General features: G+C 37.3%; 1 protein-coding gene and 1 long non-coding RNA gene across 5 annotated transcripts; one reads left to right on the top strand and one right to left on the bottom strand.

Moving 5' to 3' along the window:
- Positions 1 to 24388: 24388 nt before the first annotated feature.
- On the top strand, positions 24389 to 27079 carry LOC121316628. The gene is made up of 3 exons (XR_005950430.1): positions 24389 to 24507; positions 26312 to 26455; positions 26841 to 27079. It is a non-coding gene; the product is annotated as an uncharacterized LOC121316628 (long non-coding RNA).
- Positions 27080 to 45725: 18646 nt separating this feature from the next.
- Positions 45726 to 128468, bottom strand: usp34 (ubiquitin specific peptidase 34). 4 transcript variants are annotated; one of them, XM_041253012.1, is made up of 80 exons: positions 127934 to 128468; positions 118637 to 118724; positions 117293 to 117716; positions 112631 to 112681; positions 112185 to 112334; positions 111985 to 112052; positions 111516 to 111708; positions 110366 to 110427; positions 110041 to 110122; positions 109762 to 109854; positions 109367 to 109492; positions 108857 to 108986; positions 108312 to 108442; positions 105131 to 105774; positions 101936 to 102150; positions 99118 to 99233; positions 90564 to 90691; positions 90115 to 90204; positions 88658 to 88753; positions 86167 to 86249; positions 84914 to 85068; positions 84687 to 84800; positions 84340 to 84439; positions 83979 to 84008; positions 83615 to 83774; positions 82635 to 82761; positions 82076 to 82223; positions 81874 to 81974; positions 81566 to 81775; positions 78971 to 79093; positions 75250 to 75372; positions 74955 to 75038; positions 74599 to 74685; positions 74161 to 74361; positions 73992 to 74074; positions 73336 to 73376; positions 72681 to 72805; positions 72164 to 72316; positions 71873 to 71977; positions 71727 to 71782; positions 71502 to 71622; positions 71189 to 71372; positions 70826 to 70989; positions 68486 to 68551; positions 68247 to 68393; positions 67239 to 67295; positions 67056 to 67133; positions 66697 to 66791; positions 66189 to 66361; positions 65815 to 65965; positions 65506 to 65584; positions 65019 to 65072; positions 64836 to 64931; positions 64572 to 64636; positions 61680 to 61755; positions 61433 to 61480; positions 59491 to 59556; positions 59151 to 59231; positions 58773 to 58858; positions 58072 to 58252; positions 57887 to 57961; positions 57509 to 57660; positions 57235 to 57283; positions 57039 to 57143; positions 56890 to 56934; positions 55688 to 55792; positions 55426 to 55573; positions 53413 to 54047; positions 52879 to 53036; positions 52201 to 52279; positions 51711 to 51837; positions 51272 to 51379; positions 50914 to 51018; positions 50317 to 50441; positions 50044 to 50167; positions 49509 to 49588; positions 47909 to 48049; positions 47669 to 47815; positions 47165 to 47321; positions 45726 to 46859 (listed from the first exon to the last, which is right to left on the bottom strand). In XM_041253012.1, the coding sequence occupies exons 1-80, from the start codon at positions 127974 to 127976 to the stop codon at positions 46249 to 46251; spliced, it is 10683 nt and encodes a 3560-aa protein (XP_041108946.1). In that variant the 5' UTR covers positions 127977 to 128468; the 3' UTR covers positions 45726 to 46248. The 4 variants fall into 4 exon arrangements, with proteins under 4 accessions (XP_041108946.1, XP_041108948.1, XP_041108947.1 ...); XM_041253014.1 differs by having other exon boundaries at positions 58084 to 58252; XM_041253013.1 differs by having other exon boundaries at positions 71502 to 71619.
- Between the last annotated feature and the right edge of the window lie 15711 nt (positions 128469 to 144179).

The raw sequence follows: 144179 nt of genomic DNA, 5'->3' as shown, positions 1-144179 counted from the left end.
ACCAAACGAGCAAGATGGGCCGAATGGCCTCCTCTCGTTTGTAAACTTTCTTATGTTCTTATGTTCTTAGTTTTGTGTTCACGAGCTATGCTTGTGTTCTAGGTGTCTGCCATAGACATCCTTCAGTTGAGACATAAAACCAAGGCCCTATTGTAAGTGACTCTGCAGCAGCAGTTGCTGATGCACTGTTCAACCTCTAGCCTCTGTAATTCGCTTAGGATAAAAGCTCCTGCTTAGCAACTAATATAATTAGGGCTAGGTCAGCAATGTAGCGTCAGCACCATCTAATGTACAACAGTGTAATGCTAGCAAAACAAAGAAAATCTGGCAAGTTGCTCGCCACTAGATGGTGCTGGCTCTCACGTCTATAAAAACATTCTATATAACTTTGCTATAAATATCTGTCAGGCAGCTGGAACTGAAGAGGACCTCTGGAACTTAGGTTACTAAAGTAATTGCATTAAGAACCAGAGAGAATGAGTTCAAACAAAATAAATAGCTAAGAAGTCAGTAAAACAAAAAAAAAAAAAAAAAAAAAGGAAAAGGAAATTAGAAGCTACTTACTCTTCAGTACAATATCAGGAACAGTTGTTTAATTATGATAAAGTCTTCAAACAATCTAAAAGTGTCCAAGAATGTGCTTTAATTAGTGAGATCTGAATCATTTCTCACACAAGTAACATGTTTGTTGATCTGTTGTCATCTTAAAGGATCCCGTTCCAGTCGATTTTGAAATAAGAGTGGGTGATGGAACCATTAGTTTAAAACGTCCCCTCAACTACAACCGAGTCTCAGAGTACAAACTAACAGTAAAGGCCCAGGTAGGTTACTGGTAGAGGGCACTTTTAATGCAATGCATTAAATATTTCATTTCTTTTAGGGTTAATTTTTGCTGTCTGTAAAATTGTTAAAATGGTTTATTCGGGCTTTATTCTTGCACACAAAGAACACGAGATAATGAGGTTTTATTGTCTTAGGTCATTACTTACCACATTTTTCATTTTCAATTACAAGCACTGCTTTTGGAAAGACTACCACACATTCCATTTTACAAATGACCACTAGGGGTGTACAACTGTTGTGTTGCTATTCTCTAACCACTGTCAATTAGAGAATGGAAAATGTCAATTACAGAAATTACAACTAGTGATCCCACCATCAAAACCACCAAAATTCAGCATGCAGGCCTCATTTTAGAAGATAGTGGTTGAAAAGGGGACTTCTGGAATACTGTAGTATGTACACATTGTAAATAATTATTTGAGTAGAACCAGCAATAGCTAATGATAGAGAATACACATAACCATGTGTTTAACAGGTAAAAAGTAAACATCATAAAAATCACTTTAATGTGCATTAACATGTGCACTATTTGTAATACAGACAGCAACATCTCTGGTTATATTACAGACCAAACTTGTACTTTTTGTAAATTTGAGGAGATCAGCCAACCAGACACTTTTGTCCATAGGACTAAAAACAACTTTACTGTGACTAATGAAAAAAATAACTCTTTAATTTGTTTTATAGGATTTCGGAAACAAATCTGATGAAGCAGAAGTGACAATTCGCATCATAGATTTCGACACAATGAACCCTTATTTTATTCACTCCTTTTATGACGCAACTATTTCAGAAAATAAGGTAAGCTCTGAATCTGATTTTTAGCAAACCTTTTGTCACTATATTTCTATAATACGTCCTGTAGTAATATTAATGGAAAACCCGCCACCGAGTAATTTACTCAAACAGACTTCCTCTGGCGAAAGTCCTTTTTAGCTCAGTGATTGACTCTGTCACTTGCCTTTTTAAAGATATGGTATTACAATTTTTTTTTTCTTAACACATTCAGCAAACTATTTCTGTAACTTTGAAAATCTTTAAATAGGAAAAGAACAGGACAGTACATGTTTAAATTAAAAATACTGGAAAGTGACTCTCACTACGGGTTCACTAACAGACCTGTTCACTTTCTTTCAGATTGGTACACTCACTATCTCTCCTGAACCAATTCAAGCAAAAGATGGGGACATTGGAATAGATGAGAAAATAAAATACAACATCACAACAGGTTGTCCCTAATTTGTTAATAGTTTAAACTTCGAAGATGTTTTGATCATCTTTAACCTGTAATGTTCTTCTTAAAATGAAACATGTTTATAAGAAAGAAAAGAAAGTAGCTTCCCCTAGTAATGCACTTGCAGATCTCTTGCTCACCCTTCTATGCACTGGACTTGCCTGATCTAAGCACCATGCTACTGGATACTTAGCTGATACACTATTCTTGCAATTTTGCACTACTATTAGTGATATTTTATAAGGTGGTCTTAATCCTAAATGGTTACGTCTTATCTCATATTGTATTCTAATAGTATTTGCCCTTATTCTAAACTACACTGTATTTAAATATTGTTTTTTTCACTGTAAGTTGCTTTGGATAAAGGTGTCTGCCAAATAAACTACTATGACTAATAATAATAATAATAATAATAATAATAATAATAATAATAATAATAATAATAATAATAATTTATTTGACACCAAAAAGAACAATATGTGTATTAAAGTAATTGTAGCAAACAACAAAACAATCCATACATTTTCCACTTCCATTAGCTACTTACAGTAGGTCTCAAATGTGCAGTTTTGAAAGAAACACACATTTTAGTAAACCTGATATCTGTTACTACTTAAGTTTTAAAGGAAGTTTTTACATTTTATCAGTCGTTTCGCAGGAAATATGTTAGACTTGCACTTGTGGCTCATTTCACATCAACAGTGTCTTCTAGGTCATAGAATGTAACTGTCTGAAAGCATGTCAGTCAATAGAGGAAGCAGCTGACTGGTTATCGATTACCCTTCAGGTGAAATGACCAAACAATTGCAACACTATGCTAGAGCAAAGAGGTTTCTTTAACCAAGCATAGTACCAGACATGATGTTTTAAATTAAAATACACGTTTACAAGAATAATGTGTTAGTTTCAAAACTGTAAATTTGAGAAATAAAGAAGTGCACAGATGTAAGTTTTATAGAATCCTTTAATTAGCTACAATCACTTTAACATGATTTGTAGTTAGTCCAAGCCTTGTGTTTATTATATTCTACCCTGGTCTGTATAAAGTTAGTGCTGTGAGTTAGTTTGGTGCTGTGAGTATTTAGTAGCTGCTGTACATATGCTTAAATAGCAGAGTAATGACACTGTTACCCACCTGCGACACACCTTATACCTCATTTACAGTAGAACAGACAGCAAGTCTTATTTCACAATTTGCTTGTCACAAAGTTTTCTTGTCATCACTGCCTGTCTAACCAGCAAGCTATTTGTATCACAGTGACACCCTCCATGTATACAAGCTATTTCAGCATTGATGAAAACAGTGGAATATTAAGCCTGAATACAGAACTGGACAGAGAAATAATTGAAACTATAACTATAAAAATTAAGGTAGGATTGACATTTACTTTTTAAGAAGAGAGAGAGAGAGAGAGAGAGAGAGAGAGAGAGACATGTTTTATAAAAAAGGAAAACACCTTTTTTTAATAATGAATGAAAAACTTCTAAACATTAGAAAAAAATATAACTACAAAATTAAAATATATTATTATTGTTTTTGTAAATCAGAAAAATGTGTATAATGTCTAGACTTGTATTGAAATGATCCCTTTCTGTAATTAAACTGCCTGCTGTTTTAATGCGGAGTTCCATTTACCATGGAAAGTGTAAATGACACAGGCTTTTGAATCTCATTCTATTTCTTGAAAAGCTAAGTGTTTTGCCTGATGTGCATTATGTGAATTTATCTCTTTTTTTTTTTTCATTTTAAGGCCGCACAGCAGAATGACATGCTGAAGTGTGTAGAAGCCTTAGTGCTGGTTAACATACTGGATGTCAATGACAACCCCCCCGAGTTTGATAAAAATGGTTACGAGGTCTTCATTTCAGAAAACTCTCCCAATGAAACAACCGTTCTTAAAATCACAGTAACTGACAAGGACAAGGTATTCTTTAAATGTGTAGAATTACATTACAGTGTATTATATTATAAATTATTTGATAATATCTGTTCTCTTAAACAAATATTAAACTGCCTGCGCTTATATTAGTTTCCCCATAGTAAAAGCATAGTGAAAGCAATATAAAGACCAGATATGTATGGTAAAGCATATTAAAAACCATGAAAACCCAGTATGACAAATGCTAGTATAACCATGGGAAAAGCATGGGAAACTGCAAAATTACCTTGCAAATTTACTGTGGTTAATTTTTTATAATGGTGATATTTAAACTACATAAATAATATAATTTAAAAAAGAATGATAATGCTAACATTTTTTATTGAAACTCATGTATGAAGTTTTGAGAATTATGTACTGAGTAGCCCTCAACACAATGCTTTAGAAGACCGCTGATGTTAAAATGCATTGATATTCAAGAAACTTTTCTAAACTGCTGTTTGTTTCATTAACAATAGCCTAGAAAAGTGTAACTGATTTTAAACTTTTTATATTTTATTTTTAATCAAAACACACTTAAAAGTGTATTAAAAGACTGAATCCGGTCGAGTATTTACTAGAAAGTAGCTTTAAAATTCATTCTTGTAGTTTTTGTTTTAATGCACTTCTTATTGAAAGTGCTAAAATAAAACTCGGAATGACTGCAAACATAAATGGGTAAGTAGTAAAAACTTCTTGCTTATTTCTTCATTTCTACCATCCTGAGCTACACAATGCATTGCTCACCACTGCAGTTACTGTACTGTATTTCTCAGTATTGAATCATTACCCCGATTCTTTAGGGTGGCTTCAACGGTACACTGGCTATCACTCCAGAGGACAATCCTTTCCAAATAAGTGCTGATGGAACCATTACTGTGAGGAATTCAGAGGTTTTAGACAGAGAGCAAAGGGAGAGTTTTACTCTTGAGGTAAGCAAACATCAGTGATGTAAAATTACCCAATATTAACATAAAAAAATATTGCACAAAACTCTTGTGATCAAAAAGAAATAAGAGGAACTAACACACTTAGAATAAATGTCATATTTTATTCCTAACAGTTATCCTACAGTGTTTTTCTATTTTAGAAAGCCCAATTATCCCCCCCCCCCCCCCCCCCCCCAGTTTTCTCCCCAGTTTAAAATGTCCAGTCATGTAACTTCACTGCAGCAATTCTCCACACAGGAGAACTAAAGGTTTAGTGGGTGTCCTCCGGTCCCAGCACCAAGCCAATTTCCTTGTCTGCACCCATGAATTTGAGAGTGGATGTCAGTGACCCCCCCTGGCCACCTGGCCAGTGGGGTCCACTGTAGTGCGAGAAGGAAAAATAATCCTTGCCGGTTTTAGGTCCCTAATCCATATGAGCACCAATGCCAATGCTATGCTCCATCTGGAATCCCCAGCGAAGACCTGCAACTTCGCACATGAAGGACGCAAATCTGCACTCCGCTAACAATGTGACTCACCCTGCACACCACGCGGCAGTTTTATTTATTAATTTATTTATTTATTTATTTAAAACCTTTTTTTGTTGCCAAGCGAAATAGAAACTACTTCATATCCTGCTCTTCCATTGGTAAAAATGGAAATATTTAACTATTAAATTCGTTGTAAACCACAGGTAAGTGACCAGACCTCTTGTCAGTTGCACTGAAAAGTACATAATGGTATTGAGAGAAAACTGTTCATTTTTACTTCAGAAAGCTGCAGTTGTTCAGAATGAAGTCAAGAAGACAAAATGTTACTGTTAAATCTGTGAATGGTCCACTCAACAGAAGAAGAAATAAAACAATATACACAACTTCCCACACAGTTTTCTTTTTGAAGATTAACACTTATTTAGCATTAGTCCAAATGCTTGTCTGCATTTTATTCTTGAAATGACTCATGACTTCAAGCTTTGCAAAAAGGTCTGAAAGAGCTGCGCTTTCAACAACCATTGCTGAAGGTTACCTTTTTTGTTTACCTTGTTATTGTTTTTTCCCTTAAGATCATAGCAAGAGAGGTGGCTCCACCTCATCAAGAACGTCAAGCTGTATTGCTGATAGAACTCCTAGATGAAAATGATAACAGTCCAACTTTTAACAACCTGCCATATGAGGGAAAAATTTTCAAAAACCAAACCATTGGAATGGAAGTGGTGAAGGTAAATGTAGTCTTCAAGAGCACTTTTATTAAACACACACACACACACACACACACACGCTGCCACACACCTACGCAAATGGACACATATTGGTCAGGTATTCTTGTTATTTATCAGCAGAACAACACAACCTGTTTTATTCTGGATACCAGTACAAATGATGGTATTCTGTACTAAACACATCAAATATTTGAATGTCAGACTGCAATTGTCATACATTACTGAACTTGTAGTTGAAGTTCAACTTTGTTTTGTTTTGCGCTGCAAACTGTAGAGTCTTTTTGTATTGAAAAAAAAAAAGAAAAAAACTGAAGTGGCTGCATAGTGGGCTGCTGTTACTTATGGAAGTATAGGTTAAGATTAGTTCTTAATTTATATTAAGATTATATATTAGATAATAAAATATTAAATAATGTGGTTGACGCAATTTAATTTTTAGGTTGACGCTTCAGATCTTGACAAAGATGCCAACGGACTTATAAACTACAAAATAGCTGGTGGGAATTCAGTCGATTTCTTTGAAATCGATGAACAATCAGGCCAGATCAGTTTACTCAAAGAAATTCCCTTGGCTGAAAACACTGTACCCACGATTATTCTGTATGTGACTGCAACTGATGGTAAGTTTTATTTTATATTCAGCAATGAAAACACCCATTTTGAAAACCCTGATGCTATCCTTATTAAGAAGGATTAAGAAGCATGGTTATACAATTCAATTTATTTGAATTTTATTTGAACAAAGTTGGTAATACTTGCATGAATGTGACATGTTAGAGGTTAATTATTAAGGAGCTGCAGTGTACTAAGGGTTCCGTTTGTAAATCAACCCTCATATTAGAAGCGATTTAAATATAGTGAGCTTCATGAGAGAATTAAGAAAGCCAAAAAGAGAGCGCAGTGGCTCAATCTAACTCTTAATATTAAGATAGCACATTACTGTAATGCAATACACATCACTAGGTTTTGTTTTATACTGGCATTATAGTATGGCTTTCGCCCTATTCACACTACCTAAATAAAGCCTGATCAACACGTTAATACCACAAGATTGCCATTAACTTCACATTCACTTTTTCAACACAAGATGAACATGCATTATTTAGTTATAGGTATATGAATATATATTTCAAGTGGTTGGCAGAAGCTGTAACTGGTTCATTTCTGTCAGTAAATGATCTCCTGTCAGCCACACAGAGGCAACATTTTGTTCCATAAGGGTTCTAATATGATATGATTTTGTGATAACTTTATTACTTTCCAATGTGCAGTTCATTGAGCTGACTAGTTAAGCTATGTGGTTGTAACCACTTGAGCTATACTTACTTGGTGACAGCAATTACAAAACTGAAAAAGCAACAACCAATAAGCACTTCTATATATGTTCCATGTAGATATAAGCGTCAGTACTTAGTAAATTATAATTGTAATCAGCAGGTCATATTTGGTCAGTACAAAGTGCAAAGTCTGCTTTGATTGATCAAACATAAATGTATATTCATAGAACTCTTCTATTGCCAAAAAACATTATTTGGTGAATAGGACCTACTGTAATGTGCTTTAAATTTTGTAATATACACTCTAATTTTACAGGGGGGAATGTTCCTAGGGCTGCATCTGTTTCTGTGAACATTCTGGCACCTGGAGACTCCAGGCCACTGTTTTTGCAGGATACGTATGAGGTGACCATAATGGAGGAAGGAGATTTTCCAGAAGTAGTAGTAATGGTAATACAATTTAAATATTCACTGTTCCATATGCTCTGGCCCAATCCAGCTTTCTGTGATTTTCAGTGGGAGCCCGTGGTATTCCTGTGTCTAAGCTGTAAACCTATTGACCAGACACCCATTTTAACTTGGTCGGAAACAGTATTCCTCCACCTCACTGTATATGTTCACTGGACGAATCTGTCCTGTGAATGTCTCAAACGCAATCTGTATCTCACCATTTCATTTCTTATGGCATGTTGGTGCTCTCCTTATAACAGCTAGGAAAAAAGTACCAAATAGCAAAACCAACGATATCTGTGAGTAATTACCGTATGCAATGCTAACACTGTATATAATGCCACGGTGGTGGCGCCAAATTAAAAAAGGATATCTAGGCACAGATAGAAGACATTAACTTAACATATCCCAGAAAAAACTACAGCCAAAATTGTTTATTGTCAGTGCCGTAATTTTGCATTTGGAAACCAGCATTGTTTAGTACAAACTAACAGTCGTTTTTATTCTTGCTTTGTTTTTGTCCCAGGTAAAGTTTCGTTCTTTGAGCCCCATTGTTCCTGTCACTGTTAGTGTTTTGACCGAACAGGACATGTTTCAAATTGACAATAGTGGCATAATAAAAACCAAAGCCAAACTGGATCGTGAGACAAAACCGAACTACAAGATAAACATTTCTGTTTCAGATGGTAACTTATCTGACTATGCTACTGTGATAGTAAACGTCACCGACATCAATGACAACACTCCACAATTCACTGGGAGCTACCCTGATGTCCATCTGTCAGAAAATAGCAAAAGCGGCACCTCAGTAAAACAGATGTTAGCTAGTGATTTAGATGAGGGCTTCAATTCAGAAATTTCTTTCTCTTTAGAAGGTGGCGATGGAAAAATTCACATTGACTCGAAGACGGGACTGATAACTTTGGTAAAAGAACTTGACAGGGAAACACAGGCCAGTTATAACCTGACGGTCATTGTCAGCGACCATGGCCAGCCGTCAAGATATGACAAAGTTAACTTTACACTAATTGTGGACGATATCAATGACAATCCTCCAGTTTTCACAAATTCCAAATATGAAGTGAAAGTGAGAGAAGACAGAAGCATTGGGGATGTGCTGTTGAACGTCACAGCCACAGACCTAGATGAGGGAGAGAACTCTCGCTTGGAATACGAGATTGTTGACAACCCAGGATTCTTCCAAGTGAACCTGGCCACTGGAGAGATAATCCTGATTCAGTCTCTCGACTTTGAGACAGCAAGGGAATTCACTCTCGATATCAAAGCTAAGGATGGAGGAAGTCCTAGTCTTGTTGGCAAATGCACTGTGCATGTCCAAGTTCAGGATGTCAATGACAACGCCCCGGAGTTCAGTCAGAAGATATACAGTATCTTGGTACTGGAGAATTTACAAAGCGGGACAGAGCTTTATACCCTGAATGTTACTGACAAGGATGAGGTAAGCATATTAAAATGGTTGGGTACTTGTGGTGTGTGCCCTATCACAAAGCCTTTTAAGAAAATGTTTTAGAAAGTCTTTTCTATGGATTAAATTGTTTTATAGTCATTAAAGGTTAAGCTTTTTTGTTCATCATTACAGCTACAAGAATGTACTCCTTCATTATAAGGCCATCTGTGTGAGTTTCAGCAAGCAACCCACCTATGCACTATACTTTTGAGATAAGCCATAAGTTGTGTCTAGGAAATTCTGTGAGTCCAATTAAAAAAAAAAAAAAAAAAAACTATTCAGATTTCCTTTTATATTACTTAGAAATTCAAATCTGGAGTGCTGAGACAGTTGAAACTTAATCTAGGCGTGTTAAGGATATCAAAATCCAGAATGATATATTCTTAGTACACCAAGGTGTTACCACTAGCCCGTCTCCTTGCATCATTCTGGATTGATACTACTTTTGTTCTCTGTTGTATTTCTTACTGATGTATGTCTTACATTTACTCGTGGCAGTGTGTTGAAGGGGGGTAGGTTATGGTTCAGGGTTATCAGCTAGAGAATGAATTTGTAATACACCCTGTAATGCTGATTCACGATTGACACATTGTAGTTATATGATTACTGTTAAAGGCTGTCGTTATATTATTTTACTAGCTTCCCTGCTTGCAAAGCTCAAAGGCAGTAAAATGTAGGTTATAGCTAGTTCACAGATCATTTTATGTTGAAATTGCAGATAAGATAATCAACTCATGTACTGTACACAAAAAAAAAAATCAATTTAACCTGTTAAGCAACTACAAACTGTAGTTGTTGTTGGTATCCAGGTATAAAATAAAACAAATGTTAGAGTTCAGCCAGCCAATAAGCAAGAATGGGCATGTAACAACACCTGACAAGAGGTTCACCAAGACTTCACTTCAATGACCCCTGGTAGTGTAATGTTTTGAAAATAACCTAGTAAGAGGGAGTTTTTATGCTGCATACAGAAAGCAGTTTAATAATTTACTTATTACTTCAATCAAGGCATCGTTTGGCATTCCAAAACATTCAAAATGACAAACAAGGATGTTTGTCATTTTTGTCACAATTTTATAGTTTGCTGTGTTGACAGAGCATGTCCTTTTGCTATATTTTAGTATGTAAGGTTCTATTTCTAATTCACAATATTTCAATTAAAAATGAATGGTAGCAAAAATAGTACTATAATAATAAAAGATGCTATGTTATTAGTTTTTACATATTTACAAAAGTAATTTAAAGCGTTCATCTCTAAACAGTGCCATCAAATTAGATTTTTGGCAGTTTAGCACAGGTTTACCACTGGCCTTGTTCAATAACATTAAATTGCAAGTTGTTAACTCTAAGAAATGTCTTTGTTATAAACATTTTGTTTCCGTTTTTTCCACAGAATGGATTTTCAGATGGCTATTTTATTCTCAACAGCGCAATATTTAGTATTAATAAGCTTGGGGTTATTTCATTGAAAAGTGACGCGCATCTCGATAGAGAAGAAGAGTCTAAATATGATTTGACAGTAAGTCGGTATTGCTATTGATGTAACATTTAAGAACATGTTTAATATCCTTTATAGATTGAAATATTGATTTTAAAATCTTTGGGTTATGAATTAAGTCCATCGATACCCCATATTTAGGTTTGTAATTATTAAATAATTATTAAGAACCAATTACATTAAAAAAATTAAAAAAAAGTTCTGTATTGATTTCTACAGGTTTGGGCTGTCGATGCACCAAATAATGGCTTGAATGCAAGCGCTTCATTGAACATCACAATCCTGGACGTCAACGACAATAACCCTCAGTTTGAGGAACTGCCCCAAAACATCTCTGTCCCAGAGTTAAACTACCAGCCAAATTCTCCTGGAAAAATATGTGAGATTGTTGCAACAGACAAGGACATTGGTGAAAATGGACATGTCACTTTATCTGTATTATCTACAGAGATGAACCACTTATTTACATTTCAGCAGGTAAATAAATACATGAAAAATAATAGCAATCTGATTTGTCAGTGCATTGTTTGAATATTTTTTTAAAATATGTGTTTAAAACATGTTAATTGAGAGGTAATTTTATCACCGAAAATGTGTCGTCGATGAAAAAAAAATATATATATTGGGATCTAAACAGTATCAGATCTAAATACCGCAATCAATTTGAAATCATTAAAATAATAGGTCTTTAACACTGTGTGTAAGTTTGTGTGTAAGCAACTGTGACCCCACAGAAATATGAAGTACTAAATTAGTAAATTTTGCCTAATAAATACTGTATAAAACATTCATAGTATTTATAAAAAGTATATATAAATTACATTTTGTTAGGATATGAATGGCAAGGCTGTTTAGTATTTGATACAAAAGTAAAACACAACTATTCTCTGCAATAGAAATTTAAACAATGATATTTCCAGGTTACCAAAAAGACTGTATAAGGGACAAGTTCTCCAGAAAGAATATACTGCAGTAAAGTTTTTCTTCCCCAACAGTTTTGTGTAACTTCCCTTTATTGGATTTTTATAAAAGATAACTGTGTCATTGATTTTAAAGGATGGAAGTTTAGTTGCTATTGGGCCTTTGGATCGAGAGTCTAAGGACCTGTATGAATTTCCGATTATGGCATCAGACAGTGGAACACCTCAACGACAGGTAATGGCTTTTTTTTTTCATAACATTTTTATCTCAGTGTACGTCAATACATTACCCATTAGCAGCAAGAATCTTCTATATGCCAAGCTAGAGGGCCTATCAAACTTCTTTTCTACCTTGGACTCTGTAAAACAGATTTACAATACCCATAGTGATTACAAACCTTCAGTTAAAACTGAGGTGTTTACCACTAGATAAGGATTAACTTAGAACTTCTACCAATGTTGCAGCTATTCTGGGTTTGGTCTTGAGTAGAGCAAGGTAGCAGTAACCTAAAAGTAGAGCCCAATGAGGGTAATTCTAGCCCAGCTATTTGATCCAACCATAATTAAACCTGTACTGTACCTGGATTATATTACATATATAACCGAAACGTGCTGTGGAAAGGCCTTTGATGACCAGAGGTTTGCAACCATGCAGCAAACGACAAATATGGGGGATACATTGATGTTTTTCACTTATAGGTTACCAATATATTTTTCCCCCCTCAGAACATCTCCTACATCAAAATCAGAATCACTGACATTAATGATAATGCTCCAGAGTTTTCCCAATCATCATACGTCGAAAATGTACTTGTGGCTTTCGCAAAAAAAGGAGATGTTGTCCTAACTGTGTCAGCAAGTGATAAAGACTTAGGCAACAACTCTCAAATTTCTTATAGGTAGGTGCCTAGCATCATCATTAACGATGTAGTGCTTGACCATGTTTCATGTGCTGTCGAGCTATATTACTTACCTGTTTTATATCTTTATGTTCCAGTTTCTCTCAGAGTTCTCCTTACCTTAGCCTGGACAGTGACACCGGGATTATCACCCTAGCCACAGATTTGTCAGATGTCACCAAAGACACTCTTCTTAATCACACTGTTATTGCAAGGGACCTTGGTCTGATTCCACTTGATTCAAAAGGTATTTTACAACATTCTTTGAAAAAAAAAAAAATAAATAATCTAGCACGTATTTATGAAGCTAGTTTCCATTGCTATTTAATAGTGTTTGCAAATCATTCTGAGTGGTTCTGGGTTTTGGTGCTCCAATACTGATTTATCATCACTGTTCTCTAAATCTGCCTTTACCTGGCTTTGAGTTGCTCAGAGCTTGTCTAGAGAATCCTCAGTACTAGGGTTGAACAGCTTTCCCATTCTATTCAAATCACCATTACTGTACCCTTCAACTCTGCCAGCCCCACCTAACCCTACTCTTGAAGATAAATAGAATGCTTACTGGGATATAGATTTGGTTGGAATCATGTATTAGGGTTTTTGATTTCTAAGCCTTTTCAACAGCAGCTTTTGAATTACAGCAGTTTCATGTAAAATTATTAGGAAGTTTAATCCTATAAAAATTTGACAAAAATCCTATCAACACCAGCAGTGGTTTTCAACCTTGGTCCTCAAGTACATCCAACAGAAAACCCTTTTTTTCAGATTGTTGTCTGGTGATAAACGAGACTCACTGTATCTACAAATGCACTGAAAAACAAAGCATATTTAAAACAAATATGTATTTGTATATATGAACCAGCAGGGGTACTTCACCTAACCTAACCTCCACCTGCCCTCATCCCTTTTTTTGTTGCCTTATACAGCGACGGTTGTGATCCATTTGATGGTTAACCCAGATTTTGGCCTGAAATTTGAAAATTCTACCTACATCTTCAGTGTTGCAGAGAACATGCCGAAAACTACTACTGTGGGGTCTGTCAAGGCTCTAACAGGAAGCCTTCTTGTCCACACAACTTATACAGTCAAATCCTACATGGATAGGTTCTCCATCAACAAGCAAGGTGAAATTGCAACCCTGCTTGAGCTTGACAGAGAAAAACAAGACCAGTACACCCTGGTCATAGAGGCAGTTGATTCCAGGACTCCACCCAACACAGCAGTCACAATGGTATGGAAAAGGTCATTCAGTTCCACTTTTGCTTAGTGTTGTGTTGACATGGCTGACAACTATTGTAGTTAAATGTGCATGAAATATGACGCAATTGATGTCCCCCATTCTGTTCTGGGGAACTGGCCATTGTTCTCTCTGTTGGGAATGTTAGTTCCCTTCCTGATGTTTTGGGTTCAGAAAGCTGATTGTGTGGCCTGTCGTTAATATATGTTCTAGTCTGAGAAGTGTAGTGAAGTTGTACTACTCTGGGCTCTGACATCTTTTCAAAACACAGTGTATGACACAGATTAGTGACCGAGATTGACCATGTAAAGTAAATACTGTATACAGAAATTATAGATGCATTTTAAAATGAGAAATACAGTGTCCCTTACCTGCAGTTCTATTGTTTTTATTGAGATGATGCTATAACCAGTAGGTCTCTATTCGAATGATATTATCTTAAAGCATGTAAGTGAGTTCCCCCTTTTTAGTTGGAAGTGTAGTGGCTTCCTACCAAAAAGCATGGAACCTTTTTCAGGATATCATCTTTTGCATATGACCTACTATAACCATGTAGAAGGTATAATTCAGCTAATTATTAGTTCAATTAAGGGCTTAGTTAAGTAATTGAGAGCTCAGTTCGGAATGAAAACCAGAAAACACAGGGGTCCCTGGGGGCCAGGGTTGAAAACCACTGATGTAGGATCTACATATCTCTGGACTTTCGTATAATACAGACTGTATTAATTCTGACTCTCAAAACATTTTAGGCAATTTTAAATATCAGTTAGGTCTGGGGTTCACTGAGAAAACTGTTTTGTCTTTTCTTGTTACTAGGTTACAATCCACATTCTAGATGTGAATGACAATGCTCCTGAGTTTTCCCCGTTCATTGTGACCTGGCTGTCTGTGCTGGAGGGCCTGGAGGGCTTAGACCTTGGCCTGTTTTCTGCAACTGACCACGATGCTGGAGATAATGCAAAAATCACGTACTCTTTGAAGGATGATTTTAGTGGAGTCTTCAGAGTTAACAGCTCCACAGGTCAACTGCTATCAACACAAGCTTTGGACCGTGAAACAGTAGACAGCTACCTACTGAATGTCATTGTGAGTAACCCAGTAAAGTTCAAGTATGGTGAATTGCATGCATGCATCCATGTACGCAGGTATGCAGTTATATATTATAGTTTTGCATCTTTATACAGTAAAATGTAGATGTGTATTCTTATAATAATATAGATGCCCTGATCAGCTCAATGACAATGATGTCAATGGCAAAACCAGCTTTAAAATTAATATATACAAGGTCTTTCAGAATGTGAACATTATGATGCATCAAAAATGATCTTATTTGATATATCTCAGTGCATACAGTAAAAGTATCAATGGGTAAGAATATTTTTGGCCTGGTACATTTGTCAGGTATTGTGGTATTACTTATGTTTAGCTAATATCAATTATCCTAAGCCTTGTATTATTAATTAATAGTGAATAGCAGAGACAAATGACAACAGTAGTTTAATAATAGAATCACATGGTGTATTAAATAATAAACATCCATTAGTTTTTCATATCACAGAAACAAAACAGTTGTTGCAACATATTTCTCTAGACACAATATATGTAGTCAAACTAGCTTTTCTGTTAACAACAGTTGAGTGGAAATTGTAGTTCACAGTATAAAGATACTCTCCTACACAGTCCAGTTGGTGTACATAGTCACATCAATGCTTTACTATATTTCTCCCTTTCAATCTTTTACACAGAACCAACTTTAATGTTACATTGTGTGGAGCTGTATTTATACACATAAGACTATCGTGTCATTATTCCTAGAGAATACATTGACATTGGCAATTATAGATGATATTTACATCTAGTTTTCTTTTAAAATGGCAAAAATCCTCCATACCTTGATGTGAAATATAAAGGTCTCTAGTCTAGTAAAATCTGTTATACTGTATGGTGTTTTATAGTTTTATGTTGGTACTGTATTATTTTATTGCTTGAAATTTACAAATCAGAAATCCTAGCAACACCAATGTGACAAGACACACTGTAATAAATTATAGAATTCAGGTTTGTGGTGATGTGATTCAAGCTAAAGACTTTGTCAGCACAGGCATTTTACTAATTATACTGAAAGAGCTGGTCCTGTTTGTTGTACTGACAGCCACTCAACATACCCATTCACCAATAGCAAATGTTCTTCATAATGCAACATATAAATATCAATTGAAGGGTTATTTTGATTAAGGTTTTTTTTTATTTATTTTTTTATTTATTTTTTTTATATCTGACAGGCAACAGATAGTGGAAGACCTGCTCTGTTTTCCACTGTGACTCTCAATATTACAGTGGAGGATATAAATGACAATAAGCCAGTCTTTAACCAGAGTTTGTATAATGTAACCGTCAAAGAGAATGAACCGACAGGCGTGGTATGTATTACATAATGTTTTTAGAGCAACCTAATGTAGACACTATATAAAAATGTAGAGTGGGATTTTCTGTCTGTTGGATAAAACGGTCATAGGTTTCAGACCTGTTCACCTACTTGTGCCCCCAGTAAAAGTGTTTTAATCAAGGCTTGTATTTTATACTTGGAATATGCAGATAATAAATGTAAAGTAAATGTTGCTGCTGCTTCCTGGTACCCTATTACTTCCTGAGCTGTACTATAGTTCAGCTACACTCCAATGCTGCAACCAAGCCATGTGACCTGCCAAACAGGAAGTGAGCAGATACCAGGAAGAAACCACATTAATATATATATATATATATATATATATATATATATATATATATATATATATATATATATAATTTTTTTTTAAATGTGGTTTCTTCCTGGTATCTGCTCACTTCCTGTTTGGCAGGTCACATGGCTTCTGTGTGTGTGTGTTACTATAAGTATAAAAACTGTCAACTATCATCATTGAATGTTTTAGTGATAAACAAACATACAGATGTCAATGCTGCTAATGCTGTAAGAAAAAGGATTTTACAACTTTGGTTTTCATTCCCAAGTATATGAGAATTTTATAGTTGTACCTTAAAGGTTGTGACTCAAGGTTTAAAGTTCTGGGTTACAAATTTTGACTTGAATTCTGTTTTTGTATTTCAAGATTTTGACTGTGTTTGCCACTGATGAAGATTTAGGATACAATGCCATCATCCACTACCTGATTCTTAAAAATACAGATTCCCCATTCTACATTGGGGAACTTTCTGGGAGAATTGGAACCCTGTATCCCTTAGACTATGAAACAAAAACCAGCCACACCTTCAGAGTGAAAGCTTTCAATCCTGGCACTGACTATGAAAGCACGGTAGACATTATAGGTAATTAGAAAAGTTAGACCTTGAATCCACCAATCAGGATGCTCCATTCTAGGGCACTGGTGGATCAACGTATTTCACCTCCACGCCTTCCACCTATTCTGAACAATTGGTTAAAATACACATAGATTTGGATCTAGATTTTTTCCAATACATAAGACAATATTGTACAAAACATTTAATTTCATTAATATATAAATTTAATTCTGTATATATATATGATATATTATATATTATTTATTTAGATATTGTTGTGGTTTTGACCCACAATTGTACCATAATTTATTTAGTATATATAAAATTTAAAATTTAAAGGTTATGTATATATATATATATATATATATATATATATATATATATATATAGTATATATATGTATATATGTGTGTGTGTGTGTGTGTGTGTTTGAAGTTGTTTAACTCCACTACATATACATTTAGTTTCCAGTAGTTGTTCTGCATATTTTAGAATAATGACCTGTGCTTTCCTTGCAGTAAACGTGGAGGATGTCAATGAAGAAGGACCCATATTTGTTAATCCTCCTTACTATGTGTTTGTGCTTGACAACTCCACTGCTGGCCATTTGGTTTTGGACATCAATGCAACAGATGAGAATAATAGCAATGATGTGGGCATTCACTACAACATAACAGGTAACCAGGCAGTGTGTAAATTATACAGGGGGAGCAATACCTATCCACAAAATATACATTCTATTTGTTTGTCCTTTGCATTGAGCAAATCAGTGACTACATCAGGCTATTTATAAAGGATATTGTTTGTTGGAGCTGGCCCATAAGTGAGTAATGTGTTTTTTGAATTACTGCATACAAGGCATATGTTATTACAGAGCAGGATAAAGCATAATAAATGCACATAAGCATTGGTGACTTATCACAGAAAGTTTTTATATGGTACAAAGTGTTTTCATGATAGAAAAGATTATTATTATTAATTAATCATTTGGCAGACGCTTTTATCCAGAGCAACTTACAGAGACTGGGAAGGCGAACTATGGAACTGCTGCAAAGTCACTTACAATAAGACCTCGGTTTTACGTCTTGTCCGAAAGACGGAGCACAAGGAGGTTAAGTGACTTGCTCAGGGTCACACACAGTGAGTCAGTGGTTGAGTGGGGATCAGAGTCAGGGACATTCTGGTATAAAGCCTTTTTCTTTAACCATGTGACCACCAACATGCAGTGGGGTATATTTTCAAAACATTTACTTTAGCCTTTGAACTCCTGATTGTACAAAACTAGAACCCAAACAACTAGGTAAGAAATCTCAAGTCGTTTGTGCCTTCAGTTTTTCTATATTAATGTGAAATGCTCAAAGACAGGATGTCCCTTGAGTGAACTGGAGTTATCTTATAGAACAACTGTTAATTGTTCTAGCATTGAAAGATTGTATCCAATGGTACAGAGTATATCATTTTAACAGATCTCAATCTTGCATTAATTCAAATCCAAAAAAAAGAATGACGGGGGGGAAAAAAATAAGTAATTATCTGAATTTAGCTGTTTTAATTTGGATTTAAACATACTTTATTTTCCATACTTTGCACGTACTATAAGAAGAGAATACTCTATGACTGTTTTTCTAGTTTTGTGAAATTACAAAGTGTTTTTTTTTTTTCCTTTTAAAAAAAAATAAAACAACCCACACATGCTTCTGTTATGGATATCTCTATTGCTTTTTTTTCCCCTCTTTGCTTCTCCAGAAGGAAATAAAGACGGTCTTTTTGACATTTCCAACACAAGCGGAAAAATCACTCTTTCAAAAGACTTGACAAAACTTACCAGTGGTACTGTAGAACATTCACTTAAAATTATGGCTACAGACAATGGATCACCCAAACTATCTAACACTGAAAGGGTAAGTCTTTTTATGTATGTTTTCATTTACATTGGTTCAAGAAGCCTTCCTTTGTTTCACCATTGAATGTTTTAGTGATAAACGGACATACAATGTCTGTTTCAAGCATTTGCATATAACATATAATTTTAAAAAATATACGCACTTTCAACTGCTTCTAAATTGAATAGACTCGGTCCACCGTTGGCTTACAAACTGATGATAACCTGCTTGAAATGGGTCTGTACCGTTCCTCCTTTTTTCATTGTCTATTTGAAAGAAGTAGCAAATGATTGATGCAGTGGAGCAACCAACTAGGAAATGTTCTCGCAACTAACCAATCTTTTTTTTTTTAATATCAAGACTCTCCTGTATGGATCCTAATGAAAACAAACTAGTCAGGTCTGAAGTGCAGGAATGTTGAAGCAATGCAGATAGTTAAGTGTAAAACTGAACGTGATTGTGGCACACAGCAGCTTGAACGTATCATACCTCCCCTTATTTCCCCACAAGGTGACTGTAACTGTCGTGCCAAACAACACAACGTTCCCAGTTTTCTTGGCAGTTGACTATCAGCCAAAGCCGCTAAGTGAGAAAGCAGCTCCCGGAACTGTTGTTATACAAACCATAGCACTCTATGCTTCACGGGTGATATACAGTATTGAGACTGGCAATGATAAAGGTAAAGTATATGAGGACTGCATTCAAATACTTTGTGGAGTAATTTACATGTTGTTTGTTTGTTTTGTTTTTTTTCACTTATATCAATGACTACTAGGTCCAGAAATTTCATTTTTGGGCAAAACTAAGAAGGATACAAAAACAAAAATGTGGGATTTTAGCATTAATGGGCAAAATTGTTGCCCTGTCTGCACCAATGCAAGGTTTGCCTCAATTTCTATGACAAAGTTATATAAATGTAAAACTCTAAACCAAGAACAAAAATAAAATATGCATGAAATGACCAAATTGATTGGTGGCTATGACAAGGAAAGGGGCTTTCACACAAAATAGTTGTCATTTAAGCATGTATGTAAATGCCTGTGGCAGGATGGCTTGCGGGTGACGTCAGACCAGGGAGAAGACAGACGCAGTACTTGAGTATCAATAATAATAAAAAAAAACTAAAAAATGTTTGAACAAAACAAAACAGCGTAGTGGCCAAAACAGACAGACAGACAGACAGACAGACATGGAACAAAACAAGTATCGTGCTAGTCCAGAAAACAGACATGAAACAATCAAGTATCAACTGTTACCAAAACGGTTTCTTTTGCTTTACGTCTCTTCTCTCGTTCCGCCTCTGAACACACTAACCATGTACAGCCAACGCTGCTTGCTTTTATATTGTGACCAAGGGATTAACTGGCTATCAGCTACCTAGTTTATAGACCATTTCCCTTGACCACATTCGGCACGGGTTTTCTCAAATGCATGGTTAACAGTCAGTTTGTCAAGCTGTTGACGACACATTCTCACGATTTTATCTGGATGGGGCATTTCAACCCCATCCAGGCTGTAAAACAATAATACCGCAGGTGCTGTGTGTACTCCATCACAATATATATATATATATATATATATATATATATATGTGTGTGTGTGTGTGTGTGTGTGTGTGTGTGTGTGTGTGTGTGTGTATTTTTGACCATATCAAAAGCTAAATGGTTTCCTATTGTATTTTTGACAGGATACTTTTCTATTGATGGATTCAGCGGAGTGATTAAAACAGAAAAGCAACTGGTGGAAGTGAAAGACTTCCCTGTGATGATACATGTTAGAGCTACGGACTCTGCTCAAGCTAGTGTGTTCAGTGAGGCATCTGTGAACATCACTGTTATTGATGAGAACGATTTCCCTCCTGTTTTTTCCAACTCCTCCATAAAACAATCCCTAAAAGAAGTAAGGGGGTTAAATAGCATACTCTGAATTTGGGGTACCCCAGCAGAAGGGTCATTCCATCACCCAACAGGTTACACCCTACCATTTCCGATTTACAGAGAACTTAGTCGCACGGCAAATCCAGAAAAGGTATACAGATTAATTAGAAAGAAAACAAAAGGAAGCTACACCTTAACAAAGTTTTTGACCTTTGATCTTGGGGTGAAACCCCCAAAATAAAAATCAAGGCCTCGGCTTCGTGCAAAATTTCAGGAAGGTATTGGTTTTTGTTTGGATGACATGAGTAAATGAATAACACATCATCATTGGGGGAAAAAAGTCAGCACCTTCTGTTCCAGGAGAATTACAACAACAAAGTCACATCAGTCAATGACCCCTTTTCTCTCTCCACAGTCTCTCATTTTTGAGGTCTTGATTCTGAAACTTGTAGCCTCTTGAGGAAGACAAAGTAAGAACAGGGCATATAACCCTGCAAAGAAAGCTGCCATGGGGTACACAGCATTTGTCATCCTTCTCTGGACAGCGTTATTGCCTTAATTTCCCACCAGGGTGTATGAATTGGACATACGTCCCCAAAATCTATCAAAGGCAGTCTTGCAGAATAAATACATCTTCAGGGGTTGCAATCTGGCCACAAGTTGGATGCTGCAGTCTTTCGCTTGACTGTTCCCCTAGTGCATCAAAAGGGCCTTTGCCATGTGAAGTTGCAAAAAAAATCCTACTGTATCCAAGCTGAAGTCCAGTTTATGGTGGCAGAGATTTATGAAATTGAACCGTTTTTTGTATTGGGCAGCACAACCATCACTGAAGTAATGCATTTTCCTCAGGTGGGGAAGTTTTTCCTTCACTTGGGAGAGGAGTTTGGATTGAATGAATTCCTAGAACCTATTATACTCACATCGATGGGACGTTCTCAAATTCTGAATTGAGTGCAAAGCCTTGATTGACGTCTTCCATCCTTTACTTCATTACTGTGATAGCAGTGCTAGTAACATCGACGTCACATAAAAGTAACTGTTCTCCTGGAATAGAAAGTTCTGACTTTTTTTCCCCACTGATGATGTGCTATTCATTTACTCAAGTCATCTCATTCAAATGAAATGTTTGTTACCTGAAGATTATTCAGGTTTCTTAGAAATGGGGAGGGGGGGCAGGTTATGTTTTAGATTTTTTATAAAGCAAACCAAAAATATTACCTTCCTGAAATTTTGCACAGACGAAGCTGAGACCTTGACCTTTTTTTGGTAATTTTTGGAGGTTTGTATTTTTAGGGTTTCACCTCAAGGTCAAAGGTTAAAAATGTTGTTAAGGTGTGTTTCTTTCAAATTTACCTTTTTTGAATTTGCCATGCACTTTCCAATAACATGACACCTCCCACAAGTCTGTAGCACAAACCTTTTTTGAGTAAAAGATTGGTTAACATTAAAGGGGGGTACCCATCAACCACATTTTGACCTCTCAATAACTTTTGAACCCTTGAACCGATCAGTCTAAAAATGTAAATTTGAGCTAGTTTGCCTGAAACAACCCTAAGAACCCAGAAGTAGCTAGTGGTATAGCTGGCACACAGCTCCTTTCATATAACATTTCTTAAGTTGTGAATTATGTTATTGTTTAGGAAGTTCCACTACATAAAAAAATTAGGTGAGATTTACTATATGAATGGTCATGTCCTGTCTATAGCACCAGCTTTGACTGCAGGAATTATTGTGATCCAATTTAATTGGAAACTGGGGTCCCATCCATTGGATATGTAAAAATATTATATCAGTTATACTACATTGCAGTTGCTTTATTAATGTCTGGGCATTGTAAATGAACACTATCAGGTCTATGAGTGTCTCTTGCACATATAGGCCTACTATACAAAGAAATTATTATTAAATTATTTTAAAACAAAGCACTGTAATACAGTTTGGTATAAAAAACATTCCAAAAACCGTTTGTGTTTGCTCTGCCTGTTCTGTACAGGAGGAGAGTGTGCCCACAGAGGTAATACAGCTCTTTGCTACTGATAAAGACAGCGGTCGAAATGGAGAGCTCACATACTCTATCCTCAGTGGTGGAGACGGCAAATTCTGGATCAGTCCGGTTAATGGAACTCTATACGCAGATGTGTCTTTTGATTTTGAGGTTGGACCTGTAGAATACCAGGTTTGTGTCATCATTAATAATCATTTGTGTGGGATTGTTACTGTGTAGGATTAAACCCCTTTTAACAGATGTGTTAATATGGTGTATTATATGGCAGTTTTGCTGAAAAGAATTAAAAATGTTGGTGGTATAAAACGAACCAGAAAAAACTTAGTTGGAGTTTGGAGCAAGCACATTATTACTAGTCCTATAGCTGTGCAACTGTTTTATTTCTTTCGGAAAATGTGCCTTTGCCCTGTCAGGTAGCATAGGTTATTCTCTTACCAAAGCTTAAATCCTTTTTCTTCATGACTTCTTTAGATTGTTGTGTATGCTGAAGACAATGGCGTACCAGAAAAGAAGCGGGATTACTGCACTGTGGTAGTCAGTATAGTTGATATCAACGACTGTCCACCACAATTTGAACCAGTGCAGCCTATGACTGTTAAGGAAAATTCACCTGAAGGAACAGAGATTGGAAAGGTGACTGCCGTTGATCAGGACACGGGTGACAATGCCTTCATTGTGTATGATATCACAGGTAATGAAACTTCCACTGGAGATCATGCAGGAGGGAGAGGGTTCGGGGGAATGGTTTTATGAACAGAGGCTTTACCGCCTTTTTTGGTTTATTTTATGCTGTCCTCAGCGAAGCAACATTTACATTTAGATTTAAGAAAAATGTATATCCTTGTCATAATTTCAGTATATATTTATTTATTGTTCAGGCATACGCAATAAAAGTGAACAAATAATTTAAAAGGTGGTTATACTCTTTGTTGTTTTCTCTGGCGTATCCACAGTTTTGTTGGGTCACAGAATTAGCTAGAAGATTATTAGACATTGTTTAATGAAGATTAAAACACAGGACAGTGCAGAGGGTTTTACTATTGACTAACAATCATGATTAGCACCCTTTGGTCTTTGAGTTTATGACATTGGTGAAACACCCTGATGGTGATGGACTTTAACCTATAAATTGTCCTGTATTTCACATAGCAACAGTTTGTTTACATTGTTTAACTCATGTTTTATCGATCTTTCCTCAGTTTCTGTGAATTAATTTGAAGATATTCTACCTTTTCATGTTTTTAACTTCAAATGAGCATATCTAAATTAATAGTGAAAACCCTGTACCATATTTAAACAGATCTGAAGAAATGTATTAGATTATATCCACTGAGATGCAACAGCTTTATCTTGGCTGCTGTAGATTGAAAAGTCTTACTGTATGTAACATGTTATGTGAAATTAGTTTCAATTACTTTCAGATGGCAGCGACGTTTTTGCGATCAAAGCTGATGGTACTATCACAGTGAAAACCCCTCCAGATTATGAAATCCTCAATGAATTCAGTATTACAGTGACTGCAACAAACAACAAAACCGCTCCTTTCCATCAGGTAAACGTAGATATTTTATCATTACCTTTCAAAACATGAAAACAGAAAATGTCCTCCGAAGCGTGTGCCGTCAGCCGACAGCTTCTTTTACACACTGCAGGCTCACCATGCAGCCACCTCAGAGCTACAACGTCAGAGGGCAACGCAGCTCTGAGCAGCTTACAGGCAAGCCCACAGGGGTCACTGGTGTGCTGTGAGCCGAGGACACCCTGGCCACCCCCTCCCAGGTGGCGCTCAGCTAATTGTGTGTCTCCACCTGGGAGCTCCCGTCCACGGTCGGCAGGGGAATACCCTAGACTTGAACTGGCGACATCCAGCCTATAGGGTGCATCCTGCACTCCTCATGGAGCGCCTTTACCAGACGCGCCACTCGGGAGCATCCGTGCACATTTTAAATAAAGGTAGTGATCGTATAGCGGCTATCCTGCATAGTAATACTTATATCAATAGAATCTAAAGCAATTAAATGGGAATTTGGTGTGTTTAAAGCCATTGTTATTATTACTTACATTTTAGTAAATGTAACAAATGTTACCTTTCCGTCCTATTACCCTAATAAAAGTGACTTTGAGAGCTGATGTTAACTCAGTCACACAAGCCCTACAGAGCAGCACAGTTATAGGTGTATTGTTTAACCACTCTGGGGTAACTCCTAAACAGCAAGATTATTAGCAATGCTCAAACAAAGAAACAAAAAACACTCAGAGGTTAATAACTACATCAACAGTTTATTATGTTATTCTGGATAAATGCACCGCACTGGATTTTACCACAGCGCTCAACAGCTCTGATTACAATGCACATGATTGCAGACACACATTTGGCAATTTAAATCAATGTAAATAAACATTCCAGTTCCAAGTATATACATACATACATACGTAGCACACTGTCAGCAATCTTTGTACAAAACAAGACAACAATTATGATTTTTACACAATTTTAACCCCTTTTTCTACGATTTTAAAACTTGTGTCCCACCATTTCTGGGGAGAGAGAATGCATGCGTCAAATAAGCACTTCCCTAAATAGCAGCCCCCATTTCTCTGTCTACCTAGAATGCACAATTAAATAGTAAAAAAAAAAAAAAAAAAAAAAGTTTTATCTGTGATCAGATCTTTTAGTTGATTAACCAGTGTGGTTAATCTGTTAATTGGAACAGTCCTAATATTAAGGTGGCCATATGGCTCCATGTTCACAGGGACAGTTCAGGCTTTTCAGCTCACACCCCAATGCATTCTGGTAAGCATAGTCCCACTTCTCTTAAAGGAAGAGATAAGTGAATGGTACCTGACAGGTAAAACGTACCAGGTTGCCTTGGTCTGTGAGTTGAAAGAATTGCAGGGTATGGTAAAGCATATAATTAAACATGACAAATCAGGGTAAACTATGTAAATACGTAGTCTAACCACTAGGAAAGCACGGTAAAAATGAAAAAATACCATGGTAAACCTTTTATAAGGACAGTACAAAAAAGTTAATTTATTCGTTTTTATATTGCTTGTTGGTCTATTGTAGTGTTTAGTCTATGTTTCCCTTTAAAAAATAAAAACCAAAACAAAAAACCCTTTTAACTCTAAGAAAAAAATCCCAGTGGATATTGTCATCTTAATTGCAGATCAGCAAATATTATTTTACATTTTACTTTGGGTAGTTCAGATATATTCTGGGCAGGTACTTTACTTCCCCCAAATCTCTAATTGGTTTCCATTGTACCTGTCATATACTTTACCTGTTTAAACTTTAAGGGGCACACAAACAGAGCTGTTCCATGGCTTATTTGAGTCTTTATATTCATTTACAGAATCAAACAACCGTGATTATTTCTGTACTGGATGTGAATGATAACCCTCCAGTGTTTCCTCAAAGTAACTATACAGCCAGTGTGAATCTGACATCCCCACTGGGAACTCAAGTAACTTCAGTTACTGCTACTGATAAAGATCAGGTAAAGTTTCCTTCATGCCTTTCTCAAGTGCTGTATGTAAATAATATAAAATGTATTCTCAGTTGGACTTCTTGGATGAAATACTAAATTAATGACTGTGATCATGTGTTATTGATAATTAATCATTCAGGTCAGTATTTTCAAGAATATAAAGCATGCCATTTAGAAAGTATGGTATTAAAGCTGCAACCAGACCATGTGATTTACAGCAATGAAAAGACCATAGGTGAACCGTTTTGATTTTAAGTTATTTTTTAAAACTCTCCTGAATTTAAAGTTAAGACAGAAAAGAACCAAAATGGCCCTTAGCACAGTGAAAGTGTCTCCAGTAATGGTAATGGTGAAAGGGTTTAGAAGCTAACATGACACTAATTTTTGTCCTTAGGGGAGTAATGGTGTAATAGAGTATCATCTACTGGATGATGAGCCGCACAGCAAATACTTTCTTATTGAGAACCAGCTTAAAGGAAGGATTATAACGATACAGAAACTCCCCAGCTCTGGAGACTACTCCTTCATTGTAGAAGCGCGGGACCGAGGTGAACCCTCACTCAACAGCACAGCCGTTGTTAATGTGCAGGTTGTAGATGACAGGCCTGAAGTGCCTGATTTCAACAAGACTGATATCAGGTGAGCCAATCAAATAACTCTCCCAAGGCTTCATCTCTTGTAAAAGAAGTTCACCCCAAGCATCACATCTTTAAGTATTCTTTTAATAAGGGAAATACATTTGGATGCATTTTTAGACTGTACTGTTTGTTGGAAGCTAAATATTTCCTCACTGGCAATCGCTTTCCTTTTTCACTGATTGGCTAATGCAATAATGCTTTCTTATTAGTTCAGGCTCTTACCTTTGTGACTATAGGATGTTGTTGTTATACAAAATATCACTAACAACAACAGTCTAGACATGTTTCATTAAATGTAAAATCAAACTATCCAGATTAACAAAACATACTTTAAAACAATGGTCTTTAATTAACTCGGAAGGTAAAGCATTATGTTAAAAGCTGCAGTAATTATTGATTGAAACAAATTACAATCGTACATGTAGTAGTAGGGTGTTGATATTTCCATTGTAGGCCTCATTTTGGGGCTTTTGGAAAATCTGTATAATATTTGGTATAGCAACACAAACAAAATATTATTTTTCAAGAACTTTCTAGTGGGAAACTTTTACTGCTTTTGATTTTTGTGGTCAGTTTCATCATTATTATGTTTAAGGATAAGCATAGTTACTGTAAAAAGCAAAGGTCCACACTGACTGGCTTGCAATGTTTTTCTTTTTGCTGCATTTGGTAAATTGCCCTTGGTACCATTTTCCCCTCTACCTAGCCTTTCTTTGCAGACATTAAGACCACATTTAAAGCTCAGTACTGGTCAAAAAGATGTTTATGTTCATTGTCTGTGTTTGTTTGTTTGTTACCACCCAGTGTACATGTCAAAGAAAACACAAGAATGAACCATGTGGTCTATACCTTTGCTGTGCTGGATACTTCAGGAATGCCTGTGACATATACAATTTTAAATGGAAATGAACTTGGTGAGTGGGCAATCAGTTTTTTTGTTATCTAATGATGCCTTAAGCAAACACTTATTCTGTTTCTGTTGTTTGCAGGTCATTTCCTATTGCATTCAAACACTGGTGAACTGATGACCACCATCAATCTGGATTATGAGAAGCTCTCAAAGTACATCATCACTGTAGAGGCAAACGAAGCTGGCTCCAGTTCTAGGAAAGGTAGTTTCTTTCTAACAATTTGAAAGTTCTCAGATGTTTCAACCATCTGTAACAGTGTGCTCCCCTTTAACCTGCAGAAATAACAGGGTTATACTTAGGCTTGCTACTTTTCGATATTACTCAGTAATGCTCACTAAGCGTTGAATTCCCCAAAAAATATGAGATAGACTGAAATAAATTTATATAGGATAAACGTTGGTAAAACCATTTGCTGTTTTTTTTTTTTTTTTTTTTTCTTACCAAAAATAATAATTTAGAAATCCTCTCTAGTTTGTGTAGTTTTTATACTTGCTGTCTGTCCTGTCATTCAAAGCACCTACTTTGAAATTAGTGGGTTAAGGTGTAAGTAAGCTTTAGCTATAGGTATACGGTGACAGTTACTAGATTGATTTGAAAATGGGGCACAATACCTGACCAAGGGCTGAAGTCTCCGCAGCAGGACGAAGCGGGCCCGTCTGCCTTGCCTTCCAAGCTGTGCTGAAGCTGGAGAGGGTCAGTTCTGTTCAAATATCTAATGTGTTGTTCTGTGCATATTATTTTTACTCATAAATGTATGCTATAAAAGTCTGTGTAATACATTTGTATATGCTGTGTTTTCTACAGTTTATTTGAGACCATTTTTAAATGTGTGTAGGATCTTTATCTTTACAAGAAATAGCTTTACTATGACCAAACGTTACTTCAATTAGAATGTTGGTAACCATGGTTTTGTTGCATGTTGAATATGATAAAGGGGTTTCCCTGAATTAGACGTTTTTCAATGGCAAAAAAGTTTAGTTTTTTTTTTTTTTTTTTTTTTTTAAGTATAAAAGTCGATTTCACCCATTCTGTGCTTGAATTGAAAAATATAGATCGGGAAAAAAAAATGTCGATATTAATTGTCAATTTGGCAAAAAAATAAAAATTGAATAGTAGCAAGCCTAGTTATACTCTGTAAACAAATTTCTTAAGCCTTTTGCCAGCGTCTCCTGCTCGATTCTAAAATACCTAACAAATGTTCTTAGTGTTGGAGCATCATGTTGGGTGGAAGTCTTTACACTGCTTACAGAGAGGTTGTGGGTAGACCTTTGGTTGCCTAGATTTAAACATAGAAATACAGTATTAACATAAACTTAAAAAATGTAATGACAACCATTTTTTTTTTTTTTTAATGTCTTCAATTTAAACCGGAAAATGTGAGTAAACAAAACGTGTCTTTTTTGTACCCCTTTTTATGGTGTTCGTTTCCACTGAAGTCACAGCACCTACAAATATTGCAAGACTGACTATTTTGGTTGAAGATGTGAATGAAAAACCAACATTTAGCAAAAAGAGCTATTCTGCAAATGTTTTTAATACAGTCCCTTACAAGTTCCCAGTAATCAGAGTTGAGGTATGTGCTGTTGTTCCTACTGATGGCGAAATTATCTGGGTGTCTAATATTAATTTCCTTTTTTGAACTAATTTATTTCACTCTAAGTTCTAGTTGTATTTTTATTATGTTTTGTTGCATGTTTTTTAAACTTTTGGTTTTGTTAATGTTGTTGTACACATGCTTTAACTTGTTTATTGTGTTGCTTGCCTTCATTGGACACACATTAAAAAGTCACAGACATTATATCATATGCAAGACCACTGAATCTACATCACAGTAAACTTTCCACTAGAAAGACAGATTGGCAGATATTTCTAGATCAAAGCTTTGAATAATATATTATTTTTTTAAATAGAATTTTGATTCACTTTACATTGTTTGCACAGAAGTTGTGGGTAGACAAATTCTCTTAACCGAAGGCAATGCATTGATAAAGAACCGTTGCCATTATAGGCGTTATATAAAAATAAATTGATTGGTTGTGTAATTGTTACATACATTATTGTGATATATAATTTCACTTTATTTATATTTGTGTGGTCTAAACTATTGCAAATGTCTTTATTTTATTGACTCAGGCTTCAGACCCAGACAGTGAGGATAATGGAATGCTGGTTTACAGTCTTGAGGGACCCTCCAGTAGGGAATTTGACGTTGATGAAGTGACAGGACAGATTTTTGCAGTATCCTTGACAGGCAAAGTGGGAAAATTTTCTTTCAAGGTCCAAGTTACAGACCAAGCAGGGAAGGGCCTGTCAGATGTAACTCAAGTTGACGTAAGTACTATAAACTGATGTGAAGTTCTGTATAATACTACAGTAGGGGGTATAAGAACAGCAGAGCACCGCTTCAGCCTAATTTCAAGCCAAATGCATTCCATAAAAGATCATTAACAATTAGTAAGCCTTTATAAAGGTTAATACTGCTTTTATAATGAGCGAGTTGAATAAAGTTCTTCCTACATACTTCACTTCCCTGTTGTTTGATTTATTTATAGGTAACTGTTGATAGCAGCTCTGATAATGACATTGTGGTGATCTCAATAGACCAAAGAGTTAATATTGTGGAAAAGAAGATCACTGAAGTAAAAAGGTATGCGAAACAAAACATAAGAAAACCAATAATAGGAACAACACACAAGAAGGTGTGAGCTGTACCAATACACCAAGAAGTGGGTTGTATCAGTGCAAGCCATGCCTTGAAAGAAGTTGTAGCTAAGAAAAGAATTTCATAAGCCTTACCTGTTTTACACTTCTGTTAAATTGGTCTCAAATGTGCAGTTTCAAAAGGAACACATGTTAAATCAAATATGTATATATCTGGTACTACTATAAAGAAAGTTCTTGGTACTTTGTAAAATGTTTGCTCTTGTATATTACATTCTCTTCTTTTAGTCAATAAAAAATGTTATCAGAAAAAGCAGTATGGTAACAAGGAAGTGTTTTCCTAAAACCTTAAGTTTATGAATAAAAAGTTTTAAAAAATGTAATCATGCTCTTTCTATGGTGCTGTCTATTGCAGGGCTCTTGAAGATTCAATAAAATTGAATGTGAACATTATCAATGTATATGCCAACATTATTGAAAAGATATCCAGATCTGGCGAAGAAGAGACATTCATCTCGTTCATAGCTACTGATACGAACAACCAGATCATTACAAAAGAACAAGTGAAAAGGCAAGTATCGGATCTAGAAAATAACAGTTTTTTAGCTGCTAGATGTACTTTCAAAACAGCATGGGAGGAGGGGGGAGGGAGGGGGCATATTTTAATATTCTGACACCCCCACAAAACTCGCTCCAACACAGAACACAGTTCTGTGTATTATGCGACATTCAAAAATATGCTGCCAGTCCATGAAAAAAGCAGGCATTTGTAATTGGGACTATTTATTAACAATTGTAATGTATTTATTAATAAAACATATAGTGTGGAAGGAGGGGGTGTCAGCATACAGAGTCATAAACGCTGGAAACGTTACCAAGCAGGGAAGGGCCTGTCGGCTTTAAGTGAAGTTGAAGTAAGTAAACTGATGTGATGTGAGTTCTGTGAAGTGCAAAGGGGATGAGAGAAGAGTTTCTTACTGCCTTACTTTGCAGAATTCTAAACCACGAAGATGAGTTGATCAAGACTCAGCTGCACAAGGTGTTTGGTACACAAGTTGAAGTGTCAGTGAAGGAGAACAAGGAGGAGTCAGCCACCTCCCCTGAGCTGACAGGGGTCATTGTTATGAGTGTTCTTCTCGTCCTGGTCATCATTGGGTTTGTTGTGCTTGTGGTGCTAACAATAAGAAGGTAAATTCATTATTTCTCTATTTCTGTTAAAGTACAATTGAGAATTCTAATGGTATTTGCAGGATTTGTTTGTGTTGTTGAAGATACACAAAACAACAATTTTGGAAAAATAAATCTTTGATATTCCTACACACTTAATGCAAATTGCATCCCTGAGATTTTACAGGGACCCGTGTATTCTATAATAATTAAAAGTTGCATGTCCTGGTTGCAACCGGTGGTATAGTATAATGCACTCTGAATTATTTTGTGCCTTTAGGGACAGCCCAGTCTACATTTTATAGTGCTAGGCAAATTTATGGATGTCATGCTGAAAAGGACAGTTAAGTACATTATCATTTCCTGAGGCTACTAGCAAAACTGATGTTGGCTGAGTTTGCAGCCGTCTGCTGTCACACAGAGCATTACAGTTATGTGGTGCCTATTGCTTCCAGTTGTGATTACTCACACATGTTTTTCTCCCTTTTTGTGAACTTGGCAAGTAGAAAAACACAGGGGTCTGAGCCTAATAGCGAAACGCTGAAATTGTAAAAGCTTCTCTTCGAATCCGAATCCGAAAGCGAATGGCGCTTTTTGACAGGGAGGACACTGTTGCTGGTTCAGCTGTGCTGCTGCTGTGGTAAACAGGAAGGCTTGCATGGAGCTGAGCTGATCAGGAGGTCCTGATTGGCTGAGGGCTGTGCCCTGGGAGCCTATGCCTGTTTAAGAACACAGCAGTGCCGTTCGAGGCTGCTGCACCACGACCACAGCTACACAGGCAGGCTCTGAGTGAAAGCTTGCTTTGTTTACACTGAGGAGGAGAGCATCCACTACACAGGATAACGACTATGGAACCCTTCAACTGCCAGTCAGGCTTGTTGCTGTTTGTATAGTGGGGCAATCACATGTTTTGTTGGTGATGTTAACACATGCATCACTATACTGTACTCAAATCTAAGACGCAGGCCATTTTTGAGAAGAAAAATTGGTTTAAAAAGTGTGTCTTAAATTAAAAGGAATATGTTATATAAAAGTATATTCCCTTCCCCAAAATCATTTTGATAATCAGTGCCCCATCATGCCTTCTTTAATAATACAACAACTGAAAAAAGAATTGAGAATGTAAGTTTAATTAGAACATCCGTAGTCAGCAACATATGCACAGGTCAAGTCATGCGTGCCATGTAAGCCGGTGTGGGTACAATTATTCAGTAACAATCGTGGCAGAAGTACACAAGTGGTTGGTGCAGGAATCAGAAGACGAGATTTAAAATGTCAAATATGTGACATTTATTAGAGGCCTCCAGTGGTATAGCAAATCCAAAAGCAAATAAATAAAAATAATTCATAAAAACAAAAAAAATATTTCACAGAATTCAACACCAAATGCGAAGAACTGAAAATACAAAAGAAAACTTTTAAACAACAAAATGCAGGCTGTTTAACTACCATAATAATAATAATAATAATAATAATAATAATAATAATAATAATAATAATAATAATAATAATAATAATAACAAAACAAAGCCTTACATTAGTGTACACCTCCCAAAATAACCTCCCCCTGGTAAGTTTAATATTTATTTGTTTTCAAAACCCTTGCTATTTTTACCCACGCCAATGTTATACAAAACAGTAAATGACAAAACAATCTTTGTACAATTGCCCTTTGGTAAGCAGGTAAGGGAACTGTGTCAGTGATGGAGTGCGTTGCATAGCGGGTTTACACCATTAAAACAGTCCTTTGGGTTTTCCATTCTGGCAATGTTCTGTAATTTTGTTTTAGTCAGTCATTGTGTCTAGCTGTGGCATTCCGTGACAAAATCTACTGGGGTAGCAGCGTCAACACACGCCTTTTCTGTAGTGAACAAAAGACAGTTCCAGCAGTATATATTTTTTTAATTGACAGCTACCTGTAAGCCACAGATACCTTTCATAATTTGAATGTTGGAAGTGGTAAGTATATCCCTTCCCTTCCTGTGTTGGTTCAGGTATTTGTGATGTATGCCTCCCTTTTTAAGTCTCCAGTTTTTCTGAGAAAGTTCTTCTTTAAAAACGTGTAAAAAGCAATTTGAATTATTACTTCCAATTTTTCATTAACGGTCTCTATAATAAGCAATAGCGAGTGAAATTCAGCTCCTCTTACACCACTTACCCTATCATATTTATGTCCCACCTCTGCTCATTAATGATTGGACAATGGCAAAACCAGGGCAGATCTTTGACTTTCCTATTGGTTAAACTCCCTTCAACTGAAACAGAGAATGCCTTCATAACAAGGGGCAGATCTTTGATTGGATAAACTTGCTCAAGACCTTCAGCCGAGGCAGAGAATACCTTCAACTGTTTATGTCCTGCCTCCGCTCACTTATGACTGGACTGCCGCAGAGAAAATGGTGGTCTTCTATTGGTTGATAGCATCGCAGGCCCTTCAGGAAAACATTGGAGTGCCTTTTGCGGCATACATGTGAGCACTGTAACTGCTGTCAACGGTTTAGTTGCTGTTGTCTGGTCAGCAGAAAATACCTTGAAGGCCCTGACAGTACTCCCCTTAGTCATATAAATAAATTGAAAAAGAAAAAGAGATACGGAGAGAAAGGACAGATGAAAAGACATAGCAGTCATATAAAAACAAATGAAGAGTTATAAATATTTAAAATGCACAGCTAACTAACTAATAAAATAACACAACACATAACAACACAGAAACACTAATAAACAAAATAATAAACAACACTCCCTTTGCCACCTGTTACCACAGCCTTACACTGCATCTAATCATTTTCAGAAACAAACACCTAAAAGATGTGGCTGGAGATCATGACACAAACACCCTGAGCATTTCTAATCCTTACCAATCATTTGAGAACCCAAATGCAAAAGAAAGCTGGTAAGTAATCTTAATACGTATGTTATATGAATAGATAATGTACTGCTTCTTCAGGACTTGCATATAATAAATCTAATTCCCTTTGCAGTCAATCAAGTAATATAAGCTTGCTGAGGAAATGGCCTGTACCAATAATTGGATGGGCAGACCTGCAATAGGAACACTTATGAATGATTTTGTCCATCAGTGCAGATAAAAAAAATAAAAATAAAAAAAACATAAGATGTAGCCTGTATTCATGTCATGGATCTAAATAGCTTTCTTTGCTTTTTTTATTATAGCAAACAAGACCAGGAAACAGAACAGGAAAATGAGGTAGGAGTACATCCCTTTCTTTAAAAGGCTGCTGTGTTTTTTCCACAGTAGTATTAAATTATTTGGTTTACTTTGAAGTACATCTGGCCAGAGTTAAATCGGCATATTGTTAAGTGGCTCAGTGGTGTGAGTCTTATTTTGTAGATTAACTATGAATGACTCACTCAATGTAACAATGAATCCCTTTAATACAAATACTTTGAGACTTACAGAACAGCAGACAATACGAAAAAGGCATAATTACCAATTTTGGGGAGAGAAGAATGTAGCAATCTTCTTCCTCTGGTCTACAAGAGGGCTCTAAATATGTCTTTTTTATACCTAGCCTGCGGTTGTGTCATTCTTCAACAATTCATTCATTTTGTAACTGTCTTCAGTACAGCTTAGTATCCTCCCCTAATTTTCTTGGTCCATACTAATAGTTCATGCTTTTGACACACACACACCCTGCTAATAAGATATATTGATCCACAAGATTACAAGACACAGACATTGGTACAGAAGAGTACAAAACTCAGACAGCCTCCATATATCATACCAATATAAGGAATGTGTAGAATGTGTAAAAGCTTGCTTTTACATTGAAGTAAAGGAAATACAAGGCAACGCATAGCAACATCCAAAATAGAAAAACATTACACAAAAAAACAGTATCTTCCAGCAGTATTGTGTGGAAGCTAACATTTTTACCAATGTACTCAAATCAGGACACTGTGCTTAAACACCTACATCTAGCTACCTGTTACATTAAAATAAATCTAAATGCGGCAGGGCATTAATGAAACATCTTTTTCTAGAAGAAAACTATTTAATAAAAAAAAAAAGGTTCTAGAGCTCCAGTAATTTGAATACATACATTCTGACCTGTAAATGCCATCCCATTTAGAGATTGCACATGGTTAGCAGGTGACGTAATTATTTTGAATTCAGTTTTATTAGATAGCAAGGCACTTAAGTGGTAACAAAAGAAAATACAATGTTTGACTGGAGAAACTTGCCTGGTGAGAAATGTGATTCAATGTGTACAGTATAAATGCAATGTAGAGTTCTGCTGTTTGTTTACACAATGTTGTATTAAAATATATGTGTAAAACATCTGCAGGGTGGAAAAGACAAGCATGAAGACAGCCATTCGGGATGGAGAACAGATTCCTATGAACTTCAAGAAACATCTGCGATAGCAGGGCTTGATTCAGAAATGAGCATCTCAATATAAAATAAGTCCCAGTTTTGTTGTTTTGCAATGAAAAATTGTATGTGATCTTACCATTGAAATCCACATCCAATGACTTCCTCTTTTGGTTTTCATAAATGTCAAATTTGCTGTGCGTTTTGATTGATAATGCCAAAGATTGAAGAGTCCTGAATGTGTATTGGTATATTGTGTAGCAGCAGTGGTTTGTATTATTCTAGCTGAAATTATAAAATTGTATTGCTGCTTTGTTCTATGTTATTTAATTTAAAACCTGTCTGTGATTCTAGTACCAGCGTGACAATGTGTAACTCTCACATGCAAATTTAGTTTTTTCAACCCTATTCCATAGTTTTTATACCTGCTGAACTTACTTACATTTTTGCACTTTATCACTCTTGTATCAGTGAGGCTGGTAATACCTGCCAGATCTTGTAGTAGAATATTCTATTTAACGTATCAAAATTGTGCCCTGCCCCCCACTCCAGTAAAGAGACTCCATCCCAATGCTTTCTAAGGATATCTAATTGGCAATCCTAAAGTGGTATTTGGCTGCTATCTGTATTTTATTTGACTTTAGAATGGGCTAAATACTACAGTAATTATTAAATAAAATGTATTTTGTTGCCTTTGCATTTTGGTTGTTAATGTATTCTGTTATGTTTAGGCAGGCAATATATTTTTCAGCAAGCCTGGTTGCCGTAAATATAAATCACTTGGTTCAGACAGATATATTGAAAATGAATGTTTAGCAAAGCTTTGGGTACCGTAGGGTGTACTAAATCAATAACCATTTTATAGTTAACTAGTAATGATGACACTGGTATACCTCAACAAAGCTTCTGTTTTTATTTATTATTCACATCACTTTTATCCTTGCATGGAGGGAGTTTTGAAAACCATTATACCATGGCTGGCACCAATGCCCCGAAAATGAAAGTATTCATGATGTTATGTACAGGAGATCCTCAATTTACAATGCACGGCACTTACGACTCTTTTACATTATTATCCTGCTTCGACTTTACAACATTGGTACGGTATTTACGAAACGGCAAGACCTGAGTCATGCGTCATGTGCGCACGCTCGGTGTCCGAACAGCAGTACTTGCCGTTTTTATGCATGTAACTGTTTTTTGGGGGAGGTGGGGGGGGGGGGGTTCTAGAATTTATTTGCCCTTAACAATGACTGATAAGAGCTCTGAACTCTGTCACATGATGAGGGGCTTAAATTCAGGCGATCGTATTTCCTTCTAGGAGTACAGCATACACGCACTGAATAAACACGTCATTGGGAAGCCCCGAGTCTGTACTTTTAAACAAGCCAGGTAGGTGTCTGAGTAATATATGTGTAACTACCGGGCTGAATGTGTAAAGAGATAAATAAATATTTGCATGAGTACAATATAACCTGTCATTTTTGTAAAACTATATTATCTGGCCGAAGAGTCAGGAATGTAACCTCAATTTATAACATTGTTCCTATGGGGAAAATATGCTTCGACTTACAGGAACCAATTGTGTCTTAAGTGCAGGGACTGCCTGTACTGTTTATAAAAAACACATATATAGTGGAACTCTGTTTATCCGCCTGCTTGGGGTGACATAGGTCCACTGATGTCATTGCGTGCAAATAGAATGCATGAATAAAATACAGAAACTAGTAATGTAAACCAAATTAGTGTTTACTGAAGAGGTATGCAATACAATATATTACAAAGACAGAAGAATGTTTTAAAATTAGTTTACTTTGACAGTGTTACTCCTAGCAAAATCAAAATGTGATTCATCTCCAACCCTGTTTCCCTAGCTTTTTCCGTTACCAAAAAAATGAAAATAATAATAACTAGAACTGCCAGGCAGTTTTACGGCTCCCAAGCCCCAGTATCAGTACCCGTCTCAGGGTGTTTAGTTCTCAATGTGCCAAGTTTAAAATCAGCAACTTCAACAGTTCCACAGAAGAAGATTTTGAAAGTTTTTTTTTTTTTTTCAAAAATGAGTCAGGCAGCCATCTTGTTTAACACAAGTTTCTTAAAAGTCAGTTGTATTGCTACAGTGTCAAGGATGATGCTTGTGAAGTTTCAAGTTAGTCAAGTAAATCGTTTGTCAACTGAGGCAGTTTTAAATTTTGGATGTAAACGTACACCTGGTGGCCATCTTGTTTTATAAAACATAACCATTTTGGTTAAATAGTAGCAGTTTGCTGTTAAGGGCGCATTTTGTTAAAGTTTGTGGCAGCCATTTCAACATTAAAATTTATCGCAGAAACTTCTGTTTCGCAAACTTGATGCAGATTTGGATGCTGATGATATATGCCAAGTGTCAGATCAATCACTTCACCAGTTCTAAAGAAGATGATTTCGAAAGGTTTCTAAAAAATGTGTCAAACGGCCATTTTTGTTTCCAGTTAACACAATATTTTAAAAGTCAGTTGTATTGATACCGTATCAGGGAAGATGCTTGTGAAGTTTGGAGTTAGTCAAGTAAATTGTTTGTCAACTGACGCAGGTTTAAATTTCAAATGTAAACGTATAAGTAGCAGCCATCTTGTTTTATAAAACATCACCATTTTCACATTTATTTGTATCTCGTTGTTACTGGGACAATAACTACCAAGTTTGGAGTTTGTTGGACAAACGGTTTTCAAACTGCTGAAGTTTGTTACTAGAGGCATGTTTCGATAAGATTTGTGGCAGCCATTTTGACATTAAAATTTATCGCAGCAACTTCTGCTTCGTAAACTTGATGCGGATTTGGATGCTGATGATATGTGCCAAGTTTCAGATGAATTGCTTCACCGGTTCCCAAGAAGAAGATTTCAAAAGGTTTTATTGAATAATGCGTCATGACGCCAATTGCAAGGACGCAGCAGCAAAAATTTTTTAGAGCCTTACAGACAATTTATCCAGCTTGTTACCTGCCAAGTCAGAACCTGATCAGTCACACAGCTTCGAAGCAGCAGCAGTTTAATAATAATAAATAAAAATACTACAAAGCTACACGATCATAAGATATTTTATGATGGGGAATAAGCTATTAAACCCATGGGAGCTCACAATTGTCCTAGAAACTAAGTCGTGTGTCTAGCAGCTAGAAATATCACAAGGCATTCGTTCATTTATTCCACATATTAATATTAAATAATGGTAGCTAAGTGTTTCAAGTTTTCTGGGATTTCAAACAAAAAAATACAATTCTATTAATTTGGTTTTTACTTTAAAACTAAATAAACCTGCTCTATAATTTTTAACTTTTCTTACATTTCAACAATATACGTACCAACCAAAGTGTTTTCTTTTTTTTTTTTTTTTTTTTTTTAAACAATTCGCTGCTGCAAGTCGTTCTTTTGAGCCTTGAGAAAGTCCATCATAGTCTTTTGTTTCAGTGAGGCAAAATGTTTGTTGGGATTCACAAAGCAACTGCCTCATGAGAAGTCATTTTACAGAATCAGCATCCTTCTGCTTCTCATACCAGAAATTAATATTCCCACCTGTAGCGCTGCTGTCTTCACGTCGACTGTACGAGTTTTAGACTGATGCATGCGTTGTTATGTGTGTGTGTGTGTGTGTGTGCACAGCAGGAGGTAAGTCTATACTGGCAATGTACTGTATTTCAGAGTTAAAACTTGTCAGAGAGCCGTGGATAATTGAAGTCACGGGTGAATGGGGTGCGGATAAATGAGGTTCTGCTGTATGTATGTATGTATGTATGTATGTATGTATGTAAAATACAGGTCTGGCAATGGAACGTGAAAAAAGCAGTGTGATTGGTAGAGCAAGGTTCCAGCTGTCTATATTAGATGGATATGGACAGTTGGAACCTTGTCACATATTCAAAACACTGCGCTGCCTCACAGAATTTAAAGTACCGGTAGCCATCGTGTTTACAGTTACAGATTTACAGTAAATATAAAACGGTGACCAATTACCAGCAACAAAAATCCCAATAGTAATAGACATGCCATTTTGGATGAAGAAAAACTGCGTGAACTGGAAGATAGCAAAACGGGAAAAAAATATCAAAAAAAAATCTTCAGAAAGTCTTCATAAAATACTAAGAGATTTATATGGAAAAGTAAGAAATTCCCATGGAGAAGAATTTAACATTTTAAGCTACATTTGTCTCCGAGCTGGAATAAACAGCTGTTTAAATGAAAACAAAACTGGGAAATCTGTCAATATACACACTCACCCCCAACTTGAATTCAATGCCACTGTTTGACCTGGATTATATGGATTCTATAAGGCTTTCTAGGTTGGCCATATACGTCCATTATAGACTTCTCGGAGGCACTCAACCGTCTCCTGCTGAACAAGGCATCCGTATACTGGATGTGTACCCATCAGGCCTTACTGGAGATAGACATCTCTTCCAATTAAGAAATCTGCCAATATTTATCAAAATCAGAAAAAAATCAGCTAACATTTTAGCTGGATAGAGCAATTTGGGAAAATATAGACTTGTCAATAAGATGGCGTGTCTATTTACTTGTGATGCGCCCCTATGCAATACATTCAGATTGATCATCAGAATAAATATAGATCCAAATTCGCTGCATTCACGGAGTGAATATACTATATTTTGGCAAAACAATTTTTCACTAGCTAAAATAAAATGGTAGTTGAACTTGGCTTAACAGACAACAGTACCCTAAAGTGCAGAGGGTGTATTGAACTGAAACCAGCAAAATAAAAAGGTCCTCAAAAAGTCAATGCTATGAAGCAAAATTAAGAGATGTCACTTACACTAGAACTAACTGAAGAGTGAGTATGCGTTCATTCAGCGAAGGGTGTGATTCTATTTAAAAAAAAAAACTCGCCCAGCCTGGGTGGGGTGTGTGTGCTTGCGTTCATTGAAATTGAACACAAAAATAACAGCATTTCACATCTTCATGGTAGAGCTACGTAACACAAACAACTTCTTGTGACTTTCCTACTGGCTAAATATTACCTGACGTAGGCCTGTATTCAGAGACATCACTTTTAAAGGCTAGTGGAAAAATGTGCTTAAAATCTCAAAGTTATCATCAAATGCAGTTTAACAGGTACTGGATAACCATTTGACTGGGTTATTAGGTGGCTCCCAATCAGATTGGCTTGAAAAATGTAAGTTCTAATCATAAACCTAGTTCCCTGAAATAGAAATGTAACCATTAGCGAATGAGTATGTACCTCCTAAAAACCTGAATCCTGAATATTTTATACCAAAGCTCCTCTTTGAGCCTGTGACGCAGTCGTGACCTCGTCCCCGAGGGATCAAAAATACTGCAGTCACAGATTGCAGCGTCATTTTTACTTCAAGCCTGTTGCGAATAATGGAACTTGAAGGTTAATGGCTACATTTCTATTTCAGGGGAACAGGGTTATGAGAATAACCTAACATTCCCTTTCAAGTATGAAATGTAACTATTACCTAATGGGATACAATAACCAAGCTGTCACAAGTGAAGGACTTGCAGCACCGGCAGATGTGCTAAAAAGTAAGATAAACTGCCTTTACCATTCTGACTGAGGACCGATAAGGGTCCGTGGCACATAGTCTACAGTGCAGTGAGGGAGAGCCTTCAAACAGTGTATATCCTGCAAGGTTTCATGGGTGTATAGCTAACTACTCCAGGACTTAAAGTGGAAGATAATAAAAATGTATTCAAAAGCAGAATGACTGACTGCTCTTAGCACTCTAGTCCCAAAACCAGGGTTCTGCTGAACTACTACATTCAGTCATCAGAATCTGCTAAAAGTATGAGGCGTGGCAAATGTCTGCTACAGATGCGCCCTGGAATAACACCCAAGAGGTTACAAGGCCTCTTGTGGAGTGACCAATGACCTTTTCTGGTGGGGGCAGGTTGGCTAGATCGTATGCCATCTTGACTACGTCCCCATTTGTAGCCGAACTGGGAGTGGGTAAACACTGCCCTGGCATTCTTAAAGGTGACAATGACCCTGTCAGATCACCTGAGGAGACTCAAATGTCTCCACTCAGGGGCCAGACCCAGAGCTGCAGAACTGTTGGGTCTGTATGCCACAGAGTGCCCCGGCTGACCTTATAAGATCTATGCCAGTACTGAGCATCAGGTCCTCCTGGGCCACTTTGGGGCTACTAAGAGCACCCAAGCCTGGTCTTGCCTGATCTTGTCCAAGCACAGCATAAGCAGTGGCAACAGTGGAAAAGCATAGAGCAGACTCTTCGTCCATTGTGGGCCAGTGAGTCTATGTCGAGAGGGTGACCACTGTCCATTAGGGAATACCAGCGGAGACAAAGGGTGGACTCCTGGGTCGCAAAGAGATGTATCTCCGTGCACCCAAACTTCTCCCAGCTGAGGTTCACAACCTCCGGGTGAAGGGCCATACCGAACTGTGGGGGAGAGAAGGTTCGCCGCCCAGTTCCTCACCCCTGGCAGCTGAACAGCTCTTACTGAAAACAGATGCTTATGAGCTTATAGCAAAGGCTTCTGGTCAATACGATTGAGATCAGGATACCGGAGACCGCAATGGTGCTTGATATATGCCACCACTGTGGTGTCTGCGGATCAACACGCATCTCCTGTGAATCTCCCACGAATATTGCTGCAGGGCCAGATGAAATGCCCGTAGCTCCAAAGCATTTAGTTAAGACCCTCCCATGGGGATTTCTAGACGCCTGTACCGCCTGGCTGTACCAGACAGCACCACAACCTAGGTTGGAAGCATCTGTTGTCACCACCTCTCTCATCGTGACACTTCTCAGAACTGTGCCCAAGCACAGATGAGCTAGTTGTTTCCACCACAAGAGATCTTTCAAACAGTGACATAGGACATTGTGAGTAGGCGATGCCAGTCCAAGAGAGGGACCCTGTGGTTGAACCAGGCTTGGAGAGGGGCATGTGTAGGCGCCCTAAAGGGATAACCAGAAATGCTACCGCCATCACACCCAGAATTTAGTTGTGTCAAAAGGGACTGCTGGTGGTGCATAGCTTCAAAAAGCTTTTCCATTTGCCCCACAATCCGGTCAATATTGCCAGAATGCCAGCTACGGCAGCTTCTGTCCCTATGCCTTGGCGGAGGAGAGGAGGAGCTCTCTCAGCCAGAGGAAGAAGAGGAGGATTTAGAGAAGCACAGGCTCTTAGTTCTGCTCCTAACCCCTAAAGGGTTGCTTCCTAGCTTCCGGTGTGACCAAGTGACTGGTAACGGCTGTGGTACTGACCAGGTCACTGCTACCGGCTCTGGTACCAACCAGGTGTTTAGTATAGGATCGGGTACAGACCAGGCGACTGGTATAGGCTCCGATACAGATTCTGGTACCAACAAGGTCACTGGTACAGACTGGTAGCCATCAGATCACTGGTACAGGTTCTTTGGCTTTGGTACCAACCAGGTCACTGGTACTGGCAAAGCGAGTCACTGGTACAAGCTCTGGAAAAAAACACAGCTAGCGCAGTACACCGCCTGTGTACAGATGGACGTAGTACAAGCAGACAGTTTATGAATGAAAAACAGAAATTAACTTGCAAATTATACATAATATTTTATAATATATATGAAAAGGCTCTAGCAAGAATTGTATCGACTCATGAAGCAATGGAATGAATCCCGGGGAAGAGGCGGGGAGTCGCCAGCTTTGCATAGCATTCAAGGCAGCGGAGGGGACTTAATCAGAACCTAAGGCTAAGAAAGAATGATATGCTTAAATAAGCAAATTATTTCAAAATATAAAAATATAAGGAGAAAAAGTGAATATATGAAAAAACTTAAATCTCTGTAGATATGACAAAGTCAGAGCTCACTCCTTTTCCAGGCAGGCTGAACGAAAAATGGCGCAGAGCCTTATGCGTCAATTGTATTTATCTCCTGGGGGTGGAGACGATGCCTGACGCATACGGGGCTCTTACAGGAGCAGCTTTGATAGAAATGCTCAGGTAATTTGGGCTGTAAGAGATATATTCCATTCAGTAATGGTTACGTCGTACTTTAACCCTTTGCAGTCCCTTTATTCAGCGCTTGTCAGGCACGTCAGGTTCAATTTATTTTCACATGCGCCGTTTAAATTTTTTTACTGAGTAAAACAGGTTTAAAGACACTGAATCACAAAATGACACTCAATACTGTAACGCCAGCCAAGCCCCACCCCGTGTTCACTGTATTTTTCACATACCTGTATGTATACATGATGTGATCCAAGTCATTATTTTATTACTATAATATCTCAAAAAGCTCTGCAAATGTCTGATATTCTTTGAGCGCTGGATGCAGAAGCAGCTATCTCCTTTGTTTATGTCTGCTATCTCTGTGGTGCATGGAGCTATCAGATACACTTTTAAATTTTTTCGGCTTCATTCGGCTCCTATCGGTCTCAATCAGCCATTGAAAGGTTTTCTCAGCTTTTTTTCCGGAGAGACTACAGACCTGCGCTTTATGTCTTTTTGATGTCGGAATGGAAAGGGAAGGGAAAATTGTAATGTCGGACCTGGTCCAACATAGGACCGCAAAGGGTTAAAGTGAAAGCTAATTGAGACAGGATGAAGACGTGTAAAAGGGACACAATTAGGGATGCTAACAGGACTGTTTTTGTAGGAATTAAATAGACTGGTCATTGGTGTTACTAGGGCATCCTCACTTATGTGCTAAATATATGGCTTGGTTCAACATGGGATGGTAAACGACAAATGTTCATTATCTATAGGACTTACAGATGGCTTTTGACTCGGTACAAATGAAAATCCCAACCTGCAAGCAAAACAAGACCCTTCTTAATACTACAGAGATAGAGGGTTAGAAAATATATTTCCACTCCATAGCAAACGGTTTCTGAAGTTATGTATTTCTATTATTTTTTTTTTTTTATTTATCATAACGTATTTTTAATATGCAGCACAAATGTTTTCATTTGTCAGTTGTTTCCCCAAAAGATTTACAATGTAGGTTTGCTGATGTCTTGCAAGTGTTCTACATAGATTTGCTTTATTGACAAGGAAAACGCAATGGGAACTGGACTTAAAAGTGCAATTTAAAACACAAAATATACATATTAGTTCAGTCACTTCAGGGATGTTTGGTCTTTCTTGGGATGATTGTTTTCATACAAGTTTTGGAACAAACCTGAAACAGAACCTACAGTACATTGATTCTGTAAGAAAACATTTATATTAAAAGCTACTCATGTTTCATTACCTTCACTAAGGTGCTTTAAACATTTAATTTTTAGAAGCAGTATGTATTAAATATACAGTTAACCCTTCAAGTAGGAAATGTTTTCCATGTATATCATCTTCATATATTCTCTTAACAGGTCATTTCTACATTAAAATTTAATAACACAAAGGAATGCATTTAAGCAAATAAAATAAAGCTCGGATACTTACATCAAGTGTGCTTTATTTCTTTCACAGGTATCCTGTTAAATAAAGCACATTCTATTATATATAGGACGTATATATATATATATATATATATATATATATATATATATATATATATATATATATATATATATATATATATATATATGTATGTATATGGGGGGGCCACATTTAGAGAGGATTCTTAACAGAATCAAGTTTCTTGTGGTTGTTTAATTTACAAGTAAACTTAGTTTGGATAATAAGAACCACACAAATATGAGGCAATCTGCCCCTTTAGTAAAGTACAAAACTGGCACAGAGGACACCATATTATACACAGTAAAAATGCAATAAATGTAAATGTCATACAGAGAGAGGACTTCTTTAAAATTCTGTAAACCTTCTCCCCTTAAGCAATCTTGAACAAATAATCACTTCAAAAGAACTCTGAATAAAGTAAAAAATGGTCTTGCCCTTTGAGAAAATGTGCTACAGCTGTATCTTTTTTTTTTTTTTCTTTTAAATAGATCTAGGGTCTTGTATTTTCCCCCAGGAATCTTCAAGCATATGAATCTATTGCCATTCAAGCAGAAAAAAGATAACTTGACAAACCAAAGCACGGAGCAACTGTTCAAACAGCCAGAAAAAAGAAAAAGTGTACAAACAGCATTTTAAAAATACTTAAAAAGCAGACATGCTAAAAGTACTGTCAAGATGCAGCTCGGTTTCCTTTCCCAGGTAGTTTTGTGACCACGCTAATTGTAGACTCAATGGTCCTACACAAAGTGTCTAAAATGTCATGCTGCTGCATGAAGTTAAAGAGTCCTCTGGATTGGGCACAACTGTCTGTTAAACTTGTCTCTGGATCCTGCAAAGGCAAAGTTTGATTCTCACAACCTCTCAAGTCCACCATGTCAGACAGACCTGCGAAGACTGATGTGGAGGGAAACTCTGAGTCCTCCTCAGCCACACTGGAAGTCTTTATGCCCTGCATTTCTTCCTTCACATCTTTACATTCCTCTATTTTACTCTCGCCACCCCCCTGCTCCTCAGAGGGCCTGCTACAAAACAGTGCATCTTCCGAAACCGAGGATGTCAAATCCATTCTGTCCACCTTAACTGAAACATTTTCAGGACTGGGGGGGTCTTGCTCAGTCCCTGGGTCTATAACTGAAGAGTCCCTCGTCTCAGTGTCTGAAGTGCTAGCCGGGGTCAGTGCCTCCCTTGGTTCAGATTTTAGATCGCCGGAGCAACTTTCTAAGGGATGATCTTCATCGCTGTTAACTCGTCTTCTTTTAACTGGAGTAGCACCTTCGTCATCTGCAAATCAAAACAACAAAATATATCTATCTCAGCATTTAAATATCACTTGCTGAGTGTTGAATTGGTCTGAACAATATTACTCAAAATAATATTATTAGAACTAGTAAACAAGTGTTTGCTTTTGATAGAAAAAGATTAAGCATAACAACTGTACTGTACTTCATGTTAAAAGTTAATTTTACATGACAATTTGGATTGCCTTTAGGAAAAGAGAATTCAGTAATCAAATGGCCTACAATTGACTAATGCAATTTAACACAAAACTAAGATAAATCATACAATTATAAAAAGTATACTGGCACCTTTTGATGTTCTCTCTTTAGCTTCTAGTTCTTGGGCATTTCTTTGCTGTAGACAAGTTCTACATTTGTTTAATAAATCTTGCAAAGTGGGTATAAGTGCAGGATCAAGCTGTTTTGGGGTATGTACTGAAAGCATCAAGGTGAATGCCCGCAGATCCTGTAAAATAAAAGTGTGTTATTACCAATACCACATATATGTTATAGTTTACTACTTGTGAACTTTTAATTAACTGAATTTTTTAAAAAGATGCAATGCAAAATATTAATAATATATTGAATATCAATACAAAAGTATTGGAATACATTACAGTTGTGCTTAGTTTTATGCAGATATTACACCACAACCCTACCGTATCCCAATACATTTTCAACACAATACTGTTTTTCAAAAGTACAATGCGAGTATGTATTTTAGACAAAACGTAACACAATCTAAATACTTTAAAAAGGGAGAGACTGCACTACAGTGAACAGTTTGCACTATAATGAACATAACAAACTTACCGCGTTTAGAATAATACTTGTTTTGCAGACCTCCACTCTTTGGCTTGTAAGTTCTGGTTCAAGATTATGATATTCACTAATAAGATTTGTAACTAAAATGTTGATCAAATTAGCACAACTGGAACCAGACAACACTTGACTTTGAACCTGAAAAAAGGATATTTTATTAAAAAATAGTTATTACCAAGGTCATCCGAAATGTAATTGTTTTTTAACATCTTCAAAGCTCTATATACCTACCTTGAGAAGGAAAGAGGTCAAGAAGGTGTACACCACATTGCTGTTCAGAAAGGTCCTCTCATCCATTAGGATACACTTAATGTACTCAGCAAAGGCTGGATCCTCACAAAGGAGCTTCACACAGTTCTTTGCCATAGTAGACTGAACAAAGAGAAATGCATATCTGGTTATTTCACAGGAATTTTAATTTAAATTTTTAATTTTACAAACTTATCAAAATTAGGGAGATATGGTCACAGGAGTTAACTAGGGTCATTAAAATTGTTAAATGGTTTATATACAAAAAGCAGGGCTATCAAGTGATTTAAAAATATGTAAATGCAATTAATATTGAGATTTTTTTAAGTCAGTTAATCTTGGTTTTAATTGCACATTTAATTGATACAATTACTGCTTCCATCTCATTAAAGTTTTACCATCACTGTCATCATCATGATCATCAAAAAAACAACCCAGCATAAAAACCCTGTTTTCCTATTTCTGGATTCTGAATCCTGTTTGTCGGTCCCTCTTTATAGTTTTATATTTCATTTATAACCCAGCATTTGTTGTTAAATTGTTTGAACCAACTCCTAAATCACAATGGAGTAAGTTTATTACTCACCTTACTGCATTTAGAATTATCAGTATCCTTTACAGTTTCCTTTACTCATAAACAGATGTTTTTCATTGCTGTTTAAATAACTTTTAATTATCTTTTATTAATAACTTAAAATTGTCTAAATAAAACAAAACATTCACTTAGTAACTGTTATATCCTCCATAACTGTAAATAACATTGTTTAAAATGAATGTGGTTATTGAAATAAAACAATGTTAAATGGGTGTGCAGCCAGTAGCTATCCACTTTGCAACAGCACTGGTTATAGTATCGTACTTGGCTTAATTCATGGGTTTGCAGCAATCCTGAATTTCTAAGAGTACCTCTGTCAAAACTCTGCTGTTGTTGTTGTCTGTAACTGAAGAACTACTAGAAAGTGTATTTTGAGAAGTGAAAGCATGTTTAGCAGCACGCCAGTGGAACAGCAGCCTAGATGCACTTCTGTGATACTGGAACTGATACTGATACAATGAACCATCATAAAGTTTTTAAAAAATATAAACTTACCATTCACTGGAAGTCCTTCAGTTTGAGTGCTTTGCTACATATTGCAGTTCAGTGACAATTTTTATATTCATCAAATGATGACTACACTCACTCAATCCTTGCATGCACTGAAGTGTATTAAAATGGTGCAGCAGGAAATGAATTACGCTGTGCTAAGAGGAATTATTCTCCAAAAAATGTATGTGTTAAATCGCAGAAGTTAACTGTGATTAATTGTCAGCGCAAATAAAAAGGCAACTTGAGCTTCCCAGTATGAGCCAACAACTTAAAAGTATTTTGTCCATCAGAAAAAAAAAAAAAACTTGCTGGCTGAGCACAAGTATGTCGTAGGTCACAAAAAAAAAACAAGTTGAGGTTAAAAACATCTATTTGGTTTCAATCTCACTTTTTTATACACAAGACAGATACATACAATTGTCTACAAATTAGACTCTTATTGTATTATCAAAACAGAATCGCAATATTTCTTGGAGGGGGGTTTGTCTACTGTACCTGTGACTGGCAAAGCTCGGTCCAAAGCTTGGGAAACAATTCCAGGTGCAGAGGTAAACCTTCATATGCAATTAGGACGCCTGCACAAAAAATGTTCGCAATCTTTCAATATTATTATTATTTTTTTTTTTTTAAATAAATACTGTACATTTCTTTATACAAATATAATACGCTCAGCATTCAATAAGGGGTTATAGCTAAAATAACAGTTTCATAATTCTTGCAGAACATGCATGTCATTTGCAATACAAGTCTCATGTGAGCAGTAGCGAAAGAAACATGTTATAGTAAACATCAATCATAAGGTACAAGACAGCACAGCAGATTTATTGCAGTATAGCATCTACTGTGGTACATGCTTGCATCTATCTATCTATCTAGAGAGAGAGAGAAAGAGAGAGAATTGTATTTCTGTGTGGTTCATTTCAGCGCACCAGTATCCTATCCATGTCACAAGGTAGATATAACTGCCGACTTGCTTGCTGTGGCATAAAATGCTGTACTTTTATACTAAACATTAAAACAGATTACTTACTTAGTTTAACTAAGGTTTCAGTAAACTTTTCGCAATTGATAGCTACTCGGCACAACAGATGTATAAACTGATGATAGGATAGGAAGTAATCCAGCAGCATGCGGTCATAAACTTCATCCTTTCCCTAAAGAAAAGAACATGCACATTTGTTAACATCAACGATACAGTGCACCACACTAAACATCATTTCTATACAACAGTCTTTTGAGTCAACACAACAAAAAACGGTAATGTAGCTATTGGTATTCTAAGAAATAAGGTTTCAGAACAAACCTGGCTCGTTTCCACCATGGAAGGCAGGAGACACATATTAAGCTCTGGTCGAGGAGGGCGAATGTTGTTTTTCCCTCCCATCAACTTTATGTTCTCCCGGCAAGGAAAGTATGGACCGAAAGACACTACAGAGCAAAAAGCAATTCAAATTACTATACAGCAGAACCATTTAACTGCATTTCATTTGAGTTACATCTGTTCCGATTAACAGATTAAATCAGACCTATTAATCAACTAAAGATTTGATCACAGATCCTTTTTTTTTTTTTTACCAATTTAAATCATATATTCTGTGTGCTGCTATTTATTGAAGTGCTGATTTGAAGCATGCACTCTGTCTCCCCCCAGAAGTGGTAGGGCACTGTGGTGAGTTTTTTGTTTCTGTGTTTGGGCATTGCTAATAATTTTGCTGTTCAAGGGTTACCCCAGAGTGGTTAAATTAATTACTATGCAGGATAGCTGCTATACGATCGTTACCTTTATTAAAAATGTGCATGGATTAATCTACCGATTAATCAACTAATGCCCATAAATTAACTGATCTAAATTTTTTAATAGAGTGACAGCCCTAATTTAAACATAGATCGTCACACTTACTTGGGATGTTACTGTGATGGTAAGTACAATGGTTATGTTGTAGGAACGGTACCAGAGTGTGCAGAAAATCATGAGGACTCAGGAGAACTAGTTCTTTTAAAACATCTGGAAGAGAAAAAGACATTTCATCACTTAATGCAAAAGATTTCTTGGTTGATCTTTTGAACAAGTTGGTATAACCCAGATAAATCACGGCCGCTAAGTATTTTTAGTTTATAGGAAGTTCACAAAAGCAAATGAAAACTTGGGGCCAGCCAAACAGATTTTCAAAGACACTTTACAGAAAGCATACATATGTAGTATTTTTATGTATGATTAATTATATTCATGTGATAGGCAAGTCAGACATTGACATTACCTATGCAAGCATTTCTGAGCTCTGGAGGGCTGTAGGAATTCAACAAGGTAAGAAGTTTGTGCGCAAATTCAATTCTCTCCTGCCACTGAATCAGAGCTTGTTTCACGTCTATAAAAGAAAAGAAAGCAAATATTGATATAAAATTACTGAGCATAAAAATATATCATTTTCAGTTATCTTCCTCTTGTTCTTATTAGTCTTAACTACAAAATATCAAATAGCAGTTCTTAATATGTTAGATCACATCTTTCATTAACAGGGCCCTGTTAATTTAAGGAACATACAAATGCAATGAAACCACAACTGTCATATTCTTTTTATTGACATTTTGTTATCTTTTACTACCAAGGGTGCTTAGTTTACTTTTTCATCAACCTAAAAGGGCTTGTCAGTACCTAAATAATGTCAGCCAAGAGAGAACAAATTCTACAAACCACACCTTTTCTCTGCAGATAGGGCCGAGTAGCTTTCAGAACAGAGAGGAATATTGACAGAAGTTCTACCAGGTCACCAGTCACATGACATGCAGTTGCCTCATGGTACATCATATGCAACGTGTTAAAAGACTAAACAGGTTGAAAGAAAAAAGTTTAAAGTACATTTATCTTTATCTCAATATCTGTTTTTTTTTTTTTAAATCTCAACACAGACCCTCCTCCACTTGGTAAAGTATGAAACTAGCCAATTAGAAAACTACTCACTGACGCTGGATTAAACATAGAAACATAGAAACATTAAGCTTACTTTTTTGAACACCTGCCTAAGCTATTACTTCTGAAAGAAAGGGTCAGAATTGCCAAGAAAGAAGTTGTAGGCAATTTAGAAACAAACTCTTTTTTGTGCAATATGCATTTTCCTCTATAAAAGCTATGAAAAATTGAACTGAACCCCCCCCCCCCCCCCCCCCCAAGTAAATGAACAGCCGTTACCTCGGTCATCAGGATCAATCCTCTATTAAATACAACAAGCAACCTGTCCTCATCATTTTCTAACAGGATTCGGAAGGCACTGCAGAACAAGAGACATTTTACCTATGTGAGGTAATGATAATGGTGTTTAACAAGACACTTGTTAGTGTCTTGTCAACAGCAGTTCCTAGTAAGCAGTTACATCAGTCAAAATCTACAGGTGATAATTTTCCAAAATTTAACAGCATTGGGGAAAAAAAAATGAAAAGAAAAACAACAACCTCTGTGCAAATATCCAGACGGTGTTTACAGTTTAATGTATAAGTGCCACCATTTTTTCTGGCCCAGACTGTGAACTTTAAAATCATATCCATTTTGCTGTTCAGATTTCATATAACTGTACTCATTTTACCTAAATGTAAATGGGTTATTTTATAAATAGTTGTTGCCCTTTTCAGATATATAACCAACAGTGGTCCATGGAAAAAGTATTTAAAAAACTTCAGATTTTACAGGGTCAGTAGTTTTGTAACACTGATTGGATGATCAATCATTCATAATGAGGGAATAGGAAGTAATGTGGTTTAAAAGTGCAGTGTGAAACAATGCATTAAAATAAGCCTTTTCCTTTTTCAATCATAATTGGATATTGATTATTGGTGGCCCCCTTGTTATGGTGGATCCTCATGAGAACATTACCTGATAAGGGTGGTCCAACAGGAACGCCCATCCAAGCAGCGCAGATAACAACTGATTGTTGTTTTCTTGAACTGCTTTATATCCTCCAACTCCTCCTCTCGCATGTCTGGACGCTGAGCAACAAACAGCTGCATGAGATTGAAAAGTTCTTCCACTGCCTACAAGCAAATAAATAAATAAATAAATAAATAAATAAATAAAAACCCACTCTAATTTTAGAATACACTTTTTGGTTTAAATTTGATGTTACAAACACAACAAAATACAATAAATCATCTAGCCCTAGCAATTACAAAGGCTGGAAATAGCCCAGAACCTCAAAACATGCTTAAGTTTATGATGACATAAAATTGCAAAATAAAGCTGGCAACTTATTACTGCATCGTATACTATTCTATGAACATTCTTTTTATATTAAAATCTGCTTATATAATGATGTATTCAAAAATAATAATAATGCACAGACTACTTTAAGACCCTCTAACTAAAAAGTGACGTGCCAAATTACATTCTTAAATGTCCTTGCTTACGTACCCCTGGATATTGACTTGCGTGGGGGGTAAGATTTTTGAATGCCCACTGGATGTTCTGGTGGGAGGCCAGCTGCCTGGTGAAGGCTGGTGATTGTTCACAGCACATGCGCAAGATGCCATAGTAGGCAGGCAGCATTCCCCGGTTAAACAGTACCACATCCTGGTCATCGTGGTCTGCCAGGATATAATTGAACGCAATGTTCTTGGTAACTACAGGATTCTGCACAATGAGCCGCACATTCTCCGGGCATTCTACGCACACGTTGTACCAGAAGGAGAGCAGAGCCTGCTTGTTATGGTTGGTGGCTATGGCGGGCTCTGAGAGTTTGGGCTGGAAAAGGTTCCACAGATCCATGAAGTAGCTGGAGAACATGAGTTTCTCCGTTTTGGAAATCAAGCAGTACGTCATGAAGCTGAAGTACTGCACAAGTTTGGTGGTGCCGTGCACTACAGCATCGACATACAGCTTAGCTCTTGACAGTAGCCCGAGGAGGACATTATAAACTTGGTGTAGGACCACAGTGGTGTCCGGGCTTAGAGGAAGGTCCCGGGTGGGAATGTGTAAAGAGCGGGTTGACCGGAACATTTGTCGGAAGGAGTTGCTTGGAATCAGAGATACAAGAAGGTAGGCAGCAGCTGTCAAGATAAAAGAAGAAATAAAACAAAATCAGTTCAGATAAGACAGAAATCTTTTTAGGCCTAATTGACTTTTACTGTGGTGTCTCAAAAACTGCCATGAACGACAATGAAAAAAAGATTTGATATTAATGTAAGACACTGTATCATTGCAATGACATTGTTTATTAAGTAAATCTTTTGATAAAGTCTTGTATAAAAGATTAGTTCTCAAACTGAACACAGTAGGGATTCAAGGAAATGCATGGATTAGGGAGTGGTTAACATGTAGAAAACAAAGTATTTGTAAGAGGAGAAACCTCAAAATGGAGTGAGGTAACCAGTGGAGTACCACAGGGATCAGTATTAGGTCCTCTGCTCTTCCTAATCTAGATTAATGACTTAGATTCTGTTATAATAAGCAAACTTGTCAAATTTGCATGACATAAAAATAGGAGGAGTGGCAAATACCGCTGCAGCAGCAAAGGTCATTCAAAATGATCTAGACAGCATTCAGAACTGGGCAAACACATGGCAAATGACATTCAATAGAGAAAAGTGTAAGGTACTGCACGCAGGCAATAAAAATTTCCATTATAAACACCACATGGGAGATACTGAAATTGAAGAAGGAATCTATGAAAAAGATCTAGAGAGTTTATGTTGACTCAGAAATGTCTTCACCTAGACAATGTGGGGAAGCTATGAAAAAAGCCAACAAAATGCTCAGACATATAGTGAAGTGTTGAATTTAAAATCATGGGAAGTAATGTTAAAACTTTACAGTGCATTAGTAAGACCTCATCTAGAATATTGTGTTCAGTTCTGGTCACCTCACTACAAAAAGGATATTGCTGCTGTAGAAAGACTGCAAAGAAGAGCGACCAGAATTATTCCTGGTTTAAAAGGCATGTTCATATGAAGACAGGCTAAAATAATTTAATCTGTTCAGTCCTGAACAGAGAAAACTAAGCGCCGATATGATTCAAGCATTCAAAAGTCTAAAAGGTATTGACAATGTCGACCCAGGGGACTTTTTCGACCTGAAAAAAGAAACCAAGGGTCACAAATGGAGATTAGATAAAGGTGCATTCAGAACAGAAAATACGAGGCACTTTTTTACACAGAGAATTGTGAGGGTCTGGAACCAATCCCCATGTAATGTTGTTGAAGCTGACACCCTGGGATCCTTCAAGAAACTGCTTGATGAGATTCTGGGATCAATAAGCTACTAACAACCAAACGAGCAAGATGGGTCGAATGGCCTCCTCTCGTTTGTAACCTTTCTTATGTTCTTATGTAATGACAAAAAAAAAAACTGCCCTGTTCCATCTAACGCTTTCTGTAGTTTGAAGCCTGACAAGGTCAAAAACTACATCAAGTCGAGATCATTACTTACAAGTTCGGACTCTGGGATAGTTATGTGCAAGCAGAAACCGTTCTACCCAGTTCTCCATGTTTTGCAGCACCCAGCTATGAGCCAGTTTGTTGCGAGGGGTCTGCACTGCCAACCAGTCCAAACATTGAGAAGGATTGTACTCGATGACCTGAAATAAGAAACATAAGGAGTCTTAACCTTCACACCAAAATAACCCTGACGCTAAAATCATGAGAGACAAAAATACAGCCTAGTCTCCAAAAAAAAATAAAATATAGCATACCTCCCAGATCCTCTGCAGAATGCAAGAGGCAAACGAAGGCATTCCAGGAGGGCCCCCTGCAAACTCCATCAGCATTGTCAGCAACTTGAAGAAGGGATTTGCTGCCTAAGATACAATGTTTTTTAGTTTTTAGTCCAAAAGTTGTCAACTTGGGAATTTGCATATTCAAAGGTAATTATACATAACCAGAACATCAATTTATCAGGCACCTCCTAGTTGGCAAACACCAATTATTACCTTTTCCCATTCTAATGCTCTGGGAAAACAGTATGTAACATTTTATGGTGAAGTTACAGTACCACATTACCAGCGCTGATATTCTACACTAGAAATAAAAGTAGAGATGCCAACTCATGAAAGTGGAAAATAGTAGATTAGTGCTAACAAACCTGGACTGAAATATTCAACCTCAAAACTTTATAAAAATAACTATTAAAAAAATGAGAACACCTCTGTTCTCGGCAACTACACCGTGTAACAAATTATTATTATTATTATTTATTTTTTTTGTTCCTGGGTAAGTAAGTGTTATTTCCTAATTGATTATGCCTCAAAAGTATAGAAAATGGCTATTATTCCCCACAAACTTTGCTTTTGTGACCAGGACAGTGATATTTCAAAATATCACTATTTCCAATGGGAAAACGGGCAAATGTGTGTATTTTCGTTCACATAAAGTCAGAAAGAAACAACATATGAATCCAAATTAACATGTTTTTATACTAAAGTAATACAAAAATGACTACAAAAGATTTAGAAGTGAGTAGTTTTTCGATATATACTTTACGATTATACTGTAAATTTAAAACTACTCACTTCTAAATCTTCTGAACCATTAATCTGTTAAAATAAAAATTAAACAGAAAAAGATACATGATATTGAAATAATATTTCATAAATGTTCAGAGAGTATCCATCATTCATTTATTTATTTATTTAATAAAAATCGTAGTATTATACCCCTTTGCCGTAGCATAACTTCCAAAATAGTAGCTGCTACGGCCAAATCGTAGCAGTTGGCATCTCTGTAAAAGCACCCCCTTTGAATGTTACCTACCTACATGCATGCATGTATACAGTTTAACAACACAACTATATATTTATAATGGGTTTAACCTCTTTGCCAACATACACCCTGTAAAACAAATATCATGCCCCTTCCCCCACGATAAATTCATATTCAAAATTAATTTATCACATACCTCAGGAGTCAACTTTGCGATTGATGTAAAAAGCATAGAAACAATCTAAGAAAAAAAGGTAAACGATATGTTAATATTCTGTTGAAGAGTTCAGGTACGTAAAAGAAGTAAAATGAAGAATGTGGGTCTTTAAAAGTAGAAATACACACGTGTTCTGCAAGCCTATTGTTGTACCGACAGAGGCTAAAGATTAGATTGCATGTTTGTCTGATGTTAATTCCATCTCGTATGTGTTGAAACATGAACGGAAAGCCCTACAGGAGAAATAAAATGTATACATATTTTTAAGAAATTAAAAAACTTAAATAAAAATACAAATATTTTCCATCAGCTCATTTTTCCTACCTTTCCTCCAGTCAAAGCAGCCATGTCATTCTGAGATAACGTAAGATGTCTAAAAAATAAAAAACAGTGGTTGATTAGTCCAGCTGTAACATAAGCAATTAAAGTTGCTCTTAAATTATTTTTTTTAATTTACCGCTCAAAACGTCTTTATATTACACAAATCTGGCTCTATTTTAGAACATCAGGAAACAGCAGTATGCTGTCCTCCATATTGAGATTGCATTGTTACTATTTCTATTAAGAGTCAAGCTACTGTACGCAGGCCAAGACTCACCTCTCAGACCGTGACTGCTCAACAAGAAGTGCTATCAAAGCTATCATCTTTTCGAGTGCTGCAGGTCGGTATTTCTCTTCTGCTAAAGACAGAATGTCCTCTTCCTCTTCCTCCTCCTCACCTTCCTCTTCAGACAACACTTCCACTGGAGGCTAAGGACATCAGCACATTAAATCAAACACTGTGCATTAAAAAAAACCATGGGATCAACTATACAAAAAGTGTTCTTTCAAGAATTCTTTCAACCCTGAGGATAGAAATATAAAACTCTTACTGTTAGCATGTCTAGTACCATCACTGACTACCTCTACTATAACACACGATTATGATGGCTAGAAGGTAGTAAATATGCCAAGTTTTCCCCCCTGATGTACTTACATTTTCAGGTCCTTTTGTCCCCATGTAGAAATGCACCATTATTGAAATGGTTTGCAACGACAGAAGAAACTGGCTCTGTTGTGCAGGAGGAAGAGATAAAAGTATCAGCAAATTGCCATCAGATGTAAACATACAAATGTGTTTTTTTTTTTTTTGTTTTTTTTAAACTTAATGAGGGGTCTTACAATTCTACTTACTTCCTCCTCTCCCATCTTGGCAAATTCATACAGGAAGGCAAAGTACTCAGTGAGATGTTTGCTGTGAGGTTTCACTCCATGCTCCATTATGGACAGCAGAGTCTTTACAAAGCGAGTCACACAAGAGCGACTACCAATATCTTCCACCGGGCCATCCATGTCATCAGAACTGTAAACAAAGTGACAGAGATAGATCCTGTTAAATTGGGCCATAATTATATCTAAAAAATCTTAATTGTAAAACCTTGCCACAAAAGAGTGACGAAGAGTAACATTCTCTAGCTGCTACATGTTTTTAATATCCGAGCTTAAATTGTTATTTTATCACTGCATTGAAGCTTATATATTCTAATGTTATGTGATGGTAAAAAAATAAACAAAGATTTTATTGGTTGTAAGGGTTCAATGTTTACAATGGCACAGCAGGAGAGGTAGCATTCTCCATAGAATGGTTAAAAAAAAAAAAAAAAAAAAAATCATGATTTTGATATAGTTCTAGGAAATGAACACTTTTTATTACACTATGTAGGCTGGGGGGAGGGACCCCCAAGTGTCACTGTAAAGGCATTTCTGACAAAAAAGGGAAAGTGGGGAAACTAAAGAAGTGTGCTTTAAATCTCTTTCCATCTCTATATTTTCAAGGGCCTATTAATGTAGGTGTGTATTTTTCTCACAAATCCTGAACATACCCATCTTCCATTCCTGGCTGTAAATAGAGATGTGCATGTACCGGTCTCAATCTCTGAATCACATGAATACAAAGACGCTGGAACATCTGAAATGGGTAACAAAGCTAATTATATAAACATTTAAGTACAGTGAAAACAAAACTGGATACTACATTTTTTTGTGAATAAATACGGAATCCTCCATGTAAATGTCACTTCTCTGTGCACTGGAAAAACTCATTATGGGGGAGGCTTACATATCTGAAATATATTCATATCTGTGGATTCACCAGCAATACCAAAGTAAAAGCAAAAACTGCAGTTCACAGATTCGAGCAATTCATGTTGTTATTATTATTAGTATTTTTTTTTTTTTTTTTTTTTTTTTTTTTTTTTTACCTGCCGTACAATCTGATTTGGGCACTTGATTAATATCTGCATGGGCCACCAGTCATCATCAGCCATTCGGTCCAAAAACCACTGAAAACAAATGAGAATTACAGCATCACACTTTGTACTGTGAATCAATCAAACAGAATGGTTTATGCCACATCAACTTGTTGAGAATTGAAGTACACTGCTCTAATCAACAAAGGTGTATTCAGAGATATGTATATTGAGCACTGAAAACACCACTCTAGACACACCTTTAGGAGAAGAGCATTTGACATTAAGCTTTACTGAAGCTTATGAACCACAAATGAAAACTCTTAAGATCAGACAGGAAGTCGATAGTTACCTCACAAGCTGCTTGGCTGTTGTTAAACTGTTTTGTTAACAGTTCAATCCACTGCAGCATGGTGGGCTACAAAATAATAATTAGAAAATTATGAATCCACTGAAACTTTTGAATCCTAATGAACAGTCTCAATTTATAGCTGCAAAGATAAGAATTATGGGCCAAATATTCAAACGCCTTGCGTGTGTCGCATGGGGAGTTGTAGAGATTTTTTTTTTCCGCAAGTCCTTTTTGCAAAAAAAGTGGCGCTTCTGAGTGAAATTCAAAATAGATGCTACATTGGGAAAAAATTGGTTTGCGAGTTGTTCTCTCGCAAGAGCTTTCCCCTCAAATTTGGGGGAGGTGTAATGAATAATCCTGCAAGTTCACCACCACAAGCTAAATTCAAAAGTTAACTTGTTCAAAAATTACTTTGTTGCATGGAAATCTCTTAAGATTGGTTACACTACTCTTAATTATTTCACACAAAGTATTTCAGGACAATCTCAGTTTCTATAAAGAGTTAGCATGGCTTTCAGACAGCTATATCTGCAAATGCTAGCAGAGCAGTAAAAAAAGAGGAAATATCATGCGGGCAGAATATGAAGACAATGTACAACAATTCCTTGACTTGTCTACTGAAGAAGTCCTAAGTCGATTTATACTTTGATTAAACATAATAACATTTTGGTTTATATCCAACTCAAACATTTAAATTTATTTGTGGTTTATTTTAAACAATACCAATTTACCAGTGCTTAATTTGCAAATAATGACAATAACACCGTTCTTAAGAAGCGCATATTCAAAATCATAACAACTTTATTTGAAAGAGCATTGCACGTAATAGTGTTAGATTTTATAATCAAATATTCTACATCATATATGCAAAGCAGTGGTATGTGCAGAAAAAATAAATTAAAGGCAAATGCAGAAGAAAGAAAGAAATAAATACAACATACATTTCTGATTAGGCTAGATAGTTGTTAACTTGGTTTATTTTTATTCTCTATTAATTAAGTACTAGTCATTGAAAAAAGGAAAGAACCAGACCGTTGTTATTGTTTTTATATATTTTTTGAATATATAATATATATATACAGGCAGGCATGAACTAACCCTAAATAAAATATCGTTCCCGTTATTAAGCAGTAGTATAATCGGAAGCAGTGGTATTTAAAAATAACAGAAGCCAGTTTTCACTTCAGTGAATTAGGCTACAATATTTGTTTTCATTAAAAACGTGTTTATTGAAACTGATGTTCAGCTTTCATATTTAAGCTTGTGGTGTACTACTCATTCCAATCAACCAAGTAGTGTAGGAATTTGCTTGTACTGTTTTTCAAATCAATTAAGCTTTTTTCATTTGTGTATATAACACGACAATAGAGTCGCAGTCCTTCTTTCGCAGCCAGTGACATCTTTATGTCACATAAATGGTAAAGTAATTAAATGACGCTGGGTGTGGACTGTCTCGGTTTAGCGCACGCAAGAACTTGCAGAATGGATACAACTGTGTTGAGAATTGTAATAAAATGCATTTGAGAGCAAAACATTTCAATTATATTTTTAACTTTCATAGCTGAAGAGGTGCTGGGGCTATGCCTCATCAAGCTCAAATAACGTGCCAAGTTGCAATGGTTATATACCTGGAGAGAGAGTTGTGGTTGATTTCCTGTGTTAACTCATGTTAATTTATTAATTTCCACAGCGCTGTGATAATTGCAGTTTCTCCACAACTCTAAGATTTCACTCGCTTGCGATTTTACGCAAAACATTGTGTTGTGCAAGCAGAGTTGCTAGAAAGATGAGAAAATTCGCAAGACCTTTGAATATTTGCCCCTATGTATTTTTCTTATGAAAGTGCACAATGAAAAGCTAACAAAAGACTACAATCTGAAAACACAACATTAAAAAATTGGCCATACTCTTAAATGGAAGGAAAAATGCACTGTAAACTTACCTTTTCTTTTGAATGTATAAATGTCTCCAGGACAAAAGATGTACTTAGCTGCAAGTGAAAACAAACATTTTCTGTAAGATGTTATGCACTAAATAATAGCAATGTATTTTTGTGAGACAGTAACTTACACATGTAATGGAGTTTTTAACATGCTTTCATGTTGTGTTGAAATGTAAGCCCCCTACCCCCAAAATTCTGAGTACATTTAAAACACTACGAAAAGTTATTCTTTTACACAGAATCTCACCTTTGCAGTCATCAGAGAAATTGCTTTTGGATCTGGTAACGTGCTAGGAATGCTGCTACACAATTGCCACATGAACCTGAAATCAGACACAGTGAAATGAAAATGAATGTATTTAAATTGTTACCAAACTTTTACAGCACTCCATTATAGTTGGTAGAAAAGAAAGAAAAAAAGGTCTGTCTGGGGCACCTGGTAGGGAATCAATAAGCTATGTCACCTGGGGCCTGACCCTAAGTAAATGCAGTAAAACAGAAAACGTAAGGGCAAACTGCTTTATATTTGCACTGGATTGCACGGTCTCCTTCACGTTGTGATTTTGAAAGGAGTTTGAGCTGGTGCAATTCCATTAACCTTGACCAATAAAGAAAACGAGTCAAAAAGCTGCTAGCAAATCAGAAATCACAAATCAGGGCATTCTCTAAGAAAACGATAACTCTAGCTATTGCCTTTGATGAAAGTCTGATGAACAAAAAGCTGTTCTTTATTTAGAATTATTTACATTCACTGAACAATTTCAATATATGTTTCATTCTAATCATAAACATTACTATTTTTATATTTCAGCCTTTACAATAAAGAACTCATTTAAGATTTATATGGGAACTGCGATTTGTAATGCGGCTGTATTAAATTTTAATGCTGCTGTGAGAAATAAAGATTTGTATGAGACTTAAAAAAATAAATACATAGGCCTACACTTCACACTTCGTAAATTCCTGGAAGTAATTTAGTCCAACATGTTTTATATTTGAATATGCACTTATTTTACTGTTGGTATTCCGAATATCTGAGTATATGTTTCAAACCTGACAAAGATGCTTTTAAAAATACTAAATGACCTGGAATACATTAATAAACATAGATGTGAAATATGGGCTTTATATTTAAGAAAACTGTTTTTCCTTTTTTTTATGTTTAAATAAATTAAATACCAACTGAGTCAATAATGGGCTTTATAAGTACAACAGTTGATCAAATGCATAGATGGGGAAATTAATAAAGTTGCGTAATTGTGTGTACGGCATACATTGTTATGAATACAGTTATTTACAGCAGAAGATGGATATTATTTGTACACGATAGTTTTACAAAACACAAGTAACATCTAAACCAGGTCCGCCCACTTGCCAACTGCACTTAAATAATATAAAGCCCATAATTCTTACCAGTGTGAAATCTATTCCAGATTGTTCCAGATATTTTCTTCGCATGTCGTTTAAAAGATACACAAATTCCGAAAGACCTCACACAGCAAATTATTACGTGCATATTTAAATGTAAACATATATATATTTTCATGGGCGAAACTGGCCAATGATCATTTTGACAAACTCCTGAGGCAAAACCAGATGCATTCTGAGCCATTTTGGACCACTTTCAGAAGCAAATTTGAACTTCACTGTAGAAAAAAAAAAATTCAGAAACTACTTCACTTGCAACTTGTCATTTTACCAGATGGATCAACCTGATAAACCACATGAGGCAAGTTAGCAAACATAGTTTTTAAAATGTTGCTCATCAAACCTTTTACATATATGCCCAATTAACATAATTTTATAAAACCTCAGCTACAAAAATCACACACAATCTCTGCTTAACTCAAATCAGTGGTCTTAATACAGGGTTCATACAGTTTTTTCTGATACAAATTTCAAGGACTTTTCAAGGACCATTTTGAAAATGAACTCTTTAAAATTAGATCTTTGAAAATTGTCAATGTTGACAACTAATAACCAACTATAACAAAAATAAAGCTTTTGCATTAACAGTTTATTTAACCATGTAATAACAACCACCTAAATTATACTCACTGTGTACAGATAAGCTCTGGACCAGCAAACTGTCTTATTCAGTAACAAGAGTCAGTTTTAGTACCTATAGGTGAGAGTTTCATTCTAAAAGCAGTACAACAATTCAGTGTTTTAATGAATGTCAGAAGCATTGTGTCTTAGACGCCTAACTTTGTTAAAAAGTAGGGGGGAAAACTGAACAACTAACTGGATGAGCGTAGAGAGGCAAATTTATTTCATTTTTTTTTTTTAAATTAAGATTTTACAATTAAAAATTTAGTTACAGCAAAACTACAAAATTGGGCAGGTGTCTCAGCATAAAATGTTTAATGTGTATATACTGAGCATGCATTAAAATTATAAATACATGCAAATAGCACCAAATGGCACAACCAGTACCAATGGCATCTTTGCACAGTGCAAAGGCACTTATTAAAGGAAAGTGTTAAACAAAGTACTGTTCTTTTGAAGGTAATTATTCCCCACGTAAGGCAGTTCAAAATATTTGCCATGTCAGAAGCACTGGTTTACTATATAAAAAGTCTTTGTTCTGAAGCAAAAACCGCTTTTACACTGGCTTTGAATTGAGCACATAATGTATATCTTTAACAAGGGTGTAGAACGACTGGGAGTGTATAAGCAAACATATTTTAACTACCTTACGATTTCAGGTACGTGCCTTTAAAGTAAGATGAAACTATTGTCATTTTTTATACACAAATAAGCTTACTTGACTTGAAAAACATCTTAAACAGTGCAAGCAAAGTCCTACTTGGTTTGATAGAATGAGTATTAGCCTACACAAGCTTCATATGAAAGCTAAAAATGTATTTCAATAAAACGACACATTTTAATGAAAAAAACATTCTAGCTACTTCACTGAAGTAAAAACTGTCTTCTGTTATTTTGAAATACGACTGCTTCAGATTATTACCAGTGCTTAAATAACAGTAACAACATTTTATAAAGTTGTTGTTGAACTTAAACCCAAAAAGGGATGAAAATTGTCAAATTATGAATAAAAAACAAAAACAGCTTTTAGTCACGCATCTTATCTTCATGCCTAACCTGAGCCAAATATATTAACAACACATTGACTCACCCAAAATAAGTGTGCTCAAATATGTTCTTGTCCTGAAGAAACTGCATGTTGTCATGCCAGATCCACTGCAATCAAGACACTATGTTTAGTTATTCCAATAGATTTTAAAAGGTTGGTCATAAAAACTGCCTGCTGCTGCTTTTTTTTTTTTTTAAATTGGATATTCTACAACATTTAAGAAATCACTATTATATGTTTAATTTTCTACTGACATTATTTACAGTTTACTTTGCAGTCTGTTATTCCAACAAAAAAGTAACATACCTCAAGTAAATCTGAAGAAACATCAAATTTACACTCTCTTCCATTCTCCTCCTCCATTTCCACCCGCTTATAAAACAGCATGTAGGCACTGTGGGTCTAAGCATTCAATAAATGTATGTGAGCATTGGATTACAGCTCCGGAAATATTTATATGATCTTATAACAACAAGAAAAACACTTTACCTTCTCAAAGGAGAAGTCCATGAATTTATCAGTAACAGAATCATAGGTCTTGGTCTGTAAAAGATAGAAATGAAATAAGAGCTTGAATCCTTCCTATATTATAATTAAAACATCAAGAGACAGGGATTCAGTTATTTTTTTCTTACAAAGTTGCCATGTTTTACAATTAAATATTAAGGGCATCAAATACATGCTGTAACTATGAAAGACAGAACTTAATGTATGACAGCAATGCAACTGGTTCAGTGTTCTTGCACCTGCATGTATTGTTCAAAGTACATCGTAATAAAAAGTTAACTAACACACATTTGTAGAGATTGACTGTTATACATGTCATATACATGTATATGTTTTATGCAATACAAGAGGGTGAGGTATACTTTGGTTATAGTATACCATGGCATTTTTGATAGGGTATTTATTATTGAAGAGGTTAAAAAAGGAAAAAAAAAAAACTACAGAAAGCGTGAGCAGATTGACAGCTTACCGTCATTTCACCTCCAAAACATTCAGAGGCAAGCTGAGCCGAGTCAAATGTCTTAACTTCTGCATCATTGAAAAGATACCTATTAAAAACAAGTTTAAAAGTTTAAATGTAGAGTATATATTTTATAATGTGACAGGCTAAAACAAATGGATTAAAGTAAAATAAATGGAATCGGTTTATTATATCCAACCAAATGACACATCTAATTATAAAATGTAAAAAAGAAATTACATAATACATACATTTATTGATAAAAACAAAAAGGAATTTAATTTCACATAATAGGAATTATGCTATCTGGTAACTTGCCATTTATTATTTTTGTAAGCATGCGGATTGACTATATCTCTGATAAAGCTGTAGTAATGCCCTCCATCAGCGGTGCCTGTGTGAACCGTTACTCCGATCAGATCATACTCATAACTCTCTGCTGGCTTAGCTTCTCCCTCGTCCCTGAAACCTAAAAGAAAAAAAAAAACACACAAAAAATAAAATAATTTAGCTAACAATGAAGAAAAACACCACACATACAATAAAAAACAAAACCAGAGATAGAGGGGTGAAACTATTCATTTTGATGAATGATGACACTTGTCCAAAAGCACTGCATAGCTACTTCTAGTCCACCATATTGTTCTTAGACGATGAATACATGTGACTTGGTTAAACACTCAATGACATACCATCTTTCCTGTCACATTTGCCCATGAGAAAGTCCTCAGTGTAGGGAGTCATGTCAAGGCGCAGTGGGAAGGAAAAGTGAGTATTCACTTTCTCCTTCATCATTGTCACCATGTTGAATGTGTACCTCATGGTGTTAAAACTCAAGATCCGAGGGAGTTTTTTAAAACATGCCCTGTAAAACACACAAAAAAAAGTTTAAAGAAATGTGTATGGTCTGGCATAGAACCCATCAAATGAAAATTAACTAATCTTAAGCCATTATTCTGAAAAGAATATATGTTGTAATACAGTAGGCACAATAGGCTGGTAAAAGGTCTAAGTTAGCAGTTTTTGGCCAATGTGTTTGTTTAGCTGGGCTTATTAGAAGTTTGGCATGGATACTAAAAACAAAACAATTTTATTGGACAATATCCACAAGTTGCAGCAAAGTGTTTGAAAATTTTGCACGTTCAAAAGATGTACTAGATATAAATGTTTTTATCAACGTCTATCTCTTCACATCCTCACCGCTTCTCTGCTCGCACTTTCTTCCCACATTGAGAGCATGTGTACATGTTGTCCCCTTCCAAGGTATCTTTGATAGTAACTTCATCAAGAGATTCCTGTGAAAACAGGAGATGCCAACTGTTTTGAGTCGGTCATTTAGTACAACAGTATTTCATCCCTATCATGTTACTGTTAACAAAATTGTTCTTTTTGACAGTGTTGGTGCTAAATGATAACCACGGTTTTACCAGTGGACATCTTCTAAATCTGTATTTTAGCTTTCACATGCAGTGGACACATTTATTAAGCAGTCTAAAATAAATAATGCATCATGGTTTCTGAAAAAATTCTCTCATAATGAAGCCTGTAGTTCAACTCACATAGATGTTCTTCATGTCAGCCACTTGGCACCTCACAGTGTAGAACTCTTCAGCAGTTTGACTTACATGTTCACAGTCCTGTATCCACACAAAAAAAAAGTTAACAATTATGAAAAAAAACAAAACCCTGCTACATGCACATACTTGATTCAATTTTATCACATTAAACTTTTGTAGACTTACCAGTGACACCACATTGTTGGTGATAACCCCTCCAAACAAACTTTTCACTGTGTTTTTCTGAAAGAAATGAACATACCAAGAATGTTTTGCAGACTTCTAAGAACAAATGGTCAGGATAAAACTCGGCAATTCTCCCTGAAGTAGGTATGACACCACCTCATAATACGGTGCATCTCTCAGCACTAGGGGTGTGCTCATTCTCGTATTTTCTGCATAATTACCTTTAAGAAGTATTTGTCGGCAGGTATTTAAAAAAAAAAAACTATGTATTTATTCACATGCTTATTTCAAAACAAGAAAAGCTGCCTGTCCCTTCGCTTTGAGTACCAATCAATGGTAATTAACTCCCGCATTGAGCGCTGACATTTTTACAGCCCTCCAGCCATACCAAGGTCGTAAACCGACAATGAAAATGTTGCAAAACTAGCAAACGTAACTGATTCGTCCCATGCACTTAAGATATAGTTGTGAAAATTGAGACATGTAATTCTTTGTCGAGTTTTAATCAGAGATAGCACCTTGCCCAGGACTACAATCCCACAATCCACGCAGTGATGATGAATTTATAAAGAAACTAAGGACAGTGAAAAATATTTTGTATCAAAGGGATAAAAGAAAGGTAAGACAAATCGCTTACAAAATATAAATTAGTTTGCTAGTTTGATCATGTTAAGTTCTCTATTAAACAGTCAGATTGTTATTGATTGTGCAAACAAGGGAAACAGAGGGATCACACTGTTTTGTGTTGAGTAACTAAATGCATTCTATTTAATTAATACCAATGTCAAATTTCTTAAAGGTAATTGCTCAAAAAAATACAAGTTTTGGCACACCCCTACTCAACATCACAGTAAGCCACTATCACCACATCATGCAAAACTTATGTTCTTTTCAATTGATCAGGCTCAACAACGTTTATCTTCGCAAGGCAGAATATCAGAATCTAAGTTACTATGGCTAAAGGCAATAATTTAGAAAAAAAATGTATACAAAAAAAACAAAACATACTAGGTCTGGTGACATTTCCTCAATTTTTGTAATGAGATCAGTAAAGAATTCTGTCATATCCTTCTGCTCGCCAGTGTTAAGGGGCTGTTTATCCATGGTGTAGGTTTTGCAAAAAGGTCTGGGGTTGTATGCCTTCCGTTCACTCTCCTTATAAAAAAAAAAACAAGCCATTTAAGTAACTGAAAACAAGCATTTGCAACACTGAATGAACAAACACCTTTCAAGCGAAGAAAACTTACCATGAGATACGTAAACATCTTCTGAAGCTCCAGGAGGGTTGTCTTGTGCTTTATCTCTTCAGCATACTGTTAAAAAAGATAACTGTGGTTACTCAAGTAATCAAGAGTCTTCAAAGGGAGCGGACATTTGACAATAACGGGAACACTCTCTTTTCTACACCCTTTCATGGAATTATATCATAACCCATCTGGGCCCATCCAGAACCAGTCGATAAAATGCCTTTACGGCCTCCCTGTTAACATTCTCAGAATTAGAGGGAACCAAATGTCTCCTCGGCCATCTGGGTACCACCAGGAGGACCGGATCTTCATCAGACATTCTGGCAGTTGCGCCAAGTCGGGGTTGTAACCATGGACTCACAAGTACAGCGAGGCCAGCGAGTCTCCTGCTGGTCCAGTAAGGAGAACCACCGATGACACAGGGTGGAATCCTTTGTGGCAAAAAGGTCCACTGTCTGGGTGCACAACCTCTCCCAGATGGTCTGTGCTACCTGGGGGTTCAGTTGCCAGTCAACATTTGCCGGTCTTGAGAAGAACTGTCGAATGTGTCTGGGCCAGCCAGGCCATCACAAAAGTCACAGGGTCCTTCCTGTGTGACCAGACGCGCTCAAGCCCCAGACTGTCTGAGCTTGGGATGTTCCTATTACACGATTGACAGCTGTAAAATGAACCAGGCATGGTCATGCTGTGACTTAGCCAGGGCTGTGGAGGAAACACATGCCAAAAGGCGCTACAGTGTACATTAATTCCCCCTTTTTTGTATTCTATTACAAAAAAAAATAGCTTTTTGTGAGCTAGAGAGAAGCGTAAGTCTCAATATCTGCTCAAACAAAAAAAGGGAATAATCTCTGCAGTAGAGACCCAAAATGGCACCGCTATTTACCCAGGCCCAGATGATCTTTGATATAATAGTTCCAATAGGTGTGGAAACAAGGTGTTCCTATTCGTGATGAATGGAAGGTTTCCTGTCTGAAGGAGAAATTAAATGTCTTTTTCATTTTCAGTTTCTGATCTATGGCAATGGGTCACAACAGCTAATTCTGAAACCACATTTTCTATATTTTAATATTTAATGGATACTGAGCGATTCAAATTCACAAATTTTACTCCAAGCATACCTAAATACAGTGAAAACTTATATATGGGATAATGTTTGTACACCTTCATTTTGAATTGATTGAGCAAAGGCAAGGCAATTGATGAACACAATATACTGTTGACTCAACTAACCACTGACTCTATTAAGTAGTTTTCAGTGAATTAAAATAGTAACAGTTGTTATGAATACAGTATATAATGCTAAATAAGACAATCCTATAAACATACTAAGTAACGTCTTAGTAGTACATGATGCAGGCTTAGCCTGACCAAGTACCGGATAAGAGAGACTTCTCTATAGTATATTTTGATTGCTAAAGTGTGTCTTCAATCGTGTTTTAAAAACTGCAACAGTTGGTGCCTCTCTTATGGAAACATGTAACCAATTCCATAATTCAGGGACCCTAAAACCAAATTCTTTAGCACCTGCGTTCTTTTTTGAAAGGACAGTAAGCAATCCTGCATCCTGGGATCGCAGTGTCATCTAGGTATATATGGGATTCAAATATCATTTAACTATGAAGGAGCCAAACCATTTAATCCTTTGTAAGTAATAAGCATGAGCTTAAAATCGACCCTAAACCTTACAGGAAACCAATGTAGGGCTCCCAATACCGACGTAACATGGTTATGTCTTCTACTTCTTGTTAAAACCCTGGCAGCAGCATTTTGCACAAGCTGCAGTCTGGATAACACATATCTGGGAATACCAGAAAACAGAGCATTTCAATAATCCAGTCTGGATGTTGTGAAAACAAGCATCAGTCTCTCCATCGTCCATGGAAAAAAAGTGTCTTAGTTTAGCGATATTTCTTAAATGAAAAAAAAAAAAAAATAGTTATTTTTCTAATGAGGTTTGAATAAGAGATCTGGATCAAAAATGACACTGGGTCAACTGCAAGAACATCAGAATTTGTAATGTTTAATTGATTTTTTAATCCCAATAACATTACCTCTGTTTTATCAGTTAAACAATAAATTGTTTATTTTTTTTGACATCCATTGCTTAGTCAGCCAGACAGATATTAAGGATATTTGCGATTGAGGTGCCACCTGGTTTAAAGGTAAACATAATTGGGTATCATCTGCATAGCAATGAAAATTGAAGCCTGTACGGATAACATCACCCAAAGGCAGCACATAGAGGGAGAACAGAATTGGCCCAAGAACAGAACCTTGTGGGATGCCTCATTTTACTTTTTATGGCTTAAGAGGTTAAGACACTTTGTCGAAAAGCCTTACCTTTGCTGTAAAAATGGCCTGTCTGGCCTCCGGGATCATATAAAGCTGCTGGATGGTAGATGCCAGATAACAGGTTGCTCCCAGATTTGTCAGTCCCACAAACCTGCATTCTGCCCTGACATCATCATGGGGCCAGTAATCCCATTTGTATGGTGCGTGAGATGCTACAAAATAAGATTCATGAATGTTCTAAGAAAATTAATATATACTTCTAAAATACTATAACTTTATATTCAGATTTAACTGTAACTGAATTTAAATACAATACTCTAATTGACCTTCACTTTTTATGTTAAAAAAACGTTCTTATGCAGTACATTGACAAAAGTGCCTAGTATAAAAATGCAATGCTACAGCCCTTACACTGCATGTGCTGTGCCATAACAGAGTTATGCAGGAGCCTGTAATTCTCCACTGATCCCTTCACCATTTCCACCAGCAGATCATAAGCTGCCGCTCTTGCTGAATGTGACTTGCACTTGGGCTGATGTCTATCTTTAAGGCTTGGTAGTAGAAACAACAAATTAAAGACATCCCTCAGAAAATCCTGAAAAAAAACACAACAGTATGGTATGTAAGCATTGTGCACATCCCGTCAAGGATACAATCACATTACATGTGGGAATACCACAGCATAAGTGTCAGTGAGTGTGGCAGTCAACAATTCTATACTTACTTGTCCTTCCTGAGAAAATTTAAATGGAGGTTTGTGCTTAACAACACTAGTAGCAAGCCTTAGCAGACCGGTCAGCCCATCATCCTCTATATTGCCATCCTGCTGATCAAGAATCTCCCTGCTGAGGGAAAGATAAGACTGTGAAAATATGCAGTTTCACCTTTTAAATATTACAACCCTAATCCATAAAGCAATAGTAAAGGAATAGTATGTCATAAGACTAACCTTCGTATGCAGTCAGCAAGGTGTCTTGCCAAGGCATCCAAATCCAGCAATGTTGTCTAAATAAAATTAAAAAAAAACAGTAAGAAAGTGCCATTGGATTTGTATTTAACAGCAGATTACTTATTTACTATAGAAAAAAAAAATACCTGACTGGCATCCTTTACATGAATATTGTCTATCAGTTTGCACAGCAACCAGAAATACTCTTTGCATCCAGTTCGAAGCACTGGCTCATCCTCGTAATCCTCCGCCTGTTGATAAATAGAACTCATCGATCAAAGGATAAAATCATTCTTAGATCAAGATCTGTTTTGGGCGCAATCTCAATCTCCTATCAACACTTGAAAGAATCCGAGGGGAGCATTTTGGATATAACAAAGTTAATTGGCCTTAATAAAACTGCAGTTGTTTTAAAGTTGAAGTCCTTCAAAGCCTACCCTGACAGGTTTCAGAGCTTGAGCATCAGGGAGGAACTTTAGCAGCGTTGAAGCAGCCAGAAGCAAAAATGATCGATTAATAGATTCTCCCCCTTCCAGTCCAGACAGAGACAGCTTGTACAGTCCATTGCAGGCTTCATGTCGCACAGCAGTCTAAAAACCAAACCAAAAGAACAATGTACAGGTTCTCCTCAGAAGGCAAAAAGCATTTACTTTTCAATACTATCTTCTACAGTAACAAGACACCACTAGCAAACCAACTGTTAAATCTGAAATACTTATGAGCACTCAGATAAAACCATAATTGAGCCACTGCAATACATGATACATCCCATTAAAACTTTAATTTGGCTCAAACATAAAGAGGAGAATATTGGAAGATAAAGCTCTCTTGAAATTTCTCCTTTGATATGTTACTTGCCAACAATTGCCAACTATTACCCATGAGTGAATTTTCAACATATAAAATAGTTTAAATGTACTTGTTTTTTAAATATTCCTGTCTTATTCCACTTACTTCAGGGACAAGAAGAGTGAGCTTTTTCAGCCAGTCATGTAGATGCTCACTGTCTGCCAGGCTGGATTTTACCACTGAACAGCAGTGTGCCCAACTAACAAGCAGCCACATGGAGTAATGAGTAACTACAAAATGAAAACAGACATCATGTAATCACTTATATTGCTGTTCTGTTAAACACTACATGTAAAAATACCACAGTGTAACAAAAACATCAACTAATAAGAAAACACATGTGAGTAACTAACTTAGATCACATTGCAGCTAAGTTATCTACAATGACCAAATACCATGGGGAATTGAATCTCTAAACAGCTTCCAAAATACATCTTTAAATGGCTCTACCAAATTAGGTGTCAAATATGAAAAACTGGGTTTTGTTCATTATTTTGTTTCAATAGGTCAGGTTCTAGCTTCTAATTATTATTGAGTTGTTTTTTTTTTAGTTTTATTTTTTTTAAAGCATCCTACAAAGTGGTCATGGGTCAGCTTTGGAAGGCAAGAATTAGGAAACTCATTCTACCCTTTGGGTTTAGCATGAAGAACAAATCTTTGGAGGAGTTATGTTTCTCCCTCCTGAAGAGGGAGTGAAAAACTTTATTTTGTTTAGAAGACTGCCATTACAATTGTGAACTCTAAAAGCATGCACACTTACCCTCATGGCGTGATCTGTGATGAGACTGGGCTTTCAGTACCCTAAAAAGAAACACAATACTTTATTTTTCTAACATACAGTACTTGATTAATATTATAGAACTTTATCAATCAATGCCTTACAATATAAAGTAAAATGAATGACATGCATATATGGTCCCTAATATAGTACAATTTTAATGGAACAAGATCAAATTCCTAAAAAAAAAAAAAAAATTAAAAACAGATGCATTATTCAGTTGCCATTGACCTTTAAGTTACTTATATTAGCAAGCTTAAGTGTTTTTCCAGTCAAACAGAGGTATCATGTGGTCACATACCAATAATGTTATAACGAAACACACGTCATTAAACCTTTGGCCGAAATATATATATTATATATATAATATATATCTATATATATATATATATATATATATATATATATATAAAAAGAACTTTAATCCAAAATATAAATATAATGGGCATGAACTATACTGTGTTTACATAGTCTGTATCTCAAGGTATTTGAGACAGAAAGGTTTGCAGTTTAATGATGCATCTCCAACAATTATCCTGACTTAGGAGTTTATACAATATGGTTATACTACTGCAACACATTGTGGAATACTGAGTGTTTAAAAGACCCCTCCTTAATTATTCCCAATACTAACTCACCTGTGAGCAAGGTTGTCATATGTATAGGCAACACTTATTAACCGATGGATCATGTTGGTTCCTTGGACAAGACTAAGAAATACCTAAAAGAAAAAAAAAGAAAAGGTTTAGTACTCAGTAAAAGCATGATAAACACAAAAGGCATGCAGCAGTATAAAACTATTGTTACCTCTGTGAGACGAGGTATATGAAGCCCCTTAACATGGTCTCCTGCTCCTTTGCGTGATTTTCCTGGCCAAGCCCGTTTTCGGTGGTTTTCAGTTACACCCGACCAGGCAAAGACATCATGATAGGCCAAATCTAGATCTGCTGGATCAATTGCAAACTGGCAGACGAGCTTCAAAAGGCAAGCGAGACAGTCCAACAGCCACTAGGAAAAAAAGTAATGTTTTATTGCATGCTAAAATGTGGGACAGACAGTTACTTAGATAGCTATAAACAAAACAGCTCAATATAAATGCCTTTTAAAAATGGGCAAGTCAAATAAGCCACAACTGGGACTAACTTGACCAGTCTACAGGCGGCGGGTAACATATCAAAACTTGAAATTATGAGTGGCAACTGGAAAAATATCCCAATGCATGGGTTTTATAGCATCCATACATACCACTGTCCAGGATTCCTGATCTTTAGGCTCCAGAATGGCAGAATTGAAAATTTCCAACAATAGCTGAAGCCCCCCAGAAGAAACAAACTATATATAAAAAAAAAGTAAAAATTATCAAAATTATCAAAATGTATTAGTCATTGCATGTTACATTCCTTCCACTAGATAATTACTTTAGTTTATTATTAACATTCTATCATGTGCTAACATATAGTAGACTGACAATCTAATTAAAGTTAAAGACTACTGTACAATGTCCAGAACAGTAATGTCCATTAGGTTTTAATATGTACCACGGGAAGTTTGGCAAATACAACGAGTAAGTCATTAGACATATGTAAAAAACGGCATCTCACCTTACAGCTCCAAGAGTTTTTGCTGTTTTCAATCTGATCTTCACTTGAATCATCAGAGTCAGGGTACAAGTCACTGTAACTTCCCTACAACAAAAATCATCTGTATCTATTAAACACTCAATAGTGATACTAAAATTCAATAAAACATTTGAAGACACTGAAAAACAAGTCTAATCTAAATGTTTGTCATTGAATTGTAGGTTGATTAGAACAAAAAAAAATAAAAAGGCTGCACAAAATCAGAAAAAGTTTCAGCAACAATAATTTCAGGAAGTTAACACTTCAAGCGATTTACCGTGGACTCTCTTCGTATCCGCCTATTTGGTTTTCCCAAAGCTTCAATTATTTCAAGTGCATACAGGAGTTTATGTGGGCTCTTTATTCTTAGCAGATCTTTCCAGCAAGGTCCATCACTTCCCTTTAATAAAAATTTAAAAAAAGATAGAAGTATTCAAACTGAAATATTGATATCATTGCTCAAACAAGGTAGTAGTATGTTTTGGATACCAGAATCTCTGTTCCACCCACTCTAGTAATACGTCCAATCAGAAACAATACATTAAAAGTGATACAATGGCCAGGTTTTATAATGTTTCAATAAAAAACCCCAGTCAGTTACAACATTTCCCCAAAATGTGAGTGATTAATTACTGTATTTTGTGCACTTATTTAAAAATAAAATAAATAAATACAAAACACAGAAAACATTATTATCATAACTCTGGTTCCCTGAAATGGAAATGTAAGCATTACCATATGTGTATTAACCACTTAAAAAGACCCAAAACCTGAATAACGTATATAAAAGCTGCTCATACAGCCTGTGAAGCAGTCATGGCCCACGATAAGGACATAAAAGTACTGCAGTCACAGACCTCAACGTCATTTTAACTTCAAGCCTGCTGCAATCATTGATGCAGCAAATTTGAAGGTTAATGATTACATTTCTATTTCAGGAAACCAAGGTTATGATAACAAAGTTCTCTTTCAAATATGAAATGTAACCATTACCTTATGGGCGAGTGTACCAAAGGTGTCGCAAGGGCAATATTGCAGAATGACTGGAATGCTACAAGGCTAAGCCGAGAGGCTGCTTTTGTGTGTAACCATATTGAACCCCAGTAACAAGTAGCTAGGGCAAAAAAAAAAAAAAACAACTTCGGGAGAAACTCACCTCTATGCCTGTGTTGTGAGGGTCGACTCAGAAGCTGCCCTTAAACACTAGTTCTAAAACCAGGGTTTTGAGGATCCACGACATTAAGCCTGTAGACCCTAGTAAAAAGGAATGGGGAGTAGCTCACACCGCTGCATTGCAAATGTCCTTGACAGATGCACCCTGAAATAAAGCCCACAAAGTTGTAATGCCCCTGGTAGAATGGGCAGTGAGCTTTTCTAGAGGGGACAAGTTGGCTCTCTCATAGGCAGTCCTGACTGTCTGTTACCCATTTGGACAGCATCTGCTTAGACAGGGCTTGGCAATGGGACTTTGCCCCATAGCAGACAGAAAAATATTTGGACTGCCTTCAACTTTTCATCCTGTCAACCTAGTACGCCAGGGCTATTCTTGTAGGACTTTTTTGGGCAGCGCATATGGAGATGTCACTCTGTCAGACTGGAAAGAAGGAAGATGAAAAGCTCCCAATTCCACAGAACGGTTGACATGGAATGCAGGGATTGTCTTTGGCAAAAAGGCAGGATTGGAATGGCTTTTGCAATGAAGAATGCCTGCATTTCACTCATCCACTTTGTGGAGGTGATAGCAAACAAGAAAGCTGCTTTCAGCGATAAACATTTCAGCTCTGCTGAACGTATGGGCTGAAATGGAGGCTTCATGAGTGCATTAAGCACCACATATAACCCCCAATGAGGAACAATGTTCTTCATAGGCTGCCGAAACTGCCAAGCCTCTAAAAAATTGCCCCGCTAGGAAGCTGATGCATCGGAATTTTGACATGGCAAGCCGAAACAGTTGCCAGACAGACATTTAACATGGAGGGTGATTTCCCCACATTAAAAAGGTTCTGCAAAAATTGCTGTAAAACTGCCATAGGACAGATTGTGGAGTCGAACCCAAGAGGCAGACACCACGTCTAAAAAACATCCCACTTGTACCAGTATTGGGAATGAGTGGACGGTGCTCTGGCATTCTGCAGGGTGTCAATGATCCTATTAGAAAGCCCCAGATAGCTCAAATGCAGCTGTTCAGGGGCCAAACTAAGAGCTACAGGCTCAATAGGTTGGGATGCCATAAGGTCCCCTGTGCCTGACTGAGCAGGTCGCTGCGCTTGGGCAGTCTCCACGTCTGGCCACTCAGGAAGCTACTGCCATCAAGCCCACAAGTCTCTGGAATGTCACTACGATGAGCACTCCGTTGAGCTGAAAGAGCTCTAAACAGGCAGCTATTCTCTGCACTCTGTTGTCCGACAGAGTGGACAGCATGGACCTGGAGTCCAAGCACACTCCTAGATAGGAGGCTGTCTGAGATGGCGTGAGTTGGCTCTTCGCAAGGCCCAACCATTGAAGGTGGCCGGTGACAAGTTCTGTGTGGGCGCAACTGAGCCAGTCGTCCAGATAATAAAGCACTCTGATGCCTTTGAGTCACAAAGGAGCCAGCATAGCCTCCATGCACTTTGAGAAGGCACGGGTAGCTAGGGAGAGGCCAAATGGCAAGACGCGGATCTTGTACGCTATTCCCTGAAAAGCGAACCTCAGGTACTTCCTGTGCACTGGTTTTATGAGGATGTGGAACTAGGCATCTGAGGTCCACCGTAGTAAACCAGTAGCTTGGCCTGATTGACAGCAACAGCTTTTGCATCGTTAACATCTTGAACCACCTTCGTCTCAGATATAGGTTGACCCGTCTGGCGTCAAGGATTGGTCTGAGGCCACCATCTCGCTTGGGAACTAGGAAGTAACTGAAGTAGAACCTTTCCTCTAGCTGGACAGGTTAGCCCATTTTTATAGCACAGCTACTACCTCCCGAGACACCAACGCGGCATCCTGTGGGTCTGTGACTGATGTTACGACATTGCTTAAACTGCAACGAGTAGCCGGTCTGAACTGTAGTAAGCACCCAGATGTTTGTGATGCACTCCTAGGAATGCTGCATGGCTTGTGGCTTCGTCTGAGACTTCTGTCTATGTGCCGGGCGGTGGAACCTACTAAAGCCTCGGTGGCGAACAGCCATGGGCCGGTTCAGAACACCACCTCTAGCAGCAGGTGCAGCCAACTGTGCCTGTGTTTGAGGCTGCTGGGGCCTAGAGCAGTACAGGTTTGGTGACTTTAGCAGGGAGAGGTTTGGGTACCAGGTCAGGAACAGAGCGGGTCGGTGACCTCAGTTACCGTGGGTAGCAATGGAAAAATGTTGTTAATGTCCTCAGGGGAAGGCCATGAGCAACTTTGGTAGATCTTATTCATGTTTCGGGTCATAAAGAGGTAAATACCCCTACAGTAATGGTTACATTTCATACTTGAAAGGGAAACAAGCAACAGGCAAAAAAGTGCCAAACCTTCTAGTAGAGGCATAATGGAAAAACATGCATAATGAATTCTAACTGGGGTGATGTCAACTTCTGTGTTTACTAATGGTTTATCACTGATTGGTTCTTCAGTGTTTTTACTCTCTGCATTCTAGTGTTGAGAGTTAATGTCTTGGCAGGGATGCCAGCTATTCAGGAAATGCAACCGTTTTCCAGCTCATACTTTTCTGAGAAAGAGGGTGGTTGTCCCATTAGGTGGAAAGTAACAGTAAGCTAAAAACAAGCTACTACTCCACTCCTAAGGTGTTTATTTCAATAATCTCAACATTGGCAGGTGGAAATAACACTGTCTTAACTCTATACTCAGTATTGTTAGGTTAGGTTAAAATAAGAGATTTTATTTTTTTGCTACCTCATAAATTTAGAAGATGCTGTAAAATGTGTAATGAGCATAAGAACCTTTCTAAATTTCACATACATTCACCAATACAACTAAATGAATAAACTATGAAGGGGGGAAAAAAACAAAAAACTAACCTCTTCAGAGATATTTTGAAAAGCCTGTAACATGTTGGGACATGTAGGAAGCAGCATCAGCAGCTCCCAGACACGCCTGGACAGGTTTTCAGCATTGAGGTGCAACTCCTCACATCGAGCACTCTGTGGATAAACACGAATCAATGAAGGTATCAATTGAAGAATGCAGTAACATACCAACACTTAGACAACAGTCACCACACTAAAAACACATAATTGATATCAACTACTGCAAGGCTGTAAAACAATGATTTACCTTTTCTGTATTTAAAAAAAGGTGTAACATTTAGTCGTTAATTAATGCTTTACTTAAGTTACTAAAAGCAATTTTTTTACCCTTAATCACCTTCAGTATTCTGGCTGACACTTCACATATTGCATAGAAACATGGGGGAGAAGGTTGCTTTTTATTGTTGCTTCTTAAAACGTAAAGTTGAACTAAAAAAATGAGGGGAAGGCGTACTGAATCAAATTAATGGTCAGAAAATAGACTTTACAACCTTAACAGTATCTTTTAAGTACTGCTTCTACCAAACACCCCCTTTCAATCAGAAGTATGCAAATCACTCAACCATGCGTGCAATGCAACCAGACAGGCGCTCCTATAAGCGCAGTGCTGGTCATGAAGAAAGCAAAATTACTGTACCAACAAATGTATCCAGAAAAGCAAGGCAGATTTCAAAGCAAGCTCAGACAATTTAACTAGGAACATTTTAGTTTTAAACAAAGCACAGTTTGTTTTCCATGCCAAAGGAGGCTGAATGACTGAGCTAGCTGCATGAATGCATTTTGTTTAAAATAAAAACAAGCGCTACGTTAACCACTGTTTTCCTGGACGTTTAAATCTGTGTTTTTGCTATAGTCACAATTTACACGTTACAATTTGGAATGTCCAATTGTGTTTTTTCTCCTCACCGCAGAGGATCCCCACACAGCATAGACGTTCTGAGGGCACATGAACGTCCTCCGATCTCACAAGCCGAAAGAATCGCTTTTATGCTGAGCAATCCACAGCAGCGGTGGGCGGGCTAGCGATCTGAATGTGCTTGGTGTCTGGCCAGTTTCTTATGTTTGATAGGCAATTTTGTATTTTGTATTATACTGTCCATGTATTTTATTTTGTCAGTTTTTTGTCAATATGTACCATAAACAAGGCAGCTAGTTTTGAATGATGGCTTTCTTATTAGTGAACATCTGTTTTCGCTATTTGCAATTTGACTTTAATCTTTAAAGCAGCATTTTCGTGCTACAGGCGCCAATGTCGTCTAACCCGGAAAAACAGTCGCAGTCTGGAGCCCTGTATATGTTACACTCAGTCAGGATTTGGTCAGTCACGGATAAAAAACATTGTGAGTTGAGATGAAATTAAAGGTTATTTTGCTCAAACTGCGAAACAGAAAATACAAAACAAGCAAGCAAAGAATGAAACAGAAAAGAACAGACAGCTTCTTTGATCTGAGTGAAGCGATAATCAAATTGTGAAATGTGCTTTAATGCAAATGCACAGTTCCCGAACAGATTTTGAAGATGCAAGGCTTCATTTCTTGCAAGTACAAGTTTTGTCAAACAAACATGTGCTTCCGTGTGCGTAACGGCATTCATACATATAACAAAGAGGGGTTGATTTTATTCTTAATACAAAAGGGCAGTAAAACACGCCTGCTGTGTATCAGAGTGCTGACTAATAGTTTTTAAACCTTTACTAGCAATGTTGCACATTAATCCACAGCTCCACATGCATTACTGCTTTTTTACTTATTTTTACACTTTCATAAAATCAATGAATCAATGCATCAGCTTTTTTGGAAAACAATATATAGATGATGAAAAAACTAGGCATCGCTCCAGCCTTGCAATTAAATCATCCTGAAACTACAGACAGTAAACAACGTAACCGAATGTATTATATCTTGGATAGAAAAAATCTGATGAAAAAAAATCGGCTTGTGTGGACTCAAAACATTATTTAGGAACCCAACAATTTAACTGGCGGAAGACAATGTTAGTTTTGGAGTTCACAAAAAAAAAAAATTTAAGTTTGATACAGTAACCTTTTCACTTACTTTTTTGTTTAATTATTGAGCTTTCTGCTGCATTACAGCCCTTCATTACAACTGTTTTCTTTATTTTAAGTTTTCAGGGCATTTTGTTAGAGGCACAATGTGTGCAACACACAAACCTGAAGTGTATTTTTATTTTAGTTTTTTTTACTGTTCTTATTCTAAAATTGTTAAATGCAACTGTTCATTTTAAGCAAAATTTGTATACGACAGTAGTCATGTACATTTGGTCACCATCACAACTGTTGCATGAAATTGGGATTACCACATTCTGCTAGTGTTAATACATCCCCTTTCTGCAATTGAAAGCATTTGTATTGGATGAAATTGTTACAGTCATTCTTGCACTTCAAGTTTTTTTTTGTTTGTTTGTTTTAATATAGACATCACAGTATGTTCATAAATACTGACACGTTTTCAAAGGAAGAGACAGAATTTTTGTGTTACAAGCCTAACCCTGGAAAAACAGTCGCAGTATACTGTATATAATCAGCCAAGTCATAATCAGCCAGCATAAAAGACAAATGTGTCATACCTCAGTGTCCTCCACGGATCTCTCTCCAAAAGGGGGTTTAAAGGAGGCAAGCATCTCCAGCAGGTCAAACAGTGTGGTGAGGTGAGGTTCTTGTAGCAGCAGCAGCATTGGAATGTTATCTTTCTGAGGTGGAGGCAGGCAGGAGGCTGGCAGCTGAACACCCTCTCCTTTCCGTTCCCTTCTTGGTGCACCCAAGGAAACAAACACCATCTGCAAAAATACACAAAAGGATATCAAAAAGGTTACAATAAAAATCAAATAAAAAAAACGCCTTTTAAAAAATGCTCTCAAGTTTCTAAAATAGTTACCTGCATATCTTTAAATCCAAGTTCATGCAGTGTTTTTTCATCATAATCAGTGGTCAACTCATGCCCAGAGGAAATCATTCTCACAGGTCCCATCAGGCCTCCTGAAACAATGAAAAAAAGTTGCTGTTTTTTTCCATTGGATTAATGAATAGCATACTGCCATAAATAGAATTAAGACTAATTGCTGATGCATAAAACGCACCAGGAAAGTCTCCTTGGCGGCTATTTTGCCCAAACTCCTGAAGTTGGGCTTGCTGGTTCATCTGCTCCTTTTGCAAGTTTTCATACCAATGGGTAACTTCAGCTCTCAGGTCTGCCACCTGATCACTTGGATACATCTCTATAGTCATCTGAAAATTAAAAGGGCAGTGGTTCATTTCTAGACATTTTCTTTTGTAGACAAAAGGGGTCAAAAACATCAGAACATTTGGGATTAGAGATGTCAGCATCATAAAAAAGTGGCTCATGACCTACATCTATCATATCTACATGTAAAACTGTAACACACCAACATTATGATACTCTCAATACACTGTCAAAGAATAATATTTTTCCAGTTCATTAAAGAATAAACAGTTGGGAAAGATGTTCTCAATGTATAGATACCTTCTTTTACCCCTCAAATTGTGAAAAGAATGTCCCAATCAAGTTCTGACTCTACAGTAAAACTGTAAACAGATACAAGCTTTTAGACATCTCCACTGCCCTTGTGAAATGGTTGCATGAACACTCAAACAATATTATAAAAAGAACTTAGATACTTTGTCAGGGAGACCAGCTGGTTGGCACACAATCCTCAGGGGTAAAGACTGCTTGTCACTGAGAGCCTTCAAGTGACTACTGATTCCCTTTCCTTCAATTTGCCACTGTCTCAGATGATAAGCAAACCTGAAAAAAGTAATTAAAATGTGGACCTAATAGTTGGCATGCCTTTAACCAACAGATTATTATTATTTTTATTTAATTTTTTTAAACTGCGGCTCTGTGATATTTCAGTAGGGGATAACTTAATGAAAAAGTCCAGTTGAAACCATTTTGTTATTAGATTAGCTATTACACACAAAATAAATAAATAAAAACAAATTAAAAATAAATAAATAAAATAAACAGCACATTATAAATCTCTGACAAAAGAATATGGGATATTTCTCACACATCTTTATACCAGATTTTAAGATTTCTGTGAATGAAACAATAACTTCTGGTATTTCTTTAATACCGGATTCTGCCCAGTCAACTCCCCGGTTTGAACGACTGCGCCATACAGTAGCATGCCCCAAAGAGCTTGTAACACAGGCTTTTTTTGTATTGAACATTTTATTAATGCTACAGTGTTACTTTGGATGTTACATTAACTTATTATTTTGTGTTGTGTTTTCACACTGTACACTCCAATTTCTCCATTGACTGTTTCAAAAGCCATTTAGGGCACAGTGATTTTTATTGCCGTACTGGCATACCAAGGAACCGAAGTTAATTGCCATTGATCGGTACTCCATTGTAAAGGTGAGGAAAGTGTAGTTTTTCTTGTTTTGAACTCAACATATTAACAAATGGATTTATTGAATACAAATGCCAATAAATACTTCTTAAAAGACAATTAGGTTTTTCTGCACACCCCTAGACAGATGGGTCAATGTATTTCTTTTTTTGTACATACTTTGCTAAACCCTGTTTTGTGACAGTACATTTCTTGTATACCTGAAGAAAACACTATGACATTGTATAAAGAACACCTTACCGCCTCCTGAATGCTTCCAAGTGAGTTTTTAGCATTAAGAGTCCCCTCTCAATGATTGTTAGGCTGGAATGAGGGTCCTTTTCAAGATTTCCTGATGCCATCATCAGACTCTCCATACACTTACTGATAAATTCTTGTTCCTTCTCAAGACCTGTTTTCCCTGAAAAAAGACAAGAGCATTACAGCTTGTAACAAGAATTATTAATCTTTCAGTATTTTCAGGGACCACAGACTTTTCAAAACGGACAAACCTGTCAATTAACAAATTTATATTTTATATATATATATATATATATATGAGAGAGAGAGCGAGATAGAGAGAGAGAGAGAGAGAGAGAGAGTTTTAACTGAAAATGTCACCTACCTAGCTTGGCGGATTTACAGGTCATGCCAACTGCAACCAAAACAAAACAGAAAACAAAACAAAAACAAAAAAAAAGGTCTAAAATATACCTTGTCTTTGAAAGCAGATTATACCTGGACCTTAGATTGTTAATTGTATGGGTTGTTTCTATACAATAAAAATCACACAAGTTAACACATTATAACAAAAACAATTTGAATATATACATATATGTTTTTGCACGTCACAAATAAACCTACAAGATCACATTGGTAAAAGCAGGATTCTTTGACAATAATCCCACATGATCAGTTTGCATACAAAGTATACAGCCACGATCAACACCACTACTTGTTAAGAGTTAATTGTAAGCAATGCTTACCATTTATATAATAGGAGTTAATGTATTGAATGGCCGCTCGACTGACATCAGCTGACTGAGCTCTCAAAGCAATGCCCCAGAGTTGGTCCATACCACACAGCTATTGGATGGGGAACAAACATAAACATTCTGTATACTTCAACCAATAAACACAAGGCAAAGGGCAGTCGTCAAGCTAACAGCTAAACAAAAATATCACGATCTGCAATTTGTGGTGACACTTAAAGTGAATCACAATAGAGGTTTACACAAACAGGATATGAAACACATATCTTCATATATGCATTGTTATCAACCCAACAGAAAATATGAGTAAATACATAAAACTTGATAACCCCAATCCTTACCTCACAGTTTGAGCCACTGTCATAAGCACTAGTAGCCAGACGGGCTAAGTTACATAAATGCTGGAACAGGTTTAGGCCAGTCATGCTGATGATTTCAGGCTTCAGTTGAGGCATCTGTAAAGGAAGTAAATATATATATATATATATATATATATATATATATATATATAACACACAAGGTTTATACACAATACCCCCTCCCCACTACAATATTGATGTGAGCTTACCTTTTCCAAGAATAGATGCTTGTACGTTTCCATTCCCATTGCATGCTGGTCCTTACTGCGGACTTGGTTCAAAAACCAATGTAAAGCGTCATCATAGCACTCAGAATCCTCCACTAAACAGTGCCACAAAATATCTACCTGTTCCAAGCTGAGCCCTGCAAAAAATGGAATTAATAAACAAATTCAAGATTTAAGTGTAGAAATGAAAAAGACCAACTTTTGTGAATCTTTTGCCCAGCACAGACCTATACCTTGTTTACAGTGAAGTCCTAAGAGCCTGAAGCAAAACATATATATCCTTATTGGTCTTGAAACCAATTGGTGCACACAAGTCCACTAAGCTCAACTAATGCAATCTTAACCCCAAACTTTAAGGAAGAAGCCGCTTTAAAATAATTGTCATAAATTCATATGGAATTCAATCCTTTTAGGATTACATAGAAGTAACATGTTTGTTTTGTTGTTATTTTGTAATGATTTATGTAGTGAACATACCTTTTCTGTGTAGTCTTAAATCAGCTTGCCAGGTTAAAGTCTCACTTCATTAAACAGACTAAAAGCTGCATACTTCTGGCGTGGTAATTAAGCTATTTTTACCAATATTAGCAGAGGATTAAGCCCTCTTATGAGGGTTCTTTTGTTATTAGGAAATTGCTGTGGTAAATTTAAAACAGTTTTTTGATTTTTTTTCATGATTTTATGCAGCACTAGTATTAGTTGCTAATGAATAACAACGTTTTCCTCAATATTCCGTGAGTAATGCATTTGCTCAGAATTCATCAGGCAGAAAAAAGGTAAATTACATAAATGAATACTGTATTTACATATTTTGTGGTGAACTGATTTGGGAAATAGATTAAAACAGTTTGAAAGTTAACATACAAAGTTCCTTTACCAGATATTCAGTACCTCATACTGACCAATCAGGTTGAGGAAATCGCTGATCCATTTTTTAATTAAGAAATGTATGTGTTTTCTAATTCTGTACATGCACAACAATGATTTGTCTAATAGCAGGGGCTTCAGAATGAAGCAGTAGAATGAATATGTTCTTGATCCATTTAGTTTTGATCAAGAACTAACAGGACGCATTAGTTTGGGCACCCAATTAGACATCTGAACCTGCCCGAATGCCTACTCGCATTTTGGTGCACTATGCAAACAAAGACAAAAGCTGTTTTTTTGGAGTTTTTTTTGCACGGTCATTTAAAACAAGTATTAAAAGAACAAATATAAAAAAAAAAAAAACTCACTGAAGTGGTCTGGTGAACCAAGTGTGGAAAAAACACAGGTCAGGAACTGCAAGCGCACCTGGACTTCTGCACTGTGACCGTACCTGTATGCATGGAAGGGATCAACAGAAACACTTGGTTTGGTTTACCCCCCCCCAGATATCATGGTATATAAAATGAGCAAAAGAGAATGGATATGAACTTAGATTTGTATTTCAAAATGTACAATAATAAAGTAATAACAAAATCAGGGCTTCTGGTTTTTGGTGTTTTACCACGACTTTTCTACTGTCCTTTACAATGCAATTGATACCTGTTGAGCCATTCCTGTATCTCATTTGCAGTTCATGTATCTAGCTTTTGTGGCACAACACTGGGAGTAAGTATGACATTTTGTGATTTTTGCATATATTTTTGTGGTTAATATCACTATTTGGCCCTTCAAAGCAAGAAACAGCAGAGCAAGTATAAAATGTTCTAGTTTTTGTAAAGCACTTTTTAAAACATGCACAAAATTTAACAGTTATCTTGCCAATTTGAAGTTTTCAATTCAGAATATGACTTACAATGTGAGGTGGTAATCCTTAAATTTTGAAAATGGAAATTGGGCATGTTATACTCTGCATAAAGTTCACCTCATGTTTATGAGTCTAGTACCATTGTAATCCTCACAACCTAGTTCCAGAATGTACAGTTTCCCAGCTTCCTTTGAAATAATCAGTGAAAGGGGTCAGAAAATAGAGAACAAAGGCAAAAAAAGATATAAAAAATAGGATATGAACATGCTGTACTTTTATTCCAAGCAAAAAAATATCATATAGTTTGAAATGTTGTATATATCTGGGTTTTAGAAAATAGTTTTTATATGTCCCAAAAAAATCACACTATGAAAAAACCCAAAGATCATTTGACCTAGTGATGCTTGAAAAATATTTTTTTCTTCATACACACTGGCAATGTGAGACATACAATTTGTCATATTACCACGTTAAGAAATAACTTTTCCAGGGATTTAAAGTTACACAGAAAAAATTATTTTCATTTTTTAATTTATTTTTATTTAACCTGTGGTATCAGTCAGGTTGACCAGATATGCCCAAACATGTAACATTAAGATTGTGCTGAAAAGAAAAAAAAAAAAAAAAAAAAAAAAAAAAAACTATAAATAGTTTTCTATTTCCTTTAGACAATTAACTTTGAAATTATTTAGTCCCAAATTCAAGAAAAACCTCTAGCAGCGAAGAAAAACCTCTTGCAGTGTAAGTAAGATAACCACTTTCTTAGAAATGTTAATTGCATTAATTATCTGATGATTTGTGAGGACTGCATGACAGTGTTGTGGCAATGATCTGATTACCATATTACTTCGAATTAACGCTGCAAAAACAGTTGTGACGCTTATTCAAGGGCGGCGGTAATTAGAAGTACTATGAATTTCGAAAGGCGCAATTTCTTATTGCGTTTTTTTACGGTATTTGATGGCAGCGTAAATTGAAGTTTATTTCCCCGGATACAACTTGATTAGGGTGTAGAACAATTCCTACAACTTTAAACTGAAAGCTGTTGAGCTTGCAGATCCGATCAGTGTTTGACTAGGTGAGGACACATACCAGTGTACCTTGGAGAGGGAAATAATAAACAACGGAATTTTCATATCAACACGAGGTCAGTTTATATTCCCTTTCTTTTCTTACAGCAGTTTGTAAGAGTCGCAGGACTCTTTAATATATGGTGCGATTCTTTCTCTTCAACCAGCAACACAACTAAACACCCCCAGTCTCCTGATTCAGGCAGGGATTCGGTGAGGAAGATGAGTTCATCCCGTGGCTATCCCCTAAACAGCAAAGCCACAGCAAGAGCTACAGTAGCTTCCTCTCCCCACTAACACTCCAAACCACCATACCCCCCACTCTACGAACTTCCTGTCTGGATCAGGATTCTGCAGCATCTCTTATTAGCCAAAATACCACACATACAACCAAAACATTACAACTAATATATATTACTTTTCTTGATAATTCATATATTATATATAAAATTAGTGCTGTTGTATTTACTCTTACACCAGTATCAGTACTTAGTGCAGTGACTCTATGGTATTCTTATTTTTTGTTTGGGTTCTATAAACTTTACAGTAAAATACCAGTATGCTCCAGTGTGTAATTCTATTATTTTAAACACATTTTATTTCAGTTTATTCAATTAATTTTGTTTCTATTTGTAATGTTTTGCCATACTGTGTTCTGTATGCATTTTTTTTTTATTAAGTTATGCATTAATTTGAGCTGGGATAAGGAAAAAATGTACATGTTTCATTAATGAGAGCGGTCTTAAGGATGGCATTTATTCAAGCAAGGCGGTAATTCAAAGTAATACTGTATTGTCGATTATTAAAACAGAAAATAAATAAATAAATAAACACATTTAAATAAAACAAATAAATAACTGCCGTTATGCGGAAACTTATAAAACATCACATGTAAATAATGAATGCAAAAAACTTGCAACTTACAATGCAAATTTGTGTCGTTCTTCCCTAACTTCCTGAACGTAGTGTAGAAGGTTTTCGAAAAAATGTTTCATCATGTGTAACTCCTTCTCAGCCCACCTATAAAATGGAGAGAAAAATAAGGCAAGCAAGTGGTTATTATTGGCATGTACAAATGTTTATGCTTAGGTACTTACTGGATTCTGGCAAGTCAACGCCCAGCGGGTGTAAAGCTGTCATTAAGGCAAAAGTGTGTGCATGGGTCAAGGGGGGGCGCATCGACTCAGGCTGAGACGAAATTACAGGCATTATTGAATAGGGAGTATTTTTAACATTAGTTAAGATAGATTACGTTTACAATTAAGCATGCTTAAAATTCAAAAGGTAGAGCACAGCACACAGTCACGTTAAATAATCAAGAAGTGCTGTTAAAGATTTAAAGAATATCACAGACATTTGCAGAGCTTTTTGAGATGTTATAGTAATAAAATAATGACTTGGATCGCATTATTGATAAGCTTGGTGATAAAACAAGTGATCACGAGAAGATTTATCAGTATGCACGACTATGAAGAGGTATGTGAAAAATACAACGAACACGGGGTGGGGCATGGCTGGAGATGCAGTACTGATGTCCTTTTGCTATGCAGTGCCTTTTAAACCTGTTTTACGCTGAAAAAAAAAAAATGTAAACAGCGCTGAATAAATGGATATTAGGGTTAACCTAATCTTTTAGAAACTGTTTCAAACTAGTTCTTTGTTTGTGGTGGTCTGTTTTCACACTCTGACTCCACTCCTCTACACATCTTGATTAGACACCTGCTAACTTTGACGCTCTGCCCAGACGCCAAGATACGAGAGACTGCAAATGTCTAGTTTTTTAGAGACAGACTCATTGCAGTCTTGCTTGGCTATTTACATGTACTTTAAGATGTATCAAAATATGAATACAAAAACTTACACACACATGAACATTTTAACATAGAAGTAAAGAAACTTATACATAATACTTTATAAAGAATGTAATTTCCTACAACATCCAAAGTAGCACTATAGCACTGAAATGTTCAATACAAAAAAATGTCAGTTACAAGCTCTTGCCATGTCTAAAAAAAAATGTATATATAAAAAAAAAAAAAAGTCCAAAATATGGATTGTAGCACAACAGGAAAGCATAATCAAATCAGACTATGGAGTCTGTATCACCTGATCCAAAACCGCCATCTTCATCATCTGAACCTTCATCATTGATAATGCAAGCAATTGTCTGAATCATTAATGCAAAGCAACTGCTTTTTGGCAGTTTTTTCACGTGCACTGAAATATTTCCCCTCACACATTATTTGCGCACAGTTATTAAAAAATGGAAATGAATGGTGAAAATTTTACTTTCAGCTAAAAGTTGGGGGGCAGTGAGGTCGTTCAAACCAGGTTGACGCGGCAGAATACGGTATTTCTGGAAACTGCAAGAAACCGCTTACATAGTTATCCAGTGTGTGTCGTAACTGCTTCCAAACTGTTGAAATGTACCAAATAGCTTAGGAAGGAGACGGAGAGAAACCACCACTGACCTGAAAAACAAAAAGCATGTTTTTTCTGTAACTGATGTGAATCATAGGAGGTCACTAAATAAATACATGATTCCATGGAGAAAATTTCAATGAGAACATGAGATTGTATACTAAGTCACACACAGTTACTTATGGGAGGCTGGTGAAACAATAATAACTTCAAAATGCACAAACTTCAGTAAAAGGACACACAATTACAATTTAACCAGATTTTATAATCATTCTGGGAAGAATTAGAATTGAGAGGCAAATACAAGTACTATTTTAAGCAATCATCCCAAATGACTCTACTCACATTAATGCCAGGGACTACAATTTAAACTTTTACTGAGCTTGCCAAAGTTATTACACCTGCTTACCGATGGTTGGCTAAGTTTTCCAAGCAGCCTTCGATAAATCTCATTCGAATCTGTCTGTCAGTGAACCAGCAGACCAGGGAACACAGCAGCTTTTCAGCTTCGTTGATCAAGCCTTCTGATAAATGGATCTATCCAATACAAATTTAAAAAGTCTCATTATGATATTCTTTTAAAGTTATGGTGACGTTTAAAAAATGTAAAGAAGATGACATGATAATTCAAATTCATAACAGAGTTTCTGGTGCCTCCACAAAATTACTTCAATTTGGTTAAAAACTGTGTCATGCAGGACCTTGAAATATAAATACGATGCCTCACTATTATGTATTCATCAGCATGTTAAAATAGTTAATTTCCTGTCTATTAGAGCTGGACATAGACAGACAGACACACAGGAAAAGGTTATTTAATTTTGTATGCTGAACGTCCCACTATACCATCTATCAGAATCATGTACACAAGTAACTTTTTCTTTACTGGAAAAGCGGCAGAATACAGCATACTAGTGCATTTACATCTCAAGTAACAAACACAGTCATGTTTCATAAGTGTTAACGCTGTCATTCAGTTACTGCAGGTAGCTTAAAGGTTTACAAAATAAATAAATACCTTTGCAAGGCTCCAAGTTAACGTACATTTGGTAGCATTTTGCTACCCAAAACTTTTAATTTGCTACTAGTTTTTTTATGCAGTTGAATTTTTCTGATACCTTATGCTGCAATTTATATGACTGACCCCGAGTGAACACATAGGGACTACATAATTACCAGTGTTACTTTTTTCTTTTTAAAACAAGTACATTAGTATCTTTCAAAAAGCAGGAAACCATTGCTAATACTAACAAAGCTTCCTGATTTGTATGCAACCGAGCCTTGTACCACCCCATAGATAAGCGCGAGGCCCACAATGCAAATTGTATTGTTTGGACAGTGGAGTACACATACCTACAGTACAGAACATTTTGTTATTATCATAACCCTGGTTCCCTGAAATAGGAATATTAATCATTACAAAATGGGTGTTCCCCTTTAAGACACCCAAACCTGAAAACTTGATATCAAAGACACTAAGAGGAGGGTGACGTAGTGCTGCTCTGCCCCAACCTCAAAGCTAATAGTTAATATTCCTATTTCAGGGAACCAGGGATGTAAATAACCTAACGTTCCCTTTCAAGTAGGGAATATTAACCATTACAAAATGGGTGAGTATACCCAAGCTGGAGATGGCGCATACATACAAAAACTACATAAATTACAGAAAACAAGCCTTGTGTCTGAATCAATTACCAGCGTAGCTGGAATAAAAACCATTAGTAAGCACCCACCTTAACCCATCTCCGACATTACAATTTTCCCTTTCCAGTCCAGTATCGGACCCTGTCTGACATCATCAAAAAGACGTAAAGCACAGGTCTCCAGTCGTTTTTTCTCCGGAAAAAGCCGAAAAAAACATTCGATGGCCGAGTGAGACCGAAAGGACCCGAAAAAAAGTGGGGGATGGCGGGGGGGGCGTGTGAGCAATGGAGCTAGCAGCTGCACCACAGAGATAAGATGGACACAAACAAAGGAGGTAGATGCTTCCACATCCAGTGCTTGAAGAATATCACAGACATTTGCAGAGCTTTTTGAGATGTTGCAGTAATAAAATAATGACTTGGATCGCATTACTGAGGAGTTTGGTGAGTGATCAGGAGAGCATTTATCAGTATGCATGTCTATAAAGAGGTATGTGAAAAATACAGCGAACAAAGGGTGGGGCTTGGCTGGAGATGCAGTACCGAGTGTCCTTTTGCATCACTGAGCTACGAGATAAACGACCAGCTTGTGCTACAACAATCTTCCAGTAACTGAAGCATTAGAATGGACTCTAATGTTCTGTCGTGAGGTTGGACTGGGAAGTTGTCCTCAGTACTCTCATGACAAATCCAGGATTTTGCAGTTCCTCAACATTCAGCCGATAGAACTGGGCAAACATATGGGAAGAATCCCAAACCGCTGCACTGCATATCTCCTGGACAGATGCACCCTGGAACAAAGCCCATGAAGTCGCCTGACTCATGGTGGAATGGCTGGTGAGTTTCTCTGGCGGGGGCAGATTGGCCACTTTATACGCAGTCTGCACTGCGCCTGTTATCCACTTGGGTAGACGCTGTTTCGATAGAACCTGTCCCCCTGACTAAGCTCTATAACAGACAAAAATTGTTCTGACTGCCTCAAACTTTTGGTTCTGTCTACATAATAAGCTAATACCCGCATTGGGCAAAGCGGATGGAGCTGGCGCTCCCTGTCAGATTGGAAAGGAGGGGGATGGAAAGCCTCCAATTCCACCAACTGGTTAATATGGAAAGCCAAGATTGTTTTCGGCAGAAAAGCCGGGTTAAAAGGAACTGTAACCTTCGTTCTGGCCACTGAAAAAATTAGACAAGCTTTCGATACTGAAAATGTTTGCATCTCACTCACCTGCTTAGTAGAGGTCATTGCAAGCAAGAAAGCTGTCTTGAAAGACAAAAATTTGAGCTCAGTTGAATGCATGGGCTCAAATGGAGGTCTTGTCAGTGCATTAAGCACTTCATTTAACCTCCAGCGAGGGACTATATTCTTCACAGATGGCCTAAGCCGCTGGGTGCCTTTCAAAAATTGCCCTGCCAGGAAATGAGCTCCTCGGGAGACAATCAATTTTTATATGGCAGACCGAAATGGCTGCCAAGTAGACCTTTAGGAGTAGAGGGAGATATTACCTCATCAAAAAAGATAATGTAAAAAATGCAGTATAACTGCCATAGAGAACGAAGTGGGTTCAAACCCACGAGCCAAACACCATGTCTGAAACATGTCCCACTTGTAACCATACTGGGAAAGAGTAAAGGTTGCCCTGGCGTTTTGTAGGGTTCCGATCACCCTGTTTGATAACCCCAGACAGCTCAAATGCAGCCGTTCTGGGGCCAGACCAGAGCTGTTGGCTGGATGCGTTGGGGTGCTACAGGGTACCATGCACCTGACTGAGCAGGTAGTGACGCATGAGTAGCTCCCACTGCTGGCTGCTCTGGAGCTGTATCAGAGGGGGGAACCAAACTGGGCCAGTATGGAGCTATTAAGGAGCACCCTGGCCCGATCCTGTGTGACCTTCTCCAAACACAGCGGTAGCAGCACCAGAGGCAGAAATGCAAAGAGTAGATGCACTGGCCACAGGTGTGCCAATGCATCTACCCCTTGAGGTCTTCCTTCTCCCTTTATGGAGAACCACAGGGGACAACGTGTCGGCTTCTGAGAGGCAAAAAGGTCTACATCCGTTCTACCAAATCTATCCCAAATGAGGCTCAGGGGTCCGCGCCGTTGGGTACCCCCTTGAGGAGGTCTGCAGCGCAGTTGGTCACTCCCAGCAGGTGCCCGAAAATGAGAGGAGGTTCACTTGGGTCCACAGCAGAAGCTTGTGAACCACACGGTAGAGACTGGGCAACCGTAAACCCCCCTTGTGGTTTATGTAGGACACAACAGGCATGTTGTCCGTACGGATAAGCACGTGTCTCCCCCGAACCTGCTCCAAAAATTCCACACCCTGTACGCCTCAGCCAATCCACACTCCGCTCCAACCCGTGTTGGACGCGTCTGTGGTGACAACCTCTCTCGTGGGCCGGCTGTCACCACCAACAGAGTGCCTGTAGACCGTGTCAGGACACTGTCAATAGGAGGTAGCACTTCAAGCCAGGCTGTCAAGCCATGCAGTTGAACCAAACCTGCAGAGTGTACACATGCAAAAGACCCAGTGGGTGGGTGTTTGATGCTGCTGTCATCAAGCCCAGAAGCCTCTGGAGGACCACTACTGGTTGTGCCTTGCCGTGCTGAAACAGCTCTAAGCAGGAGGTTACTCTCAGAACTCTGTCATCCGACACAGTTGTCAACATGCGTCCTGAATCCAGGCACACTCCTAGATATGTCACTATCTGGGTGGGTGCTAGTTGGCTCTTTGCATGGTTTACCTTCAAAGCCAACCAATGTAGATGGTTAGTGACGAGCTCTGTGTTCATGCACCCTCGCTGGGGAGGCTGCACAAATGAGCCAGTCGTCCAGATATTTGAGGACTCTGATGCCTCGGAGTCTCAACGTGGCAAGAAAGAGGCCGAACGTTAGAACACAGAACTGGTACACTGTTCCCTGAACGGAGAACCTCAGGTATTTCCTGTACGCTGGTTATTACTGGAATGTGGAAATAGGCATCCTTCAGGTCCACCGTCTAGCCTGATGGACTGCAACAGTCGTTGCGAAGTCAGCATCTTGAACTGTCCCCGACTCAGACAGAGGTTCACCTGCCTGAGATCGAGGATTGGTCTAAGGCCGCCATCCCGTTTTGGCACTAGAAAATACCTGGAGTAGAACCCCTCCTTCTTGCAGGGGGAGTCTACTATGTAAATAGACAAGTTTTGCAACAGAGTTGCTACTTCCTAAGCCACCCGAGCAGAGGAAAGGAGGAGAGTCACTCTGGAACTGGAGAGAGTAACCACTTTGCACAGCATTGAGCACCCAGGGGTCTGTGATGCACTGTTCCCAGTAGTCCAAATGGTTTTTGGATAAAGAGCCCTGTGCTTGTGGCAGCAATGTCCTAGGGCTCCTACTTCGCCTGAGGCACAGCTTGCGCCTGTTGCCTATTTCTTTAGCATCTCATCTACCGCTGGACCAAATGGAGTGACCGGAGAGTCCAGCACTGCCGTCTTGTCTGCGTCAAGTACACATGCTTGGGAGAACCAGAGCTGTCTGCGCGCAGCCACCAATGCAGCCAGGTTTCTGCCTATTTCTTGTCCGCTAAGCTTGCACAGCCGTAGCGGGTTACTGGAAATTAGGCGGAGCTCGGCCAGTTGTTGAGACGAGGGCCTATGACTCTCAGAGAGGGATCCCATAAGTTGAGCCTGGTAAGCTACAAGTATGCTATCCAGGCATGTGGAAACGCACTAGCCGCATATGCTTTCTTTAAAATGACTTCCGTCACTCTGCACTGCTTATTCGGGCACTCCACATCCCTGGCTAGCAAGGAAAGGTTGGTAAGCTAAACAAGCGCAGCAATGGGGGCCTCTACTGGCAGAAAGTTGGTAAGATTCAGCTTGTCCACTTCAAACACTGTAATGAGTCTACAGAATGGGAAACCGCCGCATCCATAGCTGGGTGAGCCCAAGTAGACTGAAGCTTGAGCAGAAAATCCAGATGAACTGGACAGACAGCAGGAGTGATAGAGGGCTGCTCGCCATAAATTGAGCGCCTCTCATCCCTTGTTTCAGGCCAAGGAACCTGTTACACCACAGTAGCTCGCTGCATTAATGGCATAAGCTCTGATGACTGCGGAAGCTGCATAATCGGCATGTCCGATTCAGCATCATCCGAAGGGAGCCACATGTCCTGATCTTCAGCCTCCTCGGAGGCAGCAATAGACAGTATGTCACGCTTTAGCACACTAGTCACTGCCTGCAAGGGTACATGGGGAGTAGGTGCTGAAGGATCCGGTATTGCCGGTGGGACTGAGCATTCTTGCAGCAGCTCAGTTAAAAGTGCCGGCTGGCATAACACAACCTCCCAGATCTTACCCGTCTGTCCCGTTTGCCGAATGTGAGTGGCGGCTTTTCTTCTTAGAAACTTCTACTCTTCTTAGCGCTTACCAACCCCCACCCCACCCCCACACATCTTTGGCACAGAGCCTAGGGAGGAGGGTCCAGCCTCACTCATAGGTGATGCTGAATGCTGCACAGGAGTGGAGTAACGCTCCTTTGAGTGATGTGCTAACCGGTTCTTAGCGTACACTTGGAGAAGGGAGCACACAATTCACAAAAAGTCACGTCAGTCAAGGCCCAGACAGACAATGCATTTTTTGTGTCTGCCATTTGCTGGCAGTTTGGCCTTGCACGAGACACACGTATGGAACTTAGACATGGTAATAGTGCTGTGTTCACAACAAACAGACTACACAATGGAGTATTGACACTTTATGTGTTCAGAACTGACACTCAGTACTTACCCAGTTGCACCATCACTCGGCACTGACACTCTGTACCGAAGCAGTAATGTCGAACTCACAAGCGAGAACATGGGGCGGTAAACGCAGTTACCACTAGTGGCACATTAGCAGGGATGCCCACCTGCAAGTCAGCCACTGGCTAAACTACTAGTCAGTACAAACAAGGAGTAGCCTGCACCGGAACATTAACCTTGATCCCTTAGGATTGGGCAACAGGCTAGTTACTGTTTTCTAGCGAGTAGCAGGGATGCCCACCTGCACAAGTCACTGGCTAAACGAGACTAGCAGTAGCCTGCACCGTAACAGTAAGCAGAGTTGGCTGAAAACACAGAATATACAGAACATACACAGAAAATACAGAAAACACGCTAGGAATCATAAAAATTATTATAGCGTTTCTGTAATAACTCTGCACTTTAAAGCAACTGCTAAAAAAAAAAAAAAACATCAGGAGGATTTACTTAACTCTCTGATGTTAATCAGGTTAGGTAGTGAGTTTATGCTCGTGGGGGCAGAGCAGCACTATGTCACCCTCCTCTGACAAGTAAAGTTTTCAGGTTCGGGTGTCTTAAAGGGGAACACCCATTTTGTAATGGTTAAAATTCCCTACTTGAAAGGGAACAACGTGGATACAATTTAAAAACGTATGAAGTTTATTTTAGACCAAAGGTAAAATTAAATAACTTAAAAACATTACAATATTATAAGATAACAGGATATTAAGTTTATTCAGTGTCTATAAAATGCTAATTTCATCTGTCATGAATAATAGTGGCTCCGGTTTTGTTATAATATTAACCCTGGTTTCACCCACGCTAAAATTGAACACATAATAGGTAGATAATTATTACTTCCAAAATTCTGACTATGTTAAAAAAAAAAGAAAAAAAAAAAACACAGACGCACATAGCTAGCTATAATGTTACAATGATCCATGTAACAGCTTTGTTGTTTTATCAGTACGAATAACTGACGAAATACAATCTTGAGATGCATTCATTTATTTATCTATCTGTTTTCTTTTTAGCATTCATTTAAATCTTGTTTTAAATATCTTGCATAAATATATATATATAATATATATATATATATAATATATTATATATATATAGATGCATATATATATATATATATATATATATATATAAAATGAGCACCATCAAACTATAACTTACACACATAGCTAACTAATGTCACTGTTTAAACCAACATGTTTTTTAGTTGTTTTTTAAATCTTGGTTTATATCCCTTGTTCTGTTATTACTTAGTTAATTTCTTCAAAATTGTACAGCATTTAAAAATGAGTGAAGAGACTGCAAAAAAGTTGTGAGCATACATATTTATGAACAATCCAGTTACTAAAACACGTTGCATGAATTTCTTAAATGTAGCAGTACCGTTGTGAAATTAGCTTTCGTTTTCAAGGTCATACAATGCAGGATTCAACGATAAGGTGCACACGTTACTTGTTTATTTATTTTGTTATTTTTTTACATTTTTTTATTTATTTATTTTTTAAATCTCTGTCTTTATAGGGGTGTATGATGTTAGTTACCAAAATCTCAGTCAACAAATGAAGATATCATTTCGTACCATTTAATTTGCACTGATGAAACATAACCTGGGTTAACCGTACTGATGGCATATCAAACGCTTAGATGACAGATATGGTTGCATTCTTGTACAACTTAAGGATAAAACAAAATACATTTCAACAAGGAATTACATTAGTTCCATTACTTAGTTGAGCACAAGGTGGTTTCAATGAATACTTTCCAATTTAAATATAGGCCTACTATCTGATAGTTTGGGATATTCATTCTATTTAAAACAGTAGATAAGTGTTTAATTTTTTTAATTTTATTTATTTATTTATTTTAAGTTTAGTAGTCACCAATTAGTTATTTTTTTTAGTTTTCTCCACAATTTAGTAGTGTCCAATTATTTTGTTTAGCTCAGCTCACTGCTACCACCCCTGCGCCGACTCGGGAGGGGCGAAGACGAACAGCCACCCACTTTTATACACACTGCAGACTAACCATGCAGCCACCCAGAGCTACAACATCAGAGGACAACGCAGTCCTGGGCAGTTTACAGGCAAGCCCAAATCCGCCTGGCCAGACAACAGGGGCCGCTGGTCCGCAGTGAGCAGAGGACACCCTGGCTGACCTAACCCTCCCTCCCCTCAGGCTCTCAGCCAATTGTGCGCTGCCCCCTAAAAGCTCCCGTCCTCGGTTGACAAAGGAATAGCCTGGACTCGAACCGGCGACATCCAGACTATACGGAGCATCCTGCACTCTACGCGAGTGCTTTTAATGAAAGGTGTTTATTTTTTAAATTATTTTTATATATAATTATTAGTCGAATAAACCGCTAACGAATAAGACCATTTTGCTATCTACTTTCCAGGCAGGTATCAAATAATCACTACTGCCTGAAAAAGTTAACTTCTAGCCCTGCCTTTGTATTAGGTTGTTTAAAAACATATTATTACAGCCAGTACCACACACACGCTGCAGTTTAAACCACTGTCTGTAAAATGGGTAAATAAACTTACAGCATCTTCATCCTGAACCAAATCCCAAAGGAGAGTGTTTCCCTTTTTACAGACATTATCCAAGTTGATGTCAGTGATTGCATTGCCAGAGTACTGGTGTTTATGCACTGCTGGTCCTGTGGAAAATGAAAACAGTATGAATAATGTGTTCCTTTTCTTCCCCTCCCCTTTTCGATTTTGTCATAAAACTACCTTTCAGGAAAATCAAGGAAATAGATTTTACCAAAAATATGATTTTAACAGACTTTAACAACTATCTCTGACAGAAGAGTTTGCAAACATGAAGCACTATTGATAAGTGGAAAAAGAACCACTTGATGTAAAGTTGAAGTACATATAAAGTTAATAACTATATGATACCAAAAAATAGAACACAGCCATGTATAAAATATGAAGACATTATCTCAAAGGCAGTAATCTCTATCGCTTATATGACCAGAGTTGAAATACACATCCCTCCAAAACAAACCTCCAAAATAAACTTCCCTCCTTAAACCTGGAACACAAAGTTGACAGAAAATCAAAGCACACAAATCTGACCTGAATATCAAAAAGTGAGGTGTTGATCACGTGGAAACGGGAATGTCATATACAAACCAGCCAACAGCCCTCCCAAAAAGATATACACTAATTCAATAACTGTACTGACAAAGCAGCAAGTAAGCAGGCAGACCAACAAAGCTAATTTTATATTACTAAGGGCAGTGAAGCAAATACCATAAACCAGCAGCAACATGAAAAATCGCAGGAAGCTCATATCAACAAGCGTAAAACAGAAGGTGTCCACGATTGTTACGATTATCACCTTGTTACATTCAAGGTATGTTTAAGGGTATAGAAATAAAACCTGTTGCATAATCAATTCCCAACTGTATATTATTAAAAAAAAAAAAGAATGCCAGGGATCAATATGCTGGTATTTAGACACTAGACTGGCTTGGTGTCGGAGTTATGTTCAACCACCTCTTATGGTGAAGTAAAATTTACAGTGTGACAAATGTTATTATACTGTAAATTAATAAAACCTAAAAAAAGTATTAAGCTGAGTTTATAACACTGTAAATTATTATATCGACAAAAAACACAAAGTTATGTTTATCACCAAATGTATTTGCAATTTTACAAATTATATTTACTCTATATAAAATTTTCTGTTGCTGATATGTCAACTATTAAACAACACAGCGTGTATTTAAGACTTCTCGAAATTAAGTCCAGAATCATTGTGTTCATTTTCCTAGGTCCACAGGAAGTAGACTATTTTGCAGCATATACCAGGGCTCCTCTTATTATTATTTAGTCATTTAGCAGAAGCTTTTACCCAAAGTGACTTTGAGACTTGGGGGTGAACTATGTATCACAATTGTTGCTGTAGACTCAACTACAATAGGACCTTGGTTTTATGTCTCAGTGTTGTAATTGGCATATTAACTTTGTTCAATTCTACATTTACAAAATAGGCCAGGATGTCTCGTATTAGTAACCCATTTTCATGAAGTAACCCAATTGGAACTGTAAACTAGTTCAACCAATACCAGTGGCAAAAGTCAATATCATCACCTACTTGCAGTGGAGAGCTCCATCCTAACTATTCCTGAACTGCAACTTAGTTTTCAAAATTAAATTATTTAATTAACATGCTGATTTTGAAGTGACCAACACGTCTGGCAGCACTTTAAAATAGTTTCCAACGAGGAAACACTTCTAATGTAAGATATCACATAGATTTATGTCGGCATAAAACTAAAGCTCGAACTCAGTCTCCCAAAAACATTCGCAAAGTTCTCGTTTAGTATGCTGGTTTATTATAGCCTGTTACTATAAGTATAATCCACATAACTGGATAAGGCACTTACACTTGAATTTAATCAATAAGCCAACACAACGCAACAACAAAGTAAACAGAACAAATGAAACTCTTTTAAATACAGGCACAGTAAATTAAACTACCTTAAAATAAACTGAGCTGTTCGCAAAAGCATTTAATTTAAAGCAGCTTCCATATATTTGCTGCAGGATTTTTTTCCCCGACTTCACAATGGTTTGAGGACTCAACTAACATTTTATTTTCTTTCAATATTTTCGTATTTGTGTTTTAGTCAATTTAGCATAATTATTTTTTATTTTTTTATTTTTTTATTAAGACTACACAGTAAATTTAAAAGATGCATCTGATTTATTTTTAACTCAAACTTCAGGTTTTCACTTCTTGGGACTCTTTTTTTTTAACAAAAGGTTTTGGTTAGGGTAGGCAGGCCAAGTGTTTGCGTATGCCAGTAACTTTCAACAACAAACCTGAATACCCAGACTAAATATGAAGCCACGGTTATACCTACCGCTAGCACTTGAAATCAATCAGGTAAGTCTTAACTTTTGATTTATGTTACCATATTGAAATTATTATTAATAAGGGTTGTTAATATGAACCATCTCCATGCAGCAAAGCGTGCAATGGTCTTCTGAAAATGGTCTTAGTGCTGAGACTGCTGACGCTTTTCCCTTGTACTACAAAAAAAAAAAAAAAAAAAAAAATGGTTTGGTTTTATCTTTTGTTGGTATTGTTCAGTTTGGAATTTTATGCTAATGTTGGTTTCAGTTTAGGAAAACCATAATCTTTGCATCCCTAGTTTTCCATGAAACCGAAAATATTAAGACTCTCTCAAAATACCGTTAAAGTTTAAGCTCCTATTCCAAGGATGCATAAAAACATATAACACACACATCAATTCCCACGCACAGTTTTATAAGTAAACTCTGTGTATAAAATAAGATCAATTTCAAAGTCACAATTGAAGGTAACAACCAGCTTTTATCTTACCTTGACTAAGGTGCTCATGGTAGATTGAAGCTAAATTAGGCAGGTGTTGTTGGAGGTGAGATGTCAGCTCTGCATGGGAGTTGATTTGTACCAGTTCCTCCTCACAGCCCGATTCCTCCCCATCAAAATCAGCCATGTTCTTCTCAGACTTTGCACTGACTTGGGAACTACTGCAACTCACGTCATCAGCACTCAGCATGTCGTCAACTATGTGTCTGCAATGAAATGTATTTTCATGCATTTAAAAATCAATAATCCCCTCGCTGTCATTTTACCAGTTAATATTAAAAGACATCACATATCCCATCTTAACATTCAATACATATGTTCCGGTAAAAAAATTAAAATACTGGGAAATCTCAAGATTTACTGGTAAATGTCGACATTTACCAAGTAAAGCTGTAAATTTAAAAAATAAACATAATGCTTTACTTCAGACATTTACCAGTAAATCTCAGGAATAACCAAGTAGATAACCAATATGATTAGGTAAAATCAGAAGATTAACCGATTACCACCTGTGACCAGGATGGCTTGCAGTGGTGACACCAGAACAAGGAAGTAATAGAGACGTCTGATGAAATGATATGAAGACGCTTGCTTGCGCTGGTTTATTTCAAATAAAAAGATTGTACAAAACAAAAAACACAGACTGAACAAACAAAACAGCGTGTTGGCCAAAGTAAACAGACAGACAAACGAGTGGACGAACACTAAACAAGTATCGTGCTGGCACTTCCAGCACGCTGTTGCAATTGTTAAACTCTCCTCTCTCTCACCCGTTCTCCACTTCCCAAACACACAACCCTGAGTGAGTGAAAACATGCTGCTTTTATGCAGCTGTACCGAGACTTGATCGCTAATCAATCATTCAATTGGAGGCTCGGTACAACTGCACGTGAATTAATGAAGTGCAATTTCCCGTGCTCACATATTATCACACTTTACCTGCACGTGAAGTGCTGTGCAATCCTCGTGCCTAAATACAAATATACATTTTAAACACTCGTGCTCGTAAACCATATTTATATCGTGTATTTTATACATAAAAGACCAACATTAACACAATACATACAACATAAAACAATAATAAACAAAGAGGCGGGACACTCCGCCACACCAACTTACTTGGTAAATTTTGGCAGTTACTGGTAAATTGTAAGATTTACCAGATTCAAACTTTTGTAGTAACACTTAGATTAAAAACATTTGTGTTCACATATTTACACCTCGGGGAATTACGCACCCACACATAAAACATATCAATACATATATAGTTGCTTACAAAAGTATTCACCCTCCTTTGGACTTTTCCACATTTTACTGTGTTACAACATGCTACTGATCAACACAGGGTCCATAATGTCAAAGTGAAAAATAAAATCTACAAATTGTTCTAAATTAATTACAAATACAAAACAGAAAATAATTGATTGATTGAAGTATTCACCCCCTTTGCTATGACACACCTAAATAAGCTCTTGTGCAACCAATTGTCTTTAGAAATCAAATAATTAGTTGAATGGAGTCCACCTGTGTGCAATAAAGGTGTTTCACATGATTTCAGGTTAAATACACCTGTCACTGGGAGGTCCCACAGTTGGTTAGTACATTTCCTAACAAAAACTACATCATGAAGACAAAGGAACATTCAAAGCAAATCCGGAATAAGGTTCTTCAAAAGCACCAATCAGGGGTAGGATATAAGAACATTTCCAAGGCAGTGAATACCCCCTGGAGCACAGTAAAGTCCATTATTAAGAAATGGAGAAAATACGGCACAACTGTGAATCTGTCTAGAACAGGCAGTCCTCAAAAACTGAGTATCCAGGCGAGAAGGGCACTAGTCAGGGAGGCCACCAAGAGGCCTATGGCAACTCTAAAGGAGTTACAGTCTTCCACGGCTGAGCTGGGAGACACTGTGCATACGACAACAATAGCCCAGGTGCTTCACAAAACTGGCCTTTATGGGTGGGTGGCAAAAAGAAAGCCACTGTTGAAAAAAACTCGCATCAAATCTCGGCTAGAGTTTGCCAGTAGGCATGTGGGAGACTCTGAGACCAAATGGAAGAGGATTTTATGGTCCGATGAGACCAAAATAGAGCTTTTTGGCCTCAACGCTAAGCGCTATGTTTGGCGCAAGCCTAACACCACACATCATCCTCAGAACAGCATCCCTACCATGAAGCATGGTGGTGGCAGCATCATGCTATGGGGATGCTTCTCTGCGTCAGGGCCTGGAAAGCTTGTGAAGACAGAGGGCAAAATGGATGCAGCAAAGTACAGAGAAATCCTGGAGGAAAACCTACTGAAGTTTGCAAGAGACCTGGGACTTGGGAAAAGATTCATCTTCCAGCAGGATAATGACCCCAAACATACAGCCAAAGATACACTGGAGTGGCTTAAAAACAAAAAGGTCAATGTCCTGGAGTGGCCCAGTCAAAGCCAGGACCTCAATTGCTGTTCACCAAAGGTCCCCATCCAACTTGACGGAGCTTGAGAAATTTTGCAAAGAAGAATGGGCAAAAATTGCAGTGGCCAGATGTGCAAAGCTGGTAGACTTATCCAAATAGACTCATGGCTATAATTGCTACCAAAGGTACCTCTACCAAATATTGACTCAAGAGGGTGAATACTTATGCAATCAATTATTTTCTGTTTTATATTTGTAATTAATTTAGAACAATTTGCAGATTTTATTTTTCACTTTGACATTATGGACTTTTTTTGTGTTGATCAGTGGCAAAAACTTAGGTGCTAGTATTTTGATATCCAGCATGAGAGAAGAATCCAGTATAACGGCACAATAATTCTGTTGTTTGAACACACTTATACAGAGATACCGCATAATTTTGATTTATTCTGCGCATAATTCCCTGGGGTGTAACATATTCCCTTTGCATCACCTACTACCTTGTCAAATTGACTAGGTGAAGAAGTATGTGAAAATAAATAAAAATGTATCCAAATGTGCTTTAAAAAAAAAAAAAAAAGAAGAAAAATCCAGCAGGGTCACAGAAACAAATTGGGAGAACTGTGATTTTAAGTTAGGATCTCTTATGTAGTTCTATTATTTCCTTCTGCTCTAACAGAATAAAGTAGCCTGATGACACTCCAGCTGAACAACATTCGTGGAAAACAAAATAGCTTACTTAAACCTTGCAGTTTAGCTGTAATACAACAGCAGATACATACCCCTCGTGCGGATTGTGGTGAGGATGATGGTGGTGAGGGTGGTGTTGGTGATGCTGTGGACCGATAAAACGCCTGCAGTTAAACAATTCGTTGCCAATTGCCTCCCCCAGGAAGTCAGCAGTCCGTGAAATGCAAGTGTCTTGGGAGCCTTGTGATAAGTGAGTCGGACCAATTTCCTCAGCCATATCATGGTCGGGGTCTTCTGGGTGTGAGGAACAGGCATCCAGTATTCGCATCCTATTGTCCACCGAGGACACAGCCTCAGGACTGAACGGAAGATCCTTGCCTGTACCACTATTAGCCCCTGACCTGTCCGTGGCACCCTGAGGCTCCCCCAGACAAATCCCTGCGTGGGATTCCGATTTCCTCTTCCTGAGCTCAGGGTTTCTGCACTCTTTCAGAGGGCAACGTCCCCTCTCTACCTCTTCCTCTTCTTCCTCCTCCTCCTCCTCCTCTTTCAAGGCCTCACTGTCGGCCATGTCCTCGGAGTGGACCTCGCTCCCTGGGCTGCCGGCTGATTGGCTGGCATGGCTCGAATTCACTTCGTTGCTGGAGCCTTCGCTACGCCCGCTGCTGCTACCCGGACCACTGCTGGCATCTTCCCCACTGTTAGCAGTCTCGTCTGAGCTGCCCTGCATGGACTCCTGGAGAAACAACAAATGTGTAGTATAAAAGATACAGGATACAGATTATAAACTACAAAAATTAAATGAAAATAAAAGAAATACCAGTATGTATGTAAACAGGGTGTGTGAAAACCTACTTGTGCAGGCGAATTTGTAGAAACCGAGAGAGGTCAAGCTTAGTCCAAGCATGGTACAAGTTAATATAAGGCTACTATATTTAACATGTTTCATTATAGCTTACATTTAAATGGAAATAACTGAACTGACCACTGTATGCTTATTCTTGTGATAAACCCCTACAGTCTTTTCGTTCCATATTTTGTTAACAAACCTGTATATGAAAGTAAACCAAACCGAAAAGGTGATGAGATATGTTACTCAGAAGGAATATACTAGGCTCAGGTTAATATAATCACACAGAAAGTTGATGTTAAATATATAAAACAACATCTCTTTTTATACACGTATAAACTTGTATTGTATTGCGTTATACTGTAGTAGGGATCCTCTGAACTTTGTTTCACCTGACTTTTTGGAGAAAGGAGGGGTTAGGAAAAAGAGAGCGATGAAATCATGTTTCAATATTTTTAAGAGAAGTTATATCCAATTGGTTTTAAAAGGAGTTGACCGGATCCTCCCAGAAAATATCATTAGCTCAAAGATGGGAACTGTCAATGCAGATAGATGATCAGATTTAATTGGGACTCCTGATGTATTCAATGGAGAGAAAATCCTATAAAAATCAAGGTAAAACCCCTGTCAAGTACTACTACAAGTTGTGTGATCCATGCTCTAAAGGCCTTTGAAAAACTGATATTTGGTCGATGTCAAGTCTCTGCCTTTTGAAGACAGTTCTTATTTTTCAATATATCCTACACTACACTTCCATATACTTGAAGGTAAGCACATATTTGAATTTAATTTCTCTTTGATATTGATGCATTGATATAAGGTATAGAAATTATGTTTTAGTTTTAAGAGAGTGACATACAGTGCCTATAGAAAGTCTACACCCCCTTTCAAAATTTTCACCTTTTGTTTAAAATGCATTAAAATATATATTTTTTCATTTATCTACACATCCTACCCTACAACTTCCAAGTAAATAAAAATATTTTAGAAATTTGTAAAAAATTAATTAAAAATAAAAACTGAAATAGCTTGGTTGGATAAGTGTCCACCCTCCTTGTAACAGCAATCCTAAATTAGCTCAGGTGTAACCAATCGTCTTCAAAATCACACACCAAGTTAAGTGACCTTCACCTGTGTTAAACTGTAGCGATTAACATGATTTCAGGATAAATTCAGTAGTTCCTGTAGGTTCCCTCTGCATTTCAAAGCAAAGAATCAACCATGAGCACCAAGGCACTCAAAAAAACTCCAGGGCAAAGTTGTTGAAAGGCACAGATCAGGGGCCTTGAATATCCCTTGGAGCACAGTCAAGACAATTATTAAGAAGCGGAAGGTGTATAGCAACTTGATTATTAAAAAGTAATCTGGATACGTTGCAAGCCCAGTGCACGAACAATCCACTTACAGGAGTCCGAAACATCTTTATGTCCTCCTTGAACGTCTCCCCTGAGTTTAAGAGTGCGCTCAAAGCATACATTTCAATAAATTCAATTCATATCTCCTGACGCCAGGGAAAACAAGATCAGTGTGAGGGACAACAAACTTTGCCATTATACTTTACACATCGGACAAATAGTATTTATGTATTTTTCCTACGTTCGTTCTGTTGCTAGAAAAACACTCCTGGTACATTTCTAAAGACCCACACAAGTTTCTGAAAAATGAATTGCAGAAGTCTTGCACCTAAACACGAACATTTTAAAAAGCGTATATGTCCGGCTCCTATCACTTCTCATTGGCTAGCTGTAACTATTTCAGATTAACGAAGTTAACATGCAAAACAGTACACAGTATAAATAATGGTAGTAGAAACAGACAAAGACAAGCTTACCATGAAACATTTTCTTCTGAAAATCCACCACTCACAACGTAAAAATCATTGTTGCAGGACATGTACCAATGTCTCTGCAGGTAGCTGTCAACATCATAACTATTGACAATTTTGATGTTTAACAATTCTCTAAATTTTCCACCCAAGTCAAAAAATGACTCTTGCTCTTTCCAAGTCTTAATTCTCAGGGGTTTCCACTGAAATTGTCATGTTTTAGATGATCCTCATGTAAATAAGAGCATTTGTTGATCTGCACTCTGTTCTGACAGCTAAAACCCTGTCCTGCTGGTACATAAGATACAGGTATCGTAATTGCAATTGCTGCAAGTTTTGCTAAAGCAGAAAAAATGTCAGAATAGTTCTCAATAAAAAACCTGCAGGCGTCATCCATGGTCTTAAAACCATGGTTTTTGAGCATGTGTTTTACCTGTCCAAATTCTTGGTTGAAAGTGTCAATAGGTAAGATGCTCTAAAATACAGATTACTGAGTCGCTCTAATACCAGGGACGTGTGCAGTGCTACATGGGATACTGAGATCTCTGCTTTAGCATGTTGAGCCATTTGAGTATTACTTTGAAAACCAGCTTCATACCTCTGTGTCGGAAAGCCGCTGCTGCACACGTTTCGCTCTGTTCATGATCGGCTCATCCATTTCAATGTCACTGCCTCCACTGTGATGGGTGTCACTGTTATCGCTGCTCTCAGGGCTTGCAGCAGGGGAGCCTAAATGAAGACAGAGAAATTGAGTCAGATGCTAATTCCAGACTGCTTGCATCTGCAGAAAAACATGCGCAAAAGTAAGCAGTAGTATTGTTTTAAAGTAATTATATTCACAGTAAGATGGGTTTAAAAGGCACTGCATATCACTGCTTTTCCGGAGAAAAAACAACTAGGGACCTGTGTATGACGCCTTTTTGATGATGTCGGACAAGGGTTAAAAATATCCCACGCCTAAAGCTAGTTTTTAATAATGCTTTCTAACTGCTCTGCCAATGATGCCATTATGTGATAACAAAAAGGATAAAACACAAAGGAATTTACAACTCTGGGTGATCGGCTAAACTTAGACAGTGAATGGAATACACATTTAGGAAATTGCAAACTCAATTTCTGCCACACACCTAGAATCCTACTAACCTTTTTTATTTCCCATGGGGAGGTTTGTATTCAGCAGAGAAGCAAAAGAGCTCTGCTTGGACAGCTGAGCCTTGGCAGCCAGCGCATTGTTCCAAAGGGCTTTAATAAGCATTGAAGACAAATACAAGGTCTGTGAACACAGACAAAATAAAATTCTCTGAGAAAATCTGCATTAAATCAAGTTAGGTCACATCCACTATAAACTGCTTGCGCCAGTACTTTGGAAGCATTGCACTACTGTCTTAATCAAGTACGATATAAATGAATAGAGCCATTGCTCCAAATATAAGGGTCTTGCTAAAGATTATTAAAAGCTTCTTTTTAATTAATTTAAAAAAAAAGATAAATGCAGAACATGTTTATCAAGACCGATTCATTTATCCTAACTAATGCTTGATCATATCCCACATTTTCTTCATTTGTCAGAAAATGTAAAATTATTCAGTGCAAGATAATAATATGTATTCAGGCTCCCTGCACCATTCCCCAATATAAGGAAGAATTATGTACCTGCTCAGTGTGCGCACTAGGGTGAAGTGCTGATACAAGATTAAGAAGATGACGAAGTGGCACAGGGTCCAAGTTCTTGATCAAGGAAGGAAATAAATCGTGGATATATCGACTGCAGTGTTTCAACTGGAAAAACAAGAAAATTATAATAACTTTGCAAATTTAGTTGCATATACAAATACATTTATTTCTCAACAACTGTTCAATGTCTACAGGAATATATTATTTTTGCATTCGAGTTCATAGTTGTCATTTCTACTATGTTTAACTCACAAAAAGCTCTGCACTTTCAAGCTGCACCAAATGCAATCCATGCAACTTTATTCCAGGGCAACTGTCAGTCTACAAACACATTTCATATAATATGGAGCACATTGTTTCAGTTTGATAATTACCTGAGCTGCTGCCCAAATGCAGTCCACATGTTGAGTGCTAAGCCTCCCCTCAGCAGCGAGAAAGTTCAGGATAACTTGGCACTGTTTAATGATCTGAAAGAACATCAGTTTTTTTTGTTTTGTTTTGTTTTAACCCGAGCTGCAATTGTAAAGTGATATATACTGTATGAAGTATGAATGGTATCACATCATACTTTTCTGAAATATATTGAGGTTAAAACAACCATGGACACAGAACAGTTAATTTTAATTGGAAAATACCACTATGTAGACACTTACCTCAATGTGCAAATTTGGTCCAAAGATATGCTCAACAACATTGTTATTGATTAGCCAATCTGCAAGCTCCTTTGCAATTGATCTATAATGTAAATCAGTTTGCAATAAACAAAATGTATATTATGAACATTTTTCTACAATAAAATAAATTCAATTTATTACAGGTAAATATACATTGCCTTTTGCAAAGAAAGAATAAAAATTGCTTACTATAATAACCTCTAAAATATATTTGAGAAACAGTAGTTTTCCTCCAACAAACCACTCAGTGGATTATTTTTACAAAAACACCCTACCAATACATTTATATTATTATAAAACTTACGTTTCGGTGTCGGACACTAGGGATTCATTATTACATACATCATTGAAGGTGTGTAGTTGATTCTAAAAGAAATATAAAAAGAATGGTACAAATAAATAAATAACCACTCATAGCTATACATAGTTTTTACACATGAAAAGTATAAAAAAATAAGGTAGGCTTACCTCTCCAATAAAGAGGCTTCCCTTAACCGGGAAAGCATGTTCTATATACACATGATGTTAAGGCAACATTAAAAAGTTGACTTTCTTTAGTACACAGTTACCAACATATTTCATACTGATTTTCACACAAGTATTGAAGTACAGTGATTTACAGTCTTACTAAAAATAATTCAAACTTGGGAATGTTTGGACTCAAGCTAGGATTTCCTCTTTTACAATCATAACTGAAATATTAGATAGGCAATACATTAATGTTATTAAACTTTAATAAACATGCTTGAGACATGCTAGCTTCCGATCTGGTCTCCAGTTGTGATGTGCTTTTGGTACATTATGAATGTTTAAATGCTATGCAGGTGTCAGCGTTTAAACCACATCTACATACACACACTATTTCTATTACATTACGATGTACATTGACAGCCCTGGTTAGTATTTACACGTATGCATTCTTTAAATTATTATTATTATTTATCTGATTAATATTATTTTTTTTTATTTTTTAAACTTCCTTTTAAAATCATGTTAAGTATTCACAGGGATGCAAGGGCTAAATCAATGTCAGCCGAAGCGTTCTGTTCTTTAAAGATGTTTGCTTGCTTTTTTTTTTTTTTTCTTTTCAGTGCACCAAAGAAGCGCCAGATCGACCAAGAATAAAACCCACCCCAGTGTAAATCTTTCTGTTGCACCAGAGGCAATTACTTGGAGGCAACTGCAATTGCAAAACCCCTTCCTTTTTATAATATCCTCTCTTACTGAGGCACCACAGCAGGAGGATAAGCGAAGGACTGTTGCATATGATGATAAATTACTAAAATTAATACATTAAAAATTCCCGTCCCTAGTCTCCGGTACTAGTAAAATACTGTGAGAGCAGCGATGTATTTCTAAAAGCAGACAGTGGTGTCTCCTTTATTCTAGTACTTTCACTGCAGCTTATTAAAATGTATTTCATACAAATTAAATTCATTTTTTTAAATACTTACAGTGATTTGGCTAAGACCAGCCAACCGCATTGTTAGAGTTGGAGACATGAAGTATTTAAAAGCAAGATCCAGGCTCTCTTTGTCAAAACACAAAGCGGTGTCCAAGGGCTCCTTAACTGTACTCCACATTAAATCTGCCATGTTGCGGGCTGCACTCTGCCTTAATTCCTGATCTGACAGTTTACATAAATACCTGGAACGAGAATAGAATATCTGTCAAAGCACATCGTTCTCCTCTTCACTGTGAAGCCCAAAGGTTCTGTACTAGAGGGGCTCCCTCAGCTCATGGAACAACTAAAACAAATTTGCCCTCATCTCCTCCAATGTAATTTTCTTTTACTGTGCATAATAGCATGATTTCAAGTAGTAGGAATCAAAACACCATAATTGTGTTCATACTGTATCATAAACAAATATCACCCCACTGCCCAAGAAGGGCTCCATCAAAAATGATGTGTAGACATCTTACCTTATTACATAGGTACGGAAGGGTATTATGTGCTGCATAACAGCAGGTATATGCAACCATATCCTGATCTGTTAAGAAAAACACGCCAAACCAGTCCATTAAGTGTTTGTAGAACACTGCAGTGTATTGTTTTTCATAATCTTCTGAATTAAGATTACATTTTCAACACAGAACTATAACATGAACATGAAGTTACTCACATTTGATACAACAGTTATAAATGCATGTGCTATTGGAAATGGCAGAGTTTCAGGGGTTCCCGATTCAAAGCAGTCCTTCATGAGAGAAAGGCCATGCTTGCCACAAAAGAGGCAAACATAACGAAGCAAGTGCAAAGGTACTTCTACATCCTGGTAAAATAAGTTGGGACAAAGAATTCAAAATCAATATTTATATTTCTCAAAGCAGTTTGAACCATTCCATGCTTCGATAGACACAACACAACTTAGAAAGCAATCACATCTGGAATGAATACATTCATTTTAAAAAAGGTATTACTTTATACAATTAAAGGCAAGTAAACAGCAAGAGTAAGGGGGTGTAATCAGTGTACACATTTCTAGATCACCAAGTACTGTTACTATACGCCATAATGATTATTATTGGATCAGCAATGCAGCCTACTTATACAATAAACTCTACTTACATTCATGTCACAAAACGATCCTAGTATATTGCTTTCTTGAGCTGAAATATCCTGAAAAAAAAAAAAAAAGACCACTTGGTTTTAAAGTTCATTTTTGCAGTCATTTTTGATTCTTACACTTTTAGGCAAACCCTAAACAACTTGCAGGAAAGAGCTGTTAAATTATTGGTTTGAGAAGTTTTATACTAGTTCTAAACCACTCTTTGAAAATGTGCAATTACACTTCAAAATAAGATGCCATGACTTTAAGCAATTACTTTGCCACTTACAATTCAAAAGATATGAACACGACAAAACTGAACCCAAAATGTTTGAAGACTTTAATACAGATACATCATGTAAACTATGCATGTATCTTATGGTCTTGTACAGGTTTACTAATGCATATGCACTATTAACTAGAAACTGGGTAATCACTTAATTTGCCTATTTGTCATAAGTGTTGATTTAAAAAAAAAAAAAAAGCATTTAAAAACATAAAACATTTCTGGAATTTTATCCTTTGGTCTTAATTAAGTGTGTTAAAATTGTATTTAACACATTTTATTTTCTTTATACATAAACAACCATTCTAAAGTCTAGAATCGGTGTTGTATTAAAGTAATGCTGCTAACAAAATAATTCCAGTAAATCTTATCATTATATATTAGTGCCTTGCAAAAGTATTTAGACCCCTGACTAATTCTCTCATATTACCGAACTACAAATGGTAAATTGAAATTTCATTCTATTTGATATTTTATTTTTAAACACTGAAACTTAGAATCAATTATTGTAAGGTGACTTTGGTTTTATGTTGGGAAATATTTTTAAGAAAAATAAAAAACTGAAATATCTTGCTTGCATAAGTATTCAACCCGTGCTGTGGAAGCTCCCAGTTTGCACCGATGAAAGAAATTGCCCTAACGAGGACACAATTACCTTACCATTGGCCTCCACCTGTGAACCATTAAAGTTGCTGTCACATTTTCTGGATAAAAACCCAACTGTTGAAGGATCATTGGTAAGGCTGTGAATCTGAAGGAAAATGAAGACCAAAGAGCATTCTACAGAAGTTAGAGATACAGTAATACAAATGCATAGATTAGGGAAAGGGTACAAAATAATATCCAAGTGTTTGGATATCCAAGTGAGCACAGTTGGATCAATAATCAGGAAGTGGAAGCTGCATCACACCACCCAGGCACTGCCAAGAAAAGGCCGTCCCTCAAAACTCGGCGCTCAAACAAGGAGGAGACTTGTGAGAGAAGCCACAGAGAGGCCAACAATAACTTTGAAGGAGCTACAGAGTTCAGTGGCTGGGAGTGGAGTAATGGTGCACCAGTCAACCATATCAAGAGCTCTGCATAACACTGGCCTGTATGGGAGGGTGGTAAGAAAGAAGCCATTACTCAAAAAGTACCATCTGAAAGCACGTCTGGAGTTTGCCAGAAAGCATGAGAGTGACCCAGCTGCGATGTGGGAAAAGGTTTTGTGGTCAGATGAGACCAATATAGAGCTTTTTGGCCAAAACTCAAAGCGCTATGTGTGGCGCAAACCTAACACTGCCCATGCCTCAAGACACACCATCACTACAGTGAAGTATGGTGGTGGCAGCATCATGCTGTGGGGATGCTTCTCATCAGCAGGGACTGGGCATCTTGTTACAATTGAAGGAAGAATGGATGGAGCAAAATACAGGAAAATACTGCAAGAGAATCTGCTTCAGTCCGCTAAAAAACTGAAGCTTGGGAGGAAATTCACCTTTCAGCAGGACAATGATCCCAAGCACAAGGCCAAAGCAACATTGGAGTGGCTCAAGAACAAAAAGGTGAATGTCCTACAGTGGCCAAGTCAAAGTCCTGATCTCAATCCCAATGAGAATCTGTGGCAATATTAGAAAATCGCGGTCCACAAGCGTCGTCCAACCAACCTGAACAACCTGGAGCAAATCTGCCAAGAAGAATGGACCAAAATCACTCCAACACTGTGTGCAAAGCTGGTACATACTTACCCCAAAAGACTTAAAAGCTGTTATTGCAGCGAAAGGTGGCTCTACCAAATATTAATGTGTGTGGGTTGAATACTTATGCAAGCAAGATATTTCAGTTTTTTTATTTTTCTTAAAAATATTTTCCAACATAAAACCAATGTCACCTTACAATAATTGATTTTGAGTTTCAGTGTTTTAAAATAAAATATCGAACAGAACAAAATTTCAATTTACCATTTGTAATTCAGTAATATGAGAGAATTGGTCAGGGGTCTGAATACTTCTGCAAGGCACTGTGTGTGTGTGTGTATATATATATATAAACTACAATTTTATTGACTTCAGATTTTCCTATGTGAAAAATGCATACTGTATTATGGTAAAGGTAAATTTGATTTTTTTTAATGGTCATTTATTTTAAGCCATTACATAATATTATTCAATGCCCTTCCATTGGACAAAGCAGTGATTAGAACTTAAATCTGAGCTAATGCATCTAGATTTTGGGAGTTTCATACAGGCAAATGTGAGCTCTACAAAGTGATGGTAATACATACTATATAAGACTTACTTCAACTGTTTTATTAGGTACATTGTTTACATGTTTTGTTTTTTTAACACTAGAATGGCAAATCCACTACTGACATGCTGGAATACTTTTATAGCCAAGCTATAATACCCTGTGTGACCCTCTCTCAGAGCTAAAATTTGGCATCACTAGTATTCCAGCATTCTACTATAATTACATTTGACAACCGTCAAATACCCAAAGAGACACTCTACAGAAAAACCTGGATAGCGTAATTTGGGGCAGGAAAATTGTGCTGAATTTGAGCTAAACTGTAAAAAAGATTTTTAAAAATTTGAATAATGTACCTACAAAAACATAAAATTACAAAACTATTTGGACTGCCTTTAAAAATATATGTAACAGTAATGCATTTTTGTTGTACAGTAATACCTCAACAAACTTTAAGCACAACAATTCCTCAACAAAAAATGTTATTCGCACAAGCCTGTTTAAATTGTACCTGCATTCAGAATTCAGGAACTTTCTGCTGGCTTTCAGGTTTTCTCAGTGTAGCTTTTAAGCAGGTATATTTTCTACTCAGAATGTCTGAAAAGGTTTATTTCAATCAGCTCTTTTTGTGTTGGTTTTGGTAAATGTTCTTTTGGGAAGAGCAATATTTTTTCAAGAAATAGCTTGAAGTGTAGACGCTAAGAATTTTTTGATGTTAAACAACTGCATAATTTAGAATGGTGCAAGTGGGACGTGAATACAGTATAGACACATTGTCTTGCTTTTTAATACTGGTTTTTAACTTGATCAGTGCCAGACTGCATGGTCAGATTTTCATTCACTTTAGGCAGAACAGACTTAAAAATCATACCACATTTCAGAATAGACAGGTTCCAGATTGTAGAGGGTATCACACCATTCATTTCAATAGGGAATTATACAGAATAGCAGTATGTAGAGGGGCTGTACTGGACAAGTGTTACTGTCGCAAACAAACCAGCAAACCAAAGCACCTTGGAGACAGTCAATTGTCAAAGGAGGTTCCCATGGTGCCAATGAGATAAAACTGTGTGAAAAACATTGGGGGAGGGACAATTGTATCCAGTTACGCCTTGCTTACTAAATACTTGATATTCTTGTATAGATAATTGTCTCATCAAATATATCAAATTTAATAAGCATGCCATCTCACAAGAGTAGTGGTATCCCCAAAATGTTATCCTTTATTTAGGAATAACAATGCTGCTAACAAAATAATTCCAGTAAATCTTATCTACTATATATATTGCTATAATATATTGGAATATTAAGTGCCCATTAACCACACTCTGATGACTTTACTAAGCTTGATGAAGGCCACCTGGCCGAAACGTTGTTCTGTATTTAACTTTGTTATTTTTAAGTAATAAAGAATGGAAATTTGATCTATAATCTAACTACCATGGTGTCGCACCTCGATTTGCATTAATTGTGAACAATATTGGGATATTTGGGAGGCAGATCCCAGAGGTAGCACCCAGAAATGGAAATACTGGTAATTAAATAAAATAGTCAGTGTGCGATACAGGCTACCCGTTTTGGAATTAATATATAATAACCTATATTATATATATATATATATATATATATATAGGATATATATATAATATATATATATATATATATATATATATATTATATATATTGCATCCTCCCTTCAAAAATATTTTATTAAGCAAAACATCAGAGGTGCAAATCCCCAATATTATTTTTACCATCCTACCACTGAATGTAGTGCAAATCTTGGCAGTCACAATAAAATGGGCAACAAACCTCCCACCCCCTAGCATCACAAACTAGTAAGGTGGTTGAATATTTTAAGTCACTGTACTTTCAAACATAAGTTATATTCCTATGTTTCATTAGATGAGCTACATAAAAAAAAAAATCTAAGTCACAACAGTGAAAAATGGCATTTAACAATCATAATAAATGTACTGTTTACTTGAATGATTACAAAGCGCTTCTTCCTGAAGTGGACAAAAAGTTAGTTAATCACCAGCCACATTTATATAATATTCACAGCTCACAAAGAAAATTATATTAGTTACACAAAGATAAAAGCTTACTTTAAATTTGCATAAACAAGAATGGTATCTGAAGCAAGTATGTGAAGGGCAGTACAGCCTACCTCTATTGTAGGATGAGTGTTATGTTTGTACGCAGTATATAAAGGGAACTGGATCTGAAATATCTTTGCCACACATAACAGCAGCTTTTCTTTCTCCTCGGTATTCCAAGTGCTAAAGGCATCAGGGCTCTTTTCTGAAACATCCTCTGTTCTCCCACAAGCCTCTGAGCTGTCCAACTTGCTCTCTGTGGTGTTCTGTCCTTCACTCTCCCCATCTTCTTCATTGGATTCTCTTTCCACATTAACAGGTTCATCGCTCTGCTGAGTCACGTCTGCCCAATCGGAATCAGTATTATTAGTGCAAGATTTACAAAGCTGGTCCTGAAGCGCTTGAACGTGAGTGACTACCAAGTTTATGAGTGCATAAACCACCTGGTTAAAAACTTCTAGATGCTTGTATTCCTTGAAGCAACACAGACACTGCCTGTAGACAAAAGCAAATGTATTTAGAAACTGGAGCAAGAAAACCAAGAAAAATAATTATGATTTTGGACTTGAATTACAATATTATGGGTAAACAATTGCATGTAAAAAGGACATTTTAGGTTGCATTCACCAATAAAACAGAAGCTTGAATCCTAACATTTACCTGAACTGAGCTATATTTGCTATACATAATTCTACTGTACTTTGGATAATTAAGCAGAGCCTTACATAGCATCACATACTAGAAGTTCCACTTGTTTTATTGGTGGGAGCTAAAAATGAAATCCCCACAACTTGGCTTTTTTTTTGTCTTGGTAAACTGTGTGAATGTCAGAGGTGGTCTCAGGCTGGCATTGGCACCTAGCACAGCCATGGGCAAAATGCAACGATTATAGCATCTCTAATCAAATGGTTTGTAAACAAAGTAAAATGGATATGTGACAAATATGTGATCTTTATCATTGATATGGCCAGAGGTTAAAACAATGTGGTAGTATATACAGGGATGACTGCATAGCAGATCCATTCCTTATTTTACTAGTTTAATAGAACACACATGAGCCTGTTACCCACTGTGGCTAAGCTCGTAGTAAAACCTGGAATGGGCGAGTCTTATTTCAATCCCTGAATTTCAAAACCAGTAATGGGAGTTACAAATGATTTCAACAGTCACTGTTTAAACTGTAACCACAGTTGTGAAAACAAACAGTGCATGGAAGTCTCTAGTGTATTTGCGGTTTGTAATCAATATACAAACCACCAGGAATGGCCTTATTTTAAAGATTTCAAGGACAGCAATATTAATCTTGAGTTGCTACTTTTTGCATATGGTCTGAATTATTGATATGTGCAGAGGTTTAAAAAAAATGCCAATAATACAAATAAACAAACTTCATAAAAGCAAAATGATAAACTTACCTTTGGGTCCAAGAATTGATGTAACTAAATATCCTAAGAGCATGATCCTTTTTTAGCTGCAAGCCATCAGTGCTATCTGTGTCCGATACTGTGAAAATAGAAGATTTTAAAAATTAGCACAAGCGCCCAAAGTGGCAATGAAAGTTGGAGGCTTGTGAAGTCTCATGTGAACGTATCTGAACGAAATGCATGTAATCGTGAAAAAATCATGTCTGCAAGCATTGTTCTTCAAATCAAAACTGCAAGAAGCAATTTAATGCCACAGAACATACAAATCTAGCAGTACTATATTCTGCTGAAATTCAGTGTCAAGTCACATGCCTGGGAATGTGACTGAAAGCAGTAACAGTACTAATCCAAAATGAAACAGTTTCTGCTTGATCCATGCATTGGATTTTAATTTGTTATTTATTTATTATTTTACAAACCAATACAGTTACACAATTATAACTGTGAAATAACAATCAATAGGCTCGCTTATCAAATGTCCTATCATCCTATAATAACACCATGTAACAAATAGTTATTATTTTTTTGTTCCTGGGTAGTAAGTGTTATTTCCTAATTGCTTATGCCTCAACAGTGATATTTCAAAATATCACTATTTCCAATGGGAAAACGGGCAAATGTGTGTCTTTTCGTTCACAAAGTCAGAAAAAAACAACATATGAATCCAAATTTACATGTATTTATACTAAAGTAATATAAAAACGACTACAAAAGATTTAGAAGTGAGTAGTTTTTCGAGATTTACGATTATACTGTAAATACAGTAGTCATTTTTGTATTACTTTAGTATACATACATGTTAATTTGGATTCATATGTTGTTTTTTTCTGACTTTATGTGAACGAAAAGACACACATTTGCCCGTTTTCCCATTGGAAATAGTGATATTTTGAAATATCACTGTCCTGGTCACAAAAGCAAAGTTTGTCGGAAATAATAGCCATTTTCTACACTTTTGAGGCATAAGCAACTAGGAAATACTATACTTACTACCCAGGAACAAAAATTGTGTTACATAGTGTAATCAATAGTTTAAAGGGTACCTGCCAATGTCTTTGTGTGAGTATGTCTGCAAATCACAAGCATAGCCATGAAAAACCACATCCAGGAGGTTCAGTTCAGCTCAGCTTCATAAACTACCATGTTCACAAGGGGGCTTCTAAATTGGAAGCCCTGCATGAATCCATGAATTAGCTAACTGTTGTTAAATAAGGACAGAGGCTACTTTTAAATGGCTTGTGCTTGCAGACACAGTCATACTGTTCAAATTAAGCCTGTAAAAATGGTGTCTCTACAATTTATACAATATATTATCCAAAGTCTAGGTAATAGAAAATAAGATATTTTTACATTTCAACACTTCACTGCAAGTATATGGCATAAATGTTTTATGTCTCTCCAAAATGTTCAAGTATACTATTGTACCAAGAAAACAGAATTCAAAAGAATTACACTACAGTACAAATGTTCACTTGTTTCGTAGGAATTTGTCCTACAATATGACAGGAGAAAAACGTGTCAAAACAAGATGAACATGGTATTCACTGATACAGTACCTAAAAACAGTACTATGAACAGTCACTGCATCAATTGCCTCATTGGTTTGGATTATGTGTTTTTTCAGGACTAGGACATAGATCGCTTAGCCTCCAAAGACATTCATTAAACTTATGGGAAAAAACAATGTCTGGAAATATCTGTCAACCAGACTAAGCTGAGCTACACCTCCTGAAAATTTGCAAATTTGTTTTGTCCAATGTACACAAATCCACAACATCTGAAACCCATCCCATCTGTCTTCTGGTCTCTTAATAATGGAGCATTTGCATCCTAAAATGAATCACACAGTCTTTCAGGACTGATAGCTTGTTCTGCTGCTATTTAGAACAAATGCAGCACTACTGTAACTCATGGTGAAGAAGCATGAGAGATGCAAGTAAAAGATAATGTGTGAGATTACCTGAGTATTTTGTAGCTCTCAGTTCAGAAAGCACATAAACATCATATTAAACTGGGCAAATAATAGAACATGTAAAATCATGGGCAATAAGCACTTATGAATTCATCTCTCAAAAACAGAAACTGTCCCATTTTACAAACAAATGCCTACCTCATCAGAAACTGTGGAAGCAATAGGTTTAAACTGAAGGAGGCAGCAGTTAAATCAATTGACCAAATCCAGCAGCTGTTAAGACTAGGAGGAATTTCCCACATTATCAACTTATCTGGAATCAGCCATCACACGTCTTACAATAACAGCCCGCCAAAGCTGCAAAATCTCAAGAAAGCATTGTCTAAGAACTGCAAGAGAAGACCTGGGGCTCTATACATTAACAGTGTGGGCACAGAGAAGTAATCCAATAGTTCTCTCACCATTATCATTACATATCTACATTCAACTTTTTTTTTTTTTTTTACATACATTAAACAGCATCCTGATAAAAGTGGTTGACCACTCCAGCAGGTTAATGGGGTGTTGGATATTTGATAGCTGTTTTACACCATCTTCATATCCCTTTATAGAACATTTTGGTTTACCACTGTTCATGCACAAAGATGAGAACAATACAAAATTAATAATAAAAAGTGTATTGTTGAAAACAAAAGGTTTAAAGATGTATGCAACAGTAACAGTATATACATCTTTCAATGTATTATTCTTGTTATAAAACTGTGTCTGATGCATACAGTGAAAAAAATAGATGTCTGAAAAGTTTCGTCAGGGGTTTTCAAGATGCATAGCGTTTGGCGGTGTCTGGTTGGGTATTTCCAAATATACTGTGCCATATAACTATCAATGCTGATCCTTTTTAAGCAGGTCTGATAACATCATCAACCGACAAGCCCAACACAACCTAGATATATCAGTATTTCTTGTGATATTAAGTATTTAACAAACAATGTATATGTCTGCTTGCCTTCAATTTTTGTAAGATTATCAAAAACAAGGGATTTTTTTAGTATGGTACAGATCACAAGCAGTACTCCAAACAAATCACTAAACTGAACAGGGCCTAAACTGGTTTGGTTTGGTGAAAGTCTAACATTTGTGAATATAAGAAAATGCAATAACCTAACCTTATTCAGAGTACATTATGCATGTAGAACAATAGAACATTAGACATGGGTCACACTTTAGATGTTGTCGTTAACACTACTATGATCATCTTTTGCAGCACTCGATTAATTTAACAATGAAAATAACATATCATAACTGTCTGATGCTGGATAAATATAAAAACTACGATATTGTGGAGATGTCCGTGTTAGACGAGGTGCAGCAGTTGGACTGTGCAAATGGTAACCTGTGAAATAATGTAATATATAATTAAGGAGAGTAACCAATGACAGACGAAGAGGTATGGCCACATAATTAAATATTCACAAGGCCCTCGGGGACACTGCTACCCACTTCCTTTACGCATTCATTGTTTGTTGGGACTCTCAGGTTTGTAGTTGTCTGCATCCCTGAGACCCGCATTTGTCCATCTGACACAGGCAGCCCTACCAAATATTTTTTATTCTTAAATCATTCAGGTAATACAGCTGCATTGCTTGAAGTGCAAGCTTCAGAAAGTTGGTGGGCTTAAACTCTTCATTGTAGTTCCCGCTGTGGAGAACTGGAAAATATGGACCTGTCATGGATCGGACTGAACACTAATCTGAGTTGCACTCCTGTGTACGGTTGCATGCTAGAATCCATTTCAGGCTATCTTGATGACTGCTTTCCAAGTATATGTAACTGTTTAAAAACCTAAGAAGTAGAGCTGAATTTTGTCACAGTAAACAACAGTTTATTTTACTATCTAAAAATAGGTATTTCAAGATATTTCATGATTAAACAAAACATTTATTAAACAAAAAAAAAAAAGTGTTGTCATATTCAAAATGTATCATTTTCTTTATTGTTATTATGCAACAAATGTTACTAAATATGTAAATGCTTTAAGGTCCTGGAGCATTTGGTCTCTAAAATTGAGAGCAGTGGCGGATGCCTGGTTGTTTATGTCCTTTGATCTTTACGGAATTCTGCTTTTGTGGATTCTATTAGGCTTTTTGGTCTTTCTTCTTTTAGACAGAAAAAAAAAAAAACGTCTTGTGGCTTTTAGTGTTTGTTTCTTATTGTTACTTTTAAATTGTGAAAATGTTAATAAATAAAGAAAAAAGCATGTGTACCATAACATTAAGACTTTGTAGTTTATTGGGACCCCAACATTTCCTTTAGGACCTCCAGTGTTTTTGGAGATTCAATTGTATGGCTGTGGCAAACTATTTTTGTAATCAAATATTCTAGAGATTAATAAATCAAATAATTGATGCGCATCAAGTGCAGAACTTCCTTTGTATCCTTTTTTAAAACCACACAGTAAAATGCCAAGTATAACTTTGTATAATTTACTTCTAGGTATATACTAATATGATTTGCTTTAAACATTCTTCAAAAGCAAACTTACAATGTACTCATCAACATAGATGTCTGCTCTTGAAACTTGCAATTAAGTGCTACAGCAATAATTGTGAAAAACGTACATACAATATAAATGTATACAAAAGCTTTCTTCAAATGGTGAACGACCAATAGAACCAAATTCAGCATGTAAAATATTTTTTGGGGGTTTTGCTACAGAACTAAAAGTTTGATACACTGGAATCATCCTTGTAAACAATACCGTCATAACCCTTTCACACAGCCAAAGGGATCCTGCGAGTACAACTTTCAAACCTGTCAGTCAATAAGCAGATCGTTTTCGTGGCAACAGCGATTCCCAATAAATTACAACATCACACACCATCCCTCCCTATTTGTGAATTCACCTCCTCGTCAGCCTGCAAAGTTCACAATTCCTTAATTTATTCCACATTCTAATGACTACCTTGTTCTTGATCATCTATTGTATTTGAAAAAAATAAAAGTATATAACACCAACGACAAAAATACCCAACATGCAGTCACTAACTAATGTGTTGTGCACCATTTCCTTTTAAATATTAAGCTATCATATTTTCCAGGTTGAGATCAACTGAAACCCACTTAAAATCAATAATTTTACAAATTAAATCTAGAAATTATGTTTTACTGTGGCAAATGACTGAGACCTTTACCGACTTATTTATTTATTTATTTGGTGACTATCAATTAATGGAGGGAAGGGCCAACTAACTACATTAAGTAAACTACGGAAAATATGTATCGCTCACCCATTGGACTATCAGATTTGCAAAAGCAGTAGGAATGTTTTCATTTAATGTGCTCCATCAAAGACATTATGCTATTAGTTTAAACTGTATTTTGCAAACGGTATACATGATACAAGTTCACTGTCTAGCATTTATTCCAAATGACTGAGGGTTTTGATCTTTTATGATCAGTGGCCATTGTAGGTAGTTTATTCAATCAAACTGTTCTGGTGTCCACGTGGAAGATGCATACTCTGAAGAATGAACAATTTACTGTAACAGTGAGATGTGAAAATAATCTGTAATTGAAAATGAAAGCCATCTTCAATACATTTAAACAACTCAAACTACAATTTATAATCTTTGTTTTATGATTTTTAAAAAACATGGCTTTTATATGACAACTAAAGATAGAGATTCCCTCCATTCAAATCCAATGTGAATCATTCAGTTACTGTACTTTCAGATCAGTTCATTATTCAAGTCAATTTCCCTGTACAAAATTAATATTATAACATATTGTAACATACGTACTGACTTCCTGGACACTGGAATAAAATTAGTTTTAAAAAATTTTTTTTTTATAAACTAGCAGTTCATATATACAAGCTTCCCCTTTTTCATTCACGTCTCATTCATAAGTGGTATCAAGTATTAACGCTTTCAGATAACAAGCAGCAGCACTTCTACACTAGAGTAACTAAAGATGTGATGGAAGGCACTTATTTATAATTAGGGTTAATAATATTAATCCCAATCTATTTATAGTCTTACAACAAAAAATTGTTTGTTTAAAAACACGCTTTTGTTTTTTCTAGTAATGTGTACAGAAGGCTGTGGCCTACATGTAGAATCATACCAACCATTCATATGAGCATGAAGAAATGCACTTCTTTATCAAAATCGGAGTTGTAGCCTCTTGAATGTACTTTATACAATAGGTACAAGACTTACAGGGAGCATCAAGTGAAAAAGATAATACCGGTCTGGACAATCCATTACAGCATTGAGGACTGTATACAGTACTAGTAAGGGAGAAGGTTGTCTCCAGGTATTTAGTAATCCACTAGTAATATTATAACAAGTGATATGGTCTCTACAGATTCATGCCTAATTCCCACACCCAGGTTCAAGTCTCTCGTCTAATGCATACAAAAAACTGAAAATCTCCTGAGATGGCTCAGATTAACCTAAAGCTGAGGAAGAAGACACTGTTTCTTAAAGGAGAGGTAGTTTTGTTTCTTGTATCTATGATTGAAAACCTCTCTGAAAAGTTTGAGAAGTAAATCCTTCTCTAAATCCATGCACCCAGGGGGGAAATCAGGGCAGTATCTCCGGCTAGAGAATGATGAGAAATGCTGGATTACCCTTCCGAACATGCTATGCAGGGTTTAATGCCCAAGTTTCACTTCAGCTTCCACATGAGACAAACTCCTGTGCTTAAAAATGAGCATTTCAAAAAGACAGGAAAAAAAGTGTCATTTACTGGTTATTAACTTTTGTCCCAGCTACTTATTCAGAGTTTTCTGGAATGGGCTAAGAAAAATTTGATTGTTTTCACAGAAAACAAAAAATATTAAAACTTTCTGTAACTTTGTATATGTGAAGTACAGACCCTGACCTTTATATACCATTTCAGATTTTTAATATTGGGGGTTTTCATTTTTGGATTTCCCATTTCCAATAAAAAAAAGGCACCCAACACAAGTCTCTAGCTCATGTAGTTTTTTCCAAAATAAACAAATTTTTTTACTCCTATATAACTTGACCCAATCAGGCTGAAAACTACCCCACCCCCCATTCATGAGTTTATTTCAACCCCAGCTTATCTTTCACATATCTGCCACAAGCCACGTGTAACTGTGTTTTATCTCTGTAAATATGACCCTATTTAACCCCATGTCTACTCGAGGTAAACTTAAGCCCCTTTCACACTGGCGCATCTACCTGGGTCACAATCCCATGTAGTGTGAAACCATGTACCTGGGTGGTACCCCGTGTCCCAGCAACCCACCTCAGGATGTGTATGAACACGCTTTGACCCAGGTTGAGCAAAACAAATGCATGACAGCAGACAAAATAACAAACAGCCACGTCTGCACAAAGGTTTTACTTCGGCAGGAACGTTTTTGTTTATTCTGTTTAGCCATATTTTTGTTGCTTGAGACACACCATGAGCCAGATTGCAGAAGGGATGAAGAAATGTTTGCTCTAATCAACACTTGGGCCGATGGTTCAATCCAGAAAAGCTTGAATGGAAGTGTCTGTAACAAGCTGCTTCAGGGACATTGATTCATGCATTGTGCACTTGCATCTGTCATCCTGGTCAACCCTGCTTTATCAAAAGCAGTGTAAAATCACGTAGGTGACCTGCATGTGACCGGGTAGGATCACACCCAGGTAGTGCATGCCAGTGTGAAAGGGGCTTAACTACTGTAGTGGAAGGAGTTTCTTCCTTCAGTGCTAGAACAAGCAACATACAATGTACTAAATCTCAACAAAAAAAACTGTAGCTATCTGTCTGCATTGAAATACAAAATAAAAATAAGGCCATTAACATGTTTTAAAAATAAGACGCTTCCATCTAGGATCATCTAAAAATAACCATAGTAGCCATTTTAGAAAAAAAAAAAACAGTCAAATGGTTTAAATGTTTTAATCATCTGGTTACTACCAGTTTAAAGCAAGATTTTAGTAAGAAAGTGCATGTCAAAAAGTGAGGTTAGAAAATGTTAAAAGTTTATAAAAAACTTTACCTATCAACAGCAGGAATAACATCCAATTAAAAGGTGCATTTAAAATGATTATGTATCAATTGTTAAAAAAAAAAAAAAACATACAAGTTTGTTGTTAATATTCAGAGATTGTATCTATGTTTAACATTTTCTATTACTTTACAAACTGAGAATTAGATTATATTTAGTAAGTGAGCTATCTTTGTATTGAAACTCGTTTGGAATAAATAACAATAAAATGGCTGCCCCTTCTCTCACTCAAGTCAGACTGCTTAAAAACATTCAAAATATCACTGTTCACAATATGAGATGCAGATAGCGTGCATCTCACGATAAACTGAACATTTGGACTCGACAGTGTAAATAAATGTATAGGATTTGTCTGAAAACGCTGTCAACTCATTTGCAAAATTACTGAACAAACACCAATCCCGTCCCCTAATAATCTAACAAAAAACACTAAACCTTGCTTGTGCAGCTCAGGTCAAAAACAGTTATCTCAGTCTCCCCACTTCAGTTTGACATGTTGCATACTCAGCCAGGCCAGTGTCTGCTGTCAGAATTGATCGGACCGGAATAGGAACAATTGACTTCGACCGAAATGTATTTTTTGCACATAAACAAATATTTAAAAAGAACTGTAGCATTCTGTAATTCTGATTTAATGTTGACAAAGGTAAATATGAAATGCAAAACACAAAAACGGGCCTTGAATGAAAAAAAAAAAAACACAAACCTTAATTTAGTAGTACTGTATTTTGCACCAGTGGTGTTTTCCACAACAAGTTCGAGATAATTAAAATTGATTTCAAGCAACACTAAGTATAAGCATTACGATTACTTATAATATAAACAGAAAACGTTGCACTTCAGGACTGATGCCTATTCGAGTGGCTGTATGTACAACTGAATGGATAGTTACGTTACATTACATTTGACTTCATAAAAAAAACATCTATACAACTGTGTGTTTCTGCAAAAACAAATAAAAATATGCATTTGGTAAACCACTGAATAAAGTTTGAATAACACTAAATGCCATTAAAATGAAAACAGAAAATAACTTTTAATTTATGGCAAGCTGATATTGACGTTCCAATGTAACTTTTTGTCAGTGGCGTAAAATGTTCCATTAAAACATAAATTGGTGATTTCACAAGTCAATAATTCACCTCCCAGCTGTTTGTCCTAAATGAAAGTCAAGCCTCTCGTGATACGGCATATGGAGCATATATAAATTTACCTTTTTAGGCCTAGTAGTCGCAATACTAGTGGTAAAGACAGAAACTGCAAAAAAAAAAAAGTAAAAAATGAAGAAAACGAAGCAGCACAAAAAAATGGCTTCAAAACGTTAAAGTGTTAATGGTTTACTTACTTTCATTTAAAACCTCCACCAGTTCGGCGCAATTTTCACACATTGTTCATTAAAAAGTGTATTCAAACCATTGGAAATTGTTGATTGATTCGAGGAGTGTTGGAAGCTGGTTGTTTTGAAAAAAAAATCAAAGGATGTTGAAGGCAGAAGGAGGAGGAGGAGGAGATGGGGGAGGTGAATAAATGCAAATGAGATTTGTTTTCAAAGTCTCCGAGACTGCGTTGGAAGTGAGAAGGAATAAGAGTGTCGGAGTCACTCTCCGAGCTGAATAGCACTGCCAGTAGCAGACACGGCAGCCATTTTGAAGATAGGGGCATTTGCTGAACATCGACTTTTTTCCGCCTCACTCTCCCTCCTCCCTTTCGGATCTTTTCGGGTTCCCATCTCCGTTGGAGAAAAGAGACTGAGTCACTCTCAGGCGGAAGGAAGGGAGAGGCGAAGAGGTGGCAAGATGGCAGCCTAGTAATCTGAAAATACTAGCCGACTGAGCTATGCTTGAGCTCACGGCTTGTAAGTGGAGTTGTGCTAATTAAATTGACAAACTGTACAAAGCAACAATAATAAAATGTTATTTTAAATTGAAACTAAACTATCTTAGCGCATTGTATTTTTTACCACATCTTACTTCGTACACAATAAACACAAAATAGATAATGGTGCCGCATTGACACGACATGATACTATACAGTACCTTGCATATACTGCACAAACTTTACTGAATTAATGTTACTTTCAATTTACATATAACATTTTACAACTTACGCGTGGCTGCAAGTAAATACATAGCCAACCCTTGGCCTACCTGTTACTTTTGTTTTCTGGTGGTATGAGTCAGATCATGTTTGCAAAAGCAATTAAAGACTTAAAATTCTGAATTTTAATTGTAGTTCACATCTTGCCTTTCTAACAACTGGAGACCATATGTATTTCTGAAAGCTTCTTGCTCTTTTCCAGCCGATCGATGGCAGTTCTAGCTTATGAGTTTTCCCTCTTTTAATCATGTGGCAAGTAGGTTTCTACCTGTCCTTCCATTTATTTTCATCCTGTCTTTGGTGTCTGTATACAGCTGGGGTTTTTTTTGCCGGTAGGGACTACTGTAATTTTCAAGAAAGCTTTCTTATATACATCATACAATGTGAACGGTACATTCTCAAGAAATTATTCTAATTGTGTCTCATTTCTGCTTATGCTATACTCTTTATGGGTGCACGGTGAAGCTTCGCCTCTGACTGGCTGTTTGGGCTTCACAAAACACTTCCATTTAGACATGGCAATATTCGTTATGCTCTTCCACGTGTACGTGTCAGCTCCTGTGTCAGTCAGCTGGTGTAAAACCACCAAAATATACTTACACTGTTAGAAGCACATGGTACGCACAAGGCAGTACAGAGCAGCGAAAACAAAGCCTTTCTGAAACTGGGTCTATGACAGGGTACACCCTGGCCATGTGTATTTTGTATTGTTTTCTATTATTATTATTTAAAATGTATGGTTTAGTGTATAAAAACATGGTATTTTATTGTTAAATTATTTTACAGCATGGATGGGGTTAAAATTCCCCATTCATGCTAAACTTGTGCAGAATGTGACCATCTCCAGATTGACTAATTTATTGCTACCTGTAGCTTTGGCTGAACAAGGTTGGGTTGTTCAGAGGCAAAATGTGAGGTAAAAAATCTAGCGAAATACCATAACAATTGCTACTCGTGCTGGCTTTAAAACCAGCACAATACTTGTTTATTCATAGTGTGTGTTTATTGGCTTGTTTGTTTTGGCCAACATGCCGTTTTGTTTGTTCTGTCTTTTGTTTTGTCAAATCTTTGTTTTATAATTAACCATGCATCAGCGCTTCATCACTCACCATACTGTGTCCTGAATTTCCTCATCTGACAGCACCACAATGCCATTCCTGTTACATATGGTGTCAGCGTCAGATACAGCGCTTCCACAGACTCAGGCCAGGAACAGTACTGCGGGTACCCATTTTTATTTATTTTTTATTTTTTTGTGAAAAATGGGGACAATGAAGGTGGTGGAGTACATGGAATGGCGGCATGACTACCAGTGGCAGCTGAAAGCCAAAAGGGCTCCATGGTGCCTCGCCTGTCTAGAGTATGGGCACCTCCTGGAAGTGTGGCCCTATGAAGACCCCCCTTTTTGTGAAGGCCTTCAATGAAGGTTGTAGCAATTCACTTGCTCCATAAAGTGGGTGTAAGTTTCACCCACCTGTCCCTTTTATTACGTAGCCTTGCCAGGTTAAAACTCAATTTCCCATAGTTCCTTGCTATCACCCTCTGTTCATCCTATCCCCCCATTGGCTCCTCCAGATATCCACTCCTTCAATCTCAGAGCTCCTTGGAAGCCAAAACCTGTTTAAAGCTGGCTGGCTAGACCAGGAAGAACTCCCTTTTCTCTTGAGGAATCCATTTTACAAACAGCACATTACTTAATTACAGTGTAACTTTAACTTTATTTTAGATAAATACAGGTGCATCCATTTACTCTTTTGTTAAAATCCTGTACTTTTTAAAACCTTTCTTTTGTTTACACTGTTATTTGTTTAAGTTTAGTTGCTATTCAAGGTCTGTTTAAGGTTTGTTTTTGTTACCATTTTGTTCTTGATCCTCCTGATATTTTCCAAACGGCTGTTCACCACTCAACCCGCTACTACTCGACAGACTCACCATTTTCTACGATCGTTATTTTTTCATCAACCTTAGTCCATCATCATCAGTACAGGACTCTTTTTAGGACTTCTGTATTTTATGGTGAGATTATGCCTTTTCTGTTCGCTGTTTTTTTTTTTCTACTTTACTTTGATACTTTGGTTCCTGTAATTTTGGTTTTGTTCTTTTGTTACTTTGGATTTCATGTGCATTGCTTCACTGGACTTGTTAGGCCTAAATTTAATTTATCATCCATTGCTATCAATACTGTCTTTGTAATTGGTTTCCCTGTATAATTATTCATTCACCTTTGTCTTTTTTTTGCCTGTCATGTGTTGGTTTTGTGTTGGTGTGGTGTTTGTGTGTGTGTGGGTTTATTGGAGGCCAACCGGACACCGCATTCATTTCGCTTTAGTGTTATTCTGTTTGGATGTTTGTTTAGTTCTCTTTACTTTCTTACTCAGCTGTACCTTCCACTTAACTAACTGTTCTCTGTTGTTGTCCTTATAGTTCATTTATTACATTATAGTTCACAACAATAAAACGTTTGTTCGTGAAATTGATACCTCTGACGTCCCTGCTTTTGCTGTCTGTCACTCTTACTGACTTAGTTAGCTGTAGATATTGGGCCAGTAGTATCTCCTTAGGGAGGACAGTACAACTGCTTCTCAGTTGTGCAGAGTGATCGTTACAAGGTGAGGTGGAGACTGGGGAGGAGTGGATCCGCCAAAAGGCCGTACCATTGCTACAGATGGACCAAGACACCTGCCTCACCTGTCTAAAAGGAGAGGAGTGGTGCATCGCCTGTGGCAAGCCCAAGCACTCCACTGTATGCGGCCTTGTTCATAGAACCCTTCAGCCACTTGCTCTGAAGAGGAAAAAGGGAAGGAGCGGCCATCCCCAGAAGAAGGGGAAAAAGCCAGTGCAAGCTCCAGCACCCATGATAGGGGAGCCCGAACGTCCAGTGCCCACTAGGGAGGAGCCTGAGCGTCCAGCACGTATGGGGGGAAGCACGGATGTCCAACACCCTCGAGGGAGATATGGGACTGGCTGCTGGACCCTGAGGGGGACCTCAGGGAGGCCCTCCCGATGTTGTGGGCCAAAGATGGGGAACAACAACATTGCCCAGAATCCCTCCCAGCCACCACAGCCATGGTGTGCAACTACCTGGCTGCAGATATGGGAATGCCCCCACAGTTTCTAATCCCATCGGGAGGGGCCATGCCTGTTCTAGCTCCACAGACAGTAGACATGTCCAAGCCAGAGCCCAGAGGAGCGCCACACCAGTCCCCAGCAATCGAGGGAGAGCCACACCAGTCCCCAGCGAACGAGGGATAGCCACACCAGTCCCCAGTGATAGAGGGAGGCTACCCGCTGCTCCCGCCCACTGCCAGGTGGAAGCTACCTGCTGCTCCAACTTCCACCACCAGGGGTAGACTACCTGCTGCTTCCACCTCCAACACCAGAGGGAGATCACCTGTTGCTCCTGCCTCCACCACCAAAGGAGCTGAAGCTACTTCCCAAGGGTCAACTCCTGTCCTGTCCTACAATACTGAGGGCTGCCGATCCTGCAACGCCTAGAGCGGCCAAGCTTCTCAGTGTCTCTCAATGGGGGCAGCATTACCACTGCCAGTGCCACCATCACTACCAGAGTACGCAGCACTGGCGCCACTGCCGGAGTGTCCCGCATTGAGGGCAACATTACCGCTGCCAGCGCCACCATCACTGCCACAATACGCAGTGCTGGCACCACTGCCGGAGTGTCCCGCATTGAGGGCAGCATTACCGCTACCAGCACCACCACCACTGCCGGAGTACACCGCACCGCTGCCAGAACCGCCTATGCTGGAGCAGCCAGCCTTGCCATTGTCAGCATTGTTACTGCCAGGATTGCCAATGGCAGCATTGTTGTTGCCAGGATTGCCCTGGCTGAGGGAGCCAGCCTTGCCTTTTTGAGCATTTGCGCTGGCAACATTGCCGCCCGTGGTCCCATTGATGCCTCCTTTCCTGGCCCAGGACTATGACAGAGATTGTTGGGATTTTAAGGGGGGGGTGGTCTTTGAGGCCATGTGTGCTGCGCACAAGGGGGGGCATATGTGACGGGCTACACCCCGCCCCTTTGTGTATTTTGTATTATTTTGTATTATTATTATTTAAAATGTATGGTTAAGTGTGTAAGAACATGATGTTTTATTGTTAGTTATTTTACAGCATGGATGGGGTTAAAATTCTCCATCCATGCTAAACTTGTACAGAATGTGACTTTCTACCTTGGCCTGTCTTAATTAAGTGAGTAGCTCCCCTTTATGTTCCTGAACATACTCAGCTGATTTTGGCCTGCTGGAAGTACTGTACCAAGATACAATTTAAAAACTTTGGTGCCAGGGCCTATAGTTGCTGTGCGCCTCAGCAATGGGACTAGGTGCCTCATATTATCCAGAGTGCAGAGACAGTTGCCAGACTAAATACTTTTGATGTTGCATTTGTTCAGAACTTTTGATCACCGAACTGCCTTGAGGTGGTATAGCAGGGATGAAAATAATCACCTATTGCATAGCAGTTTCACCCATTCCAGGTTTTACTATGAGCTTGATTAGCCACAGTGTATAGATAACAAACTCAGGTGTGACTTACTATGAATTTAAATACACCAGGAATGGATGAAACTGCTATACAATCTGAGTCTTACTTCCATCCCTCTAAATGGTCTAAAGGTTGTGTTAAAGTTACAGCTTCAAGACCTGGCTGCCAAAACCATGGATGGTAAACATTTCTGAATACCAAAAGGGTGAATACATAAGCCAGTAGGGTTTACAAAGACAAACCACGTCTACGAGTAATAGTTGGATGTACCTAATAATTTGAGGACAAATACTGTCATACCATAATAGGCTTTATGTGCCATGTGCTTCACATCTGAATTGTCACAAAAATGATTGGTAAAAAGATTTTTAAGACCATCATCCATCCATCTCCGATAAAGGTATCATAAGAGGCCTAGATTCCACTTCTCAGGACAGTGGCATCAGGTAAGTACAAATGAAAATGAGATACAATAAAAGTTATTGATTTATTTTAATCCCTAATAATACATTTTCCTATGTGGTTGTTGCTTGCAAGACTTAAGATTACAACCTCGATCCTAAATCTCATTAGCAATTCTCACAAAAGTAACTGCAAAATAACACAAGTTGTTATTGGAATTGAACACAATTGTTGCAACACTCATCTTAGTGGTCCTAAATATGGTTGGCTTTTAATTTACAAAACAGCTGACTTATGAGTGACTTGTTTGAAGAAACTACCTCAGTCTTTTTGTGTTGGTGTTTGGTGAAATGTAAAGCATCTAGAGAGTATATCTTGGATATTAATTGCATGGAAGCATCAGGCACGCTGGGATAGATAGATAACAAAACCAAAACAAACACCTAACCATTTCGGAGTGCTAACTAAAACTTTGAAGCAGGTCCCTGGGTTATAATCCCAATAAAAATATATTGTAAAAGGTGATTCTAGTGTTAATGAAATGTAACTTCTAGATGTTCCACAAACACACACACACACACACAAATAGTAGTAAAACTTGTAGAAATTATATTTTATATAATTTTGTGTGTGTGTGTGTGTGTGTGTCTAAATCAGAACTGCAAAGCAACGCATTTCCTGAAAAGTAAGGCAAACAGGTAGAGAGGAAAGCTGTCGTGACTTTTTACAAAAACAATTCTATAATTTATTTAAGGTTGTGACAGGATGACGAGTGGTGATGTCAGGCCAGAATGCAGGAACAAAAACAAACCAGATAACTGCAGTGAAAAAGCGCTTGTGGCAGTGTTCATTAAACAACAAAAATAAAAAAAAAATTTAAACAAAAACAGTACTCACAGAGCCAAAAAAAAGTTTGAAACAAAACTAATTACGAACACAAATAATTAAGGTCCAGCTGGGCAGTAGCCTTCACGGTTCCTTTTTATTATTTCCAAATTTCTCTGTCACTCCTCACTTGCTCTCGTTCCTCCTCTAAACACCTCACCCTGAGGGGAGAGAGCTGCAGGCTTTTATACAGGTGACCATCTCCCAATTAGCAACAAATTAATAACTTAATTCGGGAGATGGCCACCTTCTGCACAAGGTTTTTTTTTATTAATTATTCCTGGCAGAGGACAAGCTGTTACCCTGCCTCTGTCAGAACACACTCACAGAAAAACAATAACAAAACAACGCGGCGCTTTGCCGTCAAATATAAATAAAAAATAAACACAAATAAATAAATCATACTACAAACACAAAATAAACTGCACAGGGGCAAGGGGGAGACCCCATTCTAAAAGTAAATAAACACATTTAAATAGCAGGGCTTTCCTACCGCCCTGCTACAAAGGTGTTTCAAAGTTTTAAAATAAAAGTGAAACAGTAATAGACTTCCTAAAAGAAAGACAAGCAAACTGGGAAATGTATTTAATCAAGTCCAGACTACCAGATGCCATTTTTAAATGATACATGAACATGGTTGCTATTTTTCAAAACTGCACATGTGAATGGAAGTGAACAACAGGTAAGATTTAAGAAAATGTCTCATAAGCTTTGCCTTCTCTAACCCTCACACAACACATTCACTCTCAAATACATGACATACGATATAAGATTGTAAAATTGGCAATAGCTCAAAATGTTACCAAACTGGTAAAATCAGGAAGCCAGAAATCAGTATACAGTATACAGGCTAGAATAGCTAGAATTAAATTAAAAATTAAATTAATTTTTAAAAAACACTTTGCCAATTGTAGTGTTCCCCACTAGATGGCACTGCGCACCAGTATGTTCTTGACGATACTATACAGTATTTTACTCATCATAAATTATGACTACCACTATACTGTATGCAAGTATATGTTAACCCTTTAGGATCAGCACAGAGTGTTGCTGCTGCTCAATAGTAGACTAATAATGATTTGATTTAAAACATGAATGCGGATGGCAGACCTCAAGAGATAGTCATGCATCAGCCCCTTTACAATACCTAACTTACATAACTTCTCTTGTGCAGCATATACTTTTTTCATATAGAATACCAATCTATTTGTATTTGTCTGGGTTTGTAGGGTACTGGAGCTCCCTATAACGTTAGGCGTTAACGTTAACCCTTGTTCCCTGGTACGAAATGTAACCATTGCAGAATGGGTCAGTATACCCAAGACGTCGCAAGGGCAAGATTGCAGCACGGCCAGAATGCTACAAGGCTAAGCTAAAGCTGCCTTGTGTGTTAACATTTGGAACCCCAGTAACAAGAAGCTATGGCTAAAAAATTGAGGGAGAAACTCACCTCTAAGCCTGTATTGTAAGGGTTGTCTGAGAAGCTGTCCTTAACACTATGGCCTCCCCATCAGGTATGGGGAGTAGCCCACACCGCTGCATTGAGAATGTCCTTGATAGATGCACCCTGGAATAAAGCCCACAAAGTTGCCATACCACTGGTGGAATGGGCAGTGAGCTTTTTTGGAGCGGGAAAGTTGGCTCGCTTCTAGGCCGCCCTGACTGTGTCTGCTATCCATTTGGCCAGACTCTGCTTAGACAGAGCTTGACTGTGGGACTTTGCCCCATAGAATTGTTAAGACTGCCTCCAACCTTTCATCCTGTTAACATAATACACTCTCTGTCAGACTGGAAAGGAGGTGGATGGAAAGCCTCTAGTTCCAGAGATGGGTTGACATGAAATGCAGAGATATTCTATGGCAAAAAATTGTGGGATTTCTATGGAATGTAACCTTTGTCCTGGCTTCTGCAAAAATCAAGCAGACTTTCCCAATTGAGAATTCTTGCATCTCGCTAACCCACTTTGTGGAGTTGATTGCAAGAAGCAGCTTTTAGCGATAAACAATTCAGCTCAGCTGAATGCAAGGGCTTTCCTCCAGCGAGGAGCAATATCTTTCAGAGGTGGCCAAAGTCCCTGAGCTCCTTTTCAAAAATTGCCCTGCCAGGAAGTGAGGTCCTGGGGAGATAGAGTCAATGTTGACATGGCAAGCTGAAAAAGCTGCCAGATATATATTTAATGTAGAGTGGGATTTCCCCTAGTCAAACAGGTCCTGCAAAAATTACAGTAAAAATGCCTTGGGACAGGTTGTGGGGTCAAATGTACTGGGAATGCATGTACACTGCTCTGGCATTTTGCAGGGTGTCAATAACCCCATTGGACAGACCCAGAAAGCTCAATGCAGCCGTTCAGAGGCCAGACCCAGAGCTGCAGGCTCGATGGGTCAGGATGTCATATGGTGAGCAGGTGTCTGCGCTTAGGCAGTCCTGCCTAATTTTCTCCAGCCACTGCGGGAGCATGGAGAGCAGTGGGAAGACATATAACAGTTACCTCAGCCACTGGTGTGCCAAGGCATCTACTACCAGCAGGTCCGAGAATACAATTAAATTTTCTGAATAGGCATGCTTGAGGATTACCTCTGAGATCCAGTACTGTTTGTCGGGGCAATGTGACAGGGTAGCGTCACGACCCAGCTGTTAAGAAAAGTTGCAGTGAAGCACTAATGTGCACATTTAATAACAAAACAGTTTAGATACAAAAGACAGTAGCAAAACAAATGGCACTGTGGCCAAAATAAACAGTTGCACAAAACACTACAAACATTTTAAATGCAACACCGTGTGGTTTCAGGCTGAACTGCCACTTACAATAAAACACAGCCGTGAACATATGCAGTACTAAATCACGAGAACACTAACATCAAACACATACTTCCACCTTTCACCAACATTAACTGTGAGCCTTCTAATTAACACACGTGATCACCCATGTTTTTGCAGGGGGCATTTTAACCCCTCCCTGCCACCCAATATTCCCCAAAAACAGACACCCGTGCACTGGCAGGGCTTTCACCCTGCCACACACATATAGCGTCCTTGGATAGGAGCGCTAAATTAGGTGCCTGTAACAAAGCTGCAACTGAAGCCTCCACCTGCGGAAATTGGGCCAGGCACAGCTTCTCTGTATCATGCGCCCTACATAGGGTGTCCATAGACCAGGAAACAGCAGGAGCTGTAGCTGGGTGACCACAGGATTACTGGATCTCAAAAAGAAAATCTGGATGCACTGGGGCAGACGGGACAAGAGCAGGGTTGCCAGATTTCTGACAGAAAAATAGCGACCTCGTTCTTCAAATAAATCCCAAAACAAGCTGAACTCTAGACACGCCCCATTTCTGGTCACACTTATTAATCTTTAAGAAAAATTGGGGGGGGGGCGCTATTATTCATTGATATATGTGTTGTATACGCGTTATATCTACCCTCAGACAACTAGTTTAATTTTCAAATATGTATTTAGAGACTAAAATTAAAGGTAGATGCATTTAATTTAATCCAGGACAACCTCAAAATTGGCTCAGCACAGGTAACAGCAGCATTGCAATCAAAATGCATGAATTTGAACCTTTCAACCTGGAGACAAAGTAATGCTGCTGCTTCCATCCACAGAATTGAAACTATGTGCTAAATGGCAGGGGCCATATGAAGTGATTTGGGCTGCAAGAAAGGTGAATTATGAAATTAGACATCACTATCGCCATAATGAAAGAGTAATTTATCACAAATTTATAAAAGCCCTGGCAAGCAAGGGAGGCCTGAGTAAAGGGAACAGAGTACAGTGGACTAGATGGCCCAACAGTTCATTCCCAGGGTTAGGCGGAAGTCGGCCGTCTAGAAAGGGGACTGAGCTACGATATACTAAATCATTGACCCAGAAGGTTAAAGTTGTGGTATCCACGGATTGGAGGAGCGGGTGCGCTCGTTAACCAAGGGGTCATGGTTGATATATGGTATATAAAGGGGACGTAGTGAGGTGATCTGTTCCTTTTGTGAATGATTAAATTAAGTGTCTAGAAGGATAACCTGTGCTGTGAAACGTGATTGTTTTGTTTATTTTTTGTTTGTCATTAATTATACTGTTTGTAATTATTTGGATGGCTAACACAATCCAGAGCTGTCGCCAAAGGCCAGTACTAAACCCGGATCGATAACACTGCACTTTTGTTTGCAATAAAGAACTGCATTCACCACAAGCACTAGAGCATGCATGGTGGACTAGTGTATGTGTTTGTGTACTGTAAGTGTTACGCGTGGGTGATCTAAAAATGGGACTGTTATTATTTCGCGGCCAACACACAGATTACAAATAAGCAATACATGCCACTGTATTGCTTCATTACCATTGTTATTATTTACTGTGGTTTTGCATTAAGATTAAAAAAAAAAAACATTAAACGACATTGCACCTGGATTATAATTGCACACACACACTGCTAACCACTTTGCCACAGACGCCAAGGAGACAGGTGGGGTAGGCAGCGCTGAACGTTCACACAGTAACTCTGCGAGCACCATGGGCTACTTTTCTGGGGCCGTTGTCCGCTCTCCCTTGGCACAGAGCCATGGGGTGTGGATGCAGTTACTTCTGTACCAGAGGGTGATGGGGTAGAGAGCTGTGCAGGACTGAGGGAGCAGAACACGCTGTAGAACTGCAAGAGAGACGTTTCCCTAGTGTGCGCTTGGAGAAATGTGCAGAAAACTGAAACTGCAGTTCACCAGTGCCCCTTTGGTGTGCTCTGGCCCCAGGCAGGAGGAGTATCTGCCGTTCTTGTCCTCAACAGGCAGTCTGGCCTTGCATGTGTCGCAGGGACAAAACCATGATGCATGATGCAAGTAGCACTGCAGTGTACAGTAACAATGCACAGGTGCTGCCTCAGTCTGCTCAAAGACAGCAACAGGGCTCTTCAAGACTGGCTTGGTACTGGACCGTTGATGTAAGCACCGTTCAGTAGTGGGTCAGAACCGGAATTGTTTGGTATGGGTTTGGTGACTTTTAGTACCGGGTCGGTATGCACAGTATGGGGTACAGTATCGGGTCGGAGCCAGGACGGTACTGGATTGGTTCAGTACCAGTTTGGTGATTTTAGCACTGGGTCGGTATAGTACTGGATCAGAACAGTACCAGGTCAGGTCAGCACTGGTTCATTAACCTCGATCCCGGTTTGGTACGATAGCGAGCTGGGAATGGAGCGGGTCAGTGACCTTGGTACAGGTATGTAGTAACTGCGGGTAACACTCTACAGCAAGCTACTGGCAAAACCACTCAGTCAGTACTCACACGCGACTGAGGGGGAAACCTGCTTGTTAAAATGAACTAACAGCCTTTGTAGTGGTGATGCAAAAGCTATCACCAAAACAGCATCAGGATGCTGCGGTAGAGATTGCAAGCAATCACAACGGAAGCAGCCTTTTGGCTCTGTGTAGCGCTGCTGAAACCAGCCACTGTTGTCACTACATCTGTGCCGCACCACACGCTGCAGACAGGTCTGTGCTTAGTCCCTGTGAAAACAGGAAAACAGAAAAACAGAATGAGAGAATTAATATTTCTCAACAAAATACACCAATAACAATTACTTGAATTTTACAAACCGTCTCGTAATTGTGTCCAAAGCCAAAACAAGAATAAAGTAACTGGAGCTTTTGTAGCCTGCAGTGAGAGCACAAAGTCAGCCGACTTACATTGCTTGATCTCTGGGAAGGAGCAAATCAAGCCACTGGCTTCATGTGGAGCACAAGGCCACAGCGGGACATAACAAACAACAGGCTGTAGTGCACAAATACTTGTAATTAGTAAAACTACCACACCGATTATTTTAAACATCACATATAATTTGTTTATGAATACAATAAATTCAAAAATCTATAAAGTAACAAGTACTTAACTGAATAGTCTCTCCTGTCAGGTGAGTTCTTAAAAGGAAAAATGGCATTGAGATCTGTGCACGCAGTCCTTTATTCTCTCGGGGGCGGGCATGACTACGTCACAGCTTCGGCTGAGCAGCTTTGTTATATCTTATTCAGGTTTCAGGTCTTTAGGTGGTAAATACCCATTCGGTAATGGTTACATTTCATAATTGAAAGGGAACCACATGTGACTCATGTAGAAACACACACAGGGATTGATAGCAGGGATAGCAGAGTGAACAGACACCATGTACAGCAACAATGGTGAGTTGACAAGATGTTTATACAGTTCAGGAGAACATGTTACCAAAAAGGAGGGTCAACATTTCCAGCAATCTATTCTCCTGATTGACTGAAAGATTCATCACTTCGGGACTGTTCCTTTTGAAACATAAGTAATATCTTCTGTCCGATCTTGGATATGGAAAAATGTATCAACCAAGTCAGACCCTTACCATTCTGTTAAATGTTCAGGTCCTGCCCATGGTGACTGAAACTAATTGTCCAAGTGAAGAATATATGTTGATTCAATTTGCATAACAAATTATACAATTATATGAGGGCCAGTCTATTTATACAAGTTTGCGTTGCATATTGCATGGATTTATAATTATTTGTCCAACCTTTGCAGTAAATGAGGAGCACTGATGTACAGTTCTCATTAATGAACACAACTGAGCTTTGTGAAAGAATGCAGTTCGATGGACCCTTGGAACTAATTAAATTGAATATAACAGACTCCACTATATTTCAGGGTTGCAGAACTGAAAATAATAATTGACAGGTGTGATGTAATATAGACCCCTTTGTTATGGATCAGCATCTATTGGGCAACTCCACCTTGCCCATTGTCCCAGTGAAAATCAAACTTGACAGGCCCAGTTCAGAACTTCAGAATGAAATGCTTCAGTACTCATTGTAGAAAATAAAATAAACATTTGAAAAGAAAATATTGTGTAAACAGCTGTAAGCTGGTTTATGTAAATGCAAAATTGTAAAAACAAAGTCATAATTTATAACAAAGTCATAATTATAAAAAAAAAAAAAAAAACATAAAAAAGAAAATAACACAATTCCCATTGTGTAACGCGAATGCACATTCAGGGAAACATACTACAAAAGTAGTCCCCATATTAGCACAATCCACACAGATGTAACGTTTATCAACTTGGCACGTGCATTTACCACATACTGCTCTTTCACACTGGGCACAGATATCACAAGTTTTATTTTTATTGCTCTTAGTTACCTGTCACTGTGTGTGCACTGTATCCAGGTTGAGCTGCGTTTCCCTGATTGAAATGTTTCTGCCAAAGCTCTGTGGCTAGCACCACGATGAAATCTTTCCTACTGATATTTTCCCAGGTGCATTCCTCATACTAAACGAAGGAATTCATGGCAGCCATGTCCAGTAATTGCAAAATACATCAACTGGACACCGGTGAGTGCTTTCACTGAGTACTAAGTTTTAGGCAGATGGTGGAAACTCTCTTCTCACTTTGTTTATTGTTCCAACCAGGTTGTTTATTTTACTAATTATAGTGAAATATTGTAATCCTTTTTCCAACGTATGATTACATTAATCTCTGACCAGCTGGGTGAGTTTCAGTTTTGCACAGGTAGTGGTAGAGTCCGCTGCCAGCCAAAAGTTAATCCCAAATTTGACAGTTAGTTTCACTTGTATTGTGTCCAGCGACACCGTGCTTTTGCTGGAAACAGCTGCTTGTCCATGTAGGCAATGCTGATTTCAATGAAGTCGCTCCAGATTTCTGAAGCCAAGGCAAATACATCTGTAGTTGCTCTCAAATCAAAATGCAAAAATTTCTCGAAACATTCTTGTAATAGAAATATTATAAGACAGCAAACTATATATGCTCACAGAAACAGCCAGGCGGCAGTTCTCAAAGGAATTGATAGGATTACAATAATAAATAATAATAATATTTGGGTACCACATTTCTAGACTTCAAGAGCAATGTTCTATTCAAATACATACTACTATAAACTAATTGGAGGTTGAGATAACAAACTAGCATGTCTACATATAAAAAAGATGCTTTTGGCTTTTGGCAGTCAACCTATCAGTGCTTATAACTTTTTTTTATTTTTGCGATTCTGACTTTCAAATGTCATCAGGATATTTATGTATTTAATATACGTATTTAAAAAGTCAAGAACAGACAACCGCGGATCTCTTTAACCCACGCAGAGTAATTTAAATGTTGTAAGTGGAAACTGTCCAAATGACTACCTTGGCGGTTCTAGTGTTAATAACTGACATTATTCCTAGGTTAAAATAAATAAATAAATGTTTTCATCTACTTTGCAATAGTAAATACAATACACATTGATGTCACCAGGGGTTAAAACAATGTGGCAGTGAAACAGTAAAACACCAGTAATGAAACTTAACAGATCACAGAACACAGCTGTGTACCAAATATTGAGGCAATACACTTAGTCACAAGACCTCAATATTGCAGCCATATTAGTTGACAGTCACCAAAACATTCATAATGCAGTGTTCCTAACCCTTTGCCGCCAGACCATTTTAATTTTGTGACCAATGACACGCCCTGTGTTTTGTGATGTCTCACAGCAATAAGCCGTGATCAAACTAGTCTTTCTGAAGCTTGTTTTTAAGTAAATCTAGGCCCTAGAAACAAAAAAAAAAAAAAAAACACGTTTTCCTCTGTGTATTTTTAATGATACACCTGGAGAAAGTCGTGTACAGGAAATGTGATCGGCAGCGCTGACTTTGAAGCCGAGTTACATAGGAAGTTCGAGATATGCGACGCAAACACAGCACAAAGACAACGTAGACATCTCATCTACGGCTGTTTTCGAAGGTAATTATCTCACGAACTTGTAATTCAATATGTGTTTCGATTCAATATGTAATATTGAATTTTTTTTTTTGTTATATATATTTTTTCTTTTTTTTATGGACTCTTGAAATTGGACGAGCTGCCTGTGTTTGACGGTGATGGTACATTATTTGCTTGCACTGACTGCAATAACTTTATTGCATTTTACATAAAAAATTGGTTTGTATTTACTTCATTACATGTATTGCTTTATCATCATAGTTATTTTTTTCTATCGACTTTTTCTTCTGCTGCATATATACTTTTTCGTTATGTAGGCTATATTATTCTTTATTTTTTCTATAACGTTTGCATATAATAATACGATTAGTGTTTGCTGAACGCTTATTTTATAGTGTATGCTGCAAATAAAAAGAATGTGCTTTTCGTGCACTTTGGTAAATATAAGAAATACTTAATAATAATAATAATAGTAATAATAATAATATGCCTATTTTCAGTGTAAAAGGTTTTGCATAAGACTTGACAAAGTACTTATGATATTTTGCTTAGTCCAGCCAACTTCCATAAGATGGCGCTGTTTGGGGCATTTTAACATACAGACTAAAAAATATAAAACAACGGTAAAAAATATTTAAAAACTGTGTTTTTATGTGAACTCCTTAATCAATTTTGCAACTGTAATATCCAGATATTTTTTCTATCTAACTTGGAAAGTGGTCGATAATAGCAGTTTTTTATATATATATATATATATATATATATATATATATATATATATATATATACACATACACACACAGTACTGTGCAAAAGTTTTAGGCAGGTGTGAAAAAATGCTGTAAAGTAAGAATGCTTTCAAAAATAGACATGTTAATGGTTATATTTATCAATTAACAAAATGCAAAGTGAGTGAATATAAGAAGAAAAATCTACATCAAATCAATATTTGGTGTGACCACCCTTTGCCTTCAAAACAGC

Source organism: Polyodon spathula, chromosome 6 (genome assembly GCF_017654505.1).
Source record: "Polyodon spathula isolate WHYD16114869_AA chromosome 6, ASM1765450v1, whole genome shotgun sequence".
Lineage (NCBI taxonomy): Eukaryota > Metazoa > Chordata > Actinopteri > Acipenseriformes > Polyodontidae > Polyodon > Polyodon spathula.
This window is presented reverse-complemented; position numbering and strand designations above follow the sequence as displayed.

Excerpts from the sequence above, each read along its gene's own strand:
- usp34 (XM_041253012.1), bottom strand. The coding sequence starts at position 127,976 with ATGTGTGAAAATTGCGCCGAACTGGTGGAGGTTTTAAATGAAA. Across the intron at positions 109,493-109,761 it reads GCATTTGGGCAGCAGCTCAG|TTGAAACACTGCAGTCGATA; the intron begins GTAATTATCAAA and ends TTGTTTTTCCAG. Across the intron at positions 85,069-86,166 it reads TGGTTCACCAGACCACTTCA|GGCTCAGCTTGGAACAGGTA; the intron begins GTGAGTTTTTTT and ends CATTTTTTGCAG.